The following is a 120,018-nucleotide window of genomic DNA, read 5'->3' as shown; positions in this document are numbered from 1 at the left end:
TTTCTTTTTCTTGTCTTAAAAATTACTTTTCTTCTAGTTAAAATAACACTGGGGAAATACTCAAGCTGGGTGCCAGTGGCTGTCACCTGTTATATAAGCCACACACACACACACACACACACACACACACACACACACACACACACATCCCACACCACACAAGCTACAGAATTAAATGGAGAATCTGAAAATACATGATGACTATTATCAGGACACAAAGCCACAACTTAAGGACTGACAAGTGTTTTAGTGTTCAGGTGTTTGGACCGGCTGCTGTGGTATGATTTTGCAGTATTTAATTCTAAGCCCTGCTTATTATTTGTCAGATATGAACACTTTACATTTTCTTCCACAACAAATAGCCTTTCTTTTTTTTGGGTCCAGTCGTGGGGCCTGAACTCTGGGCCTGGGCGCTGTCCCTCAGCTCTTCAGCTCAAGGCTAGCGCTCTACCACTTGAGCCACAGCTCCACTTCCAGCTTTTTTCTTTTTCTTTTTTCTTTTTTGCTTATGTGGTGCTGAGGAATCGAACCCAGGACCTCTGGCATGCAAGGCAAGTGCTCTACCACTGAGCCACCTTCCTAGCCCCAACAAATAGCCTTTTAAGAGATGCTTCTATTAATAGCTAAGAGGATTCAGAGATTTGCACTGAACCTTGTGCAAAGATACATACATTGAACAGGAGAATCGTCACTCTGAGAAAATGAAATTACCTGATTGTAGAAACTAATACTTAGGAAAGTCATCTGAGGAAACGTTGCATTTAGAAATAGCGTCCCTTAGATCCTTCATATTCACATGTTCCTGTACTTGTTAATCACTTTTTCTTTAGCAATTTCTATAGAAACTAGCCTAGAATATTTCTTTCATTATCATATGGAATACAATGTTAACATCAAAGAAAAAACATCTAGGAGCCTATTCAATAGCTATAAAAATCTATATCTAAATTTTCTGCTTTTTAAAACACTATCTATTAAAAGAAACAAAAAATGGTGGCTGGGAGTATAGGTCTCAAAAACAAAAACAAAAAAATCATAAAGGAAAACTGTTTAGGGTGGAGGAAACTAGATAAAGGATTGAAATCAAGTTTCTAGTTTTTTAAAATACTTTTTTATTGCAAAATTACTGTACAGAGGGGTTATAGTTACATGAGCAAGGTCATGAGTACATTTCCTATCAAGGATTGTTACCTCTTCCTTTGTTTTTCCCCCTACAATCCCTTCCCTCCCACCTCCACAACTACCCCCGCCTCAGCCAAATTGTAAAGTTCATTTTTCAACATAGTGTCTTGTACATCTTATTGTTACAATGGGTCAACCTGTATCCTTATTTAAGCGTTTTGTTTTTTATACCATGGGGGAGGAACATACAAAGAAACAAAAAACTCAAATGGTACATTATAAATACATTAGAAAGCAAGAAAAAAAAAAAACACTTGCGTCCCTATCTTGGGGTTCATTTCGCTTAACATCATCTTAGCTGGTCATATGTACATAGCTTTTGACCTTATCTGCTTGTCCCAGACATATACTAGTTATTGCAAATAAGGAAAACCATGGGACCTATGTTTCTTTGGGCCTGGCTTACAGCCAGCTTTATACTTAATGGTGAAAAACTAAAGCCATTTCCTCTAAATGTCCACTCTCTCCACTTTTCTTCAATTTAGTATTCGTTTTTCTTATAGGTTGGTTCAAAAGCATTCTGAAATATGCCACACTAAAATTGCTTGTATCCTTATCTTTTCTTCCAGATGAACATTGTTCTTTTCCAGAAAGGACACAGATGAAAATCACCTTACCTTGACATCAGACATGGCATGGGAGTCCCCTTGGCTTTCTGTGGCTTGGTGAATGATAGTATTGCATCTTTCTATCCCCAATGGGGACAGAAATTGTGTCCATGTGGAGGATCTGGAGAGGTGTTCCTGGAGGCACTCTTGGTTGTCTTGGGAAAGGCTGCGCATATTTTTATAGCAAAGTCTCCAAGTGAATACTGTGGCCTGGTTTCCCTAACACTACTACAGGACTCGCTGTTTCTGTTTTTGCTCATGCTGAGCCATCTCTGAGTCTGCTGGGCCCATCCCTGCAAAGACATACTATTTAAAGCACAAGGATTACCAATTTTGTGGATCAGAAGCTTATCCACAGTTCTTAGTGTTCTATTTCAGACTGCTAAGGATAAATGTGGAAGTATGTTAATACTGCCCTCTATAGGTAGAAATGTATTCCTCATTCAAATGTAAAAACATGGAAAAATGATAGGCTGGCATCCTAATCCTGGACTTCCAGTCTCTAGATCTATGAGAAAAGCATGAATGAACAGAGGACATCATCACTGGTTATATTGAGGGGGTCCTACCTATGTGGCAACACTGCTGCTTATTGCGTCCTTCTATTTCTGCCTTAAGGCTTTGCATCTCTGAGGAGAGGGCCTGATGAAGGCTTGTGCCCATCTGTGGCCAAGTGGTACAGGAAGAATGGCATGAGATTAGGCCTCATTGCCAGGAAACGTGCTCTAGATTTTGCTTGCCCCAAAGTAAATCATTGCATCTTAAAACTGAGCACATTTGCAAGTGGCTCAAATGTGGAACAAAGGAAGAGGTCATATACAGCAGCTGACAATTCTTCCTTTTTCCCCCTAGAATAATTTTCACATGTTCCTTGGTTTGCCTGCTGTGCTCAGGACTTGTACAGATTGTAGCCCTTTAATGGAGTCCTGTGACACGTCCTCCTCCTTCAGCAGCATTGGTCTTTTCTCCAAGACTAGCCTTAGAAGTGTCTGTTATTGTACTTACTGAAATTATCTATCTCTGTGCTTGACTGAAATGAGTACTTTTAAAGAAATCTTTAAGGAAATAGGACTGACTGACAAATTTGAAGCACTTCATAAAGGTATTACCAACATGAAGAGGAGAGGGACTGGCATGCTTACTCGTGCATATTGTACATTTATGGGGGTTATAGTCTCTCTATCTGTGCTGAGCATTAATATTTTGTTCTGGTGGTATGGTTAAATAGCTTTGTATTGTGTAATTATCAGGCTGCCTTTATAAAATACCATGGCTGGGTGGGTGACTTTACTAACAGAAATGTATTTGCTTGTGGTTCTTGAGGCTGGAAGTCTGAGATCAGGGAGCCAGTGTGGGTAGATTCTGTAGGGACTCTGTGGCTTGTAGAGACTGCTTTATAGATACAATACTGAATGTGTCACCCTGCCTCTAGTAATACGTTGGAGCCTAATCCCCAGTGTGATGGTATTAGGATGTGGTGCAGTGGGAGGAGATTAGTTAGAGGTTATAAAGCTGCAAACCAATGCTTATAAATACAAGATTATTTATTTATCACCCACTCTTTTTTTTGGGGGGGGTCTGGTCGTGGGGCCTGAACTCTGGGCCTGGGCACTGTCCCTCAGCTCTTCAAGTGGCTACCACTTGAGCCACAGTGCCACTTCCAGCTTTTTTCTTTTTGTTTATGTGGTGCTGAGGAATCGAACCCAGGGCCTCAGGCATGCAAGGCAAACGCTCTACCACTGAGCCACCTTCCCAGCCCCGGTCACCCATTCCTTTTAAGAAACAGTTATAAGTCACTACATAAACTGCTCTTGGTTAACTTATATGTCTATCAACAAAATAATTATGGAATGTCAACTGTGGTGGTACACATCTGTAATCTCAGCATTTATGAGACATATGCAGCAGGGTATCAAGTATGAGACCAGGCTGGACTACATCCCTGCATAGTTTCTATAAAGTTAATTAAAAGAACATCTTATTGAAAGCAAATAGAACCTCAATGGCTCTTACTAGTGATTCTTCATCATTTCTGTCTGCTTAGTCTATCAATGAGGAAGTGCTTGTGTTTGGCACCTATCTCCTAAGCATACGGGCTTTTTCAGTTAAGACAATGGCAAGGAGATTCATTAGGAATTTGGATTTAATTGATGACATTTTTGAATGGTTGATTCAAATTGAAGATGGCCCTAATCCATTAACATACCTATTCTGTGAGATAATATTTTTTCATTATTTTACCACTTTGCACTACATTAGCAGCTACCTGCAATCTAATATTCTAATATGTCTTGGTCCACATATATATTTAGGTATATGCACATTTATATATGTATTTTTTTTTGTCGGTTGTGGGGCCTGAACTCTGGGCCTGAGCACTGTCCCTCAGCTCTTCAGCTAAAGACTAGCACTCTATCACTTGAGCCACAGTGCCACTTATGGCTTTTTCTGCTTATGGTGCTGAGGAATAAAACTCAGGGCCTCATGCAAGCAAGGCAAGCACTCTACCACTGAGCCACCTTCCCAGCCCTATATATGTATTCTTATATGTATATACATATCTCTCTATATCCATGCAAAGGATTGGTTCTTGGAAACCCTTACACACACAAAATCTAAATATACTGAAGTCTATGCATAAAATGGCTAGTACTTGCATATAAGTTAGTGTATCTTCCCACAAATTTTAGATCATTTCTGTATTACTAATAATATTTAATATAAATGGTATTAAAATAGTTATTATACTATGCTGCTCAGGAGATTATGACAAGATAAAACAGGATACATGTATAGATATGCATGTATAGATACAGTCTTTTAAAAATGAATATTGATCTGAAGTTGATTAAATCCATGGAACTAGAACCCATGGATATGAAGGATCAACTGTATACATATATGCATGATATATTATAAACATGCATGCATTATGATACATGTCTTCTGGGACCATGAATATAGTACCTTTAAGAGTCATTTAAAAATTTATATTTTCTATGGTACTGGGGATTGAACTCAGGCCTTCATGTGTAATGGCCAGACTCTCTACCATTTGAGCCATGTCCAAGTCCTTTTGCTTTAAGTTTCATCTTCAGATAGAGTCTGGTAACTTTTACCAGGCTAGCCTTGGACCATAATCCTCCCACCTTCATCTCCCAAGTTGCTGGAATGCTGCCACACGTGGCCCTTCAGAGTCAGTACTGGAAAGTGAATGTGTACAAAACGTTAGTCTGTTGGTAGCTAGGTCCTTGCTCCAGCTGCTCATTGTAGACCAATTGAGTAGGTAGTATTATTTATTTTAATTTATCAATTTCATAAACATATTTGTAAGCAATTTAAAAACCTTCATAGTCTATATTGTAAACATACATAGCAAATATTTTTAAAAGAAAAACCTTGAGGTTAATATCTGAACGTTGACTAGAGATATAAGATCTATGGCTGGGCATCCAAGGCTCACACCTGTAATCCTAACTACTCAGGAGGCTGAGATTGAGGATCATCATGGTTCAACACCAGTCCAGGCAGAAGAGTCTTATCTTCAATGAACCACCATAAAAGCTGTAGCTGTGGTGGTGGAGTGCTAGCCTTAGCAAACAAACCTCAGAGACAGCTGTGTTCAAGCCCCAGGACATGTCCAGCCTGAAATCTTCAACCTGTGTCAGCAGAGAAGGAAAACATTATTGCCACTGTGTTCAGCAGAGAGAGGTTCTTGAACTAGCCCCAGCCAAGGCAGCATTCTGTGTAGAATCAGATTCTGTGGAGAATCACAGATGCTCTCTGGCTTTCCTGAGCTCAGTTTTCAATGTGCTCCAGGTGAGTTCTAGAGGCAGTTGTGTCAGTTTCCCTGATCATTTCTTTCTTGCCTTCTTTTCCCTTTTATTTTGGCTCATGAAGTTACACCTTGTCTTGTGGCATGAAAAGCTTATCACTGAACTATCATGTACAACAGAGATCTTCCATCTGCCCCTCCTTCCCAGGAGGAATCGTTCTCATTCCTCAGAGGCTAGCACACTTTCTGACTCATAGGTGATATTATTTAATAAGAGATTGAAAAATGAGAGGTTGGTATTTTCTTCCCCCAAGTGTATCCACTTGGAGGAATGAGACTATAGCTTATTTGACATTGTATTCTCAGTGCCTAATACATTTTGATACACAGAAAAAAATCTAATTGTGGATTGAATAAATGGACAACTATGTACCTGACAAGCTCTGACAGCAATTTAAGAGCATAGAAAAGTGCTTAAGGTTTAGACTATGTAGCAATTGAATGGCACAGAGATATGTCTTATTGATAGCTCATGGGTGGGGCCTGAGTATGTTCCTGGAGTGAGGAGAGAGGCAAGTATGGGGAGGACACATCCCAGAGGCCATCTGCCTAACAGAAGCACCAGGGACAGTGGGATTGGAGCACTAGGGAGGCAGTAAATGACCAGCCTTCCAGGATGTTGGACTTAAATTGCAGAGAACAATGCATGCTGGCCAAAGGAGTCTGAGTGTTGTTCTTCAGGCAATAGGGAGTCAGCCTATGATTTGAGCAGTGTATGTGTCTTATTCTCCTCTTTTAAAACAACCATTTCTAAACTCAACAACATTCTTGATGATCCTACCTACAAATGCAGTCATATTCTTTGATAGAAAGTATTAGAACTTTTTTATTGAGAGGGAACAATTCTGCTCCTAATAATATCTGTGTATGTCAATTTTATTGTTATGCCATTGATTTAAATTGATTTGGGAGATTTATTTTTTATTTATTGGAAAAGTCTTGCCATGTAGCCCAGGCTGACATCCTGGAACTTGAGATTCTGCTTCAGCCTCTTAAGTGCTGAGACTATTGTGAAGTTTTCAATGTAAAAGCAAGATAAATATTTCTCTTTTTAGTTTCTTTTTTCATTTGTATGCATGCTTTGATATTGTTATTTTGATATATTGATATTTGATTTAAAATAATTTATGACTCAATATTTTTTACCACTACTTTTTAATCTTACAATTCAAAAAGGTAACGTAAATAAACTACCTATTAAAATAACAGTCTGCACTCTTATTGTAAGTTAATGATATTTTATGATCAAAATGTTGAATTCCTTGATTTTCATCAACTTTAATTGTTAGTTCATCAAAATATGATAAAAATTACTCATGGTACTTTTGCCTTTTTGGAGTTTATTGTTTTCTCTCCTGTAGCCAATAATAGATGTTCATAACATACAACAGTTAGAATAAATAATTCCTAGATCTACCAACAATACTAGATTAGTAAAATGGCATGATTTGGTTTTTATGGTATCTGAAGGTATAGTACCTAAAAAAACACTTTATTCTTTGGTGCCAGTCCTGGGGCTTGAACTCTGGGCCTGGGCCCTGTCCCTCAGCCTTTTTGTTCAAGGCTAGAGGGCCCTGTCCCTCAGCCTTTTTGTTCAAGGCTAGATCCCTACTACTTGAGCCACAGCGCCACTTCCAGTTTTCTGGTGGTTAATTGGAGATAAGAGTCTTACTAACTTTCCTTCCCAGGAAGAATTTAAATTGCAATCCTCAGATCTCAGTCTCTTGAATTACAGGTGGAATAAAACATTAGCAAAGTTGAAGACACTACAAAACACAAAGACAAAAGTACAGACATAAAAAAAGAAATAGAAAGAAATAGAGCATCATTGAGCTATGGTATGACTTAAAGGGTTTAATGTACATGTACCTAGTCCCATGGAGTGGTTTAGACTCTGATCTTCAGATCTCAGCAAAAATTGCTGTGATTACAGGCATTAGCCCCTGGCACCTGGCTGCAATAGTTTTTCTGTTTTAAAATATGACCTCAATATTTTTAGTACAGCTATATTGATTATATTATGAATCCCCCTGGGTGATTTTTTAAAAATATATTTTATTGTAACAGTGATGTACAGAAGGATTAAAGTTACATAAATCAGATGAGTACATTTCTTTTTTTGGGTCCGGTCGTGGGGCCTGAACTCTGGGCCTGGGTGCTGTCCCTCAGCTCTTCAGCTCAAGGCTAGCGCTCTACCACGAGCCACAGCACCACTTCCAGCTTTTTTTTCTGCTTATGTGGTGCTGAGGAATCGAACCCAGGGCCTCATGCATGCAAGGCAAGCGCTCTACCACTGAGCCACCTTCCCAGACCCTTACATTTCTTTTTGAACAGTGACACTCCTCCCTCATTTTCTCCCAGTTTTTCCCCTCTCAACCCTTCCCTCTTGTCGAGTTGTATAGTTCATTCCAACACAGTGTCTAATGAGTATCACTGCTGAATTGGTTCACCTTTTATCCCACCACTTCTGTGCTTCCCCTTCCCCTCCCCAAATCAGATAAACTCATACACAAGAAAAAGGGTACAGAAATCAAAAAGTGACGAAAGGGAATAAACCGAAGAAAAAAGAAAAAAAAAAGAACTGAAAACATACAATAAAAAGCCTTGTTTCAATTTCTTTCTTTCTTTTTTTGGTTGGTTGTGGGGCTCAAACTCTGGGCCTGGTGCTATCCTTGAGCTTTTCAGCTCAAGGCTAGTGCTCTACCACTTGAGCCACAGCACCATTTCTGGCTTTTTCCATTTATGTGGTGCTGAGGAATCAAACCCAGGGCCTCATGCATGCAAGGTAAGCACTCTACCACTGAGCCACCTTCCCAGCCCCTTGTTTCAATTTCTGGAAGTTCATTTTGATCAACATCATTTTATCTGATGATATGTACACAGCTATTGAGTCCTTGTGATCCTCTCCCATTATACAAATTAGGTTTAATTAGATAGCTGATAAAGAGAACACCATGTGCCCGGTACCAGTGGCTCACACCTGTAATCCTAGCTACTCAGGAGGCTGAGATCTGAGGATTGTGGTTCAAAGCCAACCCGGGCAAGAAAAATCCATGATGCTCTTATCTCCAATTAACAACCAGAAAACCGGAAGTGGCACTGTAGCTCAAATGGTAGAGTGCTCACCCTGAGCTGAAGAGTTGCAGGAACAGTGCCCAAGCCCAGAGTTCAAGCTGAGAGAGAGAGGGAGAGAGAGGGGGGGTGGGGAGGGAGAAGGAGGGAGAGGAGAGGGAGGGAGGGAGAGAGAAAGGGAGGGAGGGAGGGAGGGAGGGAGGGAAGGAGGGAAGGAGGGAGGAAGAGAGAGAAGGAGAGAGAGAGAAAGATAGGGAGAAAGAGGGAGAGAGAGAAGGAGAGAGAGAGAGAGAGAGAGAGAGAACGAACACTATGCAGTATTCAGGCAGGAAGAGAAGTTTATTTTAGCGAAGTTCTGCTCCACCGTGCATGGTGGAGAGGCATGGCTGAAGAGGGGAGCTGAGGTCCCAGCTGGGTTGAAGTAGGGAAGGGGAAAGGAGAGGTGTAGTCAGGTGAGGGAAGGTGTTTCCACACTGGGTCTGATGGGAGGCTTGACCAGGGTGGCCCAGGATGTGACCTTGGAAGCAAGGTGACTGCCTCCAGGTGTGCCAGTTACCTAGGTAACACAGGTACTGGCAGCAACTTAGCCAAGAGGTGGGGAGGCCAGGGCCCGCATGGGGGAGGGGGTAGAGGGGCAGACATACTATGAATATCCTCTTTTGATCTCACTGTGTGAATAGAGTGATGTTTAATTAATCATGTCTAAGTGTAATTATTTATCTTTTACTATCCATTGGCTTTACTTAAAGGTTTTCAGGCACATTCTAATAATTACAAAGCAGCCTGTTTCTGTTGGTCTGGCTTACTTTGTTTAATATAATTTTTCCACAACTTTCCATTTCCTTATGAATGGGGCAATGCCATTCTTTCTGATGGAAGCATAGAATTCCATTGAGTATATATATCTCACATTTCCTTGATCCATTCTTCCACTGAGGGGCATCAGGGTTGATTCCATAGCTTAGCTAAGGTAAGCAATACAGCAATAAACATGGTTGTGCTGGTGGCCTCAGTGTGGCTGGTTTGTGGTCATTTGGATAAATGCCCAGGAGTGGGATTGCTGGGTCATAAGGGAGCTCAATGTTTAGTATTTTGAAGAGTCTCCAAACTGATTTCCAGAGTGGTTGAACAAGTTTACATTCCCACCAACAGTACAGTAGTGTTCACTTCTGTTCTTGATAATGGCCATTCTAACTGGGGTGGGTTGAATCTCCGTGTTATTTTGATTTACATTTCTTTTATGGCCAGAGATGTTGAACATGTCTTCCCCATGGGTGTGTTTTAAACAAAATATTATTATGTGTCTAACTCACCAATACTGCAGTTGGTGCTGAGGCCCCAGGAGTGAAAAAACTTGGGCTCAAGACATAGATGTCAGTTAAAATATAATAAGCTGAGTTAAATTAGAATTTTAGAGAAATAATTTCTTAGTGGGAGTAAAGCTATTGCATGAAATGTATTATTTGCTGTATCTCCATTGTACGAGGTAACTCTGGTGATTTCTCAGCCTCAGTTTCCAATTTAAAATCGCAGCAAGAATGGCTGCTTCATTGAGCCATTAGATCTAAATGAAAAATCAAACCACAAGGTGACAAATCAGCATGGGGGCATGGCTGAGCGGCAAAGCACCCCAGGGTTCAATTTTCAGTACAGAAAGAACAAAACGATTTAAAAATGCACTAGGACAAACGTTCCAGTTAATGATGGGTTCGAGTTCAGCGGGACCCCGGTGGCTCAGGCCTGTAATCCCAGCTACTCAGGAGGCTGAGATCTGAGTGTCCTGGTTCGAAGCCAAGCGGGGCTGGGCATGCCCCAAGTTCAAGTCCCGGTACACACACAGGCCTTGGGGGGGGTAACTTCCGTTGTTCCGGTTCAGTGCGGTCCCCAGAGAGGCGCTGCGCCTGGGGCTCGGGCTGGCTCTCTGCGCGCGCGCGCTTCCGCACTGACGTCGCGGTCTCGGGGAAGTCACGCTCGCCCCCCCCCCGCCCCGCCAGGCTCTGCTTTGGATCCTTCCGGCTTCCGCCTTCCAGGACGGTCACGTGGCCCTCATTCACGTGACCGGCGCCCCTGTCATCCTGCGGCGGCTGCGGCTTCTTCCTACCTGTGCTGCCCTCAACGTCTCCGCGGTTCACGGTGGCCTCCCCGCTCCTTCCTTGACTTTCCGCCGCTGCCCCAGGCTCTGGACCGGGCCGGAGACGCCGGTGTCCCAGCCCCGCTGTAGTCCCGACGGCCCGGACCGCCGCCCCCTCGCCCGCGTCCTTCGGGTGCGTCGTCGGGTCCCCTGGGGTCGGTAGGTCAGACGGTCCGCGGGTAATTTGGCCTCGGGCACCTGTCCAGGTGAGGTCACCCCGTCGGGTTCTCTGCTCTCCGGAGGCGTGCCGGTCCCTAGCCGCTTGACCCCTTCCGTCCTTGGCCGGCCCCAAGCGGTCAGATTTTTCTTCCAGGCCTCAGCCAGGTCTGCAAAACGGGAGGGCTGGAGGGGGTGGTGGGGCGGGGGGAGGGTCGCCGTGATGGGCTCAGGGCCTCGCCTGTTAAAGGCACCAGGCATGAGGTGCCCTGGGCCTCCCCAGGAAGGCCGCTGCTTGGTTCCATAGTTCTAGCTGGGCCCGGACCCAACCTGTTTATTCCAGGGCTCCAGCCGCTTGCACTGCTTGTTTAGGCAGCAAATCCCAGGTACAGAGATTAAGTTCCAAATACACTAGTCATTGTGAACCCGGAATGGAATTTGGGGTATGATTTTCGTTTCTTTGAGGTTGAGGACCAAAAGTTCTATTTAGCAAATGGAAACCTATGTTTTGTGTCATGATAAAATCAGGTCTAAACTTGTTTGCAAGTTTAAGGGTGAGAATTACTTAGAAGCTCATTATTATTGTAGGTTTTTCTCATCAGACTAAATTACCATTGTTGGTTCTATCTACATTGTAATAGATTTTTAGTTTCAGAAATTTCTCCCCAAATTGAAACACATTGCATTTGAAAAGGGAAGAATCATTTTCTGAGAATTTACTTCCCCACCTTGTATATCTTATGTATAATGAATAATTTTAGAAACAAATGATGGCTTCTAATGGGTTACTCCAAACAATGCTTAGTGAATGTTGATTAAGTACATGCAATACATGGCCTTATCTGTATTATACAGATTTTTTTATTTTTTCTTTGTCAGAAGAGGAAAATTGAACTCAGTCATAAATTTAAAATAATGTTTTTAGCATATGAAGAGCCTTGAATCCAATCCTTAGCACCAAAAGAAAACTTTACTTTTTTTTTTTCTCACTGTTCTATTCAGTCATGGTTTCTGATATCAGTTTCATAGCTGATAATTTAAAAAGTCTCAATGTAATTATTAATGCTAATAAACTGTCCTGTAAAAGAAAAAGCCTATAGAGAACCATTTTATGGAGAAGCGTATAAGATTTGAGAGGTACGAATGTTTTTAGGTAAGATATTTAACATTTTAGTTGAGTTCCTGGGAGAGACTAAACAATGATGATGAATAGTGGGAGTTTTGAAAAAAAAATAATTCCTATTTTTACTTTGCACCTAAATTGACCATCTGCTGAAAACATTCAAGATCATAAAGTGTTGATGACCAAAATGGATATTCGAGGTGCTGTGGATGCTGCTGTCCCTACCAATATCATTGCAGCCAAGGCTGCAGAAGTTCGTGCCAACAAAGTGAACTGGCAGTCATATCTTCAGTAAGTACTAATTTGTGATCATCATGTGCTTTTGCATCAGACTTTTTCATGGTCACGCTTATCTGAGGGAAAAAGTGAAATACATGCTAATAAATGTGGAAGAAGCATTTCCTCCTTCAGATGATTAGCCATCTTAGGGACAGATCCTAGTGTGATGAAAATAAACTAAGGTCTCTAATGGGGAAGAGTTGCTCACAGTGTATTTTTTAAAAAATGTTCTTGGACAGTCCTTTTGGAAAGTCCTTTTGAATGAGTGGGAAGCATGGAAGGAATGTTCATTGCCTATGGAGGGAGGAAGAGGACCTGTGTGGCAGACCAGTGGGCCCTGGTGATCACAGTTGGGAGAAATGATTGCTAACACAAAGTGTAGATGTTTTTGAAGTTCTCCCCTTCTCCTATGCAAGGCTTCTTACTTGTTGGCCAGTGAGCTTAACCACTTAACTCATACCCTGAACTCTTAAGTTTTGAAGTCTGGATTACTGTGGTTCTTTTCAGTAGCTTGGTGATCTTCAGTTAATCACTTAGTTTCTTTGAGGTTCATTAAAGTGTGAAATGAGGATCTATATTCTACAGGCTTATGTTGAAATAGTATGTTTAAAGTATTTATATATTTTTCTTTATTAAAAAATACTGTACAGAGGGGTTACAGATACATGAGTAGGGTAATGAGTACATTTCCTATCGAGCATTGTTACTAGTATGTTAAAGTATTATCATAGTTGAGTACAAAGCATTAATGTGTTTGTTTCTTCCCCTTTTCTCTTGTGTGTATTGAGATTTACTGTACTGATATTTCAGTATTATGTATTTATTTGTAAAGTAAGCACTTAATCATATTTTATCATGTTAACTTTAGTTTCTATGTGATTATTTTAACGTATTTGTAACTGGAAATTCAGTTTAGGTTTGTGTATACATTTTGAAAAAACAAATTTAGGGCTGGGATGTAGCTCAGTGGCAAAGCGCTTGCCTAGCAAGTGTAACGTCCTGGGTTCGATCCCCAGTACCAAAAAAGAAAAGACAAAAAAAATACAGTTAAAAAAAACCAAACAAAGAAAAAACAAATTTAGAGTTTTTTTTTTTTTTTTTGGGTCCGGTCATGGGCCCTGAACTCTGGGCCTGGGCACTGTCCCTCAGCTCTTCAGCTCAAGGCTAGAGCTCTACCACTTGAGCCACAGCGCCACTTCTGGCTTTTTTGTTTATGTGGTGCTGAGGAATCGAACCCAGGGCCTCAGGCATGCAAGGCAAGCGCTCTACCACTGAACCACCTTTCCAGCCCCAAATTTAGAGATTTTTAAAAAATATTTTGAACAGTTTATTTTGTAGTAGGAAGAATATGATTCTTCTATAATTTTGTCACCTATCAATGATTTGGGGGCATTTTTTCTAGTCTTTGTGGCTATAACAAGAATATACAGTAGCATCCTGAAAGTAACTCATATGTTATAAACACTTCATCTTACTTTAGTGTTTTAACTGTGATACTAGAAATAGATCCAGGAGCTGATGTACACAGAGAGGACTGGAAAGTCTACCCTTAGAAGTTTTTTGAAGGGAACAGTCCCTGAGTAGGGCTTTCAAGCATGAGTAGCATTTGGCTAAGAATGGTCTTTCAAGTAGAGCAGCCTTTGCCTGAATAAAGACAGGAAGGAGACAGTATGGTATAGTGGGTAGAAGTCATTCATGTTTTGCAGGTACCCAGTATAGAGAGCTGTGAGACATAGCTTATGAGACATAGCTTATTGTGAAGGTTCTGGGTGCCCTTGGGTGAAGTGTGGACTTAATCCTTCCAGTCAGTGCTTTTATTATATGTGTGTGTTCTAGTCCTGGGGCTTAAACTCTGTCTGGCCTGGGTGCTGTCTTTGAGCTGTTTTGCTCATACCAAGTGCTTTACCACTTGTGCTACAGATTCACTTCCAGCTATTTGGTGATTACTTGGAGATTAGAGTCTTACAGACTTTCCTGCCTGGGCTGGTTTTGAACTGGGATCCTCAGATCTCAGGCTGAGTATCTAGGATTACATGTGTGAGTGAGCAGCACCCAGATAAGTCAGTTATTTTATTTTATTTTATTTTTATTTTTGGGTTCGGTCGTGGGGCCTGAACTCTGGGCCTGGGCGCTGTCCCTCAGCTCTTCAGCTCAAGTCTAGTGCTCTACCAGTTGAGCCACAGTGCCACTTCCAGCTTTTTTCTTTTTGCTTATGTGGTGCTGGGGAATCGAACCCAGGGCCTCATGCATGTAAGGCAAGCGCTCTACCACTGAGCCACCTTCCCAGCCCCTAGTCAGTTATTTTAAAAGTGATTTTATAGCCACGAAACTAATGATTGATTTGATGTCTAATAAGGAAGCTCAGTATGTAAAACAGATGAAAATGATAGTCGAATGGGGGTGAGTTATATGTGCCTCAGAGGCTTTTTTTTAATAAGGCCATTCACAATCCTAATTAGGGTTCAAGGTTCAAGTTTAAAAATCACTTCTGGGGTGGGGTATGTAGCTCAGTAATACAGCATTTGCCTAGTTCAAATGAGACCCTGGTACCACAAGCTCCCCAGCACCATAATAAAAACAAAAAAAACAGCCCTAAAAATAGGTGTTGTAGCTGTTGAAATTCTTAGTTTGGAGTGAGACTGTTAGATTTGCTTCTTGGTTTGATTATTTTGTGGATTGTATTATGGGTGGACTTGGGAGTAACAAGTTTATATATGGAGAAGTAGCTGTAGTAGGTAAGATTGTTAGTTTGGACAGAATTGGATAGATTTGAGACAGTGTTAGTGATTAATGTATGGGCCTGAAAGAAGTCTAGGATGATTTTTAGATTCCTGCTTTTGAGGAACAGGCTTATTGTGGGGCCAGTGACTGAAGGAGAGGAGTTGGAGGAGAGGGAGGGTGGGGTCAGTTACTGGAGGAGGAGGAGGAGGAGGAGGAGGAAGAAGAGGAAGGTTTACTGAGGTTTACCTTGTTCCTTGTATCTTGCCATTGTATAAGTCCCCTGTAAAATTAGGATTCTGAGTTCTGTTTTGTAATTTCTTTGGTCAAAAGTATGTTTAGATTAAAAATGAGTTCCATGTTTATAAAGCCTGAATTTGTTTATAATGTAAATAGAATAATATTGTTGCTCATAAAGCGCTAACAGGAAGCTTTGGTATTTGGAATGTTTTTAGTGATAAGGTGGTTTTCAGTTGCTTTCTCTTCTGTTTTTCCTGTGCTTGGAATTTGGAAGAACAGATGGGTACTATGTAAATTGTATTCTCCCTTCTTTCATAGTTTTGCCCTTTATTCTTTTACCCATTTCATATCTTCCTTTCCTTTCCCTTTTGCTTCCTTTCAGCTTTTCTTTTTTGTGCTGGTACTAGGGCTTGAACTCAAAACCTGGACATTGTCCCTGAGCTTTTTTGCTCAAGACTAGCACTCTACCACTTGATCCACTTCCAGGATTTTGGTGGTTCATTGGAGATAAGAGTCTTATGGACTTTTCTGCCTAGACTGGCCTGAAACATTGATCCTCAAAGCTCAGGCTGAGTAGCTAGGATTATAGGCAAGAGCCACTGGCACCCAACTCCACACATTTCTTTAAAAAAACCCTCTCCTCTGTGTCTAAATGAGTAGCATCGTGGTATTCTTGCTAGGCCTAGGAAATGTTGTGGGAAGAAAGTTATGTTAACACCAGTGAATATAATGGTAAATTGTGTTTGGCTCATACATCACTTAGTGAGTAACCAGTGAAGAGTGGAAATCAGTAGACGAAACCACCTATAATAGCAAACACAGCTCCTATGGATAAAACATAAGGAAATGAGCGACTACGTAGTATGTATCGTGGAGAACAATATTGAGGGATGAGTTGGATAGTACAATTCCAGTTAATCCTCCAACTGTAAATAGGAAAATAAATCCTAGAGCTCATAGTATGGTTGGGGATCATTTGATATTTCCTCCATGCAGTATAGCTAGTCAGCTGAAGACTTTTATCCCTGTTGGAATAGCAATGATTATAGTTGCGATGTAAAATAAGCTCGTGTATCTATGTCTATTCCTACTGTGAATATGTGATGTGCTCATATGATAAATATTACATGTTAACTATGTGCCTGCTTTTGACCTTGTTAACCTTGTTGATATGGATCTCTGATGGGTGGAAATGTGCCTTCTTTAAAATACCTTACAGATTGGTGAGAGCTAGACATGACATGTAGTTAGTCAGAGAATCTTGCATCATGGAAACATGTAGAAACATGTGGAAACATATAGAAGAGTTTCCAGTGTGAGAGTGGCAATGTGTTATTTTTCCTTCATGAGTTAATATGTTGTGGAAATAAAGGATTTAAACGTGTTTATATTTGATTAAGCTTTTTACCTAACTTGAGAGTACAGAAATGAGTGGGTATGTTTCTAGCCACGCTGGAATCCAATTTATATATATATATATATATATATATATATGTATGTATATGTATATATATGTATATATGAATATATATTTTTTCCAGTACTAAGGTTTGATTTCAAGCAGTAAAGTAGTCACTTTACTGCTGAGATACATCTTCTGTCCTCCTCCCCACTCCCACTGGTTGTTTTTGAGATAGGATCATGCTTCCTGCTCAGGTGTGTATCTGGACACCTGTCTGTCTGCCTGTTTTAGGTAGGTAGGATGACAGCCATCACACCTAGGTTCTTTCATTGAGATGGAATATTTCATATATATATATATATATATTTTTTTTTTTTTTGCCTAAGCTTGCCTTGTACTATGATCCTACCAATCTCAGCCTTACAGGTAGCTAGGATCATAGTGAGTACCGTGTGTGTGTGTGTGTGTGTGTGTGTGTGTGTGTGTGTGTGTGTGTGAGATGATACTGGAGATCACTATAGAAAAATAACTGTCTCTTTTGGGTAAAGAGTAAAGCAGAGGGAATTTTATTACCGTGCCATTGAAATGAAACTGTTGGGGAAATTTCTTGTTATCTATTGATTTCTCAGGGTCAAATAAAAACTCAGTTTTAGTTTGGCGATGTGAGACCCTGTTTTGATTTTGTATCCTTTTGTGATTATCTGTCTGCCTTCCTACCTACCTACTACCTGTGCCTTACTGAGGCTTAAACCCAGGGTACTGTGTGTGTGCCTCTACTACTGAACTAAATTCTTTAATCCTTTAAAGATGTTTTCTTTTGAGATAGGCTCTCACTAAATTGCATAAAGCAGGCCTTGAACTTGTGTATTATATATAATATACATAATAATATGTTTATGTTATATATATATATATATATATATATATATATATATGAGACAAAGGAAATATATACCAAGGGCATTGCAAATAATGTCTGGGAGCCCTAGGAACAGTTAGCAGAACACATGTAGCTAAGGCTTGGAAGAACTTGGAGTTGTTAGGGGAGCTTCAACTAGTTTGTATTGGCTCCTTCCGATCTGCTTCATGCCAGCATGTGTCCTAAGGTACCTAAGGCTTACAGATGTCAAGCATGGCCGTTCTGTTGACCTGTCTTTTATTTTAAAGAGTATCTTTCAGGAGACGGGGACATGGCTCAAATTGTGGAGAATCCTGAGTTCACCTCCCAGTACTGCCTAAATTTTTAAAAAAAATTTTGCTTTAGAGATTAGAATGAGGATGGAGAGATATTTCCTTGATATATTTTATAGTACTAGATGAGTGCAAAAGTTGGGAGGTGAGGCTAGCTTAGAGCTATAGATGACTGAGTCAGTGGTAATGATGTAAAATTTGTTTCTGTATAGAGGTGAAGACAGTTGGAATGAATTTCTGTGAGAGGGAAGACAGGACTGTAGATTTGAATTCTTATGAAGTAAAGAATTTGGGGAAAAAAATCCCAACAAGTTTATAGGGATCAAACCATGAGGAGAAGTCTTGAAGAACAAAGCTGAAATGCTGAGAGGCAGGATGGGAAACAGAGAAGTGTGGGATGATTTCTGAGTGGAGAAAAATTCATAATGGAGAGATTATTTTTTCAGAGAGGAAGAGGATAACCTGAACAAATAACAAATACCTGGAGGACATGAACATAAAAGTTCATTGTGAACTGGCTTTCGTTGTGGTGAATTAGAAGGCCAAGCAAATATTTTTGCTTGGGAGGAGGAATAAAGGATGCTAAATGATGACATTTTATTGACTGCTTCCTATGGACCAGATGCTATTTAACTATTTTACTTGAATTGTGTATTTTTACCTCAGTACAAGTCCCTTGAAAACATTATAATTACATTTTGTAGATAAATTACATTTTGTAGAGGTTTGAACTGAAGCTTTAAACTGAAGCATGGCTCTTAGCAAGGCCTCAGTCAAAACTTGTAGTTTACTATGATCAAAAGACAAACTTACAAAGAACTTAGTGATCTTAATTAGCTTTATTTGTAATTCAAGAATCACACTTCATTTCATAAAATAAGTAAGTATTCTGATGGGCTTAGCAAAAGAGATTAGTTTTATAGACAAAGGCTGAAGAATGCAGAAAAATTTCAAGGTTACACTCCTCCTGAGATATAGGGACAGAAATAACAGTAGAAAAATAATTCTCTTTTGGATAAAGAGTAGAGCAGGGGGAATTTTATTACCATGCCATTGAAATGAAACTGTTAGGGAAGTTTCTTGTTATCTTTTCATTTCTCAGAGTTAAATAAAAGCTCAGTTTCAGTTTGGTGATGTGAGACTCTGTTTTGATTTTTAGTTAGTCTGTTGAGGTCCAGTGCAGGGACCAATCCCAAAACAATGGCCTCCTACAATTTTTATTGAATACTATCACAGGGAGAGCAAGGAGATTAGGATTCACTCTGTCCTTTGTTCACATTGGCTGTCTATCTCTGATTGAATAAAATAACTTATTTTTTTTTATTTTCTAGGGGCCAGATGATATCTGCTGAAGATTGTGAATTTATTCAAAGATTTGAAATGAAAAGAAGTCCTGAAGAAAAGCAAGAGATGCTTCAAACTGAAGGCAGCCAGGTGATCCACACAGATATTTTGTTGTGATGCATACTTGCAAAGCCATTCTAGAAAGGGTTGAAAAGATAGCTGAGTAGTTGAGTGCCCGATAAGAATGCACAAAGTCCTGTATCCTGTGTTTAACCTTCAGTATAAAAATAATAATCACAGAAAAACTTAATGACTATATGACATTACAATGTAGGTATGCAATTGTGTGTGTGTGTGTGTGTGTGTGTGTGTGTGAGAGAGAGAGAGAGAGAGAGAGAGAGAGAGAGAAAGAGAGAGAGAGACTGGAGATCAACTCAAGGGTTTACATATGCCAGATAGGGTTTGTACTGCTGAACTCCACAGAAAGTGTTTTATTATTTTCAGTTTTCTTTGTTAATTTGGGGGACAAATGTTTTATTGGGTGTTTATTTTTGTATCCTTTTTTGACTATCTGTTTATCTATCTGCCTGTCTACCTACCTACCTACCTATCTACCTATGCTGTACTGAGGTTTAAACTCGGGGTACTGTGTGTGCCTCTACTATTGAACTAAATTCCTTTTTTTTTTTTGAACTAAATTCTTTAACCCTTTAAAAATGTTTTATTTTGAGATAGGCTCTCACTAAATTGCCTAAGGTAGGCCTTGAACTTGTGATCATTTTGCCCTGGTTTTGCCTCCATATCAGGGTCTTTTCTACATTTAAAAACATACAAAATTTAGACCTTGTTAGAAGGATTTCTAAGGGGAATCTACTATTTCAAAATATATGGAGTTCTAAAACTAGCTTTTCCTTTCCTTTCCTCTCCCCTCCTTCCTTCCCTCCTTCCTTTCTTCCCTACCTTCTTTCCTTCTGCCTTTCCCTTTTTATTGGTTCCTGGGGCTTGATCTTAGGGCCTGGGTTCTGTTCCTGAGCCTTTTAACTCAAGGGTATGGCTTTATCATTTGAACAACAGCTCCACTTCTGGCATTTTTGGTGGTTAATTGGAGATAAGCATCTCCTGTACTTCCTGCTGGGGCTGGCTTTGAACTTTAGTCTTCAGATCTTAGTCTCCTGAGTAGCTAGGAGTACAGGCATGAGCTACCAGTGCCCAGCAATATTTTTCTACTCCATATTCTTAATAGTTATATTTGAAATACCTAAAATAATTAAATATTTGAATTTATAGGGTCTATTCATGAAATTGTATTTTAATAATTGACTTATTAAGTTTTGGTACCTCTTTTAAAGTATATAAAGATTTTGAATTTATAAGATTTTTGCACTTCTTGATTGACCAATACTGCTTCTGTGTGTATGTTTGTGTATTTGTGTATGTATGTATATGTGCATGTGTGTATGCATGCTCTAGGTATTCAACACAAGACTATGTGCCTGCTAGGCATGGCTTTACTACTTATTCAGAAAAATCTATTAACAAAAAGTCTATTAACATTTGCCATATTGGTACCAAACATGGTTTTCTTATTACCTTTGAATTGCTTTGGAGTTCTTTAATATACAATAGTTTGTGTTTGTATAGTTACATATATTGATATTTTACTTTCTCTTGTGATTTGTTTGTTGTATAAAAATAAAATGCTATTAAGTCAGAAAGAGAAAATAAGCATTGGTTTGCTTGATAGTTTCCTGTTTAAGATGGAACCTGTGGCTTAGTGGTAGAGTGCTTGCCTTGCATGCATGAAGCCCTGGGTTCGATTCCTCAGCACCACATAAGCAGAAAAAGCCAGAAGTGTTCACTGTGACTCAAATGGTAGAGGCTTGCTTTGAGCTGAAGAGCTGAGGGACAGTACCTAGGCCCAGAGTTCAGGCCCCATGACCGCTGTTGACAATATGCCTATGGCTTTTAAAAATTATTGGGTAGTTTTCCATTTAGTGAAAATGTAGTTTTCCATGTACAGCCATATTTTTTTTTAGAGTTCTTTTTTTTAAAATTTATTTTATTTGTGAACATACTGTACAGAGGGGTTACAATTACATGGGCAGGATAATGCGTACATCTCTTACCAAGCATTGCAGCCTCCTCCTTTGTTTATCCTTCACATCCCTTCCCAGCCTCCCTCCTCCCCCCCAGTCCCAATCCTTCCCCCCCACCCCCCCCCACCAACATTGTAAAGCTCGTTTTCGACATGACAACTTGTACTTCTCATTGTTGCAACAGGTCCACCTGTATCCTTAAACTACTTGTTTTTCCCCATCTCCTCCACAAGTTATACTGACATCAAATATAGTGAAAGCAGGGGTTATACTGTGGGGGAGGGACATACAAAGCAACAAAGAAATAATCTTATAAATGCGTTAGAAACACATGCATGAAAGAAAAAAACATTAAAATACATATCTAAGGGTTCATTTTCCTAACATCACATTATCTGACCTTTTCCGCTTGACTCATACATATACTAGATATTACAGCCATATGTTTTAAACCATATTTCCCCACATATCTTAGTAACTTTCATTTTTTCCCTCTGTATTGAGGTCAACGTTTTTAATTATTTCCTCATTATAAGTTCTAGGATGTGATTGTTGGTCAAACAACTTGCTGTCTATAAGGGTTTTTATACATATCATAAAAATGCTCTCTTGATAATTGACCAATTTGTAATGCCTGTCAGCAATATGTGGGTATGTCCACATTCACCAGGAACATGGACATGCCCACAGAGTACCCACCAGGGTCCTGGATATCTGGGCCCCTAGGTACTAGTACCTACTTTGGATCAGTTGTGGGGCTTGATCTCAGGGCTTGGGAGCTGTACCTGAGCTCTTTTGCTCAAGGCTAGTGCTCCACCACTGTGAGCCACAGCTCTTCTTCCTTCTAGTTTTCTGGTGGTTAATCTGATCTAAGAGTCCCCTGGTCTTTCTTGCTCAGGCTACCTTTGAACTGCCAGCCATCTTCAGATTTCAGCCTCCTGAGTACTAGGATTATAGGCATGAGTCACCAGTGCCCTGCTATTATTGCATTCTTGTCATTTTGATAGGTGAGATGGTATCTTAGTACAATAGTGTAACACATTTTAAAGTGGATTTTGGTCTTTTTTTTTCCCTCTGGGTGGTTGCATCTCATATTCTTTACTGTTATATAGAAACGTGTATATACTTAATTGATTTGTCAGATTCCTTTATGTGATAAATATATTAGTTCTGTGTATGCCCTTGTTTCCAGCTCGTTTGGTGAATTTTAAACTTGGTTAAATGGTACATTAATGAAGTTTTAATTGTGCCATTAAACTTACTCCCTTCCTCCTTTGTGGTGCTAGCTGTGGATATGTCATCCTTTGAGAAAGCTTCCCTGTCCCAGATGCATGTGCATCAGATGCATGTTTATTCAGCATGTGGGTACTGAGGCCCCGTTAAGCACACAATTAGACTGGGGAAAATGTGTTAGTAAAGTTGTTAGTAAGTGAAGGCTCTTTCCTTCAGGAATTAAACTATAGGCTCTTTCTTAATTGCAGTATCTATGTGATGGATCTTTTATGGATTATGCCAGGAAATAAGCATTTGTTTTATTCAAACAAATTGACAGTATACCTGAAAAGCTAAAATAGAAATGCTGAGGGTAATTCATACTTTGTTTTGTGAAAAAGAGTATAAGTATATTTTAATGTTATTGACTAAAATATCCAATTATTCATTACTTTTAGCTTTCTAAATAATTTGAAGTTTATCATAGGTGTATTTTCTAATTTCTAAAGTTCCACTCTTTAGTATGGTAGGTAGACTGTTCACAGAAGATACAACTCAGATCAGAATGAGTATGAGTTTTGACAAGATATGTACTCCTATAGCATGATCTCGTCAAGACTGATGCTGTACGACTTGAGCCATGCTTCCAGCCCTGGCATGATCTTTGTTACATGCTATTTGCTGCTGTTGAGGATTTACTGAGTGAATCAATACTGAATGAAGTATACTTTAATTTATATGTCCTTACGTGCTTTGAAAGGGTTTTCAGATCATACCTATTATTGAATACAGTTGGATACATCAAACTGTAATTTTGGGATTATTTAGAGAATTTCAGAGAACAGTTTTAATTGTGCTATATTTGATTTTTATACTGATTTTAAACATAAAACCTAGCATAAAGCTAGCTGAGTTTTGCATGGCCTTCTAACAAGATGTAATTCCCTTGCCCACAGATTTTTTGCTGAAGGAGCCTGATAGATTGAAGGAGCCCATATACAATTTGTTCTGATTCTCACAATAGTGTTGGGAAAATTAGAGGCAACTTGTTTGTTGTTGGATGCAGTTTTATTGAGTTCCCAAGAGAGGTCATGTAGTTGATATATTGTAGAATAGAGAGAGATCAGGCCCCTTCTGCTTACAGTCTCTAGTACTCTGGTTCTACTGTTTTGCTTCCCAGTAAGTGTGCGCGCACACACACACACACAAAATAAAATAGTTACTTTTGTCTATATAACTTTGTGCTGTCACAATGGAATTCTATGCCTCCATCAGAAAGAATGACATTGCCCCATTTGTTAGGAAATGGAAAAACTTGGAAAAAATTATATTAAGTGAAGTACCCATGGTTTCCCTTATTTGTAATATCTAGTATATGTATGAGTCAAGCGGAAAAGGTCAGATAATGTGATGTCAGGAAAATGAACCGTTAGATGTGTATTTTAATGTTTTTTTCTTTCATGCATGTGTTTCTAACGCATTTATAAGATTATCTCTTTGTTGCTTTGTATGTCCCTCCCCCACAGTATAACCCCTGCTTTCACTATATTTGATGTCAGTATAACTTGTGGAGGAGATGGGGAAAAACCAGTTGTTTAAGGATACAGGTGGACCTGTTGCAACAATGAGAAGTACAAGTTGTCATGTCGAAAACGAGCTTTACAACATCGGTGCGGGGGGGGGAGGGGGGGAAGGAGAAGGATTGGGATGGGGGGGAAGTTGGGGGAAGGAGAAGGATTGGGATTGGGGGGGAGGGGGGAGGCAGGGAAGGGATGTGAAGGGTAAACAAAGGAGGAGGCTGCAATGCTTGGTAAGAAATGTATGCATTATCCTGCCCATGTAATTGTAACTCCTCTGTACAGCATGTTCACAAATAAAATAAAATTAAAAAAAAATCTTTGTGTTGTCATGAATAATCAAGAGTTGCTTAGTGCCTAGGTGTATCTATTTTAAGCATAGCAAACATTTTGAAGTTTAGCACTAGAAATGATCAAATGATCAAAAATCTGATGAAGTCATATGGTCCTTTATCATGATAATAATTATAAAAGAAATACATTTTCAGTAATTGTGTTTGCTAATTGCATTTGTATCCTCTTTGATGAAAGAGATATTTTACAGAATTTCATTAAAACGGGGTTTGCAACAATTAACATTAATTTCATGTTTTTTTCCTAGTGTGCTAAAACATTTATAAATCTGATGACTCATATCTCCAAAGAACAGACGGTGCAATACATACTAACGATGGTTGATGATATGTTACAGGTAGGTATATTCTTTTTTTTTTTTTTTGGTGCTAGTCCTGGGGTTTAAGCAGGTCCTGAATACTGTCTCAGAGCTTTTGTGTTCAAGGGTGCTCTACCACTTGAGCCACGCTTTACTTTGAAGTACTTCACTGAGGCTGTTCATCCTCCCTCATTGAGTTTCTTTGTTTGGCATGCAGGGTATTCACACATCAAACATTGGTATTGGTAGAGGCATCTGAGTAACTTTAGGAACAGCAGAGAAGTATAGGCAAGAAGTATAATTTCATCCCTTTTTCTTTTTTGGTTGGTTGTGGGGCTTGAAATCTGCCTGGGCGCTTTCCCTGAGCTCTTCAGGTCAAGGGTAGTGTTCTACCTCTGGAGCCACAGTGCCACTTCCAGTTTTCTGAGTGGTTAATTGGAGATAAGTGTCTCATGGACTTTCCTGCCCGGGCTGGCTTTGAACCATGATTCTCAGATCTCAGCCTCCTGAGTAGCTAAGATTAAGGGTGTGAGCCAGCGGCACCTGGCAGTTTCATTACTTTTGATTTAAAGTAATCGTAGTAATTAAACAATTTTGATTTGTAAAATGTCTCTACTACCATCCCTACCCTCTGCCCATAATAATATCAGTGACTGACAAGTAGTATATATACATAAAGTGGAAAAAGAACACACACAGATGATCATAAAATGGAAGGTTGGGAAGCTGTGCACAATCGGTACAGTTCTGTGAGATTAGTAATATAATTTCTTTTCTGTTTAGGAAAATCACCAGCGTGTCAGTATTTTCTTTGATTATGCGAAACGTAGCAAGAGTACTGCATGGCCCTACTTTCTGCCAATGTTGAATCGTCAGGATCCCTTTACTGTTCATATGGTAAATTTTAATCACATTGTGTGTGTGTGTGTGTGTGCGTGTGTGTGTGTGCGTGTGTGTGTGTGCGTGTGTGTGTGTGCGTGTGTGTGTGTATCATATTGTTCAGTAAAGAAAGGACATTGCTTGAGAGTGTCTGGATTGTAGATAACTGTAGATAATTGGGTAATGATGAATGCATTAACATCAAAGTACATGGTGAAGTCATGTATGTAAAGTTCATGGTCATCAATAGGAGGATAAAGCATATTTTACTATGTAGAAATTAAATTTTTCTTTGAAAAGCTACTGAGTTGTTTTAATTAAGTAATGAATTGCCTTTTTGTATCTTAAGCACTTTTGTTTTAAACTTTGTGAGAAGGGCTCTAATGTATGAAGGATCTTTTTTTTGGGCGGGGTGGGGGGGGGTTCTGGTCGTGGGGCCTGAACTCTGGGTCTGGGAACTGTCCCTCAGGTCTTCAGCTCAAGGCTAGCTCTCTTCCACTTGAGCCACAGCACCATTTCCAGCTTTTTTCTTTTTGCTTATGTGGTACTGAGGAATCGAACCCAGGGCCTCACGCATGCAAGGCAAGCGCTGTACCACTGAGCCACCTTCCCAGCCCATGAAGAATCTTTTATGGAGTCCAGAGAACTAAGGAGAGAATAAACCATTGTATAAACAAGCCCTTTTTATTTCCAGTGTAGTGGGATTATGAGCGTGATGTGGAGGGAACAGACAGGAGCTCTGGAGGTTTCTCATTTCAGTGGAAGTCTTTAATTTTTTATGTCAAAGGTCATGGTCTCCAAAATATTTTTGTCCAATCTGTCTTCCTTTTCCTTTCCTCTTTCCCTTGCTCCCCTCTTCTCCTTCCCTCTCTCTTTCTCTTTCTCCTTCCCTTCATGGCCCTCTTCTCTTCCTCTTCATCATCCTTCCTTACATATTTATATTTATATTAATATATATATATATATAGTCGGTCATGGTTGTGGGGCTTCAACTCTGGGCTTGGTCGCTGTCCCTGAGCTCTTCAGCTCAAGGCAAGGGCTCTACTGCTTGAGCCACAGTATCACGTCCGGTTTTCTGGTGGTTAATTGGAGATAAGAGTCTCACAGACTTTTCTTGCCCAGGCTTGCTTTGAACTGTGATCCTCAGATCTCAGCAGTAGCTAGAATTACAGGTGTGAACTACAGGTGCTCAGCTTATTAGTATATTTTTATATCTGATATATTGAAACATTTGTAAAAAGAAATTAAAAAGGAGGACTCATGAAATAAACTGCACATTAATTAAAAAAAATCTCCAGGAATGTATGTTTTGACTATTTGGATGTTCAGATGTTGTCTTCCTAGTGTTATAAAATTAACATATATACAGGTAAGGCAGGGTTTAAATTAAATGTACAGGTGCAGCCAAGTCCTAAGTAACTTTTTTTTTTGTGGTACTGGGAACTGAACCCAGGCTTTGTTGATGCCAGGCAAACTGCGTGCTATTGAGCTGCATTCCCAGCCCTATATTAACTTTTTTATTTTTAATCGGTCATGGGGCTTGAACTCTGGGCCTGGGTGCTGTCCAGAGTATTGGATGGGGGGGGGGGCGCGTAATGTCATAAAGTTTTATTGTGGTAATAGTCACACAACATCAAAAGTACATTACAAACTGCTGAACTACAAATGGATGAGTCTTAGAGCATGTGAAATTTATTTTAATGAAGCTTCTTTTTTGTTTTTTTTTGGTCAGTTATGGGGCTTGAACTCTGGGCTTGGGTGCTGTCCCTGAGCTCTTCAGCTCAAGGCAAGCACTCTACCACTTGAGCCACAGTGCCATTTCTGTTTTTTTGGTGATTAATTGGAGATAAGAGTCTCATGGACTTTCCTGCCCTGGCTGGCTTTGAACTGGGATCCTCAGATCTCAGCCTCCTGAGTAGCTAGGATTACAGGCGTGAGCCACCAGTGCTCCGCATAACTTTTTCATATATAAATGACTTTACCTAATGTGTACTGATAAGGTTTATACTAGCTGTAGAAATGTCAGAGTTATTTATCATTATCTTTTTGTTTATGATAATATTTTCAATCTCTGTGTTCTTAACACGATTCCTTTTAATTCAGTTGTTTATTTTGTGAAGGTTTTTTGATGGTCTTAAGATGAATCCTAAATTTCACTTTTAAAATTCAAAAAGGGAATGTCATGACATTCTTAGAACCCAGCTAGTTTTAGTTTATTTTAAAAGAAGTATTTAAACAGTGCATTTTGAATGTGTTTCAAGATAAGTTAAAAAATTTCTTTTTGCAGGAATTGAGTGTGACAGAAATCATTCAGCAAAGTGGCTACAAGTCCTGGTTTTTAAGGTATGCAAAATGATTTTAAGAATCAATATTATATTCAGATGTTTCTTATTCATTTTTAGGCAGCAAGAATTATTGCCAAATTAGCAGCCTGGGGGAAAGAACTGATGGAAGGTAGTGACTTAAATTACTATTTCAACTGGATAAAAACTCAGCTGAGTTCACAGGTAACATAAATTTCTTTTAGTATTTTTGAAAGGAACATAACATTCATGTTCCTTTAAGCTGTATTGAATTTGATAAATATGCTGAACTACTACTCATGGGTGTGGTTGCATTTGGGCTTTCCTGTTCTTTCTTCAGTTATAATTTAAACCTTGCTGCCTTTTCTGCACTTGGGTTTCCTGTTCTTGTTTTTCAGTGGTAAGGGAAAGTTTTCCTTCTAGGTGGCTGCTGAGATTATATAGCTTGGAGAAATGAAAGGATCTACAGAACAACAATAAGCTGCCCCCATGAGGCTCCTGATATAGGAAGAGAAGTGGTCCAGCAGGAGAGAGTGGCCTGGCCAGCTCTAGGACAAGAGGCTTCAGGCACACTTCTCCATCTGTCTCAGGAATCTGAACCAACAAGATTTGTCTGAGAAATATTGGTTTCTTGGAGAGCTCTCAAAGTTTTTAATGAGGTCTGGTCATTTAACCAGGCTAAGCTGTTCAGCTGGTTGTGCCAGTAAACAAACTGGTCTTGAGTGCTGCCATGGGAATGTCCAAGTACATGCAGAACATTATAGATCAATAGTGAATATGCTTGTCTTTTTCTTGACCAAGTGTCTGTTCCAGGTTTCCAGGTATCCCTGAGTAAGACTGGGCTCGTTCAGTCCAACTGTGAGATGATGAATGAGTAGTGGCTCATTCTCCACAGTGTCCCAGTGTGATCATGGCATTCAGCAGCTAAGCCCAAATTGAGACATGGTATCTACTTATTGATGGTTTTGGTTGCTTTTAGGTTTCTCTAGCTCTGCTTTTCCATGGAAGAAGATAACTGTTTAGGAACCTAACAAATTTTTTTTATTTTTTCCTTATGGTTGCTTAAAATAGGGCAAAAGATGGGGCATTTGAGATGGTCCTTCAGGGTGTTTCTTTTAGGCTTCCAGCAACTGTTATGTGAGGGTAGATGCTTGGTGAGAATATACTCAGAAAAGGAGAGAAAGGGAGGTGAGTGGAGAAGAGTATTCTGGGGATAGAAAAGGTACAAGAGAATGAGATTTTGCTGTGGAGGTTGTGATGTGGGAGAATAACAACAGGAGAAATAATATTGATACTTATAGTACTGTATTAATAATATTTAATTTTTTGGAAAGTTTAATTTTTAATTAAGGCAACGAATAGTAGATTTTAATTTGAAGAATTGGAAAGATGCCGTGATATTTTGCTTAGGTTCACTTTTTGTCTTATTATTGCATGCTTTTTTGGGGCTAATTGCCTTTTTTTTTTTTTTTTTGGTACCAGTACTCAGAGCCTAGGTCCTGTCAGCCTTTTTTTTTTTTCTCAAGACTGGCACTTTACCACTTGTGTCACAGCTTCACTTCCAGCTAGTAATAGTTATTTGGAGATAGGAGTTTCATGGACTATCCTGGCTGGGCTGGCTTCAAATTGGGATCCTCAGATCTCAGCTCCCTGAGTAGCTAGCATTACAGGTGTGAGCCACTTATGCCTAGCTCGCTAATTTCCTTTTATGTTTGGATAAAGGTATTTTGGAGTGAATTTATTAATTTGAATGGAATTAAAATTTTAAAATGTCAATAGAATCAATTTTAACTTCTTATTGACTCAATTCTATAAAGTGTTTTTATAAGAACCATCTGTTTGCAGATTTTACTGAGTTTGGAAGGTATGTAAAATATGAAAAATAGGTGTGTGAAAATGAGATTTTAAGTCTCTAATAAATGTATGTCCCTTGGAATCAGAATGCTTAATTAATTAGGAAATACTCCCTTTCCCTTTTGATCTGTTTTAAAACTATCTGTCCTTTTCAATAAACCCCATTTTATTTTACTGTTATTTTTCTGGTTGGGCTCAGATGTAGCTGAACTCATACAATGAAAACTGGTAGGGAAGAGACTACTATAGTAGGAGCACTGTCTTTTTGGGTAGTTTCACTGTAGCTTTTCCTCATGGCAGTGTCATTTGTCTTGTGCCTCAGATGATTTGTCATTCCTAAATGATTAACATGTGTTTCATGCTCACATGATGGTAACAATGTCCAGTAAGTGGGGGAAAATATTTCTCTCATTACTAGTGGTAGGTAGGAAGTATTGCAGTGTCTAGAACAGCCTTCATCAGAATCAAACTACTTTGTATTAGATAAATGCTTTCTAAGACCTTTTCCGCATTTCTCTTAGTGCACTGTTTTTAACCACAGTCTTTGGCTTTTATTTGTGCAGTAGTGTTTCTGCTTTGCAAGGCCTTCTATTTCAAGGTGCTTCTTCAGGGTACAGGCAGTCTGTCCTTGCTTCTGAGTTTGAGCACTGCTTCTGCTTGGCTCTCTGATCTTGTTCTCTCCTTTGCCCTGAACAGAAACTTCTTCCATGGTTAAGTTTTAGAACTTATTTATTTTTGTGCCAGTACTGGGGCTTGAACTTAGAACTTAGAGCTCTTGCTTGGCTTTCTTGCTTCTAGCTGTCCCTTTACCACTTGAACTATACCTCTACTTTCGAGGTTTTATTTTCTGCATCAGTCAAATGTTGTGTAATAGTGCTGTATGAGGAAAGTCTCCTTTACCATAAATGCTTTCTCCTTCATGTAAAAGGATTCATGATTCTGGTAGAATTAAACTTTGAAAATCCTAAGTTTTGCAATTTTGGGTATTTTGTGTTCTTTTATGTTATTGTGGCAAATTTTGGAAGATAGCTACTTTATTATCCACTAAGTGCCTGGCAATTCAATGACTGTACTTAATAGTTACTGCATAAAACAAAGTACACATTTTCTTTTAGAAATTCATTATCACTTTTCTCTTGCACATTCAGCCTTTGAATTTCTACCATATATTTTCTTCAGTCATTTCTATATAACATTTAATTTTCATGATAACCTGTTAGCTTTGTTATGCATCACCAGATTTTAAGTTCATATAGTATCTTCCTCTTTTTTTTTTTTTTTTTTGGGTCTGGTCGTGGGGCCTGAACTCTGGGCCTGGGCACTGTCCCTCAGCTCTTCAGCTCAAGGCTAGCGCTCTACCACTTGAGCCACAGCGCCACTTCCGGCTTTTTTCTTTTTGCTTATGTGGTGCTGAGGAATTGAACCCAGGGCCTCAGGCATGCAAGGCAAGCGCTCTACCACTGAGCCACCTTCCTAGCCCTAGTATCTTCCTCTTATCAGGCACCTATTTCACAAAGTTTTGCCACAGAATATAACGTAGATAGTCAGTATATGCCAGTCTTCTGAAAAGTAGTTACTAAATCCTGAGGGAAATTTTTGCTAGTTTCACTTGTGAAACTTAGCCAGAGCTTAACGTTCAGTTTATAATGTTTTTACTAGTCTCTTGATTAATGTATTATCTGGAAGAGTATAATGACAGAATATTTTATATCTTCATGCTTTTTGTAAAGTAGAATTAGTGAAAAATTGTGAAAGAATAGCAAAGTGTAAAATTCACTTTGCCCTTTTTTGGGTAAGCTGGTAAATTAGGGCAAAATTAAAAACAAAACTAAGTAATAAGTCATTTATTTTGCAATAGAAACTGCGTGGTAGCGGTGTTGCTGTTGAAACAGGAACAGCCTCTTCAAATGATGTAAGTACATCCCTGCTTAATTCACCAGCTTCCTAACACCCAGAAATACAGTATTTTGATTCTCAGCCATTTATAGTTTTGAAAGTGTTTGCCAAAATGTAAACCCATGGTGTTGATACGTTATCTGTCTCCAGTCAGTATAATTGTATTGAAAAACTATACACAGATATATGTGGTCTCTAGTGATTGTTTTTTCCCCCCCTGTGGGAGACTTGAAACTTGTCCTTCCTTGTTTCTGTTTTTTTTTCCCCCATTTTAGATCTGAGAGTCAAAGCAAGAATCTGAATTCAAATGCAGGATTGGAGTAAATAATCATTAGGCTATTGTCCTTATACTTCATTTGTCTTATAAACTACAAAAGAGTACCAGTGAATTAAAACTTGGTAGGAATTCAGCTAACTGATGGCCCTAAACACACCCTGTGCTGTGCTGCTCAGGGATTGTGTGGACCCCACCTCCTTCTTCATCCCATCGTCTTTTCTTCGTGCTGGAACTGGGGCTTGAACTCAGGTCCTGGGCACTGGTCCCTTGTCTTTTCTGCTCAAAGCTAGCATTCTCCCACTTGAGCCACAGCTCTACTTCTGGCTTTTTGGGAGCTAATTGGGGAGTGAGTATCTCATTGATTTTCTTGCCCAGTCTTGCCTCCAATTGTGATCCTCATGTCTCAGTGTTTTGAGAAGCTAGGATTATAGGCATGAGTCAACAGTGCCTGGATTTTCTTCCAGTCTTTACTCACATTTGTATGGAGCTTTGAGCTTACAAGTTAAGATAAATTATAGTCCTCTATGTTCCTTTCTTGGCTAATACTATTTTTCTCAGTTTGGACTGGTTTAACTTTATGCTCTAAGGAATCTACTTTAAGCCTAAGAACTAGACACCATTTAGACAAGTAAGGATGGGCATGATTTGGGACCAACTGAGGTAAAAAAAAATACAGGTGCATTGAGCTTTAATAAAGTTGGGAATACCTCTGGAATGCAGAGCTTCTACATGCCACCTAATGTAGATATAAATAAAGTTCTGATGAAACCATCTAATCTTTATATTGATTGCTGTAGCTTTCTTCCAAAATTGGAATGAGTAAGACTGAAAATAACCATGGAATTCATTTTCAAAGCCAGGAGCTGAGACCCCACTGGGGCATGGATTGAAAGGATTGACAGTCGTGTTAGGCCAGAAAAAGTGAATCTAAGATCAAAAAAAGGGAGTCAGAACAAGTTTTCAAACTAGAAGTACCATGGTAGAGAGAGGAAGTGGTATATAGGAAGTCCAGTTGTTCAGTCCTAGCGTGCGCGCGCGCGTGTGTGTGTGCACGCGCGCATGCACGCACGTGAACACACACATTTATATTTGGAGTCTTCATATTTTGTGATTTGTATTTCTACCAGTTTTAAATTTGCAAAATTGTTTAGCATATGTTTTAGACATATTGGTTTATTTCTAACACAAGATATTTTCAGAATCATTTGCCTTATTTTAGTGTTTTTTTTTTAAAGGTGTTTGTAAGTTAAAGCTAACATAAGGAAGTATAAGCTCTGCTGACCATGAATGCTTATTTTACTCTTTTCTGGAAAAAACAACATGGATTGAGTTGGCTGCTTGTTAGTGTCAGTAGAGTAGTTTCATGCATATAACATTCCAGCTGAGATTAGTATTGTGAGTCAGTTTTCCCCTTTCTTCTCACTAATGTTTCTTTCTTTCTTTTTTTTTTTATTATTTTTTTGGGTCCGGTCAGTTGTGGGGCCTGAACTCTGGGCCTGGGCACTGTCCCTCAGCTCTTCAGCTCAAGGCTAGAGCTCTACCACTTGAGCCACAGTGCCACTTCCGGCTTTTTTTCTTTTTGCTTATGTGGTGCTGAGGAATGGAACCCAGGGCCTCATACATGCAAGGCAAGCGCTCTACCACTGAGCCACCTTCCCAGCCCCGTCACTAATGTTTCTTAAACCTGAACCTAGTCTTTGACTCTTCTCAAAGGGTCTCATTTTTCATACTTGAGGTTAAGAATAGGGCAACAGCCCTTTTTTCAATGCTTGTAGTGAAGAAGTAGCTAGTACTTATTGAGCACTTACTATGTGTCTGACAACTGTTTGTTAGTTTTACTTTTTTTTTTTGCTCGTCCTGGGGCTTAAACTCAGGGTCTGGATACTGCTCCTGAGCTTCTTTTGCTCAAGGCTAGCACTCTACCATTTGAACCACTTTGCTACTTCTGGCTTTTTCTGAGTAGTTTATTGGAGATAAGAGTTTCATGATCTTTCCTGCCCAGCTGGCTTTGAACTGTGATCCTCAGATCTCAGCCTCCTGAGTAGCTAGGATTATAGGCATGAGCCATTGGCTTTCATTTTACCTTTATATCACTTTGAATAGTCACACTTTGTTAAGTATAGGCCATCATTTACCACATTTATGAATAAGCAGTGAAACTGCAGAAAAGAGTACCCAGATTAATTAGTCATATAACTAATAAATAGCAGAAGGTCTAGTGAAGCAAATTGCTCTGTGAGAGGATTGTTCCTGAGAAAATCTAATTTAAATGGATTTTTAGGGATTCGTCAAACCATGAAGGCTGCTCAGTCATTAAAATAAATAATTAGCCTAAATTAATTGTGCAGAGGGATTCTTTGTGATTTTTTCATACATGAAAAACATGAACTTTGGTCAAATTCTCTCCTTTTATGTCTTTTTCTTACAGACATTTTGATATATCAATATCGTGTGTCTTAAAATTCCTTTAGATTTTTGATATGAAAGCAGTTTGGTAAACTTGTATTCCATGGTCTTGCCACTTGATGGCAGTATAAAACAGACAAAAACAGCTGTACACTGCAAAGTAAGACAGTTCAACAGTCCTGTCTTTCAAAATGTCCACAGAAGCATCATCCTAAGTTATGACTAGATCATTGCAACCATTTAATTACATTACACAAACAGAATTTTCTTAAAATATGTTATCTTTAGATAATTGTGAAAATAATAAACAGCATCATATTACATCTTTGCCATCTTTATGGTTCCCAGTTTTAGAATGCGAATTATAATTCTTTTCTTCTGAGGAGACATCATGGCTTGGGAATGGATTGCTGGGCAGATGGCCTGACCAAAGAATGCTGTGATGGCTCATAAACTTTGGAATATTTGGAAAGAATGTGGGTGCTGGATGTGGTATTATATGCCTCAGGCAGAGGCAGGAGAATCTTAAGTTCAGAGTCATCCTGGGCTACATAGCAAGACCCTGTCTTAAATTATATAAAATAAGAAAATCATTTAGCATTTTGCCTGGTATATTAGAAGCACTCACAAAAATTGCTACTATTGGGGGAGGGGAGGGAGGATTTGGGGAAGTGGGGAGGGAAGGGATAGTAGGGGAAGAACAAAGGAGGGGGTAGCAATGCTTGATAGGAAATGTACTCATTACCTTACCCTTTGCACAGTATCCTAACAATAAAAATATATTCAAAATTGCTACTATTAAAAGAGAATTTGGGAAGTTTTCTTTGTTTCTTTTGTCCTCTGTGGACTTTCACCTACACCTGTGTGCAGGTGAGCAAGAGAGCTTCCTTCTGTGGACTTTCACTTTCACCTGTGTGCAGGTGAGCAAGAGAGCTTCCTTCTTTTGTCCTCCTCTTGGCTACTTCTGTGGCAGACCTCTTCTAGCATCAGCTGTTTGTGGATAGACTGTAGACAGTGACTCTAGTTCCTGCAGTAGGCCTCCTGTGATGGTGCAAGGGCCCCATGTCCTGTCCCTGAGGGCAGCCACTAGCTTTGGAGTTGTTGGCAATGTGGCTAGTGTGAGTGACAAAGTAACTTTTCAGTTTAAGTTTCTTTTTAAAGCTTTATTCAGCTGGGTGCTGGTGGCTCACACCTGTAATCCTAGTTACTCAGGAGGCTGAGATATGAGGATTGCTGTTCAAAGTTAGCTCAGGCAAGGAAAGTCCATGAGACCCTTATCTCCAATTAACCACCAGAAAACTGGAAGTGGCACTGTGGCTCAAGTGGTAGAGCACTTGCCTTGAGCTAAAGAGCTCAGGGACAGCATCCAGGCCCAGAGTTCAAGCCCCATGACTGACAAAAAAAAAAAAGCTTCATTAAAATATATTTCACAAGATATAAGATTCATCCATTTGTAGTTCAGCAGTTTGTAATGTACTTTTTTTTTATTGTGAAAATACCATACTGAGGGGTTACAATTACATGGGCAAGGTAATGAGTACATTTCTTATCAAGTATTGTTGCTTCCTCCTATCCCTTCCCATCTCCCCCCCTCCCCCACTCTCCCTTTTCCACCTCTTCTCACCCCCCACCCCTTGGCCAAAGTTTTAAAGTTCGTTTTTCCACATAATGTCTTGTACATCTCATTGTTGCAATGGGTCCACCTGTATCCCTATTTAAACAATTTGTTTTTACCCTTCCCCTCCACAAATTAGACCAACATGAAATACAGTGAAAACAGGGGTCAGATAAGTTGATGTTAGGCAAAAGGATAAGTACTCAAATGTTTTTTCTTTCTTGCGATTGTTTCTAATATATTTATAAAATGATTTCTTTGTTGCTTTGTCCCTCCACCACAGTATAAGCCCTGTTTTCACTGTATTTGATGTTGTAATGTACTTTTGAAGTTGTGTGACTATTCCCACAAGCAAACTTTATGACATTTCAGTACCTCCTCTCCCTCCCCCCCCCCCACTACTCTCTCTGCATCAAAAGTCTTCCCCATGCCTGCTCTCCTCTCTCAGGCAATGGAAGCAGTTACCCATTTTTGTCTCTGTATCATCTATTCATTTGTAGAAATAAAACTGCTGCATAGTTTTCTGTGACAGGCTTCTTTCACTCTTTGTAATGTTTTCAAATTTCATCCATGTCTGCATATGCAGTGACAGCAAATTCCAATGAAATTTTTTTTTTGCTTTTGGACATATTAAGTTGTTTTCTGTGGCATTTCTAATACCTTTGTTGATGGAGGTTGGTTTTCTGCTTTGTCTTGATTTTTAGTTTAATGCCTCAGAGATGAAGAGTGAGTTTGATATGGTTCTTTGCCACTTTGTTAGGAAGTCTGTCAGGCTGATAGCAACATCAGTGTTGGTAGTTCCCCCAGTGCAGGCCTGCTCTTAATTTGTAGACTTCTCTAGCTGGGTAGTTGTGAACTCCTTAGAGATCCAGAGAAACTCACAATCAATATAGTGGTTCTTTTCTTGTCTGTGGTATTGCTTTTCAGTTACCAGAAGTAAATAAAGGGAATTGTTCTGTGTTTTTTTTTTTGTGTTGTTAATCTCTTACTGTGCTTGCTATAAATTATACTTTGCCTTCATAGAAATGAAAACCAGTGCTTACGCTTCACAGGGGACTGATGGATATAAAGGGTTTACTGTACATATTGTATAAGTTTTAAGAGCACTGTTATTTACTGAGCTGTTTTTGATTTTTTAAAAATTTATTGTCCTTCAAACATCGAGAATCTTTAAATAAAAAGTAAGAAAAAGCAGAAACCAAGTGTGGTGGTTCATGCCTGTAATCTGAGCACTTGGGCATTTGAGGCAGGAGAGTCATGTGTTTAAGGCCCGCCTGGACTACATAGGGACCTTGTGTTCATTCTCTATCTTGATCTTCAAAAAAAAAAAAAAAAAAAGGGCTGGGAAGGTGGCTCAGTGGTAGAGTGCTTGCCTTGCATGCCTGAGGCTCTGGGTTCGATTCCTCAGCACCACATAAGCAAAAAGAAAAATACCGGAAGTGGCGCTGTGTCTCAAGTGGTAGAGCGCTAGCCTTGAGCTAAAGAGCTGAGGGACAGCGCCCAGCCCAGAGTTCAGGCCCCACTACCGGACCAAAAAAAAAAATTGAAAAAAAAAAAAAAGAAAACCAAAAAATTATGATTTTTTTCTTCTGATCCTTTTTAGAAGGATTACCTGGAGATTTATTCTGGTAATGCCAAAAAATTAAAAATGAATTTGAGAGCAAGACTTTGATTATTTAATACTAATAGTTATGATGAGGTACCGTAATACGTGTTAGATAGGTTCTTGGAATTGTCTATAAAACAGTAACATATAAAGTAAATCAACAGTCCTTTCTTGTAGTGAAGATTCTCAATAGTCATGTAACTATAATTAAGGAAATTATATTGAAAGCACTACTTGAGGACTGTAAATTTGTAAAGTAGTAATGAAATTAAAACTATAATATGTCTAAGGTATTTTCTTGAAGTATTGTACTGGTGTTTGAACTGAGAGCCTCCTGCTTACCTGAGGACTGTAAATTTGTAAAGTAGTAATGAAATTAAAACTATGTCTTAATATGTCTAAGGTATTTTCTTGAAGTATTGTACTGGTGTTTGAACTGAGAGCCTCCTGCTTACCAGGTAGGGCTCCACTGTTTGAGTCACATCTCTAGTCCTTTTTTTCTGTTACTTATTTTCAGTTAGGTTTTCATGTTTTAACACTGATGAGCCTTTATCTTCCTCAAGGCCAGGATTATAGGCATGTACCACCATGCTCCACTTAATTTGTTGAGAGATTGGGGACATTGCAGACTTTTTGCCTGGGTTGGCTTTTGAGCCATGATCCTCCAGATCTATGCTTTTCAAGTGGCTGGGATTATAGGTATGAACTACTGTGCCCAGCTCAAGTTATCTCTGTTCATAAGGCTACTTCAAGAGAATTCTTGGGTATTTACATGTTAGTTTTTGAATATAATAGCAATAATAGATTATTATTATAATAGATTATTTTGTAGTTATCTAGTGTTTTGTAGAAATAAATATTGTTATGTTTTATTTAGGAAGAGTTAGTCTTACTTTATCATTGATGAAACAGTTCTGAAGAGGTTGATTTTCCCAAGATTACATGACTGTTATGAAACTTCTGATTCTTCCTGTTCCTCCTTCTCCTTAAAAAAATTTTTAGGAAGGGATAAGGTTGAAATTCAGGGCCTTGTATGTTGTAGGCAAGTACTCAATAACCAGCTGTATCAGATCTCTCCCTTTCCTTCCTCTCCCACTCCCTATCTCTCCCACCCACTCCCTTTCCTCTCTATTTCTCCCTCTCACCCACTCCCTCTCCTGCCTCTCCCCTCTCTCCTACTGCTCTCTCTCTCTCTCTCTCCCGCTGCCCTCTCTCTCTCCCACTCCCTCTCCTGTCTCCCTCTCCTTCTTCCTCTCCCATCCGTTTCCCTCACCCTCTCTCTTTCATCAGGTGATTATTGCACTAGAATATTTTAAGAGTTTACATTTTCAGCAACATCTGAAAATTTCTATAGTAGTATCTTAAATGTGTTAAGTAAAAGTAGTATTTAATTTAATTATTTATTTATTCCAGTACTGGGGCTTCAACTCAGGACCTGCTATTTGCTTTTCCTGCTCAGGTTTGGAACTCTACCATTTGAGCCACAGTGCCACTTCTGGCTTTTTCACGGACTTTTCTACCTGGTTGGCTTTGAATTGTAATCCTCAAGATCTTAGGCTCCTGAATAGTTAGGATTATAGGTGTGACCCACTAGCACCTGGACGTCATTTTATCACTAAGATCAATCTAGTGATAGGTTCTCAGCCAGGTGCAGTGCACAAGCTCAAACGTGAAAGGATTTAGTTTCTAATGCTAACCCATGACTAACTTACCTTTTCCTCTTTTTAAGCAAGAACAATATCTATTATAATCCCTAACTTTGGAATTTCATGTTAAAACCATGAGCACAAACAATTCCAGCTGCTGTTATATTTTATCAGTATTCCAAAAATGTGCGGGGAAAAAACATCTTAACTTTGAAAACATTGAGAGAGAAAAGATTTCATAGAAATACTGCATTTTTATGCATCAATTTTCCTACATGTAGGAAGTATGAAATTTTTACCACTTGTAACATTGTCATCACAATACAATGAGATGATCTGTGTATGCTATGCAGTTCAGAAAGTGAGTGGAAATTGCTTAACAAAGAGAATTAATCTGTCATTCACTAGAAGTAACATAAGGAAAAGTAAGGAAAGTAGCTATTAGGCCATTTCAGGTTATAATTCCTGACCATCAGATTGTGTTGACTGGGAAGACTTCCTCATCTCATGCAAATTCTGACTCCTTAACTACAAAGCAGGCAACATAATATCCATTTAAAATGATAGTAGAAAATGTGGATTAAACAAAAATGTTTCCCTATATGAAGAGTTTTGTATGTAGAAGATACTTGTTTCTCTCCAGCCACCTCTTTCCTAGCATTTCTTGTTTTCCATCAACATTTTTATAGTAATACATTTCTGAGAGTAGAAATAGCAATATTTTAATTTTATTTCCTAGACACCCTGAATGTTACTGTTATCTTCAAGATCTTGACATTATCAAAGCACGTGACATAGCTTTTCCTCCAAGCCTGTGCTGTTTCACGTTGTGGGCTCTCCCTCCTTCCACCCTTCCTCCCCGCCTTACTTCTCTCTTTCCACCCCTCCCGTCCTCCTCCCCTCCCTTCCTCTCTTCCTCCTTTCCTCCCCTCCTCCCTCTTCTCCTCCTCTCTTCCTCCCTCCCTCCCTCCTTCCCTTCCTCCGAATCTCCTCTCCCCCTCTCTCTCTTTTTACAACTTGGGGCAATAAAAAGGCAACTCATGGAAGTACCTTTTCTCACTGGATCTATCAAGGTTCTTTTCCTTCCAGTTTTTCTCTTAAATTATGGCTTTAATATTAGAAAATTATATTCTTTATTTTATTTTGTTTTAATTTTATTGTCAAGATGTTGTACAGAGGGGTTACAGTTACATAAGTAAAGTAGTGAGTACATTTCTTGTCTAACTTGTTACCCCCCCTCATTTTTCTCCCTCTTTCCCTCTCCCCAGCCACCCCCCACCAGTTGTACAGATCATTTCCTGCAGTTTTTTTTTTTTTGGGTCCGGTCAGTCATGGGGCCTGAACTCTGGGCCTGGGTGCTGTCCCTCAGCTCTTCACCTCAAGGCTAGGTGCTCTACCACTTGAGCCACAGCGCCACTTCCGTCTTTTTTCTTTTTGCTTATGTGGTGCTGAGGAATGGAACCCAGAGCCTCAGGCATGCAAGGCAAGTGCTCTACCACTGAGCCACCTTCCCAGCCCCATTTCCCATATACTGTTTTGTGAGTTAAGCTGTTGTATAGGTTCCCCCTTTGTCCTTTTTCTCACTTCCTCTTTCCTTCCCCAGTTGAGATAATCCCCTTCCCCTCCCTAGTTCAGATAAATGTATATACAATACCCGGGTTACCAAAATTGAATGTTATATTAACTTTTTAGGCCTTGGGTTCCTCATCTGAAAAAATGAGTATCATAGTAATGAGCTGTTAATATTAAGATAAGAATTTTCTGTCCTATTAAGTAAATGATTTGTTAATTTGTAATACTATTTATTTGCAAGTACTTTGAAAAATATAGTTGTCTTTGTAAAAATAGGTTTTTTTTCTTTTCTGGCATATTTTTAGGCTTGGAGAGTAAAAAAATATTTTGATTATAGAAAATATAAAAATTTTGTGACAGAATTAATTATATGACGCCATTAAAACAAAAAGAAACAGTGCTCAGGAAATAATATAATCATTTGTAGTTTGACTGTGTTTTTTGTTAAGTCAGGCCAAATACAGATGATACTTGGAGAATTAATTACTGGCTCATTAAAAATTTAAATAGGAACTATCTTGATAACTTTTTTTTTTTTTAAAGATTAGTAAATAAAAGCACTTGGCTTTTTTTTTTTTTTGGGTCCAGTCGTGGGGCCTGAACTCGGCCTGGGCGCTGTTCCTCAGCATTTCAGCTCAAGGCTAGCACTCTACCACTTGAGACACAGCGCCACTTCTGGCTTTTTTCTTTTTGCTTATGTGGTGCTGAGGAATTGAACCCAGATGCAAGGCAAGTGCTCTACCACTGAGCCACCTTCCCAGCCCATTGGCTTTTTTTTTTTTGTCTTTTTCCTTATTATATCCCTGGTATAAAGGGTGCTTCACTGTGATATTTTCATACATGCATGCAGTACACCCTGATCAAATTCTCCCTGTCACTATCCCTCATCCCTATTTCCCCCTTCCTAAAAAATATTTCAGGTTTAAGAAACAGGTTTCTTTGTTTTATTTTCTTTCTTCTTTTTCTTTCTTTTCTGGTGGTACTGGAGTTTTGAACTCAGGGCCTCACACTTGCTAAGCAAGAACTTAACACACTGAACCATTCAGCCAGCCTGCCTGTTATTGTGTTGGTTATTTTCAAGATAGGTCTTGCTTTATAACTGAAGCAGTATGGACTGTGATTCTTCTGTTACTGCTTTTCTTTGTTGTTAGGATGACAGGCACATGCCACTGATTGAGATGGAGTCTCCCAAACTTCTATGCCCAGGCTGGCCTTTAACCTTGATCCCTCAATCTTTGCCTCCCAAGTAGCTGGGATTAGAGGCTTGAGCCATTGTGCCTAGCTTCTTAGTCTATTTTTATACATGCATATAAGGTACTTGAATTGTATTCATCCTTCTTTACCCTCCTCATTCACCTTCTTGCAACCGGTACCTACCCCTCAACATAACGTGTTATGGGTTCCTGTCATCCATTATCTTTACATAGGGTGTTCACTGTGATATTTCACAATGCTTGTATTATACTGTATTACTTTCTCTTCCCATGTCTCCTTTACTCCTTATCACTCAGTGGCTTCCAGTGAGTTTTGTCATGTCATTTTCATACATACATGCAATGTATTTAAATATTATTTACTCTCCACCATTCTCTTTCCTTTTCCACTCTTGGATGGTCTCTCAGATAGTCTCATAATTGGGTCTAGATTCTACATATGAACAAAAAAAATCAAACCTGTGCAGCTTTTGTCCTTCTGAAACTGAATTTCTTTGCTTAACATTATGGGCTCTAGAGCCATCTGTTTTCTGGAAAATACTGTAATTTTATTCTTTATGGCAGAATAGTACTTAATTTTGTATGGAGACCGTATTTTCTGTATCTTAGCAGTTGTAGGACATCCGGGCTAGTTCTGTAGTTTGCCTATTGAACATAGATGCACAAGTGTCTTTGTATCCTGATTTACATTCACACACATGTTGTTTCCTTCACTGTGAAGAAGTGCTTTTTTTTTGTTTGTTGTCGTCTTATTTGTCCATCTTCTCTTATTTGCTGATCTATTGGAGTTCTATTCAAGACATTATTGCTATGTTAATAGGCTCCACTGTTTTGAAAATGTTTTTCTGTAATAGTTTCAACATTCAGGTCTTACATTGAAGTCTTCAATCTACTTTGAATTGAGAGACAGATCTAGTTTCAGTCTTCACCGTTTGATGAAGATACTGTCTTTTATCCAAAGTATGTTTTTGGCAGACACAGAAAAGTCAGTAACTGTGTGGTTAACCATGGGTCTTATGTGTCTGTTTTTGTAACAATACCCTGATAGTTTTCTTTCTATAATTTTTTTTTTTTTTGTCGGTCATGGGGCTTGAACTCTGGGCCTGGGCGCTGTCCCTCAGCTCTTCAGCTCAAGGCGAGCGCTCTACCACTTGAGCTACAGCGCCACTTCCGGTTTTCTGGTGATTTATTGGAGATAGGAGTGTCACGGTCTCTCCTGCCCGGGCTGGCTTTGAACCGCGATCCTCAGATCTCAGCCTCCTGAGTAGCTAGGATTACAGGCGTGAGCCACCAGCGCCCGGCTTCTATAATTTTTTAAATTAAAAAAGTTATTTTTTGCTATGGCTCTGGGCTAGTTTGAAACAAAATATTGTGTTACCTTCAGTATTATTGTTTTTGCTTAGGATTACTTTGGCTATTTGAGGTCTTTTGTGATTCCATATGAACCTTATAATTTGATTTTTCTATCTCTGTGTAGAATGTCATTGGAATTTTGATGGATATTTCATTGAATACATAGATTGCTTTTTGATTTTGCTAATCCATGAGTGTGAGAGGTCTTTCCATCTTCTTTCTTTAATTTCTCTCTCCAAGGATTTATTGTTTTTATGGTAGAGGTCTTTCACTTAGTAAAATTAATTGCCAGATATTTTAGTTTTTTAGCTTTATGAATGAGATTATTTTCCTGATTTCTTTCCCAGTCAGCTTATTGTTGGTATATAGAAAAACTAGTGATTTTTTTGTATATTGATTTTATAATCTTTTATGTTATAAGAAGTGTTTTATTAGATCTAGGAGTTTTTTTTTGTTTTTTAAGGAATCTTTAAGGTTTTTCTTTTTAGGGTCTTTCAAATATACATATCATCTGTAAATAGGGATAATTTGATTTCTTCCTTTCCTATTGGCATCCCTTCTCTAACTCTTGGTTCTGTGCTCTGAGTAGAATTTCTAGCACTACATTGAATATGAGTGGTGAGAATAGGTATCTTTGTCTCATTCTTGACTTTAGAGACATGATTTAACTTTTCTCCCATTTAATACAATGTTGGTTATAGATTTATCATGTATAGCATTTATTATATTGAGGTACATTCCTTGTATTACTAGTTGTATCAGAGATTTTATTATAAAAGGATGATGAATTTTAACAAAGACCTTTTCTGCATCTATTGAGATGATCATGTGATTTTTGTCCTGTTCCATCCTGTCCTAGACAATCTTTCTATGTCTCCCAAGGTGGTCTCTAGCTTGAAATCCTCTTGCCTCAGCCTTTCAAAAACTGAGATTATTGGTCCTTACCACCATCCCTGGGTTCTTAACACTAAAAACATTTCCTAGTAAAACAGTATGTCATAGAGTAAATTCAAAACTTATGAGCAGTTTATCAAGGAGAGGCAACCTAAATAATTAAAAAAAAAAAAGAGTCAGGCACCAGTGGCTCACACCTAGAATCCTAGCAACTCAGGAGGCTAAGCACTGAGGATCAAAGTTGAGGCTGACCTGGCAGGAAAGTCTGTGAAACTATTATCTTCAATAAATGACTCAGAATCTCCAATAAACTACTCAGAAAAAGCCAAAGTGGCACTGTGGCATAGAGTGCTAACCTTGAGCAAATGAAGCTCAGTGACTGTTGCCCAGGCTCAGAGTTCAAGCTCCAGGACCAGGAAAAAAAAAAAGATATTGCACGGTTTAATAATTGCTTTAGGAAGGACTTTTGTCAGTTAGATTTAGTCTTGGTTTGATATACATTGATGATAAGACATAACAGTGTTATATTGTATGTATTTTTTCTAATTTTTGTATTATAAAGATGATGTACAGAGGATTATACTTCTATGAGTCAGGTAAAGAGTAAATTTCTTTTTATTTTTTTTATTTCAATAAATTTTATTTTATGCAATCAGATGCACATAGGTATTAAGCCTTTGTGTTTTTCTCCTAAGAATATTTTCCTTTGGTCTCACTTTGTGTATGAATGCCAAGAGACCTGTATAATTTATCATGACCCAGTGATTTTTTTTAACCATCCAGTATGTTTGCTCCTAGATTTATAGGCACATTCTACTTAACACAAATGAGGGAAGCCATGCAACCTTTGTTTCTTTGGGTCTGGCTTACTTCACTTAATATAATTTTTTCCAAGGATTTCCATTTCCTTACAGATGGGTACAATTTTATTCTTTCTGATGGATGGGTAGAATTCCATTGTGGGCATATACCACATTTTCTTGATTCATTCATCCTTCTCTTTTTTTCCTAGTATATATTTATGGAATAGGTTGTGTTTCTTGTAGATTGTTTCTTAAATGAATCATTCCTTTTCTGCATAAGATGTGTACATTAACCTAAAATATTGTCACACTGAAGTGTTCCGTTTTGTGAAGTTATAATTTGCTTCCAGATCTGTTGTAATCTGTTCAGCTTTTTAAAATTGAGATTAAGTGATTATATAAATTTCACAAAATTCACAGTATTGTGGGATAGTGATCCTTAGTTAAAGTCACAAACACATTTTAACCTTCACAAGGCACTTTGTCATCATGGTCTATAAAGCTATGGTCTCTACAAACTTTGACAGCTACAGCTATTTTTTCCAAATAGGTTGATATGTACATTTCTTTCCTTTTGCATAATATAAGCTGTTCCCTCTTTCTCTCTCATTCCCTCCCTCCCATCTCTGCCATTGAGTTTCTAAATTTACTTTCATCAAGAACATGTCAAGAACATGGAATCATCTAGAAATGATATGACAAATTAAGAAGAGGTCCTTTGTTTATTGAGTCTGGTTTACTTTTACGTATCTCCTTGTATTTAGAGTTTAACATCCGTGTATCAGGGAGATCATAATGCCATTTGTCTCTCTGATCTTGGCTTAACCTCCCTCAACATGATTTGTTCCATCCAAGTTCCTGCAAATGCCATTATTTTGTGTTTTTTAATGGCTGCATAATACTTCATTTTATATAGATACAACAATTTTTGTATTCATTCATCTGTAGTGGGGCATCTGGGTTGTTTCCATATCTTGGCTACTGTGAACAGTTCAGCAATGAACATGGAGGTGCAAGTGTCCTTGTATCCTGGTTCCTGTTGCTCAGGGCAGATGCCTAGGAGTGATATGGTTGGGTCATAGGGGAGGTCTATATTTAGCTTCCTGTGGAAGCTCCAGACTGCTTGTCAGAGTGGTTGTTTTAGTATACATTCCCACCAGCAGTGCAATAGGGTTCCTCTTTCTCTGCATCCCTGCCAAATGCACATTTGTCGTTGGCTGAATTTAGGATGTGGGCCATTCTGACTGGAGTAAGGTTATTTGCATTTCCTTTATGGCCAGGGGTGATGAGCATTTCCTCATGTGTTTCTTTGCAATTTTTTAAAAAATCTCTTCAACTGAGAAGTCTCTCTTTAGTTCCCTTGCCCATTTTATGATTCGTTTGTTAGATTTGGGAGGGATTCATTTCTTGAGTTCCCTGTATATAGTGGATATTAGGCCTTTGTCTGATATATTGCTGGTAAATATCTTTTCCCAGTTGGTTGGCTGTCTTTCTAGTTTGGTACCTATGTCTTTAGCTGTGCAGAAACTTTATTTTAAGGTAGTCCCATTTGTTGAGTCTCCAATTGGTTGTGACCCTGGGGCTGTGTTCAGGAAGTTCCTGCCTGTGCCTGTAAGTCCTAATGTCTCTCCTACTCTGTCCTGCAGTAGTTTCAGAGTTTTTTTTTTTTTGTTGTTGTTATTTTGGTCGGTCGTGGGGCTTGAATTCTGGGCTTGGGTGCTGTCCCTGTGCTCTTCAGCTCAAGGCCAGCGCTCTACTACTTGAGCCACAGTGCCACTTCCAGTTTTCAAGTGGTTTATTGGAGATAAGGGTCTCATGGACTTTCTTGCCCGGGCTGGCTTTGAACCCTGATCCTTAGATCTCAGCCTGCTGAGTAGCTATGATTACAGGCGTGAGCCACAGGCACCCGGCTTAGAGTTTCAGGTTTGATGTTAAGGTCTTTACTCCATTTTGAGTTGATGTTAGTGCATGGTAACAGGCTGGGGTCCATTCTAAGTTTTCTGCATGTGACTGCCCAGTTTTCCCAGTACCAATAGTTGAAGAGGCTATGTTTCTTCCACTTTTGTCTTTGGCATCTATGTCAAATATCAGCTGACTATGTGGTTTTATTTCTGGATCTTCTAATCTATTCCATTGGTCTTCTCCTCTGTTTTTGTGCCAATACCAAGCTGTTTTTGTTATTGTGGTTCTATAGTAGACCTTGAAATCTGGTATCGTGATACCTTCTGTGTTTTCTTTTGCCTAGAATTGCTTTAATATTCTAGATCTTTTATGATTCCATATGAAGTTTTGGATTGTTTTCTCTATTTCAGTAAAGAATGTCATTGGGATTTTGATAGGAATTGCATTGAATTTGTATATCATTTTTGGCAATATGGCCATTTTCACAATATTGATTCTACCTATCTATGAACAGGTGAGGTCCTTTGATTTCCTGATATCCTCTTTAATTGCTTTTTTTTAGATTTTTGTAGTTTTCACTAAATAGGTCCTTTACATATTTGGGTAGGCTAATTCCTAGGTTTTTTTTTAAGGTTATTGTGAATGTGGTTGTTTCCTTGATTTCCCTTTTTGGTTGGATATTGTTGGTGTACAGAAAGGCAACTGATTTTTGTGGGATAATTTTACATCCTGCTGCTTTGCCAAAGTGGTTTATAAGTTCTAGGAATTTAGGAGTAGAGTTTTTGGGGTTGCTTAGGTATAAGATCATGTAGTCTGCAAATAGGGATAGTTTTATTTCCTCCTTTCCTATGTGGATCCTTTTTAATATCTTTTTCTTGCCTTATTGCTTTGGCTAAGGATTCCAGAACTATATTGAGAAGAGTGGAAAGAGTGGGCATCCTTGCCTTGTTCCTGATTTTAGGGCAATTGGTTGTAGTTTTTCCCCATTTAGTGTGATATTGGCTGTTTGTATGTTGTATATGGCTTTTATTGTTTTAAAGAATGTTTCTTCTATTCCTGTTTTTTCAGAGTTTTTAATATGAATGGGTATTGTATTTTGTCAAAAGTCTTTTCTGCCTCAGTGGAGGTAATCATGTGGTTCTTGACCTTGGCTCTGTTGAAGAGTACATTTCTTTTTGGACATTATCACCTTCTTCACTTTCTATTGTATATATTCTTGCAGTATTACTGTTATTGTAGCAATTTTAAGCATGATTTTAAATGTTTAGACTATTTATTGATTGCTTTCTATTAGAGCACTGTTTAGTATGTGTTATAGGGATTATTTGTAATTTATTTTGGGGAGTCAACATTTATTTAGTGTTTCCAAGGTATAGTGCGTGAAGTTGACATATAATACTGAACATAATGAGTGTGAGTCCTGTCTTCAGAGGGCTACATTATGTTTGGGGATGACAACATTAAACAAGGAATTACACAGTTTATTTTTGTGGCACTGCATATAAGAAAGATGCAGAGTTCTTTAGTGGTATAATAAAAGGGGTCTTTTTTTGGGTGGGAGGTTTGCTCAGGCTGCCTTGGGAAAGTTTAAGGAAGGAGGTTATACCCCTGGGAGAGAGATCTAAATGGTGAAAGAGGAGGATACAGACCCTTTGGAGCTATGTTGCTTTGTATTTGGAGCATAACCATTGTAACAGTATGTGAACTGCTTTATTGTGAACAGTAGGAAAGAGTCATTGTTGTAGGACCAGGACCCCACCACTGCTTATTTATAATGTGAGCACTGAAACTAGAACGGAAAAAGAACCCTTACTTGTCATGTAATTCAACAAACATAGTGAATGGACATAGAAAAGGCTTATAATGAACCAAGACATTTTTTTACATTGAGAGACCATAGGTGATATGTGGAAAAGGAGAGAATTCCTTGGGTTGCTTTTTTATTTATGTATAGAAATCTTACTCAAATTCTCTTACTAAACAAGAAAGATAAATCCTTCTTCTATAGTAGAAGTTTCTACTGCAGACTTAATTGAAAAGATGCATATTTTATTATGCCTTAGATGATTGTTTTAGAGTTGAAATGCACTATTTGTCTATTAATTTCTGCTAATGTTTTGAGTTTTTGAGGCAAATTATATTCCTGGATATATTGTGGGAATGACATTTACTACTCTCTAGGTTGAATATAGATAACTTTTCTTTATAACATTTGTTTATTTCAACCAAATGTACTTATATCATTGTGTTTTTGTATTTGAGTGCATAGAATTTCTTTGAAGAGTTAGTTTTTTTTTTTAATAGATGATGTTTAACATAGACCATGAAGTTTACTAGTATCATGAATGTTAGGTTTTTTTGAATTTCATAACATCTATAGTTCTTCTGTTAAAAAGACTGTATAATTATTTTTCATGAAGTCTACAGCCTTAAAATTCCCTTTTGTCCACATAAGCAAAAAGAAAAAAGCCGGAAGTGGTCCTGTGGCTCAAGTGGTATAGCGCTAATAACCTTGAGCTGAAGAGCTGAGGGACAGCGCCCAAGCCCAGAGTTCAGGCCCCACGACCGGACCCAAAAAGTTAAAAAAAAAATTCCCTTTTGTTTCTCTCTCTCTCTCTCTTTTTTTTGTGCCATTCCTGGGGCTTGCACTCAGGGCCTAGGTGTTGTCCCTGAGCTTTTGTGGTCAAGGCTAGTGTTCTACTCCTTGACCCAAAGCTCCACTTCTGGCTTTTTGTTGGTAATTGGACGTAAGAGTTTCACAGATTTTCCTGCCTGGGCTGGCTTGGAGCTGTAGTCCTCAGATCTCAGTCTCCTGAGTGGCTAGAATTATAGGTATAAGCCACTGGTGCCTGACTATTTCTCTGCTTCTTAAAGATGTAAGGCTCATTGAGTATATTTTAAATACGTGTAGGCCTTTTATCTGGCTTAATTTTTTTTTTTCAATGTCAGTTGTGAGGCTTGAACTCAGGGCCTGAGGAATTGTCTCTGAGCATTTTGTACTCAAGGTAGTGCTCTACAGCCTTGAACCATAGTGCCACTTACAGTTTTCTGGGGGTTAATTGGAGATAAGAGTCTCAGGACTTTCCTGTCTAGGTTGACTTTGAACCATGATCCTCATATCTTAGCCTTCTGAATAGCTAGGATTACAGGCATGAACCACCAGTGCCTGGCATTGTCTTTGGTAAAATAGAGGTCTTTGAGACTTTTTATTTGAAGTTTCATGTTAAGCACAGTTTCTGTGCTTAAACAGCTACTGAACTGGCAGTATTAGAACCAAGGATTTCCCCTGTCCCTTCCTCCGCAAGTGTTTTTTTTAACACTTTTTAATATGCCAACCCTAGCTTTTGAAGTTTTCATCTGGCTGTATGCTAAATTAATTATTTTCCTTAAACCTAACAGCACCCTTCAGGCATTGTCCCTTGGTAGTGTTTCCCTTATTATAGACAAAGAAGCTGAGCACCGTTTGGAGAGATTTAGAAACTTGCCAAAAGTTATTCAAATATGAGCTTGCCACAGAACATCCACTTTTCTTTTTACTCTTTTTCTTTGGTATTTTATTTTTTATTTTTGGGTCTGGTCATGGGGCCTGAACTCGGGTCCTGGGCACTGTCCCTCAGCTCTTCAGCTCAAGGCTAGCTCTCTATCACTTGAGTCACAGCGCCATTTCCGACTTTTTTCTTTTTGCTTATGTGGTGCTGAGGAATTGAACCTAGGGCCTCATGCATGCAAGGCAAGCGCTCTACCACTGAGCCACCTTCCCAGCCCTTTCTTTGTTTTTTTTTTTTTTTTTATAATTAGGCAGAGTGTTATTCTCTCTCTAGAGTGCTTTTGTTGTTCAGGAGTATGTGAAATATGGCAAATCAATATGCTTAGTTATCAAAGTATCAAAGATATCCTAAATGTGTTCAATAATGAATTCTGTAGATTAATCTGGGATACAAACTTGTCTTCATTTCTGTGAAGTAGAGATTAAAGCAAACTTGAGGATTGGCTTTTAAGAACATACTCGTGAATTTGGGGTGCTCAGAGGCTAAAACATTGTAGTAAAAATGAGATTTTTATGTAGAAATTTGTCTGATCTCAGGACTTTAAGTGCTTTCCAATTTAAAACTGTGCACCTCTTCTTGTGTAGAGTTCTCAGTATGTACAGTGTGTGGCTGGATGCCTACAGCTGATGCTCCGGGTCAATGAGTACCGCTTTGCCTGGGTGGAAGCAGATGGGGTAAACTGGTGAGTGCCCTTTTACTTTTAATGTAGAAAACTTTTAGAAGTATTTCTCCTTGACATTTCAAAGAAATTAATACATTAATTATCTGAAAGAAGTATTTTTTTTATGTCTGGTTTTACAGTGGATTATGTTAACCTTCCTTGAATGTTTCCCTGTATTTGAACCTCACTTTTCCTAAAAAGCTAAAGCAGGACAGAACAATCCCAAGTATTAGAACACAGACTCATTATAAAAGTATTGAGTGGAGAATATAGGCAGAAATCAATAAAGGAAAATCTTTTCCGCCTACTTTTTATTAATATCTTTAAATAGTTGTACCAAAGAATTTTAATTTTTTAAGTTTATTTTTTAATTTTATTGTCAAGGTGATGTACAGAGGGGTTACAGTTACATAAGTAAGGCAGTGAGTACATTTCTTGTCCATAACATGTTCGTTTAGGTACATAATGCATCTTGGTCATTGTCACCCTTCCATCATTCTCCCTGCCTTCTATTTGTCCCATCCCTATTGATTTCAAGTTTCCTAGCTCCATTGTTATATTTGTATATGTGCATACATACATGCATATGAGTCTATATATTTTCATGTTTATGTTTTGGGTCTGACTTCTCATATGAGAAAAAACATGCATCCTTTATCTTTCTGACCTTGACTTATTTTAACAAATATGATTTTTTTCAAGGTTCATCTGTATACCTGCAAGTGATCTAATATTCTTCCTGATGGATGGATAAAATTCAATTGTGTATACATACTACATTTTCTTGCTCTGTTCATCCATTATAGGGTATCTGGGATGTTGCCATAACTTCATCATGGTGAATAGTGCAGCAATGAACATGTGTGTAGGTGCCTTTATTGCATCCTCATTTTCAATATCTTGGAAAAATACCCCAAAATGGAATATGTGGATCAGAGATCAGTTCTGTTTTTCATTTTTTGAGAAACCTACATACAGATGTCCATGATGGTGGCACTAATTTGCATTTCCACTAACAGTGTATGAGGATTCCTTTTTCCCATACATTCTCAATAGTATTTGTTATTTGTTTTCTCAATGAAGGCAATTCTGATCCAAGTGAGATGGAATCTCATGTTCCTTTGATTTTTATTTCCTTTATGTCCAGGGATGGTGAACATTTCTTCATATGTTGACCATTTGCTCTTCTAAGAAGTATCTGTTTTGCTACTTTGCCCATTTTTTAGTTGGGTTATTGATTCTTTGGGGTTTTAGTTTTTTGAACTCCTATGTCAGTCATTTAGCTAGAAGAGATCTTCTCCCATTCTATAGGCTGTCTTTTTAGCTTAGTGATTTTTTTTTTTTTTTTTTTGTCGGTCGTGTCGTGGGGCTTGAACTCTGGGCCTGGGCGCTGTCCCTCAGCTCTTCAGCTCAAGGCGAGCGCTCTACCACTTGAGCTACAGCGCCACTTCCGGTTTTCTGGTGGTTTATTGGAGATAGGAGTTTCACGGTCTCTCCTGCCCGGGCTGGGTTTGAACCGCGATCCTCAGATCTCAGCCTCCTGAGTAGCTAGGATTACAGGCGTGAGCCACCAGCACCCGGCTTAGCTTAGTGATTTTATCCCTAGTCAATTCTCCACTTTTCTTAGCCCCTGGTCTTTTATTCAGGAAGTTCCCATGTAGACCCAATAAGTTCTTGTGTTTACTTTTTCCTGTAGTCATTTCAAGGTTTCAGGTCTTACATTGAGGTCTTTGATCCCCTTTGATTTCCTATCAGTATAGTACTTCTGTCAGAGACTGGAGTCCAGTTTCATTCTTCTGCATATGGACATACATTTTTTTCTCAAGTACCATTTGTTAACAAGCTTTTTTTTCCCTCAACATTTTTTTTTTTGTTCCTTTGTTGAAAATCTGATGGTTATTGGTGTATGGGTTCTAGTCTGTTCCATTGGTTTTTAAGTGTTTTTGTGCTAGTACCAGGATGTTTGTGTTACTATGGCTCTTGTATAGTTTGAACTCTGGAATTGTGGTACTTCCAGCAAATTATATGTGTGTGTACATACACACACACGTACACATGCACACACAGAGGATCTAACTAGGGAAGAAAGATTGTGTGTATACATATGTGTGCAGGTGTTTATGCATGCATGTATATGTATGTGTATGTACATACATATGTTGTATATATACATATATGTGTGTGGATACACATATGCACACAATTTTCCTTCCCTATTTAGGTCCTTCTTATATTTTTTTTTTGTCTTGTTCTTGTTTTTCTAAGGGCTTGAAATGTATCAGGATACTAGTTTGAGAACGCCCTTATTTTGTTGATATAAGTGCTCATAGGGATAAACTTCCCTCAGAATTGTCTTTGTTGTATCCTAAAGGTTCAGATAGTTTATATTTTTTTCCATTGGGTTCTATAAACTGTTAGGATATTCCCTTCTCTCTCTGCAACTACTCCCTCATCCAGTAATGTGTTATTCAATCTCTATTAGTTTGAATATCTCCCATGCTTTCTTTTGCTGTTAATTTTTAAATTTATTGTTATGATCTGACAGGATACAGGGGTTTATTTCAGTTTCTTATATTTGATGAGACCTGTTTTATATTCTAGCATATGATCTATTTCAAGAATATTCTATGAGCTACTAAAATGCATATTTTATAGCTGCTGGATAAAAAATTCTGTAGAAGGCTGCAGGTCCAATCAGTCTGTAATATTTTTTAAGTTCTTTGTTGAATTTTTGTCTAGGTGACCTATCTGTTGAGATAGTGGGATATTGAAGTTTTTAGATATAATTGTACCGGGGCTTATGTGTTTTTAGGTCCAGTAGGGTTTGTTTTTAACAAAGTTAAGGGGTAACATGTTTGACAACAAATGTAATTATTACCTTACTTATATTACTGTAACCCTCTATACATCACCTTGACAATAAAAAAAAAAGTTCAGAAAAAAAGTCCTTGATATTTGGTGCATTGGTGTTACAAATTGTTTTGAATTCTTTATTCTGAGTTCTCTTTGTTAATATGAAGTGGCTATCTTTTTGTCTTCTAATTTTGATTGGAAATCTACTTTGTTTGATTTGCCAGCTTTTGGGGTCTGTTTGTTTGGAACTTGGAAGGCTTTTTCTAACATTTCACCCTAGCCAGTGTTTGTTTTCATTGATAGATATGTTTCTTGTAGACAACAGATGGTTGTATTTTTCATTTTGATTCAACTATTTTGTTTTTTGATTGGAGAATTGAGTCCATTGACATTGAGTGTGAAGTTTAAAGATATGTAATCATTTCTTCAATATTTTCTTTCATATTTTACGTACATATTCTATGAATGTTTTATTTACTCATCTGGAAGGATATGTTTTCTCTATTTTTTCATCTGTTTTTAAGAGATCTTTGAGTATTTTCTGTAGTCTTGGTTTATTGGTAATAAATTGTTTTGATTGTTTTGGTTTTCTTTTAAAAAATTGTTCCTCAATTATGAATGAAAGTGTATACTAAAGTAGTCTGGACTGGCAGTTGCTGACTTTTAGTGCTTAAAATGTGGAATTCTAAGCCCTCCTTTTAAAAAAGTTATTGTGAAATCTGTTTCTATTTTCAGTTTCCTTTTTTTAAATACATTTTTTAGGAAGTGGTGCTGTGGTTCAAGTGGTAGAGTGCCACCTTGAGCTGAAGAGCTGAGGGACAGTGCCCAGGCCCAGAGTACAAGCCCCATGACCAACCAAAAAAAAAAAGTACCATTTTTTTTATTGTAAAAATACTGTAAAGAGGGGTTACAGTTTATATAAGCAAGGTAATGAGTACATTTCCTATCAAACATTGTTACCTCCTCCTTTGTTTTTCCACTATCCTCCCACCTCTACAACTACACTCCCCCCACCCCACCTAAATTATAAACTTTGTTTTTCAGCATAGTGTCTTGTACATCTCATTGTTAACAATGGGTCAACCTCTATCCCTATTAAAGAATTTTGTTTTTTCCTTCCCTTCCCCAGGCTAGAGAAGTGTATATGCAAGATGCAAGGCACCAACATCAAATACAGTGAAAACAGGGATTATACCATGGGGGAGGAACATACGAAGAAACAAAAAAAAATCACATGGCACATTATAAATAGGAACAATAGCAAGCAAGAAAAAACCATTTGTGTCCTTATCTTGGTGTTCATTTTGCTTAACATCATATTATCTGGTTATATGTTCATAGCTTTTGGCTTTTTCTGCTTGTCCCAGATACATACTATTTATTGCAAATAAGGGAAACCATAGGACCTATGTTTCTTTGTGCCTGTCTTACTTCACTTAATATAATTTTTTTCCAAGTCTTTCCATTTCCTAACAAATGGGGTGATGTCGTTCTTTCTGATGGAGGGATAGAATTCCATTGTGTGTGTGTGTGTGTGCGTGTATACACGCACACACACACACGCATGCACACACACACACATACACACGCATGCACACACACACACGCATGCACACACACACACACACACACACACACACACACTACATTGTCTTGATCCATTCATCTACTGAGGGCCATCTGGGTTGGTTCCATATCTTAGCTATGGTGAATAATGCTGCCATAAACATAGTTGTACTGGTAGCTTTAGATTGGTCTTGTTTGTGATCATTTGGGTAAATGTCAAAAGTGGGATTGCTGGGTCATAGGGTAGCTCTATGTGGAGTCTTTTGAGGAACCTCCATACTACTTTCCAAAGTGGTTGAACAGGTGTACACTCCCACCAACAATGCAGTAAGGTTCCCTTCTGGCCACATCCCCTCCAGCATCTATAGGTTCCTTTTTGTAAATGATTTGTTTTCTTAGTTTTTTTCTTTTTTTAAACTTTCCTTGTTTTCTGTACTTAACTATTTAACTACTATGTGTGAAGAAGTTCTTTTTTTTTTTTTTTTGGGTCCGGTCGTGGGGCCTGAACTCTGGACCTGGGCACTATCCCTCAGCTCTTCAGCTCAAGGCTAGTGCTCTGCCACTTGAGCCACAGCGCCACTTCCGGCTTTTTTCTTTTTGCGTATGTGGTGCTAAGGAATCGAACCCAGAGCCTCATGCATGCAAGGCAAGCGCACTACCTCTGGGCCACCTTCCCAGCCCAAAGAAGTTCTTTTCTGATCTGATCTGGTGGGTGTTCTGAAAGCCTCGTGTACTTGAATGACTTCTTTTTTAGATTTGGGAGGTTTTCTTCTTTTATTCTGCAGAAAATATTTCATATGCAGTTGCTATTGTCTTTATCTTCACCAATACCCATAAAATACAAATTTGATCTTTTACTTGTCTTGAAAGTCTTGCAGACAGACTCCTTTTGTGTTTTTTTGATCTTCTTTTCTGTGTGTTCTAACTTTCCTGCCATATCTCTTCAATCTTCAGGCCCTAAAATCTGCTTTCCATATTATCTGTTCCATGTGAGAAACTTTATACTTTATTTTTATTTATTTATTTATTTTGGTTGGTTGTGGAGCTTGAACTCTTGGCTTGTGCACTGTTCCTCAGCTCTTCAGCTCAAGGCTAGTGCTCTACCACTTGATCCACAGCACCACTTCTGGCTTCTTCTGCTGATGTGTTGCTGAGGAATCCAACTCAGAGCCTCATGTATGCAAGGCAAGCACTCTACCACTGAGCCACCTTCCCAGCCCCTACACTTTATTTTTTTATCTATGAGATTTCTATTTGATTTTGTTCAGTATTTCTAATCTCTAATTATTAAGATCATTGTCATGTTTTGCATTAACTTCATTAATTTGTTTATCTTTGTCTTCTTTCATTTCTTAGTTACAGTCTCATTGAAGTCATTTAATTTTATTTGTATTGACTTGAGATTAATTAGCTTCTTTTCTGTGCTCTCATTGAATTCCTTTATTTCTTTGTGTTCATGTAGTTTATTGTATTTTCTTTCATTTCATTAAACATTTTTAACAGTCTTTGGATCTCAATATATCTGCTTTCCTCTGCTTTGCTTTCTTTTTGATCCATTTGTTGTTATACTTGTTGATTTTTAAAGATTTTATATGTCTTTGTTTTCCCATATTTCTTGTTCTTCAATGCTATACTCATTTACTTGTATTTCTGTGGGTTTTACTCAAAGAATCTTTGTGGTCTTCACTTTTATTTTCCTGAAGTCAACCCATTTGGTAATTCTCCATAATCTCACTGGACTAGGTGTTGGTATAGTTGGTGAACTGTTTCTTTACTTGTATAAAGGTGAATGTCAGCTGTATAAATTCTTCAAAGTCCATCTAAATATTTATACACAGTAAGGCATCATTAATAGTTTTATTTGCACTACCAGTCACACTGTGTGTACTAGGGATTGGATATTTGTATCATGTAGAGATTAGAACTAAATTACGAGGTGTAAGGAGGGTGAGGGAAGAGATATGGAATAAGGAAGATGGTGCCAAGGGTAACAGGTAGGTTTGTAGTTCAGTTGTGAAACAGAGTAGTGACATCAGAAGTTAGATATCAGAAACAGTAAGCATAGCAAGGTAAGAAAAGGTGTAGATGGGGTAGGTTACTAATGAGGGAAACGAAAAAGAGAAAAAGAAAAAAAAGAAGAAAGCCCCAAATTAAGCAAACAGATGAGCAAAAACTGTAACACAGTAATGAAGTTCTAAAACAGTTTTTTCATTTGGTGTGAAAAAGATTGTTGCCAGCTGGGCTTTATTATCTTAACTACATTCATCTCAGATTCTGCTTGGGGATCTGATTTGAATGAGACTAGATCCTGTAGTGGAAGAGAAAGTGTTTGCCTCTTTTGAAAACCACTAATTTACCTTGGTCAGGTTGTGCTGTGTGTTCTGGCAGCACTCTGGGATAAAGCATGGAACAGGGAAGTGTCTGATGCTGTTTGTGTAACTGCGCCTGCTATTTTGTTTCCAAACTACTTCAGACTTGTGAGTCCTCCCCTCTGCAATTGCAATTAGCTGCTACCTCTTAGGGATATTTGGATGGCACTCTCTGCCACCGCTGAAATTCCCTTCTAATCGCAGCCATCTGATCCACTGGGTCGATACGGGCAGGTGTACCGTGAGAGATGGATTATGGAAATAATGAACAAGAGCTTGTTTTTGCCTGTTCCAATGGGAGCATGGGAATTCTCCCTATCCCACGGCAGATTTAGAAGCTATACTCAGCTGTTTTCCCCTGGTGGAACTGCTGGTCTTTGTTCTTTCTTTAGAGTTGAGCAAGTTCTGAGTCCTGATGTAGTGGCTGTCAGGTACTGATTCATGCTGAGCTAAAAGACACAGAGATCTGCACTGCATTTTTTTCCTATTTGGATTTGCACTGTATAGTTGAGCTAGTCTGCTGATATGTCTGGTTGTGGTGTGTCACCTCAGAAGAAACAATAGAAAAGAAAAAACCAACAAACAAAAGCACCCTAAGATCCAGGACTTTGGTCTAGCTTCTGTGATTGTAGTAGAATTGCCACATAGAAGGTGTTCTGTTTAAGATACCAGTCTTGTGTTAAGACTAGCACATTTCTGTGAGTCCTTCATATACATTTTCAAGCAATCTTAATTTTTGTATGAACTCAATTTAATTCAATAAAGATGCAAATTTTTTCAGCCCCCCCCCCAAAAAAGGTGTTCTGTTTACTCCAGCCGGGCTCCATTTTAGCAAGGATTTTTGTTTTTGTTTTCTTCTACTTTCTGAGGTTTAAGATGTAATAATTTTGATTTCCACTGGTCCCTGTCATGATTATTTAGTTCTTAATTTTCCAGTAACAATAGCCCCAACAATTATCATCTGGTCTAATAAACCTTAAAAAAACATACCTTTTAGTCTTTTTTTTTTAAATAAAAAATTGACAGAAAATAGTGAAAAACAACAATTAGACATTAGTGAAAATAGTGAAAAACTATTAGAAATTTTAGTAAGAATTTATAAACACAAGCACACCTTATTGTACAAAGAACATTTTGATACACAAATACCATCCAAGATGAAAGAAAATTACAATATATTCTAATTATAATAAATTCACCATAATGGTCAGTATTCTGAAGTTGTTCATGTTTAATGCTAACTAGGTAAAGATACTGTATTTAACTTTTTTCCTTAGAAAAAGCACATTGCTTACTGATCAGTTTTGAATTTGAGGAAGTTCACTTATAATTATGTGAAGACTCAGTTTAATATTTTACTTGTATGGACAATTTCTCCATCATTGTTAGAAAATATGATAACATTTCTTTCTTTGTTTCCATCTTAATAATGGAGTAATTGTCACATGCCTTTCTCTGTTAATTGTCATTAGGGGTAGAGAATTTAAAAAAGTTTATAAAAATGTTAACACTGGGCTAGGAAGATGGCTCAGTGGTAGAGTGCTTGCCTTGCATGCCTGAGGCCCTGGGTTCGATTCCTCAGCACCACATAAGCAAAATGAAAAAAAGCCGGTAGTGGTGCTGTGGCTCAAGTGGTAGGGCACTAGCCTTAAGCTGAAGAGCTGAGGGACAGCGCCCAGGCCCAGAGTTCAGGCCCCACGACCGGACCCAAAAAAAAAAATGTTAACACTGTGTCTGGATATTCAATAGAGTCATGCTTCATAACCATTTGAGAGTCAGCAATTAGTAGTGCTCACAGCTAGAATTTGTTATAGAGATGACCTAAGAAGACCTAGTTGGAGTTGCAGGCTGAGTCTGGAGGAATCTTTGTACACAGGATGGATACTCTTTGGATGCTAGTACAGGATGCTAGTAAGAAGGATGTCCTTCTTAGCAGAGCCTAACAGGTAGGCATGTAGTGGAACAGATTTTGCCCATCTCCTGAGTCTCAGACCCACCATCACAAAGCGAAGGGTAGCAAAGGAAACAAGGTAAGTATGGTACCAGTAGTATAAAATAACATGATTTGGTAGTAGTTGAGATACTGATGCCAATATTAAATAAAAACAAATTTTACATAACAACCCAAACTGGAGGATACTTGAGAGGGAAATGATGTGTGAGAAAATCAAGGACAATTCAGTACATTTAGAACTGCATGTAAATCACAAAAATGGACAATTGACAAAGATATAAGCCTTTCTCTAAAGTAATTGTAGGTTTCCATTATAAAATTAGAGTTTTAAAAACTTATAATATTTATGTATACAGAAAAATGGGAGATTCAGAGTGCTCATATTTATGTTATTCTCCTCCCTACCAAATATTCTACTATTACTAACATATTGTATTAGTGTGATAACATTTGTTTCAATTGATGAGTCAACAATGATACATTATTACTAAAGTCCATAGTTTATATTGTTTTACTATGATGGAGATACTCTCAATCCAAATCATTATTTGATAGTCTCAATTGATAGTTGTTTGGATATAAACATCCCAGGGAAATTTTCTTAGCTCTCTTCTTTTTGTGTTTCCCTCCTTGGGATACTTTCATTTCTATGAACTTTCCTGGTTTTTCTTTTTTTTTTTTTTTAATTGTGAAAATACCGTACAGAGGAGTTACAATTACATGGGCAAGATAATGAGTACATTTCTTATCAAGCATTGTTGCATCCTCCTTTGTTTCCCCTTCCCATCCCTTCCCATACAGACCCCACACCCCCCCTTCCTGATTCTTGCCCCCCCCAAGTTGTAAATTTCGTTTTTGACATAACAATTTGTACATCTCATTGTTGCAATGGGTCAACCTGTATCCCTATTTAAACGATTTGTTTTTTCCCTTCCCCTCCAAATTATACCAACATCAAATACAGTGAAAGCAGGGTTATATTGTGGGGGAGGGGCATACAAAGCAACAAAGAAATCATCTTATAAATATGTTAGAAACAATTGCATGAAAGAAAAAAAACATTTGAATATTATCTTGGGGTTCATTTCCCTAACATCAACTTATCTGACCTTTTCTGTTTGACACAGACATATACTAGTTACTGCAAATAAGAGAAACCATGGTATCTATGTTTCTTTGGGCCTGGCTTACTTCACTTAATAGAATTTTTTCCAAGTCTTTCCATTTCCTAACAAATGGGGCAATGCCATTCTTTCTAATGGAGGCATAGAATTCCACATTTTCTTGATCCATTCATCTACTGAGGGGCATCTGGGTTGGTTCCATATCTTAGCTATGGTAAATAATGCTGCAATAAACATAGTTGTGCTGGTAGCTTTGGTGTGGTCTTGTTTGTGATCATTTGGGTAAATACCCAAAAGTGGGATTGCTAGGTCCTAGGGGAGCTCTATGTGGAGTCTTTTGAGGAACCTCCATACTGCTTTCCAAAGTGGTTGAACAAGTTTACACTCCCACCAACAATGCAGGAAGGTTCCCTGCTGTCCACATCCCCTCCAGCATCTGTTGTTATTAGAGTTGTGGGTTATAGCCATTTCTAACTAGGATGAGGTGGTATCACAATGTTGTTTTGATTTGCATTTCTTTTATGTCTAGAGAGGTTGACATTTCTTCATGTGTCTATTGGCCATCCTTCTTTCCTCTTCAGAGAAGTTTCTCTTTTAAGTCTTTAGCCCACATTTATTGGGCAATTGTTTCTTTGAAGATTTGTTGTTTGGGAATTTAATTTTTTGAGTTCCAGGTATATTTTAGATAAGAGACCCTTGTCTGTTGTATGGCTAGTGAAGATCTTCTCCCAATCCATGGGCTTTCCAGTGATCTTGCTAGCTATGTCCTTTGCCATGCAGAAGCTCTGCAATTTCATGCAATCCCATTTGTCCAACCTTTCTTTGATTTGTTATTTCTGGGTCTCTATTAAGAAAATTTCACCCTGTGCCAAGGAGATCTAGGGTTTCTCCTATTTCATCCTGTAATGTTTTCAGAGTGTCTGCTTTGACTCTGAGGTCTTTAATCCATTTGGAGTTGATTCTGGTGCAGGGTGATATATAGGATTTAGCTTTAGTTTTCAATAAGTAGTTAACCAATTTTGCCAGCACCTCTTACTGAAGAGGCTGTCTTTCTTCCATTCTATTTTTTTTAGCTCCCTTATCAAAGATTAGATGGCTGTAGGTCTGTAGGTTCATTTCTGGGTTTTAAATTCTATTCCATTGGTCCTCAGGTCTGTTCTTATGCCATTACCAAGCTGTTTTTGATTACTATGGCTTTGTAGTAGAGTTTGGTATTGATATTCCTCCAGCACTTTTCTTTTTGTTAAGGATCATTTTTGCTATTCGGGGTCTTTTATTGTTCCATATGAATTTTTGGATTGCCTCTTCTATTTCCTTGAAGAATGAGGTTGGAATTTTGATAGGTATTGCATTGAATTTGCAGATAGCCTTGGGAAGTTTTGCCATTTTCACGATGTTGATCCTTCCAATCCAGGAGCATGGGAATTTTTGCCACTTTCTAAGTTCTGTTTTGATTTCCTTTTTCAGGTTTTTAAAGTTTTCATCATTGAGGTCCTTCACTTCTTTCGTTAATTCCTAGGTATTTTATTTTTTGTGGGGCTATTACGAATGGAGTTGCTTTCCTAATTTCAGCCACACTTCTCATTGTTGGCATACAGAAAAGCCATTGATTTTTGAGGGTTAATTTATACCCTGCTACTTTGCCAAAGTTTTGAATCAGCTTGAGTAATTTGGGAGTGGAGGCTATGGGATTCTTTAAATCCAAGATTATGTCATCTGCAAAGAGGGAGAGTTTTACTTCTTCTTTCCCTATTTGGATCCCCTTTATGTTTGCATCTTGTCTTATTGCTGTAGCTAGGCATTTAGCAGTGGAGAGAGTGGACATCCTTGTCTTGTTCCTGAGTTAAGAGGAAATGGCTTTAGTTTTTCACCATTAAATATAATGCTGGCTGTAGGTTTGTCATATACAGCCTTTATTGTATTGAGGAATATTCCATGGATTCCTAATTTTTCCTTCATCACAAAGGGGTGTTGGATCTTGTCAAATGCTTTTTCTGCATCTATTGAAATAACCATGTGGTTCTTATCCTTGTTCTTTTTGATGTGATGAATTATATTAATTGATTTGCGTATATTGAACCAGTTTTGTATCTCTGAAATGAATCCTGTTTGATTGTGGTGTATGATTTTTTGGATGAATTGTTGAAGTCCATTGGCTAAAATTTTGTTGAGCAGTTTTGCATCAATGTTCATCAAAGAAATGGGTCTATAGTTCTCTTTCTTTGATGAGTTCCTGCCTGGTTTTGGGATGAGGGTTATGATGGCTTCATAGAATGAGTTCGGTAGTGAACTTTCAATTTCATTGAAGAGTTGGAGGAGTATTGGTGTGAGCTCTGCTTTGAAGGCCTTGTAGAATTCCACTGTAAAACCATCTGGTCCTGGTCTTTTCTTAGATGGGAGGTCTCTTATTGCTGTTTCTATTTCAATGCTTGACATGGGCCTGTTAAGATGGTTTAACTCATCTTGGTTTCGTTTCAGCATGTCAATACCTTCTAAAAGGTCCATTTCTGCCAAGTTCTCAAATTTATTAGCACAGAGTTTTGCAAAGTATTCCCTTATGTTTTGGATCTTGGTTGTTTCTGTTGTGATGTTTCCATTCTTATCTCTGAGTTTATTTATTTGGGTGTATTCTCTTCTTTTTCTGATAAGATTTGCTAAGGTTATGCCAATTTTGTTAATTTTTTTGAAGAACCAACTCTTTGGTTTCTTGATTCTTTCTATGTTTTTTTGGATTCTAATTCATTTAATTCGGATTTAATTTTATTTTTTCTTTCCGTCTACTGGATTGGGGTTTAGCTTGCTGTTCTTTTTCAAGGAGGCTCAGATGTCTCATTAAATTGTTGGTTTCAGATCTCTCCAATTTGTTGATGTAGGAACTCAGAGCTATAAATTCGCCTCTCAGTACTGCCTTTGCTGTGTCCCAGAGGAGCTGGTAATTTGTGTGCTCATTTTTGTTGAATATCATGAACATTTGAATTTCCTTTCTAATCTCTTCCATGACCCATTGGTGGTTTAACAGTGTGTTGTTCAGCCTCCATGTGTTACAGGACTTTCTTTGGTAGCTTTTGGTGTTGAGTTCTAATTTTATTCCTTTGTGGTCTGAGAGAATGCAAGGTATAACTTCAATGTTTCTGAAATTGGACAAGTTTGCTTTGTGACCTAAAATGTGGTCTATTTTGGAAAATGTTCCATGTGCTGCTGAAAAAAACGTGTATTCTGACCTGATTTTTCTTCCTTAGGGAAATAAAGCATCAGGCTAGAAGTTTCTAGAGCCTTTTTCTGATCTCTGAATTCTTTGATTGGTTATATCAAATTCAAGCTCATCATTGGTTTCATCCAAAGTCATCTGAGTTTCCTATGTATTTTAAAAATATGCTTTCGGTTGTTCAAATTCAAAAACATTGCTGTAGCTGGGTGCCAGTGGCTTACTCCTTTAGTCCTAGCTATTCAGGAGTCTGAGATCTGAATATTGCAGTTTGAAAGGCAGCATGTGCAGGAAAGTCTGTGAGACTCTTATTTCTAGTTAAATCACAGAAAAAGCCAGAAGAAATGCTGTGGCTCAACTGGTAGTGTGCTAGACTTGAACAAAAGATGCTCAGGGATATCACTCTGTCCAGAGTTCAAGCCTAAGTTTCAGCAAGAAACAAAAAAAAATTGCTATAAAATTTGACTTGAAGATACTCATTTTGTCCCCACTTCCTGTTGATTTCAGCTCTATACTATCTGTCACATTCCTTTTATCATTCCTGCTGCCATCTGTAAGTTTTGGTTACTTTTTTTGTTGCATCTCTGGAGCAAGTGTGCCTGTTTTGTGAGGTCTTGTGACTTTGGGTGAAAAAGTAAAATGGAAATAGTCCTTTGTAAGTAGCTGTCTAGCTGAGTGCTATTGGTGGTAAAAAAAGAAACTGAGGACATAGTTCAGGAGACTTGTTCTATTAGGGCACAGAGAAGAATTACTTATTTCCTTTTTTGTTGTGCCTTCATATTAAATGTTTTCTAAATGTGTTTTTTTTTTCAGCATAATGGGAGTTTTGAGTAACAAGTGTGGTTTTCAACTCCAGTATCAAATGATTTTTTCCATATGGCTCCTGGCATTTAGTCCTCAAATGTGTGAACACTTGCGGCGCTATAATATCATTCCTGTTGTGTCTGACATCCTTCAAGAATCTGTCAAAGAGAAAGTGACAAGAATCATTCTTGCAGCATTCCGTGTAAGTGCCTTGTGTTTTTGTGGTTGTTGTTATTGTGTTAGTGATGGCTGCGTCTGTGTATGTTTGTGTAGCATTTTCTACTGTACTGTATATTTGAATTTTTAGCATGTGGAAAAATTGCTTATTTTTTGTGTAGTTATAGAGTTAGAGTCTATTGAAGTGTGTCTTTATGGCATGAAGCTGTGGGACAGGTAGAAGAAACCACCTAAGTGAATGGAGTGCCTGAGTTAAAGTCCTTGTAAGGAAGTGTACTGTAATTACATTCACATGGAGGGAGGCACTTTGTGCCCAATGCTCATCAACAGACTGTTCTTCAAGGAGTTTTTTTCTTTAACAGTCATAGTATATAGAGAGATATTGGATCTACTGACTAGTAATATGTTTCCAAGACAACCACAAATACCTGTAATTATTATTATTTTTAAAAATTTTTTATTTTTATTGTGAAAATACCATACAGAGGGGTTACAATTACATGAACAAGATAATGAGTACATTTCTTATCAAGCATTGTAGCCTCCTCCTTTGTTTCCCCTTTTTATCCCTGCCCTCCCATCACCCCCCTCCCCTCCACCAAAGTTGTAAAGTTTGTTTTCAACATAACTTCTTCATTGTTGCAGTGGGCCCACCTGTATCCCTATTCAAATACTTGTAATTATTTTAAAGAGTAAAATTATATCATTAGGAAATTAGAATCTTCACAAATAAAACAACTTCCTGTCGATCAGATGAGGAATCTGAGGGCAGGATTGGAGCTGTCTAGAATCTGAATTCTTGGTAGGTAAAACGCAGAAATAAAATATTCTTACTTGTTTGCCTAGAGACAGTGTCTTTACCATCTCTGCTAGTAATTTTGCTGATTCTTTTAGGACTTGATAGGCTTCTGAGACATTGCTTTGCTGGCATAAAGTCTCATCCTAAAATGGCCATCGTGATGTTTATCTATAATCTCAGCACTTGGGAGGTGGAGGCAGGACTACTACTTTTGTTTTTTTAAATAAAAACCTTATAAATAATGTCAAGTCACTTTTTAAAAGTATGCTGATTCATATTTTTAGGAGTTATATATTGGGGGTTTATGTTTTTCTGCACTCCTATTTACATTTATTATTATCTTCTGAGTTTTAAAAATCTTAGCTAAAAAGCAAAATCATTGTTTTAATTTGCATCCTATTAATAATGAATGTAGATGCATGTATTTTAATATTTTTATTCACCATTTACTTTCTTTGTAAAAATTGCTTATTCATAGCATTTGTCACTTTTAAAATGAGCAATTTAATGTGTAGGAACTCTTTTTCCAAATGTCTGTAGTTAAGAACAGCTGATACTTATTGAGAGCATATACTGGGTCAGAACTGTCCTAATTACTTTAAAGAATTACACATTAAATCATCTAAAAGCTCCATATAATGGTTATTAGGTCATCAAGGGTTAAGTGATTTGCCAAAATAGCCAAGAAGCAGTACCGAGATTTAAAGTCAGTTTGACTCACGCACTTGATCATCAGTTAACCTAGGTTTGGTGCTAAGTGTCATAATTGTTGAATTTTTAAAACTGTATTTTTCCTTGTCTTTTCTTTTTTGGTACTGGAGATTGAACCCTGAACATGTACTTTCTAGGCAAGTGCGTTGCCACTGAGCTACATCCCAGTCTGATTGTTTTGATATATGTAGCCTTCATAATTAACTTATAGAGCTTTTTAGTACTTTATTTCTTCCATGAGGAAATTGAGACTTGAGGGAAAGTTCTTCACTTGGTGGAAGGTTCACATTGCAGGGTGCTCTGTCAACTCCAAAACTGCCTTTTTTTGAGTTCCAGTTTTTATATTATTTTAATATGTATATAATGCCTTCTTCTTAACCATTCCAGCATCATCATCCTCTTTTCCTTTTTGATTCATTTTCTTAGGAACTTTAAAGTGTCATTCAGCGGGGAGGGGGGCGGAACATAACAAAGAAAATTCAAAGGTAATTTAAGAAGTCAAAATTTCTTGCTGTTGGAATTTCTCATCTGTTGAAGCATTAAACTCTGTGTCTTTCCAGGCTTTCAAGAACATCGAGGGGGTGATTGAAGGGTGGAGAAGGGATCAGTGTAGTCCTGTGGAGAGGTAGAAAGTGAAATCCAGGTGTGATCTGCTCAGTGCTCACCAAATGTTAGCTAAGTGTTGCTCTGGACATTAGATTGACCGTGTGTGTGTGTGTGTGTGTGTGTGTGTGTGTGTGTGTGTGTTGCTCTGGACATTATTGACTGTGTGTGTGTGTGTGTGTGTGTGTTGCTCTGGACATTAGATTGACTGTGTGTGTGTGTGTGTGTGTGTGTTGCTCTGGACATTAGATTGACTGTGTGTGTGTGTGTGTGTGTGTGTGTGTGTGTGTGTGTGTGTGTGTATGTGTATGTGATGTTCCGGGGCTTCAACTCAGGTCTGGGTTCTGTCTCTGATCATTTTTGTGCAAGGCTGGTACTTCATCACTTGAGCCACAGCTTCACTTTCAGCTTTATCCATGGTTAATTAGAGATAAGAGTCTCATAGACTGCCTTGCTTAGGCTGGCTTCAAACCATAGTCCTCAGATCTCAGCTTTCTGAGTAGCAAGGATTATGGGCATGAGCCACTGATACTTGGCTTAGATTGGCTTTTGAGTATTGATTTTTATTTTAAAAAGTTCTGTGCTTTTTTGGTATAATTTGGGGAGTGGAAGGGAAAAAACAAATTGTTTAAATAGGGATACAGGTTGACCTATTACAACAATGAGATGTACAAGACTCTATGTCAAAAAACGAACTTTATAATTTAGGCAGGGGTGGAGGGGATGGGGAGATTGAGGGGAAGGGGGGAATGTAGTTGTGGAGATGGGAGGGAAGGGATGGTAGGGGAAAAATAAAGGAGGAGGCAACAATGCTTGATAAGAAATGTACTCATTACCTTGCTCATGTGATTGTAACCCCTCTGTACAGTATTTTCACAATAAAAATCTTGTTTAAAAAAAAAGTTCTATGCTTTTTCATAGAGATTGTTTGGGACATATAGGTATGGCTCAAGTGTTAGAATGCCAGACATGAATGAAATGCCCGGGGAAAGGTCCTAAGTTTAAGCCCCTGTACCAGAGAGTTTCCTCATAAGAATTAGGTAAATGAAATGTTTTCTTATCCCTCTTCCTCAGCATGGTGAATCTGGCATGTGTATTTCCAGCAGTTCTCTCTAGGCAAATTAAGTCTTCAGTAGAAGTTGGGTGCCATGATGGGAAACACAAATCAAGCATCTGTGGTATAATACCGTCTTTGCATCCTGGTTATCCATGGCTTTTTTTCCTCAACTTCGATCTCTCACTGTACTTAGCGTATAGACTAGGTTTATTCAGTGAGATAACAGGTGGAGTACAGAGTTTCCCCTAATAGTAGTGTCTCTCTCTCTCTTTTCTTTTCTCTTTTCTTGTGCCAGTCTTGAAGCTTGAACTCAGGGTCTGGGCGCTGTCCCTAAGCTTCTTTTGCTCTACTAGCTACTTTTGGTAGAGTTAGTGCTCTACCATCTGAGCCATAGCACCACTTCTAGTTTTTTTTCTAAGTAGTTTATTGGAGATAAGAGTTTCACAGACTTTTCTGCCTGGATTGGCTTTTAACCTTGATCCTCAAATCTCAGCCTCTTGAGTAGCTAGGATTATGGGTATGAGCCACCAGCACCTAGCTGCAGTGTGTCTCTTAAAGTTCCTCTCTCTGTAACTTGAATTTTTGCTATATTAAGGTTGAGCCCAGGCAAAGATCCAATGCTGTTTTATAAAAGGTGGCATGAATATTAAACTAATATTTAGTAAGCTATAAAAGGTTTTATTTGAACTACAGTCATACTTTCAAATTTTGCTCATAATGCTTACATTTGTCATAATTTCTAGTCTTCCATTGTCTCCAATTTTGGATTTCAGATTATTTTAGAAATAGACCTAGGTCATTGGCAGAAGTAATAGCTCTTTTAGACTATCTTGTGTTAAGTTTTGGTTAATACAGTCAGTTATGTGAACATGCAGAGGGCTAAAACTCAAAAGAATGTCTCTAAGACAACCACAAGTTTCATAGATAGGACTGAAGTATTCATAAGGCTGTAGTGCAACCATTGATTGAAATCATCAGTCAGGTGGGGAAAATAATATTTAAAAAAATAATCTCAATTCTCTCCAGTGCCAGTGGCTTATAACTCTAATCCTAACTTCTCAGAAGGCTGAGATCTGAGGATTGTGGTTCAAAGCCTGTCTGGGCAGAAAAATCTCCCTGAGACTTCTCTCCAATTAACTACTCAAAAACTGGAAGTGGAGCTGTTACTCAAAGTGTTAAAGTGATAGCCTTGAGGAAAAGACCTCAGGACCAGTGCCCAGGCCCTGCGTTCAAGCCCTACAAGGACGACAAAATAAATAAAATAAAAAATAAAACTCAATTCCTTTATCATTTTAAAAGAGGTTTCACCAATCAGATTGTTTGAGGATTGTTTGTTCATTATTTTTCCCACCTGAAACTTTTGTGCTGAAGTGAGGAAGCTCATTGAGTTGCTATGAGCCAAACAAATATAACAGCTGTTAATTATTATTTCCTTCCATTTAGCTGGATGAGTTTTATTTTTGAAAATGTCACTTACTTATTCATAGTAGGTGCTGAACTCCATGTCTCTGCAAATGTTATTTCTGTTGGTTCGTTTGATTTGTCAGTCTTTAGTTCCTAAAATAAATTAGAATGTTTTGGGGCTGTGACTTTGACAAACATTGGAAATCATGTTTGTTGTCTAGAATTTTACCTCTGTTGTGAGTTTAGTCAAGAGCCTGCATTTTTTTGTCAGATAATAAAGTAAATTATAGTTTTACAGCTGTATGATTTTCATTAGAAAGGCTTAAGAATTATAGCAAATTAAACACTTTTATCTTTTTTCTTTTCCTTTCCTTCTCTTTCATTCTTTCTCCCTGCCTGCCTCCCCGCCTCCCTGCCTGTCTCCCGCCTGCCTCCCTCCCAGCCTCTCTCCCAGCTTCCCTCCCTCCCTCCCTGCCTCCCTTCCTTCCTTCTTTTCTTTCTTCTTCAGTTCTGGTCCTGGGGTTTGAACTCAGGGCCTGGGCAAAAAAAAAAAAAAAGCTCCAACCAACCAACAGTCTTATGGATATATGGGCTAATGAGCTAAAAAGAGTCTTCTCAGAAGGAGTAAAAATGGGCAATAGGCACATGAAGAACTTAACATCTCTGAATATAAGGAAATGCTAATCAAAACACATTGAGATTCTACCTCATACAGTTAGAATTGCCTTTAGCAAGAAAACAAAAAAGGGTACCCTAATACACGGTTGGTGGGAACGTAAACTTGTTCATTCACTCTGGAAAGCAGTGTGGAAGTTCCTCAAAAAATGAAATATAGAACTACCCTGTGTTCCAGAAATTCTGCTACTGGGAATTTGTCTAGAGGATTTCAAACCAGGATACAGTAAAGCCACCAACACAACCACGTTCTTTACAGCACTATTCACTATAAAGTATAGAATCAGCCTAGTGCCCTTCAATGGATAAATGGATGGAGAAAATGTGGTGTGTATACACAGTGACTTACTCATTCATTAGAAAGAATGATGTTATTTATAAAGAAATGGAAAGACTTAAAAAAATTACACTGTTAAAGTAAGTTAGACCCAGAGAGACAAGGGATGCATGTTTTGCTTTACATGTGGAAGCTAGATTTATCCTATAAATCTTTAATAAACACATTGGGCAATATGCAAGTGGTTACAAATGTCTTAACTAAATATGGTAGATTCAAGGGAGAACTAAATAGTGTGATTAAATTACAGTAAAGTTCAGAGTTCAACAAAATAAACACCAGCAAGTGGGACTTGAAAGGATTGGATGGGATGGGGTCAAGGGGAGAGGAGTAGATTAATGAAGAGGAGAAGTAATAAGGGAGAATGCAGTTAATAATTGAATGTATATCCTACAAAATTAGGAATGAGGGAAGGAGTGCATAGAAGAAGGATGAGTGAAGAGTGACATTGATCAAGATTCATAAACTGCTTTGTTAAATGACAAGTCCATCATACTAAAAAAAAAAAAACTTGCAAAAAAAAAAAACCATCTCTGATACCTAGCCTGGAACGGATTTTGTATCTCACAGTTTAGTAAAAATACTAGTCATCAAGATGATTTCCTTTGCCCAGTGGGTTATGTATTGTTATACATTAACATAGAAATTAAAAATGTAGTCTTTAAAGAGGTAGAGTGCTTGCCTGGAGCTGAAGAGCTGAGGGACAGCATCCAGGCCCAGAGTTCAAGCCCCACGACCGACCAAAAAAAAAATGTAGTCTTTAATTGAATTCCATTATGAGGATAAAACCTTGTCTGTAAAATTGTATAAACCTTTTGAAATTTGAGACTTGTTTTATGACTCATAGTGTATCACAGTGAAGTACTATGTGTACATGAATGTACTATGTGTACTTTGAAAGAATGAGGAATTTGTAGGTGGGAATAGTGTTCTGTAAATGTCAGTTAGGTCAGGGTTGTGGATAGTATTATTTAGATCTTCCATGCTCTGATTTTGTCTAGTGGTTTTATCAGCTGCTGAGAATTGCTAAAATCTCTATTGTAGATTTATTTATTTTCCCTTTAATTCTTTCAATTTTTGCTTCATGAATTTATGAATGTTATATTTGTTTGATGAATGGACCCTTGTCCATGAAATACCCTTATTACTGACAATATTCTTTGTCTATTTTATCTGAAAGTAATGCTCCAAGCCTATGGTCTTCTGCTTGTGGTTTGCATAATAAATCTTTTCCTGGCTTTTTTAGTATCACCTTATGACTTTACCCTTAAAGATTACTTCTTTTAGACAATATCTTGGCTCTTGAACTTTTATCCAATAGTCTCTGTTAAGCTGAGTGTTTAGTTGACTGGCATTTTAAAGTAATTATTGGGTTGGATTTAGAGCTATATATGTTTTAGAAATTTTACTGTTTGCTTACCTCATTTTGTTGTTTGTTTTTGGATCTTAAATTTTTGCCTTGTCTTGTGTTAACTCAATCCTTTTTAGAACTTTATTTTAATTTTTCCGTTGGCCTTTAACTGTCTCCTTTCATAGCTTCCTAATTCCTACAGGTTGTTTCATTGTCACAATATGCACCTTTAGCTTTTCTCATTATATTGAAAGTTAATATTGTACTTACTCAGTTTTATCTAGTCCAACAAATAACAGACTTGGCCAAATCTGCTACCACCACTTATATATAAGTAAAGTTTTATTATTTTAAATTATTTTGCTTTGTATTGGTTTAAAAAATGTATTGTAAAGGTGATAAACAGAGGGGTTACAGTTACGTAAATAAGGTAATGAATACATTTTTTAAATTTGTTTTTGGGTCCGGTTGTGGGGCCTGAACTCTGGGCCTGGGCGCTGTCCCTGAGCTCTTCAGCTCAAGGCTAGCGTTCTACCACTTGAGCCAACAGCGCCACTTCCAGCCTTTTCTTTTTGTTTATGTGGTGCTGAGGAATCGAACCCAAGGCCTCAGGCATGCAAGGCAAGCACTCTACCACTGAGCCACTTTCCCAGCCCAATACATTTCTTTTTTAAAGTGTTACCTCCTGCCTCATTTTTTCCCATTCCCCCTGATCCCTGGACTCTCCTCCCCTCCAAGTTGTAAAGTTCATTTCCAACAATGTCTAGGGTGTATCACTGTTGCATTGGTTCACCCTTTGTGGCAGCATTTCTGTGATTCCTCTTCCCTTCCCCAAATCAAATAAACTTATATATAAGACAGTGAGTACAGAAATCAAAAACAGTGTCAACAGGGAATAAACCAAAGGAACAAAAAAAAGAGGAAAAATAACTGAAAACAGTACACTAAAAAAATCATTTCCGTTTCTTGGAGTTCGTTTTGATTAGCATCATTTTCTGTGGTCATTTGCACATAGGTATTGAGCCATTCTGATCCTCTGCTAAGAATATCCTAGACATTTTAGTTATTACAGAGCTTTTAAAAAATTTTGTTTCTGTATTTTTGTGGCTTATTTTGCATGCTAACAACAGACAGTGTGCTAGATGACAAACCCTAAAATGCTTACTTTTGGCTTTTTTACTGAAAATGGTTGCTTTCCCAAGCTTGAGCAGCTGTATGTGCTTTTGATTGATCCTAGTTTAGTTCTCATATAAAGATAAGTTGCTTTTGCTGAATGAAAAGTTCTGGGTTGATAGATTTATTTATTTAGCACTTTAAAGACAGTGTTCTGACTTGCCTGCATTGCTTTGGATGAGGGGGTCACCCTTCTGTATTTATACTACTTTTCTCTCTATATATACTAGGGATTAAGTTTAGGGTCTTGTGCTTGTTAAGCAGACATTCTATGTTTGAGCCTTTTTTGCTGGGATTGTCTTCAAGGTGTGGCCCTGTTCAAAGGCTGTGTGGTTCTCCTACCTGTGCTTCCCTGTGTCTCTGGGAGTTAAGTTGCATCCGCTGCTCCCAACCCTTGTGCTTCTCCTGTAGCTGTAGATGTTATCTTGTGGTCACACACTACTATGCCCAGCTATTGGTGTGGCTGACTAACTGCTCTCTCCCTGTTCAACTGAACTGAACATTGTGTTTTGGTTTGTGGTTCAAGTTGTAGTGTTCAGATCTTTTCTCTTTGGCTGAAATGCTTTGAATCTGTTCTGTGCCTGAATGTCTTAAGGAGTTGGTTCCATGTTACAGACAGGATTTGAGTCCTTTTCCTGACTTGTTTTCTTCTCTTCAACATTCATTGTCCAGGTTCACTATTGTTCTTTTCCAGCACCCCAAACTTAGCATTTGGCTTTTTTTTTGTGGGTGAGGGGGTTCTGACTGTTATCAGGCCTGATGGGACAAGTGTATTTAATCTCAAAATAAAACCTGTAGTGACAGAGGCTTGCTTATGTTGCTCCCTGACCTTCCAACTGCCAGTGAGTGCACTCCAAACCAGAGTTCTACTTACTTTCCTGCTGGTAATTGCTTTTTCAGCATGTCATGGTTTTATAGTTGTTTCTTCAGGAGAGAGGTTCATCCGGTAGCTTCATATCTGAGTTGAAGTTCATGTTTTTAGTTTTGAAGCAGTTCTAAATGCAAATTAATTGAGCTACTTTTTACTTATAATAAAAAGTAATTCATGATATTATAGGTAAAAGCACTCAGAAGCAATGTTAGTAAGTTTACAAATATCTTATTGAATTTAAACTCTGAACCAGACTCTGAACCAAACAATAATATAAAGCAAATGAGAAAATGAGACATTAGTTTTCAAGTATTTGAAATTTTGTGGAAACATAAGGGAAAGAGTGGGCACTGACAGTGCTAAGTAAATATTTTTCTGTATTTATTTAGCATAATTATTATTGGTATAACTTGCTTACAAAAATAAAATGCAAATTTTAGTACCATTTATTTTGAGTTGCTGCTATGTGAATATGTGTGTGTGTGTGTGTGTGTGTGTGTGTGTGTGTTGGGAAGGCAGGCAGCTCATGGGTCTTTTTTTTTTTTTTTTTTTGATCAGATGGTGAAACTGGGTTTCTTGAGATTGTGGCTATGTCTTGGTTAATCTTGTTTCCAGAATTTAGCTTGCACCTTGTCCAGAAATAATGGTTTCAAAGAACATATGATCTTCATAAATGTGTATGTTCATTTGGTGTTTTCATAAATACTTTTAAGAAATAGAACAGCATAGAAGAAATGTAGAATTTGACTGTATTCTTGTGTCAAAAAGAAAACTTTTTAAGTTTTTCTTTGTGCCTTGTCCCCTTAAAGAGTTGATTGTGGGGAAGGTGGCTTGTTAAACTTGAGAGATATTTGAATGAACAATCTTTTTTTTTTTTGTGATACTGAAATTTGAGCTCAGGTCCTCACACTTACTAGGCAGATGCTCTATGGTTGAGTCAGGCTTCTAGCAAGGATAAATAGCATTTTTAGGATCCTGTGTTCTCTAGGAGAGCAACAAATGAAAAGTTCAATGTGGTGTGCTGAGAAGCAAGATCATGGTCAAGAATTGTGATGGGGATTTAGTGTTATTTCCCTTGTGTGTGTGCGCTATTGAAGTTTTGTACTCAGGGATTTATGGCTGCACTTGACCTATGCCTCTAGCCCTTTTTTGTTTTAGTTATTTTATTTTTTAGATACTACCTTGTGTTTTATGGCCCAGGAAAGGATTGTTGCAGGAAACAGGGATTATGGGTAAAGTCATTCACTTAAAAGTGATAGTTAAATCTGACACCTAGAAGGAGGATATGAAAGGAAGTACAGAAATCTGCAAATATCATATGACAAATTATATTAGGTTTTCATTGTCTCTTTGTCTAACCCAGAACTTTTTAGAAAAATCAACAGAAAGAGAAACTCGCCAAGAATATGCTCTGGCTATGATTCAGTGCAAAGTTCTCAAACAGTTGGAGAATCTGGAACAACAGAAATATGATGATGAAGATATCAGTGAAGACATCAAATTTCTTTTGGACAAACTTGGTGAGAGTGTCCAGGACCTTAGGTGTGCTATATTCTTATTTTTAAAGTTTCCTTATACTGGATTTGTTTGACTTAAATAGTGTTTCGTTTACATTTGGTTTTAAGAGTAATGGGGAGGAGAGTTCTCACTAAGTTACCAAGGCAGATCTCAACTTCATGTGTTCAATATAGATCCTCTCACTTCAGCTTCCTTAATAGCTGAGACTACAGATGACCCACTGATTTACATAGCTTTAAATATTATTTTTCTGTAAAGGTGATGTACTTCTGTATTACAACTATATAAGTCAGATGAAGAATACATTTTTGAAGAGTATCTCTTACCTTGTTCTCTTCCAGTTTTTCCTTTCTGTCTCTATTTTCATTTTCAACAGTGTCTAGTGAGTATCACTGCTACATTTATTTACATTTGTCCCACCATTTTTCTGCCCCCCTTTACCCTCCCAAAGGTGCACGAACAAACAAGACAAAAGGAAAAAAAAAAGCAAAACAGCAACAACAACAACAAATCCCTCTTGTTTCCATTTCTTGGAGTTCATTTTGATAAATACTATTTCACATGATCAGATGCACATAGGCTTTGTGCCTTTGTGTTTCTCCCTTAAGAATGTCCTCCTTTGGTGTCACTGTATGTGTAGATGCCTACAATCCTGTATAATTTATCATGTCCCAATATTTGTTTTTTTCTTTTACCATGAGTATGTTTACTTGTAGATTTATAGGTACATTCTAGTTACCACAAATGAGGGAAACTCTGCAACTTATGTTTCTTTCGGTCTGGCTTACTTTGTTTAATATAATTTTTTCCAAGTCTTATCATTACCTTACAAATTGCATAGGTTTTCTACAAAACTATTGAAGTGGCTGAGAATATTTAAAGGGATGATACCAATCAAGATGCGTTGTACTTGCAAACTGCTTTGTTATGTTAAATGACACCTCCTTTGTACAATTATTAAAGATAATAACACATTTAAAAAAAGAAAATTGGATTGGTTGTCAACTATGAAAATTGAGAGATTTCCCTAAATATCTTCTGTTACATCATTGTTACATGATAAGGTTAGAGCCTTCTGTCTTGTGGAGATTCCATAATTTTATTTTCACAAAGATAATAGATTGATGGTTACAGCTGGTTTACCTATTTTGGTTATTATAAGGCTTAGGATATGGATGTTAAAAATTCTAGTAGGAGAAAAATGAGGGAAGGGGTAACAAGTTTGACAAGAAATGTATTACTTATGTGTAACTGTGACCCCTCTATATATCACCTTGACAATAAAAAAAGAAAAAAAAGGAAACAAAAGCATCAAAGATGAAACAAAACAAATTCTAGTTAACTTCTCATACAAACTGGCCCACATTAAAGTAAGAAATTGTTTAGTCAGGAACTCTGATCAACTTACCTAGTATGTCCTGGTTACACAGAATTACCAATGAACATTTAATGGACCAAATGGTCACTTAGATATTTTATTTTGCTTTTTAGTTTTGGAGTAGCTTTCAGATTCTTATGAACTTGAACTTTTTCAAAAACATTTTATAGTTCCTTTGATGAATACAGTTCAGAACTTAAATCTGGAAGGTTGGAATGGAGTCCTGTGCACAAATCTGAGAAATTTTGGAGAGAGAATGCTGTGAGGTTAAATGAGAAGAACTATGAACTCCTGAAGTAAGTTGTTATTCTACCTTGTGCTCTGAAAACCTGTGTTTTCAACTCATTAGCCTTTTTTGTATTATTTTCTACATTTTAGATGTTGTGTGGTTTTAACATTTTTTCTTGCTGAAAAAATGTGATTGAATGGCCTTTTTGTGCTTTTGTCATTTATACAGATTTTCTTGGAGATGTGCTTGTTAATTTTATTTCTGTTTTATGGAGTTCTGTATTTTGACTTTGAAACTTTTGGTCATATATTCATTTGTTACTCTTTTGTCTCTGTCTTATGCCATTTCGCTTTTTAATGGTGCCTTGAGCACAAGCTTTCAGTTTTAATGTGGTTCAATTTATTTATCTTTTCCTGCATGGCAAGTGCTTTTCTGTCTCTTGGTTAAGAAGTTTTAGCCCTCTATGGGCACAATAATTTCTTTCTGTTATCTTGTAAAAACTTGTTTAGCCTCTTCTCCAGTTAATCTGGAGCTGATTTGGGGTAAAGCATGAAATAGAAGTCAGGATTCACTTCTTTCCTTGCCTGATAAATGAATGAACAAGCATCCTATTGTTGAAAGAAGCATTTTATCCCATGATCTACAGACTTTTTTTTTTTTATCATAAGTGGCTGAATATCTGTATTTGTATGAATCTGCCTGCTATATAAATCTTATATTTGTGCATTTGGGGGCTGTTTTCTTATTCTTACCATACTGTATTTATGGTTTAGTATTATTCATCATTACTTGATTACTTTTTTATGGTTACATAGTCCATTGTATGAATAGACTACTTTTGTTTTTGATTAAAATCTAATATTTAAATTAACCTCAAGAATGTTTTAAAAATAATATGTGTATTTTTATTGTTACTGTAAAGATATGATGTTCAGAGGGGTTACAATTACATAAGTCATGTAATGAGTACATTTCTTTTTGAACAGTGTCAGTTCTTCCCGCACTCTCTTCCAGTTCATTTTTAATGTATGTCTAGTGAGTATCACTGCTGCATTTGTTCACCCTTTGTCCCACCATTTCTGTGATCTCCCTTACCCTCTCAAAGACAGGCAAAGAAAGGCAAAGAAAACAAAAACAGCAACAAAGAAAAAAACCCTTTTGTTCTAAAGAATGTTTTTAAGCTTCAACTATTTTTTCTTGATTCCTTCATTTGTTTTAAGTTGCTCTTGTTTGTATTTTTGGAGCATATTGTCTTCATTGACCACTTAGAACTGTTTTCAGACTCTATAATTGTTTGGCTTGATATGGCCTGTTTTTGAACAAGGTCTTGAGATGTCAGATATATGTTAACAAGAATTCTACCTGCCAAGGATAGAATATTGACATCTTTCAAACCAAAGTATACATTTTGTTTATATTCTTATGTCTTTCTTCCTTCTGAGACAGTGATTTTTTTATGAGCAATTTTATTTGTAATCATGTCATTACTTAAATCCTTCCTCTGATTGCTGGCAAAATGTGAGAAAGACATCCTCATGTACCTACTTTAGTGTAACCTCAGATAAACTAAAGCCACATTTTATGTTTAGATGTTTGGATTATTTCTATCTTTTGATTATTATATAATGCTACCAATAATACTATAAAGCTAATATTTGGACATTTTTATTTCTCTTATTTGAGTAGATAATCTAGGAATATAACTGGTCGACTGTTTTTCAAAGTGGCTGCACAATTTTATATTCACAGAAAAAAAGAGTACTAAGTACCAAATGTTCTTATTCATCTCCTTAACTTCTATCAGCACACAATTTCTAGATGTTAAAATCTCTTATTTCTCCTGCTTTTAGTTAATTTGTGCCAGCAAAAACAGTCTAAATATATGCTACAAATACATCTTCAATTGATTAAAAGTGGGTAAGAATGATAGCAGTAACCTTTAGTAGAATGGATGTTTTTTTGATATTCTGCATATCCATGAACATGGGAAGTCTTTCCTGCTGTCTTCTTCAATTTCTTTAAAGTTGTTAATTTTTTTTTGTGGAGGATCTTCATCTCTTTGGTCAGGTTTATTCTGGTGATTAAAATTTTTTTATTTTTATTAAGTAGTTTTACAAAGGAGTTTCAATCCAGAAATCAGGTTATAAGTTATTTTTTGCAATAGCATTTGCATTGTATATAGAATTTTAATATATTCCTTATATTGAATGTTTTGGTATGTTCTTTTTACTTAATACGGCTTAGAGTCACTTAGAATAACTTGACCATTTTTAAAGATAGTATTTATGTAGAAATGTGAAAATATTTCTCTAGGGAATATTCCTAGAGAAAGAATTGCTGGGGTAAAGGAGCTGTCTATTTTATAGTATATTAGGAATAGGGCTAGAGACATGTTGAAAGTGTAGAAGGCTTACCTTACGATGTGTGACTGTCTAGATTAAACCCTAGTCCTGAAAAAAAAAAGTTAAAGAAAAGTAAAATAAATCAAGGACTGTTAAAATTGTTTTTTCCAATGGCATCATTAACATTTATTGTTTTCACCAAATATTTTCTTAGCTTCTACTATGATTAATACTTTTCTATGTTTTGCAGAATTAATTGAAAATAGAATACAGTCCTTATAATCACTAATCTTACATTGTATTTGAGAAAGAAAGACTAAACATATGGTCAGGGAATAAAGAATGTAAATGGCAAGTGTTGATTAGTATTATGAAGAGAACTAAAGTAGAAAAAGAGAATGATGGGTCTTAGGGTGATAGGACTCTTAGATGAGAAAAGGTATTTGAGCTGAGAAGTACATTTGTGCTCTCAATGTTCTACTAGGTTGACTCTGTAAGGTTTTTATGTATCATTTTAATTGAGTAGGTCTTTCTGGTATATTCTAATGTAGTAGGTTTTACTTATTAATCTTTTATCTAGCTCTCAAACATTACTCACTCTGATTATCACTGTTCTCCTTTGCTTGTAGAACGAATTGAGAAATTTTCCACGTATTTTTGGGCTTTTGAGCAGTATATCATAATTTAAACATTCCAGGAATAATATTCAAGAAATTACCAAATTCTTGAATGGGAAAGCAGTCTTTTTTAAGCTCACTGGATTCTTAGCACTGTGCCTTACCACTTTACTCCCAAGGACATGTACACTCCCAGAGAGAAACACTGCCCTTCTGGCAGTATTGAGGAGGGCAGTCAGACCTTGACAGAGTAAGGCCTTTTCTGCTATTGGTCCCTTGGCTTCTGTTCTCAGAAGTATCTATCAGATGCCAACGGAAAATTCCCTCTGTGCGGTTGTTCTATGAAGAGTTATTAGGAGAAAGTCTAGATGGTGATTGGGATTTCTGTCTTCTAAGAAACATGCGCTTGCCATAATGGATTTAATCTTAGTTGTAAAGCATATGTGCTGGCCTTTTGTTAGAATTGGGGAATGCAATGGTAGGTGTGTGCACTAGTGCTCCATCTACTGTCTTGAATGTGGGGTCCTGAAAAGATTTTGCCCTAGTACTAACAGTAGGTACTATGGTTTACATAGTACCAAAGATCTACTCATAGTTTTGTATTAAAATAAATTATTCTAGTTTCATTCTAAGCAGAGAAAGAGGAGTAGTTCATGATGTTTGGGGAGTTTTGTGTTGTATTGGTTTTGAATCTGGAGGCAACTTGTTACATATACATATACATACATATATATATAGGTTTGAAAATGACTAACTTGGTGTAATTGTGAAAGATGATTATCTTTATAAACATCTACTTTGAAGATGTCAGTATTATACCTATGCTCTATTGTGTTATTTAGAAATCATAGAATTTGATGTCTCTGTATTAAATTTTTTTCAGAATCTTGACAAAGCTTTTGGAGGTATCAGATGATCCGCAAGTCTTAGCTGTTGCTGCTCATGATGTTGGGGAGTATGTGCGGCATTATCCCCGGGGCAAGCGGTAAGGGAAACCACAAAGTACCCAGTGTCTTCAAATTGTCAACACAGAATTCTACTAATGTACTTAAGTACATAGTAGAGAAACTCAGCTAGTAAATTAAATCAAGATTACTACAAAAGTATTATATACCCTCTCCTACTGAAAACAAGTATGCTTTACATGGTCTATTTAGTACCATGTTATTTGCATATCTATGTCTAATTTTTCTTAATCTTGCTGTTTAAAATGCCATCTTGATGTAGTACTGAAGTGCTATGCAGCTTTCCAAATCCAAGAGTCTGTGACATGCCTAAGGAGAAAAATGTGTGTGTCAGATAAGCATCTTCCCAGCTGGAAGGAATATAGTACAGGACAAGCCAGGAGAACACCATGTGACCCTATTCCTTGAAGCTATTATAGAGGCTCCAAAGTAGATGATTGGGGCCTGTTTAAGGATTTCATATCCCTTTATTAAGAGCAGTGGGTGCTACTGGGTTGTTTTAAACAGGGAAAATGTTATTTAGAATTTTGTGAAAATTATTTTGGCAACAGCAAGGAGTGTATGTTGAGTAGGAATAGCTCTTCTAACATCAGCATTTTGGTCAAATAAACTGCTCTGGGCTTACTGTACTGCAGGACCTGGATGTTGTGGCCGTTGATTTTCACAGCAACTGTATGGGAGCTTTTCTTTTTTCTCCATATTTGGTAGGGTGAAATTTACTAGTTAAATGATTTTCTACTCTTAAACTATCTGAATAAATAGCTGATTTATGAGAACATTTCAGAGCATTGGTCTTATGTTACTATGAATATGAGATAATCTTTAGTACTGATTTTATGTAAACCAGAAGTATTTGCAAATACTGAAGTTTAACTTCATATTTAACCACCTAAAAACTGTAGTCTAGAATGTTCTAGTCCGTGAAGTATCCAGGTAGATGGCATTTTCTTAGAATAAGAAATGAGGATATGAATTGGATTTGTCATTAGGAATTAAAAAAAGAAAACGTGAATCCTTGAAGTCTGTGATGTAAGTAGATACATACTGGTTTCTTCAGTCAATTGTAACTTTTCTTTAAAAATAATTTGGGTGTTTGAATGTTGTACTTGTGATGAACATGAGTTGAAAAATAATTGTGAAGCAGGTGGCTCATACCTATAATCCTAGCTGATCAAGAGGCTGAGATCTGGAGATCGTGGTTTGAAGACAGCCTGGGAAGGAAAGGCTGTGAGACTCTGATGGTAGAGTACTAGTCATGAGCAAAATTTCTCAGGGACAGCACCCATGTCCTGAGTTCAAGCCTCAGGATATGTGCCAGTGGCTCATGCTTGTAATCCTAGCTACTCAGGAGGCTGGGATCTGAGGATCATGGCTCAAAGCCAGCTTGGGCAAGAAAGTCTGTGAGACTCTTATCTCCAATAAACCACTAGACAACTGGAAGTGGCACTGTGGCTCAAGTGGTAGAGTGCTTGCCTTTAGCTGAAGAGTTTAGGGACAGCGCCCAAGCCCAGAGTTCAAGCCCCACGACTCACACACACACACACACACACACACACACACAAGTAATTGTAGCATCTTCACCAACTCTTTTCTGTTCTGCAGTGTTATTGAGCAACTGGGCGGGAAGCAGCTGGTAATGAACCACATGCACCATGAAGACCAGCAGGTCCGATACAACGCCCTACTGGCTGTGCAGAAGCTCATGGTGCACAACTGGTATGTCTTTATGTCTTGCTTATTCCTATACCATGATTTGCAGGCTCTCATTTGTCCATGCTAAAAGGTCTTATGTAAATGCTCTTATAAGTAATTGCTTTAAAATCAGTTATTTCAGTTAAAGTTCTGTTAATGTATTTTACAAAAACAGTGACATGATAATTCTAAATGGGCTGACTTTACTAGGGGGTCTTAAGTAAGGTATCACATTCAAAGTACTAATATTGAAAACAACTACAGAAGTAAATAAATGAGCCCTTGAGACAAAAGTGAACTAGTGTTTTGTGTTGAATGGAATATGATTGTACTATTAATTCCTCTACGATTTTGCAAAACTTACTATGCAGTGTATGGTTAAAATGTTCCAAACTAACTTGGATTCTGCTTGTTTACTTCATTCATTATAGCATTTTCTTTAGAAATAGCCAAGATCATGCTTTTCTCCCTTCTGTTTAGTTTTAAAATCTAGATTATTGATCTTTTTGTATCTCCTTAAAATAAAGAGTAGCTTTAGTCATAATGGTGAGACCTTTGTGTACTAGACAGATTGAATGAGGATTCCCTTTGGGATAGCTGTTTTTAGTTGTAGGTTAGCAGTTCAACACTCCTCTGAACAGAGCAAATGTTCCTATATTCCCTGCCTACTGATGGGTTCTTTCATTTTGGACTTTCTTTTGTTGATGTGCTAGTCCTAGGGCTTGAACTCAGGGCATAGGTACTGTCTCTGAGCTGTTTTGCTCAAGGCTAGCACTCTACCAAATGAGCCACAGCTCCACTTCTGGCTTTTTTGGTAGCTAATTGGAGATAACAGTCTCACAGACTTTCCTGCCTGCACTGCCTTCAAAAGCCTTCTACTCAGCTAGGATTACAGGGGTGAGTCACTGTTGCCTGGCTTGAACTATTTTTGTTAAGGCATAAGGAACAAATGTATATTGCTTCTAACTGACAAAAATACTACCAAAGGAAAGAATTAATGTGCATTAAAATAAGGACATGTGGAATTGCTGTCAAATACATTGCAGGGAACTAGGCATGTTGTCTGGAGCTCATATACAGACTTGGCCATGACACTGTCAGTGTTTTCTCATAAACACTGAAATTTATGCATTTTGTAACAATGGCTTTTTGAGCATCTTCATTGTATCCTGTATTTTAAGGGTCAGGCTAAAGATAAAATGGAAGAGAGTACAACTTTGCATAAAACAATTGAAAAAGGCTTCCCTGAATAGGACAAAACTGTTAGGCTGAGGTGATAATAGATAAGCAGTATGACCGCTCAATTATTGAGATAATTAGCATTTGAGGTGGAGTGAATAAGATGAAAAAAAGCTAAGCAGGAATGAGCCTGGCTTGTTGAAAGCAATTCATGGTGACACATTTGTTTGTGATACTTAATGGAAATATGGCGCATGGTATGTAGAAACCAGGGATGCTAGTGAACATTCTACTATTCATAGGCAACCCCCTCATGAAAGAACTGTGCCTGTACTGAAGTTGGAAACTAATTTGAAGGGACAGTTCCAGCATCTGCATAGAGAAATACATTTAGGAGGGCTAGTATCTCCAGTGGTCTTGTTGACTAACATTTGATTCTTACAAGATGGATTGAAAGCCATTGAAAGGTTTTTAAGTGGTGAAAAGACAAAACTTGATTTGTGTTTTAAAAATATCACTATGGCTACTTTATAGAGAATATATTACATAGGTAACACTGAAAGCAGGAAGACTGCTTTATCTCTCTTGGGTAAAGATTGTTGTTGGCTTACTTTTGGCATTAAAAGTTGAGAAAAGAAGTTGATGAACTTGGGAAGCCTTCAGAGTTCTTGTGAACAGCACTTTGTGAGCTGAAAACATTTTATATTTTCCTATGTTTTGTGTAAGAAGAAAAAGCACAGGGTACTCCGAAATGATATTTTACCTGATTAGTTGGAGGATAAGACTTCACTTGTAAAAACTAAATACACCACTAGATTCTTTTTGAGATAGATTTTTTTTTTACAAAAATCAATATCTTGTGACTATTTTTATATATCTTTTATACAACTATTTAAAAAATGTTGGCATTTAATACATCTGGAGTCTGTTGTGACAAGTGAGCTTATATTTGCAAAACTTTTTTCTTCCTGAATGAAGTTTCTGTGAAAGGCCCCATTTATTTTTCCTTAATTTTTTTGTTGAAATTAAGGATTCTGAAATGTAATTTTACCTAAAATAAATTTATTGTCAAGGTGATGTACAGAGGGGTTATAGTTACATAAGTAAGGTAGTGACTGCATTTCTTGTCTAACTTGTTACCTCTTCCCTCATTTTTCTCCCTCTTTCGCTCTCCCAATCCCCCCCTTCCAAGTTGTACAGATCATTTCCAACATGTTGTATAGGTTCTCCCTTTGTCCTTTGTCTCCTCATATTGTTGTTCACCTTCCCTTCCCTAGTTCAGATAAACATATATACAATACTCAGGGTACCAAAATTGAACTCAGTGGGCTGGGAAGGTGGCTCAGTGGTAGAGCACTTGCCTTGCATGCATGAGGCCCTGGGTTCGATTCCTTAGCACCACATAAACAAAAAGAAAAAAGCCGGAAGTGGCGCTGTGGCTCAAGTGGTAGAGTGCTAGCCTTGAGCTGAAGAGCTGAGGGGCAGCGCCCAGGCCCAGAGTTCAGGCCCCACGACCGGAACCCCCAAAATAAAACCAAACAAAATTGAACTCAGTGACAACAGGGGATAAACTATAGGGAGGAAAACACAAAAGAAATCATATAGTACATTGAGAACAACAACAATAAAGAGAAACCTCTTGTGTCCATGTCTTAGAGTTCATTTTGCTTAGCATTATCTTACATGGTCATATGTACATAGCTTTTGACCTTTTCTGCTTGTCTGGTAAGATTATTTTAGATGTATACTAGTTATTGGAAATAAGGGAAACCATGGGTGTGGCTTGCCTCACTTAATATAATTTTTTCCAAGTCTCCATTTCCTAACAGATGGGGTGGTGTCATTCTTTCTGAAGGAAGCATAGAATTCCATTTTGTGTGTGTGTGTGTATGTGTGTGTGTGTGTGTGTGTGTATATATATATATATATATATATACATATACATACATGTATACATACACGCACCATATTTTCTTGATCCATTCATCTCCTGAGGGGCATTTGGGCTGGTTCCATATCCATTTTAATAGCTCTTTTTCTTAAAGAGTCTGTTGATGGGTTTAGCAGTTTTTTTTTTTGTCAGTCATGGGGCTTGAACTCAAGACCTGGGAGCTGTCCCTGAGCTCTTTTGCTCAAGGCTAGCATTCTACCACAGAGACATAGCTCCACTTGAAGTTTTTTTTGTGATTGATTGGAGATAACAATCTCATAGATGGGCTGGGAAGGTGGCTCAATGGTAGAGTGCTTGCCTTGCATGCATGAGGCCCTGGGTTCGATTCCTCAGCACCACATAAGCAAAAAGAAAAAAGCTGGAAGTGGCGCTGTGGCTCAAGTGGTAGAGTGCTAGCCTTGAGCTGAAAAGCTAAGGGACAGCTCCCAGGCCCAGAGTTCAGGCCCCACGACCGGACCCCCCCCCCCCCCCCCCCCCCCCCCCCCCCCCCGCAAAAAGAAAAAGAATCTCATAGATTTTTCTGCTTGGGCTAGCTTTGCACCACAATCCTTAGGGTAGCTAGGATTTTAGGTGTGAACCACCAGTCCCAAGCTTAGGGTGTTTTTTATTTTTTTTAATGTATATTCCTGATGTGTGAGATATGTGAGAGAGATGTATGAAAGAGGAGATTGACATGTTTTCTCTTTGCCAGTAGAGAAAAATACATGGTTGAGAGTTTTTGATCATGCATTGAAAATGGATTAAAATTTGATTTTCTACCTTGATTTTAAAACTTGACTTAGTCTCATAGTACATTTTCCATGCATGATTTTGTATGCATGCATGTATGTATATATGTATGTGTCTTTAAAGACAGAAACTAGCTTATGTGCTATTTATTCTTGACTTAAGGAGGGTAGTCATTTTTTTCTCCCTCTTCCTAATTATGCGCCAACCTATTTTAAATCTTAATATTTTAATTTCGATAAATCTCCTTTGCATTTAGTGGAGGTGCTTAGTGTTAGTATTTTGCTTTACTCTTTTTTTGTAAAAGAGCTCACTTTTAGTTCAGGATGTCCTTGAACTCAAGATCCTCTCCTTTTAGCCTCCAAGTGCTGGGATTATAGGCATGTACCACTACATCCAGCATCTTATACTTTCTTCAAAAAGGAATCTTCATATGAAGATCTGACCTTGTATATCTTCTTTGATGTTTACATTTTCATAATTTTTGTTCCAGAGAGGGAAAATTACCTAAGTAATATTTATTTCTATGTTAGATTAATATGACACTACATAGAATCTCACATGAGAAGTTAATCTTCTGCAAAGTACATCCATAAATATAAGAGTATTAGATACATATCTTTATGTAAACCTAGCTATCTTTATTAAACTATGCTGGTAAAGACTGCCTTTCTATCTACCTAAAATAGGGATTGTGTGTTGGGGGGCAATGTATGTGTACTCATGTGCTTCCTCACAGTTTACCTAAAATGTGCCACTGATATTCTAAATATTTATTTCATTGCTTTTATGAAGGTCGCTGGAAACTGCTTACATTAACACCAAGTGGAAACTTGAAAACATAGTTGACCTTCTCTTAGCATTTTGCATTTGTTTTGATTTAATAAAGTGGTTTATAATTGATAGGTTTTAGTACTCTGTAATATAGTAAGACATTTATGAATAATTACAATATAATTGTAGATGGAAGTCTGTCTGCCTGCTGGGTGGCAGTAGCTTTTCTGCATAGCCTGAGTAGATTCTTTGGGCTTCCAGGTTGGGCCTTCAAGTTGCCAGCACCATCTTAGTTTACATTTTATCTCCTACACTAGAGAATTTGTAGGCTTTGGCTTATTGGACTGAATTATGATTTTTGATATAGTAAAATTAAAATTACATGTTAAAATTAAATCATTTATGAAATCATGGGACTGGGAACCCATGTATCTTGATTTTTATTTTCTTTTTAAAAAGTTAAATATTAAGTTTCATGATTATGTAGGGATAGATTTGGACTTATGTCACATGTATTATAGAGCTATACAACATATGAAAGTATTTAATGCTTTTTCATAGCTTGACTGAGTTCAAAGTTATTTCCTTGAATTTAGTTGTCTTAGAATTGCTATTTTTCTTTTCCCTTCCATTTTACATCTGTATTGACACAGAATAATTGATTACAAGTATTCCTGAGTGGGGGAGGGGAGTGTTGGGGAAGAAATAGAATCACCATAGATTTGGGGGCAAAGGCTCCACACCCTGGGGCCCCTCTACTCAGGGGTCCTGGAACTGGGCAGTCTTCTACTCTCCCTCCTTCCACGTGACAGCATGCACCTCTGAGTTTTTCTGACTCATTATGGCATTCCTGATGTAGCCCCTGTTTTTTCACCAGTGATAGATTACTATACTCATAACTTTGAGCAAATTATATGACCAGTGACCATTTACTCTAGAGAACTTTTGTACATACTTCTGTTCATACTTTATTAAATAGTTCATCATCATAAAATGTCATCATTTTTTTCCTACAGAATGATTTTAAATGTAATCAGCCTCTAATGCAGAAGCAATAATATGTGCATTTGGACAGCTCAGGACTTCACTGAAAGAAACACTGAATTCTGTAGGTAGAGGATCTTATGTAGAATATTCTGTTTTCTATTTCAAGATTCATTTTCAACCTTGTCTCAAGCAGAATAAATTATGAGTATTAGCTTCTTTAGATCTTTTGTATCCATGGGCATGGATAATACTGCTTTGTTCTATTATGGTTATATTAGCTTAGCATATTCTAGTTATTCTGTGTGTAGCTATAAACACAGTATTTAAAATGGCTATTTATGCACTGAAGAAAAAGAAGCTGTTATGTATTTGAAGCTTTTGGTACTAGTACTAATGTTACCAAAAGATTTCCTTATGATTTTTAATAAGCACAACTTTCTGAATTTAAATATCTTTTAGAATTAGTATTTAAAAATTTGATATCTTTTTGGGAGCCTGCAATTTCCACATTAGTCTTATCATATTGTTAGATGAGGAACCTTTGAAAATGTCTTTAGTATCATATAGTTTTATACATACACAATAGAATTCTACTCCTTCAGAAAGAATAATAATGGACCATTTGTAAGGAAATGGAAAGACTTGGAAAAAAATTATATTAAATGAAGTAAGCCAGAAACAAAGGTTCTGGGGTTTCCCTCTTTTGTGGTAACTAGAATGTGCCCATAAATCTACAAGTAAGCCCATTGGATGCTAAAAGACAAAAAATACACTTGGGCATGATAAATTACACAGGTCTTGAGACATTCACACAGTAAGACCAAAGGAGAATATTCTTAGAAGATCACAAAGGTTTAAAAACTATGTACATATGATCATATAAAATAATCTTTATCAAAATGAACTCCAAGAAATGGAAACAAGGGGATTTTGTTTCATAGTTGCTGTTATTGTTTTCTGTACTTTTTGTTTTGTTTGTAAGTTTATCTGTTTTTAGACGGGTGATGGTGGGGCACAGGGTGAGCAAATGCAGCAGTGGTACTCACTAGACACCATATTGAAAATGAACTATACAACTTGTGGGGGAAAAACTGGGAGAGAGCAAGGGAAGGGGTAACATTGTTAAAAAGGAAATGTACTCATGTAAAATGTAATAACTTTACAATAACAATATATAAAAATATTGATATATAGCTATTTATAATAAATATTAGGCTGGGACTGTAACTAGTGGTAAAATGCCTAACTTATATGTGATCCTAGATTCAACTCTCAGCACTGCAGAATAAATATGTATATAGGTTCATATATATATATATATATATGTGCATTCATATAAATTCCAAGTGGCCTACAGAATTCTAAGATGTTGTCTCATATTCAGATCTCAGTCTAAGATTTCTTCTGCTTTGATAATAGTTGTTTCATGAGGTTGTACATTGTGTGTTAATAATTACAACTGAACTGGCAATGCCAGGATAGCATAAACTTTAGGTTGTTGCAAAGTGCCAGCTTGTATAATCGAAATAGATAATGGACATTTTGATAATAAAGAAGGTGAAGAAATTTATTTTATTTTCTGAACTTCAAAAAGATCTTCATAGGGAAACAAGTTTTTTTAAATTAAATATAATTTTGAGTTCAGATTCACATAGGTCCACATGACTAAGGAATAGGATCACATGATCTGTGGATGCAGTACAGTTGGGCTTGGACAAGCAGATCCTTCACATTCTTTCCTTGAACTCAGGGCCTGGGCATTGTCCCTGAGCTTTTTTGCTAGTGCTCTACATTTGAGCCACAGCTCCACTTCAACTTTTTGTTGCTTAATTGGAGATAATAGTCTCATGGACTTTCCTGCCAGGCTGGCTTCAAACCACCATTCTCAGATCTCAGCCTCCTGAATAGCTATTACAGATGTGAGCCACTGGTGCCTGGCCACCTTTCATATTCTTGATCAGAGGTTTGAAAAATCTGTAAAGAATGCCTACCATCAACAAGCCTCTAGATTCCATCTATTTCCAGCACTGCAAGAAATCAAAACAGAAAAATGGTGGCATCATTTTCCTGCACTTCATGCACTGTTAAAAGCTCTACTTGTCATGTCTTGTTTTCTTCAAGGATTTTAGTAAGGCTGGAGACTAGCAGGTACTTGAAACACAGCCTCTTGGATGTCAGTTTTCCTACCTTAAAAAATGCTGTAGAAACATCTTAGGAGAAAACATTTTAGTGTTCAGTTTGAATAATGCTCTATCTATTCATACTGTTTTTTCTCAGTTAAGGGGATTGAGGGAGTATTTACTTTTAGCTTTGTAATTAGTAACTTGCAATGATATATACTTATTAGAGAATTAAGTACATGCCAATGCAGAGAAATAGGAAGTAGAATTTCACCTGCTGGACAGCTGCAGGAATAGTATAGCAAACTGCCTGTTACTAGATTCGCCACTTGTAGATATTTTTACCATATTTATGAGTGCTCTCTTTCACTCATGCTCTCTCTCTCTCTCTCTCTCTCTCTGTATCTCTGTGTCTCTCTGTCTCTTTCTCTCTCTTCCCCCTCCCTGTCTTTCTGAACTATTTTCAAGTGATAGTATGACCTTCAGCCTTAAATATAGTGGCTTCCTTAAGTGGCACAATGGTTCAACATACAGCTCAAACTCAAATTTGGCTGTTTGCCATGTATACTGATAGCAAAATGTTTTTCTCCAAGCCAGGAAAGTACTGCATTTTGTTGCCATTTCTCTCTTTGGACTTTTTTTGTTGAACAGAACAATTCTTTACTTTCTCAATGTGGTTCATCCGATGTTTCCTCGTAAGTAGATTCAGCCTATGCACTTTTTGGTAGAAACTCTCAGGTGGGATGTGGTATCCTTCTCCATCTGGCCACTAGGAAGCCACTCAGTGAGTTTGTCATGTTATAGGGGATACTAACTTTGATCAGTGGTTACAGTAGTTTTTGTTAGATCTGCCACTGTCATTAATTTATTTTCCCTTTGTAGTGAGTAAGCAATCTTTGGAGAGATGCTGTGAGACTGTAAAAACTATTTTCCAACAGATTGTCACCCAACTTTTTAGCATTTACTGTAGGTTTTTGTTTTTTCCCCTTCCACCCACCCACCCACCCACCTTCCTTCCTTCCTTCCTTCCTTCCTTCCTTCCTTCCTTCCTTCCTTCCTTCCTTCCTTCCTTCCTTTTTCTTTTCCTCTGTTCATTTATTTAGTGGTTTTAAGGGGATTTGAAGTCAGTGCTCATGCTTTCTAGGCTGGAGTGATACCAGTTGTGCCATGCCTCCAGGCTTTTGCTTTAGCTATTTTTCAGAGGCTTGCATTTTTTGCCTTGGTTAGCCTGTGTCCTCCTAATTATGCCTCCTATGCTGAGGGTACAGTATCTGCTATGATGACTGGCTTATTCTTTGAGATAGCATTTGATTAACTTTTTGCCCAAACTGGCCTCAAATTGTGATTTTCATATCTCCTCTTGAGTAGCGGGATTATAGGCATGGGCTGCTGCATGTATCTCATTGATGTTTCTATCTGAGTCAATTATTGCTGTAAAGGCTGCAAAGTATCTTTTTTTTTTTTAGGTATAATACCTTTTGAGTCAGAAATCCATATTGGTCAGTGCATAGAAAACTGAATCTTATGTGTAAATAATGTAATGGTTTAGTAAAGAATCAGAATTGGGAGACTGAGCAGGATGCAAACATAACCAGGCACTTGGCATTCCAGAGCCCTGCTTTTGGATGCCAGTGAAGTTCTATTATTTCTATATCTTCTTTCTTTCAGTGCCTAGTGAAAAGTACTAGATACTAGAAGGAAAGGAGGAATGGAAATAAGATAAAAGTGTTCCTTTATTTACTTTAGGTAGTTATCTTGAGAAAGCTGTAGCTTAATATCAGCTTCTAATCTCAGTTATGATTTCTGGATATGGCACATTTAATCTCTTATAAGGTGTTTCTTATGATAAACATAATGTCGCTATTAGAGAATTTTCTCCTAATCAAGCTTTTTAGCACAAGTTAGTATCAGAGATTTTATTTGAGATACCAAGAATGAATACAGTGTGTGTGTGTGTATATGTGTGTGCATGTGCGTGCTTGCACGCACGCTCATGCGTACGCAGGCTTGAACTCAGGCCCTGGGTACTGTCCCTGAGTTTTTGTGCTACTTCCTTGAGCTACCACTTGAGCCATAGCACAACTTCTGGCTTTTTTGGTAGTTAATTGGAGTTAAAAGTCTCATGGGCTTTCTTGCCCTGGATGGCTTTGAACTGGTAACTTCAAATCTCAGCCTCTTGTGTAGCTAGGATTATAGGTTTGAGCCACCAGTGCCTGGTTATATAAATACAATTTTAAGAAAATAAATTTTAGCATATTTAGCATATTTATTTGTTCAGTTTTGTTTAGTTTGTATAAGAAGTTCTTGTGGCCTGTTTGTATGTATGTGTAGGCATATACACAAACTTTGTTTTTCTGGTCCTGGCGCATGAACTCAGGGTCTAGATGCTGTCTCTGAGCTTTTTGCTTAAGCTATTACTCTACCACTTGAGCCACTGCTCCACTTCCAGCTTTTTGGTAGTTCAGTGGAAATAACAGTCTCACAGAGTCTCACACTGGCTTTGAACCATGATCATCAGGTCTCAGTCTCCTGAGTAGTTGGAGTACAGGCATAAGCCACCAGCACCTAGCTGTATTCTTCTTTAGTGTATTTGTGCATTTAAAATCAGATATATCTGCACTTGTTTGTTTTTGTCTTAAGAAGAATGATATTTTAAGGTGGGCATGGGACACATGCCTGTAATCCTAGCCATTCAGGAGGAAGAGAGAGAACTGTGTACAAGACCAGCCCAGGCAAAAAATTTGTGAGACCCCTTTGCCCCTTAGCAGATAAGCTGGACATGGTGTAGCGTATGTCTGTAATTTTAGGTGCATAGGAGACATAGGTAGGAGACTTATGGTTTGAGGCCAGTGTAGGCAAAAAGTGTCCAGTTCATGCTGAATGTTTTTCTCATGGTTGAACATTTAATATATTGTGTTCTAAACATGTACTTTGAGGGTTACTTGTAATTCAAGGGCTGTGAATGGAACCAGGTAGTGAGTAGGAAGCACTATAATTTTTTGAGCATGTTGAAGTATTCTCCAGTTTTTTTTTTTAAATCAGTTACCATGTGTTTACAGATAGCAGATGGCCATATAGTGAGACATTGCTATTCCAGACTACAGGAAAGACAAGATTTAACATAAGCCAGGCACCAAAGAGACACTAATCAAAGACATGCACTGTTTATCTTCACACAATTATTTCTTCATGATAGATGTTACTACAGATAAGCAGTCTTGGATGTAAGACTGTCTAAGTAATTGCCCATGTTCTCCTAGTTATAAGAGTAGGTTAGAACCTAGGTCTGTTTAATCCCAAATTTGAACTTTGCTGTCAGTCCATCAGGCTCCTCAGTAAGCCATACTTGGGACTTAGCAGGCATACAGTTGATTGTACTCTGTCCTTTATATAGGTTCTTCCTAACAAGGCATTTTCTAGGCTTTACTTTGCATGCAGAAAGCAAAGTTCATTCCTCCTTCCCTCTTCCTCCTGTTTTCATTGTTTGTCCAGAGCTTACTGTCTTTATGACCCCTCTCCCATCCCTATGTCCTTACCTTTGTTATCTCCATTGCAGCTACCATGTCTGCAGTTGGCTGTGTGATGGATTTTTTTGTTTTGTCCCTTCTGTTCTTTTGTTCCTCCCTCACTCGGGCTTTTGTATAGGCAGCTGGCTGTGTAGGTCTTGCCCAGCAATCAGAAGCTCCTTTCCCAATGCTGAGGACTAATGGAGACTAATGGGTTGCCCACAGTAGGTTGATTACCTGGTCTTCTCTTCCTTTAGCTTCATTTAATCACTGCCTGCTATTGCTGGCTCTTTGTTGATGAAAAAGAGGGCATTTACCCCATTTCCCATGTAACTTTAGCTTAGGATGATCATTCTGTTACCACTGAAAAGGCAAGTGACTGACCTCTGGTAAGCAAATGGCTGCTACGGAAGACAAACTCTGACAGACTCCCCTCAGCTAAGTACCTTTCTATATCTTTTTAGGAGCAGATGGAATGTGAGTTATGACCATTTAAATCAAGTAATAGCTCTTAACACAGCCTGGCCTGAAGGCAATGGAAAACGACCGTGGGATAGTAAAAAGTTCAACTGTACCATTTTAGGAAGGCCATTTTAGAGAGAGTGGTGGCTGTTGGATTGCAGTGAGACTGAAGGAAAGCATGAGTAAGAAGGCTGCAGCTCCACCCAAGCCATAGATTAGTATATGTCAACTAGGTAAACGTGTACTGAGGAGACAGCTTTTATAAGACCTGGACACTGCTTGGATGGGGATGGAAGACATAAATAAAATTGAAGAAGCCAGCAGTTTTCCAGGTTTATACTTGGTATTATGAATTACCAAACAAAATCCAAAGTACCAAAAGCTCTTCTTGCCTTGTATGTAGAGTTCCAAAGTTACATCATCATTATTTCCAGCTGGAATATAGTAGTACATTCTGGAAGAACCCCCCCCCCCAAACTAAGGCAAAAGGACTATAGGGATACGATAGAGTACTTGTTAGGAAGCACAAGGCCCCAAGTTCAAACTCTAGTACTTATTGAATAAGTAAATATAGCAGACTACTAAATATGGACTCTTTAATGTAGAGTTGTCTTGTTTTTTTAGAAACAGATTCCAAAGATGATTTTACATTATGTTTAAACAATTCTGCTATAATGTACTGTTAGATTGTGGAAGAGTTAGTTGGTAGGGTTAACTGCTGACATCTTTTTTTCTTTTGATATGTCAGTATATTTCTAGGAAAAAGATGCTTCCTTTTTCAGGATTTAATTACCCTCTAGGAATTATTCAACTTTTGTTGTTCCAGTGCTGGAGATAGAACTTAGGGGCACTTGACTGCCAGATAAGCACTCTGACCTCTGATTCACCCTCTCCTCACTTACAAATACTTCTCATAGAATATGCATTAATATCTTAGTTTATTCTAGGCACCTGAATACCAGAGCATGTAAATTTTTTTTATCCTCTTGTGCTTCTGTTCTTACATTCTAAATAGAATTCAAGAAAAAGGAGTCTGTAATATATCTTAAATGTGACTCTGCTTACTTACTATGGTTAGTTTTTAGATGTCATTATAACAACATAAATATATCTTTCCCCCTCAACCATTATCATATTGCGTAACTGGGTTTGTATGTGATGTGATCAGTTAAGGATGTACTATGTATGGTGCTGTGGTCTTTTTGCTCCTTGCTGATCAGGAACCAGCATCTTTAAAAGGAGAAGGGGGCTTCCTGCCAACTCTGCTATTTTCAATGGCCCAACATATTACATCATCATCATCTGGATGAAAAATGAGGACATTTTGTGAGGTATTACTGACCTAGTAGCAGAGGGGGTAGGTTTAAATAGAGACTCCTGCTAAACATATATCAGAACTGAAGAAACTCAGGATTTGGCTAGATATATTTAGATCTTACAACTAGTTGAAAACAATTTGAGCTGGGTACTAATGGCTTATGCCTATAATCCTAGCTACTCAAGAGGCTGACATACGAGGATTGTAGTTCAAAGCCAGGTCTAGCAGAAAGTCTTTGAGACTCTTATCTCTAATTAACCACCAGGAAAAAAAAATATGAGCAAAAAAAGAGAGACAGTATCCAGGCCCTGAGTTCAAGCTCTGTACTGGTACAAGTGCATGTATGTGCACACACACACACGATTTGATAACTAGAATAGTTACAAAAAGTACATAGTTATAAAACTTTGCATGCTTCTTTTGTTGCAATTCATTTTTGCTTTCTCATTTCATTTATGTATTTATGTGTGTATATATTTATTTATGAATGAAAGTATTGGGTTTGGACTCTGCCTCATGCTTGCAAGGCAGGTGTTTTGCCACATAAGCCATGCTCTTGGCTAGTTTTTTTTTTTTTTTCAGGAAAAGTCTTAGTTTTTTGCCTTGGATAGCTGAAGGCCATTATCCTCCTACTTACAGACTCCCATGTAGCTGTTTTCATAGAAGTATGCCACCGTACCTAGAGTCTTTGTTAAGGCATAAATATTGCTAACTTTTTACCTGGGTTGGCCTTGAACTAAGATCCTATACATCCTGAATAGCTACTTTATTTTTAATCTGTATGAAGCTACATATATAGGCTATAATGTGATCTTTTGGTTCATGTGTATAATTTGTAATGATCACCATAGACATTGTGAATATGGTGAGAACATTCCAAATCCTCTTGTGGCTATTGTGGAATACAGTTTAATATAATTGTTTTCAAAATGCATATTTTGTTTTATGATTACTAGAGATTAAAACTTGCCATAACTAGCCTAGGATTAGAATCACTGACTTGTTTTTTAAAATTGTACAGCACACCTTGTTAGTGATTCTGCTAATCTGTTATGCTTTGAATTTAGATGCTGACTGAAAATGAAGCAGCTAGTGATTATGAAAATGTATTCCAGAAAATATAGATTTACACTGTGATTCCAAAGCTCTCTATTGTCATATAGTAATATATAATGTGTAAGATATATAATATGTAAGATGTAATATTAAAGCAGCAGAATAATGTACTATGACACAGTATTTTCTAGTCATTGTAAGTTTTAAAATCAGACAGAATTGGGTAAAAAATACTTTTCTTACCATTAACTAGTTATCCTAACCTTATTGCATGTCATTTATCATTGCTAGTATGTAGTTTCCTATCTATAAAAGTAGGGTATTTCTGTCTTTTATGGATGTTATGAAGAGTAACAAAAATGTGTATTCTTCCCAGTGTGGTGGTATATGCTTATAATCCTAGCCACTTGGGAGAATCTGGGGTTCAAGCTCTTCCTCGTAAATGGTGAGGCTGTGTCTCAAAAAAAAAAAAAAAAGAAAAGAAAAAGAAAAAAACTGCAGTTAGTACAATGCTTAGTTAAGGAGAAGGCAATAAAACATTGTAGTTGTTGTGATGGTCAGTACCACTTTTCTAGCCAAGTGCTGGTGGCTAATGCCTATAAGCCTAGCCACTCAAGAGGCTGAGGTTTGAGGAGTATGGTTCAAAACAGTCCAGGCAGGAAAGTTCATGAGATTTCATCTCCAATTAACCAGTAAGTACTTGCAAGTGAGCTGTTGCCCAAATGGTAGAACATCAATTTTGGGCAAAAAGGCTAAGAGATAGTATCCAAGGCCTGAGTTCAAGCCCTAGTACCAGTACAAATCCACTTTCCCTAGGCTAAGACTTAAAAATTTGGGGGAAGCAGTTTAAATAGTACTGACTTTGAGAATTTGTGTTTGTACGTGGTTCTGTTGCTACATAGGAAAACCAAAGTTTGTTAACTCAAAATATAAGCAAAACTTATATTGTTTGTGATTACTAAAATAATAATAAATGTTGAAGGACTCAATTTACAATTAAACTATAGTGAATTACCATTAAGATAAGACTATAGAAAAAGTTTGCAATTTATTTTTCCTCTTTAATCAATACAAGCCTTTATTCTCAACAACTATAAAGTTCATGGCTTATAAAATAAGTTGTTTATCCTATACCAACTTGTTTCCCCAAACAGAGTAAGTTGGATTGACAAGTATCAGATAATTATGAGTATTATAATTTTAATTACCATTGTGATAAAAAATGGGATATATATTCTAGGTATTAATATTCTAGGTATTAATTGGTTTTGGAAAATTTTTGCACTGAAAGAAGACCAGAGAAAACAATTCAAAAATGATGTTAATAATGGTTTTCTATAGAGCTTGGTAAACAAAGTAGGAAAGAAAATGGAGACTTTGTAGTTTTCATTGATTTGTTAGAACTTATTTGTTCCTCACCCTAAATTGTAATGCTAAAGTTGCAATGTGTTTCTCATTGTATGGCTAGGGTTAGTTTTTGAGTACTGTGAGTCAGTGTCTTCAACTCTAGTTTTAAAGGAAAAAGGTTTGCCTCAAGTATATGCAAACATGTTTGCATATGTGAAAGTGCAGCACTAATTATAATACAGTGAAACCCCTCTGTTGTTCCAAGGGCTAAGGTAGCCCAGATGCCTGCTCCTGGGTCTTGCTTCTCAGAGAACAGAAACGTTAATATTCACAGTACCTCTGTCCAATTGTAGCTGTCTGAAGGGGCCCTATAGGAACTGGAGAGCAGTTCTGAATATTTTGTGATGAGATGGATATTCTGCTATAGCATAATAATCCCTTTTGTATGTTGTTTGCTTGGATTGTGTGTGTGTGTGTGTGTGTGTGTGCGCGTGTGCGCGTGTGTGTGTCCTGGGGATTGAACTCAAGGTCTAGACATTGTCTCTGAACTTTTTTGTTCAAAGCTAGTGCTCTACCACTTGAGTCACTGCTCTGCTTCTGTTGTTTTGGTAGTTATTCAGAGATAAGTCTTAATAGACTTTCCTGTCCAGGCTGGCTTTGATCCTTTGAACTGCCTCCTTAATAGCTAAGATTACAGGCATAAGCCATTGATGCTCATGTTCTTGGATTTTTAAAACAGGGAGTGAGTCTTCAGATTGCCTCTTTATTTCAGTTTCAGAGATGTTGGGGTCCCAGAGATTTTACTAATACATGAAGAGTATTGTACTTCATAAAGATTTCTTCTGGGGCTGGGAAGGTGGCTCCATGATAGAGCGCTTGCCTTGCCTGCATGAGGCCCTGGGTTCGATTCCTTAGCACCACATAAGCAAAAAGAAAAAAGCTGGAAGTGGCGCTGTGGCTCAAGTGGTAGAGTGCTAGCCTTGAGTTGAAGAGCTGAGGGACAGCGCCCCGCCCGGACCCCCCCCCCAAAAAAAAGATTTCTTCTTAGGCAGTAGAGGAGATTTAATGTCAACTCCCAACTACAGATAGAAACAACCCTCTTGAGTAAATTACAAGTTAAGTTTTTGTTTTGATCTTCATATATAGAAAGAGTAATTTATTTGAAACACCTTTTGTACTTTATTATAGATGCACTGAAAGCTTTTGAAGCGAGATCCATGCTAGCTTTTCCTTTGACTGACAATAATGTAATTTGGACCTGAAGAAATTAGTCAATACCTCTGTTTTCTAATCTGTAAAATAGGAACAAATACTTCACTGGATCTTATGGGAAGCCTGTATCCACACTCAAGAGAAATGGGATGAAAGCCCTGGCCAGGCCATGGGAAGTTACTGCCACTTTCTTAGGCTCTGGTTCTTCCCTTGTGAAATAAAAGCAACCCATACCTCACAGGCTCTATCAAGATGAAGGATGACATAGCATTACACATGGATAAAGTTTCCGTGATAGCTTGTGATAAAAGACAGAATGGTAGTGGCCATTTTGTGTTCCCAGGTTCCCTGGGTCTGGAGCCACAGAGGAGTTGAGAGTTGAGCTGGGTCTCTGAGTCTTGAGAAAACTGCAGTTGACCTCATGTTCAGAGGATCCAGATCCAATTTCCCCCAAAGAATATAGATTAGGCAGTACGGTATTCTTTCACTTGAGTGTGATTCTGATCCCTCTGGTATTTTAACAAGTCTCATGCCATAATAAATACAGTGATGAAGACTGTCTAATTTCAGGTCAAAGTCCTTAGTAGTACTATCTGTATGTCTGTCTATCTGAAACTTTGTAATAAACATTTAACACTCCCCCTCCATCCCATACCCAAGACCACAAAACAAATAGATGTTTTGTAGTTGCAGGCCTTCCCAGAGTAGCAGCATTCATAGTGACCATGAACGTCTGTGGTTTTGTCTAATAAAATCGACAGGCTAGCTTTTCTTTTGGTCCTCACATAAAATAGATATATCTATTTTTGTTGGAAATCAGATTTTCTTTGTCTAAATTGTTCAGGATGGTTCCTGTAACACAAAAATAGTCTACACTTTAACATTTAAAACACCTAAACTTAATGCGTCAGTTGTAAGAACTTTCCTGTTTGGATAGAAAAGACAGAAAACAATTTGGTGATGTGCCAGTCTCAACATTGGAGATCATGGTTCAGTGTCCTCAGCCTGTAGGAGGAATGCCCTATACCTCACACCCAGCTAGCTCGTGTATTCCCTTCTTCTGTGCATTTTACTACAATGTGATATTCCTTCCCTTGATTATTGCCAGAGTTTCCTTCTTCTTTCAGCTTGTTTCAGTCTCTGCTTCTCTGGATGAGGTTTTGACAGCATAGCAGAGTATGAGATTGGTGCAACATGCAGATCCCTATCCCCTCTCTGTGCCTTTGAGGAGGAAGGCAGGATGGCATTTGCCAGTGATGGTGCAAACACCCAAAGGCTGCTTCCTGGAGGTACTCTAACAAGGGAGAGGCTGAGTGACCAGTTGATTGGGTGAGGAGATGGCTCTGGCCCTGGGCCTGATGCTCTGCCTCCCAACCATGCATTTTCAGCATGCGTCCCTTCTTTAGCCCCTAAGGGAGCACTGTGACCTCTGCACACAGCACCATTGTGATGTGAAGTTTCTAGAATGTAAAGCCAGTTTCTATTCCATATTCTATTTCTATTTCTATTCTTTTTTGTTGTTGTTGTTGGTCGTGGGGCTTGAACTCTGGCCTAGGTGCTGTCCCTGCACTCTTCAGCTCAAGGTAAGCGCTCTACTGCTTAAGCCACAGAGCCACTTCCAGTTTTTGGTGCTTTATTGGAGATAAGAGTCTCACGGCTGGCTTTGAACCATGATCCTCAGATCTTAGCCTCCTGAGTAGCTAGGATTATAGGCGTGAGCCACCGGCGCCCAGCTATTTCTATTCTTTTTTTTATTTTAATTTTTATTTTTTGTGAACATACTGTACAGAGAGATTACAATTACATGGGCAAAATAATGAGTACATTTCTTATCAAGCATTGCAGCCTCCTCCTTTGTTTACCCTTCACATCCCTTCCCAGCCTCCCCCCCCACACCCAGTCCCCTCCACCCCACCCCCCCCGCACCAAAGTTGTAAAGTTCGTTTTCGACATGACAACTTGTACTTCTCATTAATTTTCTTGTCCTCATTAGTTGGTTCTAAAAAGTATTTGAGTGAATCCTTAATGGGAAAGTAGAGAAAAGATCATCTTGGGCCTGGAGTTAGTGGTGGTCCTGTCTGTGACTTAGAGTTAAGTCTATTTGGGGGGCGTATGTTCAATTTGTCTTTTGAAGTAAAGTGTGATCTAAAGAGGCTACCATTGGAGACTACCCTTCTAAGCACCAAGGCCCTATGGATAAAAAGAGAATCTGCTTCTCAGCCCTCAGAGTGTCATAGATCCATTACCACTGTCCTTGTGTGAACTTTGGGCTGTCCCATTACATAGCCAGTGTCCAAAACAATAGTTCTTATCTGTGATATGATGCCTGATGTTATGATCAGATACTTATTTCTGTTAGACTCAAAACTTGCATAAGGTAAGCAAAGAATTGGCTCAACACCTGCACTGGCTTATTCAGGAGGGGGTCTCCAGAGCAATGTTTGAGTCCCCTAACTACTTACAGACTGCAGAGTTTTATAGGGGAGGGAAAGTGTGTTACTGGAAAGGTATATTGGAGGGGCTGTGTATTGATGGGTGAAGGGAAGAGGGTTGGGGTCTAGCCTGAAGCAGGTTTGTTAGAGATTTAACTAGCTTGAGGTTAGGCTATGTGTTGCTTGTGGTCAGACTAAGTGTTACGCTAGCAGGGTCAAAGCTGGGGTCGGGGAGTATCATGTATAATGGGGTGTTTTTGCTGCTTGTAGCTAATACTAAGCAAAATACTGGTCAGGGAACTCAGGATGGAAGCACCAAGGCCAACTGACCCTAACTTCCATGTACCCTATGTTCATCCTAAGATCTGTAGTCCTGCATTTGCTAACATGAGGACATCTTTTTGTTTATGGCATGACATAGAATTATAACTAAGTTCTTTTGTGTGTGTGTGTGCTGGTCCTAGGGCTTGAAAAGTTCATTTAAAAATTTATATTGCAGAAGTGGCAGCAGTTATAAACAAGACCTTTATGCTATCAGGAGAGTAGATTTTCCCCATAAGGAATTCCAGTGCCTGTGATCATTTGTTGTTTGTGCAAAATTAGTAACTCACAATTTATGTTTATGTATGGAATTAGGGGGATGTTCATAGAGTAGAGTACTTTTGAAAAATTGGGGTAGTTTAGTTGCTCTAGGGCTATTATTTTGTAGATCTCAAGAATGACCTTGTTATCGAAGTTCTAATTTGCCTTGTTACCTTGTTCTCTCTCTCTCTCTCTTTTAGGGAATATCTTGGTAAACAACTCCAGTCAGAGCAGCCTCAGACTGCTGCCGCCCGAAGCTAAGCTGGCCTCTTTGACCTTCCTCTGTGCCTCTCTGGCGGACCACTTGGGTTGGGAACCTCAGTACTTAAGGTCAAGAATATGTAGTTTTAAAATTTGCTAGTAATTTTTTCTTCTTTTGTGTAGCTTTTTCCAGTGCTAATTTAAAAAAAAAAGTGGTGTTTGCCTGTGATGATGTAACTTTCTGTGTCTAAGGAAAGCATTAGTGTTACATATATTGCTTGCAATTTCTGTATTTATTGTTCTATAGAAATAAATAGAATTATTAAAGGATTCTTACTCCCAATGTGCCATTTCTCTTTACTAGTTCCTTACTTGGGTTTTGAACAGTGGTTACTTCTTGTCCCTTCTCAAGCCAAATTGAGAAACTAGATGCAAAATAGTGATATGGAATCTTTGGGTGTTCTCGGTGGGCAGAGCCCACACAGCCTTTCTGACATCACAGCCCTCTGGATCCACAGCTGGCTGAGACCATTAGGGCTCAGCCTTGTAGCAGGTAGCACCTGCTTAGTGTTACAGCTCAACTGCAGATAATGCCTGCCAGTATTGCTGTTCAACAGTATGTCATGTCTACCAATGTTTGCTGGCTTCTCCCTGCCACTGCTACTGTGTGGGGTTCTTGTCTCAGGAATTGAAGTAATGAAGTGGAGGACAGTGGAGGGTGAGTGTGAAGAACTTTATTCAGAAGTGAAGTATCTTGCTCAAGGTCTGTTGCTGCTCTGTCTGTTTTTGTAGCTCTCAGTGACTTTGAGATATTTTATTTCCTGCTTTGTACTTTCATTGATTTCCCTTATTATAATTGGGTGCTTTGGAAGGTAATACTTCACTGGTCATGAACTACAACATTCTGATTTGTTGTTAATTCCTAATTAGACTTTTTCTTCAGACTCTTTCCCCAGGGTCATAGGAAAGCTGTGGGAACAGAAGGGGTTAGGAAGAGTCAGAAGCAAGATATTCTGAAAGAATGTCTCTTTTGCTTCTGATTTTGCCTCTTTTGCTAGGCCAAGATGCTGTCCCTGAATGAAGTCTGGGTCCTAACTAATCTACCGTCTCAGAAGTGAATGGCAAATAAATATTTTGAAGTTGTTTTTTACCATTTTCTGATCAGCATACACACACACACATACACGTATACACACTAGAGCTATCGCTTCAAGTGAGTAAAACAGTGTTGTATTGCTTAATAATGGGATTATATCTTGAGAAGAGCACCCTTAGTATGCCATTGTATGAATATCATAAAGTGAACTACACAGACCTTGGTGGCCTAGTTGCTTAACTTAGCATCTTGAACTCAAGAAATATAGTAACATGAGATGGGTAAGTCTGTTGTTGGTATAACATAGCACATTGTTTTTCAGTAATTTTTTCCTTTTCTTCTTTTTGTGCCATACCAGGACTTGAACACAGGGACTCTTGATCATCTTGCTGGCTGACAGTTGGATTCTAACATTTGAGTCATGCCCCCAGTCTGGCATTTTGCCAGACTATTTGGAAATGATTCAAACCTCTCTCCTGGATCTTAGCCTTCTGAGTAGCTAGGATTGCAAGTGTGAGCCACTGGTACCTAGTTTTTTGTTTTTTGTTTTTGTTTGGCTTATATCAGTTACATGAGGGTAAAGAGCTTTTTATTGTTTCATCTTTATACATGTTTACGCTGTAAACAATTTCACCCCATGTATCATACTCCCTGCACCCATCTCTTGAAATTTCTTTTTAATTAGTAGGACTACACTCAAATACATTGTTAAAAGTATCAACAATGTCCAGGCAATGGTGGCTTACTAGTGAGGAGACCAGCCCAGGCAGGAAAGTCCACAAGACTTTTATCTCCAATTAACCACGAAAAAGCCAGAATTAGAGTTGTGGCTTACGTGGTCGAACAGTAGCCTTGAGCACAGAAGCCCAGGGATAGTGCCCAGACTCTTGAGTTCAAACATCAGGATCGGCAAACCCACCCTCCCCCCCCCCAAAAAAAAAAAGTGTGTTTGAAGGGCCTTATTTAAAACAGACAGACAAAACTTGGATATAGCTGCTTCTTCCCTCACTAGCCAAGATGCTTGCTTCTAGATAAGCTCCTGCCCAGCAGCAACTGGTTTTCAAGTACTCACTCCATCATGAGATGGAGCCTTTACACTTCAGGTCAGTTCTCCTGACCCCACTCATACCTTCAAGTTACTTGCTTCTCTTTTCATACAGTATAATTTCTTTTTATGGTCAGACTTTTTTTTTCCCATCCATTGGCCATTAAAAATCCATGCTTCATAGTTGAATTTGAATCTGTTTTCCTTTTTTTTTTTGTAACTCACACACCTAAAAATGTCCCTGTTTTTGCAACCCAGTATAGTCAGTGCCTTTCCAGATTCTTAGACATTACCCATTTCTGTGATATTCATCCATTTTGTATGCTTCATCCTTTAGGAGATAATTCTCTCCCTCCCCCCATTCTTTGAAAGATTCATCTCTGTCTCATGGACATTCTCTATATGTCAGAAATAACTTTAAAAGTTGAAGTATCTTGGGGAAAACATAGAGTTGAATTTAGATATTGTTTCATTGGAATTCTTGTTGAAGGCATAATCTTTTCTATGAAGTTTAATAGGAAACCCATTTCTAAAATGTCATCATTAATCATATATAATAAAATTACTCCTGAGCAGGCATGCACAGTAATATTACAAAAGGAAAAAAATTCTGGCTGTCAGCATGTGAGAGGCACACGTGCACATAAAAGGGAAAATGGAATCTTCCTTTCTTACAAAACTTCTCCTTTGGGTTTTATTGACCTTAATATTTTAAAAGACATATGCAGGTAGCCTTCCCATTGGTGGTGAAGTTCATTTCCATGCACTGTACCTGGCCAGCTGTAAATACTGCATCACTTTCTTTTCTATTGAACCACATCTGAGTACTTCGTGTTAATTGTCTTGTAATTAAAATTTAAGTAATCTTGTAATTAGCTGCCAAATCTTGGAAAGCACAGGGCAGCCAAGATTGAATGCTTTTTGATCTATTTGAAAATTACTTAAAAGGTTCTATGTTCTTTGATAATAGAGAATATTTTAGGCTAAATTTTGGAATCATTCAAAGTTAGTGGGTGGCAAAGTTACTTTTCACATTGAAACCTTGTGATGAAGTCTCTTTGTAGTTTGAAAATTTTCTCATTTTGCTAAAGGAAAAAAAAGTTTGTTCTAGTTAAAAAATGTGGTTTTAACTTCCTAAACAAATTTCCAGTGTCAAAGAAAAAGTGTGGCATAATTTTTAGTCTCTCAACATCAAGTTCACATTCTCTTTTAGTATGTAAAGAGGAAGTATTTATTACTCTACCCAAAAGAGAAAAGGATAAAGATAGAACAAACCCTTCTATGATTTAAAGCGGTACTGGCCAAGGTGCTGTTCCTTCTAGCCTTGGACCTTTTCCCTCTCAGAAGAAAGAAAATGTCGTGACTTGGGTGAAGGAACCAATGTTAGAAAGCACATTGAATAGTAATGTTTATAATGTAGGTAGAATGTAAATGTTTGGAACATGCAAGGAGGGCATAAGATTCTTTTAAGGTTCTCACATTAGATACACAGTATTATAGCATGAATATAAAATAAACTACATATTTAATTCCTGGAATAATCCCTGACACATTAAACTGAACAAAAGGTCGAAATAGAATGAATAGTAAAACTACTTGCTTTATCCAAGAGAGAGCAGAAGAGGATCAGAAGAAAGGGACACACAGGAAATAACAAGAACACAGACATTAACACAACAATAACAACCATAATACTAGCACTTTTTACTGTTGAGGGAAAGCTTCTCAAAGTTTGCTACCTGGGCTAGCCTAAAACTACAATCCTCCTGACATAACATTCTATGCAGCTGGGATGTCAGATGTGTACCACCACACTAAGCTTTTGGTTGAGAAAAGTCCTTGTGTATATCCCTCAACTGGCCTCAGGGTACTGCTCTCAGTACACTATTGACCCATGTGGCCCAGCTTGTTTATTCTTTTAAAAATCCCTTCTAGCCTTTCAACTGAGGAAGCAGTTCTTTATGTTTCAACTGAAGGCGGAAAGGTGTTATTTTTAATCAATTTTGACATGTGAAGTCAGGTTAAGAAAAATGAGATTAAATTTGGGGACAGTGGGTAGATCAGAGTTGAGAGGTTTTTAGTTCATCTATTTGAGCATCTGGATTGAGAGAATTCAGTGAAGTCTTGTGACCATTATGTGAGGTTTATGCCATTTTTACTGTATGGAGCTTGGCAGATACTTCTTCTGCCTGTACATGATTTGTACCCATGGCAGAGACTGTTACTGCAAATACCTCTGATCTGGTAAAGAAATTCCTTGCTTAGACCTAGCATCTGTTTCTTCTCCTTTTTAATATCACGACCAAAATTTACCTTTGAAATAATATGGATCAAGTCTCATCCTTGATATTCAACTTCCTTTTGTATTTGAAGTCAATGATTATTTAACGTTGCCATTTTGACATGTTTTGGTTCTAGATCCCATTTTGACATCTAAACATTAAACTGTGTTGGGCTGGGAATGTGGCTTAGTGGTAGAGTGCTTGCCTAGCATGCACGAAGCCCTCTGTTCAATTCCTCAGTACCACATAAATAGAAAAAGCTGGAGGTGGCACTATGGTTCAAGTGGTAGAGTGTTAGCCTTGAGAAAAAGAAACTCAGGGACAGTGCCCAGGCTCTGAGTTCAAGCCCCAGGACTGGCAAAAAAAAGAAAAAAATCAAACTGTGGTTGTGTGATCAAACAGTGGCTTTGATGTCCCTGCCAAACTGGAGAAAAGATTGCATAAGAGAAGTTTGGAGCAGGCACAAAACTGGTTTACATACAAGGCATATTTTGTATGTTCCCTGTGACTCTGAGGACCAGTTGTTTGTCACTTGGAAGGCATGGCCTTGTCTAGACTTTGTGCAGAGATGTTGTATTGGTTGCTGTTTGACCTCTGTACCAACTCTATCAGAGCCTGACCCACATGCAGCAAATAGGAGATACTGACCACTGCTCAAGGACATGGCCTGACTCAGGCTTCTCTTTTGAGGCATCCGTATACAAGACTTACATGAAAGCAGCAGGCAATGAGATTAATACAAACAGAAGAGTCCTTAAGAGGAAAAGGCAAAACAAAATCATAGGCAAAAGTCATGAGGCAGAAAGTAAAGGGTAGCAGGGAGCTAGATGACATAATGGGAACAGCAGAGAGGAAGAGATATCATAAACTTAGTGGAAAACTCGTCAGTCCCTAAAAACTAGAGTGACGAGACCTACAGCCTGGCTCTGAAGTCCTCTCCTGTGGGCTGGCCACTTCTGTGGGCCCTGAATTGTCCTCTGGCTTTTCAGGTGGTCCTTGCTTGTTTCCACTGGCTGGCTTTGCCTGAATGCATCACCTGAAGAAGTCTGAAACATCCTAATGACAGGTGGAGTTACTTGTGTGGCCAGAACACAAGAGAAGCAGACAAGAAGATGCTGTAGTGGGAAGTTCAGGATGGAAAGTGGGACAAGCTAATATGGTGAAAAACCAGACTTGTGTCACTTGCAAGGAGATCAGACTGGTTTTGAAGGTAAGGGAATATCACAGGTTCAAAGACAAAGATGTTAACAGCCCTTTCAGCCCTGTAAGACTTTGGGGAGTAGACCCATACACACATGTAATCCTTTAACATGCTTCTGGCTGCAAGCAATAGAAAATTTGACTCACTGTTGCTTGGAAACAAATCACTGTGCTCCTAGAAGCATCCCAAGGTCATCCTGTTCTTGGCTTAGCTCAGCCTTTGTGCATCTGCTTACTTATAGGCAACTTTCCTTAGCTTAGATGGACACCAGACTTGCCCCTGCTTTCTGCATCTGTCTCTTTCTGTGTCTGGAAATCCCTACAGACATCATTTATGTCCCACTGGCCTGCAGCAGTATGCATTCAATGGCAGGGTGGGGTGGTTCAGTGTGATAACCTTGCTTGCCTTATAATCAGCATCTGGCAATAGCTGTATCTTCTAAAGCAGGCCAGGAGGGCAGGTGTCTGAACCCAGTGGGGTTTCACTGACAAAAAGTGGGGTCATGTGGACAGTATGAATGCCACTTCCTACCATGTACACCATGGACCAGTGGCTCTGGATTGTTGGAGGTGACATGCTAGAGAATTTGGGGGACCAGGAGACCAGGGCCTCTTTGAGTGCTATTTATAGGACTTGATTTTGGTTACACCCTCACTGGTATAAAAGCAAATCATCAAACAATCACTACTTAAAAGAGAATCTATTCCTTCCTTGAAGGCCATCTTGTTAGAAAGTCAGATGAAATTGTCATTTTGTAACAATATTGTAAGGTTGTATATCTCCTGATCACCATTTCTCCATTCTGTACTTTGATATTTAACTCTAGCTTCAGCATCCACAGTAGCTCCCAGAAGTGGAGTTCCAATAACATAAATTCTCCCTACCCACTATGTTAAAGACTAAGTGATGTATAAAGAAATTGAGAAAATATAGTCATCCTGGGCACCAATGTGCAGGCCTTTAATCCTAGATGTTCAGAAGACTCAGATCCCTAAGGATCTTGGTTCAAAGCCAGCCTGTGTAGACAAATCCACTTAGCTGCCATCTCCAATTAACCAGCAGAAAGCTGAAAGTGGAAGTGTGGCTCAAGTGCCTGTCTTGAGCAAAAAAGCCAAGCAAAACACAGGGCCCTGAGTTCCAAGAACCAGTACTGACATAGGCAGGCAGGCAGGCAGGCAGGCAGACAGACAGACAGGCAGGCAGACAGACACACAGTTGTTTTCTATGAAACCTTCAATGCCCTTGGCAGGCAGGGAGAAGTAATGCCATATGCAGAGTGAAAAATTCTTACAAAGGTGTGTAGAGTGAGATGCGCAAGGTACGCTTGGATATCAGACCTGAGGGCCCTTGTTCAGCTGCAGATGTTGTCTTAGATTTTGAACTGAAGGTTCTGTCCTGTTTACTGAATATGATTATTTCCTTTCTCCACTCATCTCTGTATATACCAGTCTGGCTTTGTGTCATTGCTTGGTTTTCTCTCTGGATTTGGCGGTCCCCATTCATTACATCACCCAAATTACTTCTGAGGCCCTATGGCAAGTCCCTCTTACTATTTTGCATGTTCAAAGTCTTTCTGGATAGATCATCAGCTCTGGAGATGTGTTCATGCAGGTCACTGCTGGGTTAGTGAGTGGTGCAGGAAAAGGCCATCTGTCTGCACTGCCCAGTGCCAGCACGTTCCTCTTGGCCATAGAAAGCTGAGAACCCAGCAGACTGATGCCATACACAGCTAGTTTGAAAGGGCTTAGGAAAACAAATGTGTAAGAAAAAATTAAGTTTTAAATCAAGGTTTGCTTTTGAAACTTGCAAAAGAGGAGCCGTCAAAAAGAAGCTGCTAAAGAATCTTTCCGTGTGCAGCCATGTGTACTTGGATGAACCTGACTTCAGGAAGGGACAATTCAACTGACAATGTCTATATTTGTTAGCACGTGTTCAGCAGAGAGAAGGAATTCAGATATTGCTGCAAGCAGAAATCTGCATATTTTACCAGCTGAGATTTTACCAGCTAGTCTTCTAGGGAACTTGAACACAGAGGTTGGCAGGGATTTTGATGTGATTGTGAGTGTGTAAGTGCGTGTGTGTGTGTGATTGTGAGTATGTGTTTCTGTGTGCCTATTGCATCCAAACTCCTCCAGGCAAGTGTTTGTTCACTCATTTTAGACCTAGCCTGCTTCTGGTAACCAGCACATAAGTGTCAGTAGGAGGAGGGGTCTGAGCTCTTCGTTGAGTAAAGCAATCTGTTCTTCTGACTTGGAATTTTTCTAGTGAGCATATTTAAAGGTTTTATTTTATTTTTAATTGGTGCCTTATTATACATGTGCATGAGGTGGCATGTGCTGTTTCAATACATTATATTCATTGTGTAATGATCCAATCAGAAATTAGCATTTTCATCCTCAAACATTTCTTGGCAGTAAGAACATTCAGCATCCTCTTCTAGATATATTGTTAACTAAAGTCACCCTGCTGTGCAACAGAACTGCCAGAATCTTCTCTCAACTGCAATTTTGTGCCCATTCACCTTCCCCTGGGCTTTCTCCTGTCCCAGGCCCCTGCCCCGCCCCCTGTAAACACTGTTGAATTTTCTACAGGTTTTTCAGGGAGAGCTGTGGGGTGAGAGAAAGGAGTGGGTTCATATATGAGGCTGGAAACATTTCCTCAGAATCCAGAACTGGAAGCAGACAAGGTACCAGGCAGAAGCCTGGTTCTATTCTGTAATGGCCATGCTGGGTGAAGGTCATAGCTCACTATGGAGGCAGCAGTGGGATTCCATGTTGGGTGGTGGTATCAAGGTTTCAAACTCCCCACCAAATTTGGGTTCTTTCTTATAAGCAAGGGGTATGAACAGCTTCTCATCAGTGGACTGATATTGGTGAGAGTAACATGGTTCTGAGCTTTCACTCGCAGTGGTTAGGCTTAAAACCTCAATGCCTTTGACCCTTTCAACTGCATCTATGCCATAATTCCCAGTACTTGGATGACATCAGTAATGCTCTGCCTCTCACCCAGTCATAAGCTCTTCCTTGGCTGAAGAGCTCTTCTCTTGCCTGCCCTGATGCTATGGCTGCCTCTTCCAGATAGCTTTCCAGGTTTGCCCTCCCACCTGATTTAGTTTGTCAATAACTGCAGACCACAAAGTACCTTCCTTCTGGAAGTTGAGACCTTTCTCATTGCTTCTCCATCAACCATCACTACCCTCATAACTCACCTCCAAATTTCTTCTTTCTAGAAGACCCTCTGAATGTGGACTACCAGCCTGAGAACCATCTATGGAGTTGGCTCCTTTGGGATCTGAGGATGTAGACTTTAGAAGCACTGGCTATGATGGGGTGGAGATTAGACTCTCTCATGGCCTCATCTCACCCACAACAGAGCAGCCAGAGGTACATGGTAGGTAGGAATGGAGTTTTAGTGCCTTGAAAGAGAAGAGCAACTAAGAACTTACACAAATGTTACAATGTCAGGGAAGGAGAAGAGGACCTTCATATTAATTAGGGACCATAGCAACCCATGGTGGACTCTAGCTCAGGATGACACTCTTAGGCAAAAGCTTTGAGATCTGGGCTGGGAAGGTAGCTCAGTGGTAGAGCGCTTGCCTTGCATGCCTGAGGCCCTGGGTTCGATTCCTCAGCACCACATAAGCAAAAAGAAAAAAGCCGGAAGTGGTGCTGTGGCTCAAGTGGTAGAGCACTAGCTTTGAGCTGAAGAGCTGAGGGGCAGCACCCAGGCCCAGAGTTCAGGCCCCATGACTGGGCCCCCCCCCCCAAAAAAAAAGCTTTGAGATCTATCCACAAGAGAGTATATTCCATTTTATAGATGAAAAAAGTAACATTAAATAATATGTTTAAGGAATGATAGCAAATTCAAACATAATAGCAGTTCTTCGCAGTTGACCCTTTGTATGTTCCATGGGCACAGCAGACTCCTCCTCCCACAGATCCCAGGCTGATGTGGAAGTGGCAGGCCTACTGAGCAGTGAAAAACAATCCTCCATCTTACATTTGCATTCAGGAACAACATTGCTTATCATTCTGGAGGAACAAATGAATCCTGTTTATGCGTCTGCCTACACCTGGACCCCACCCTCTGCCCAGCAGCTTCATTATTGGTGCAGGACTACCTTGGCTTGCCACTGCTCACCAGTTAAAGGCTAGCTCCTGATGGTTTATTGATTCCTTTAACTTAGACCCTCCTGAACCTGTCAATGGTAACCTGGGAAGTGATTGGTACTTGGTTTCTATTCTGGCATTTTTCACTTTAATTGCAAATATTGGAGGAGAGAGATTCTGGCATGTGCCTGTGTATGTTAGATAGGTTGGCTTAGTGCAGGTAATTTCAGAGACAGGAGCTTTCCTGGTGAGACCGACAGTAGTTTTGTTGTTGCTGTTTATATCCCTTCTGCCAGAATGGGACTGTATCACCTATTCTTTGCCTTCATCAAGATGAATAGCATAAGACAAAACCAAGTACTTATTTTCTTTTTTGTATACTTACATTAACTCCTGCTTCTCTGGCTTAGGTAAATCAAGGCAAGTATATATACCCCATCTATGAATTAGGCATCTGACCAAATGTTCCCCCATATAAACACAGAGATAATATTATTTATATTGCATTTAAGATGATGCCATTTGCTGAATTAGTTTGATGTGAAGAGTTTATGACAGGTGAGACCTATCTCTAGTCTTGTGAAAGTTCTGTGCAAGCAGCCCTGCTACGTTGGGTGGACAGGGACTTTCTTTAACTTTGGGTTGTCTCAGAGGAGCTTTCTGGATGTTGCATTTTCTTTCCTTCTGGTTCTTCCTTCCACTTTAAATATTACCAATGTTTCCTGCATTGCTTTCTATTTAAATAATAGAAACTGGATCAGGTTACTTGCAGGTAGTAGTTCAAGAACATTAGCCATCATAGTAGCTTCAACCAAACCAAACTTAATTCACAAAAGCAACAAGGATCTGTAACACAAAAAAGAGTTAGTGGAGATTTATTTATTTATTTATTTTTGAAAAAGTTCTAACTACCTTCTCATGAACACCTATCAAGATTTTATTGATTTGTAATTGGAAACACAACTCAATATAGTTATAGTAATCTAAGCTCTTGGGAGGCTTGGGTGTGGAGGATGGAGAGTTGGAGGCCACAGGGAGCTCTAGTATAGCGTAGAATATAGATCCAGACCTCGTTTCAGAAAACAAAATAAAACTCAAAAAGATACTTTTTTTTTTGTAGGTCGTGGGGCTTGAACTCTGGGCCTGAGCGCTTGTCCCTCAGTTCTTTAACTCAAGGCTAGTGCTCTACCACTTGAGCCACTACACCACTTCTGGTTTTCTGGTGGTTTATTGGAGGTATGACTCTTCCAGATGTTCCTGCCTGAGTTGGCTCAGATCTCAGCCTCCTGAGTAGCTAGGATTATAGGCATGAGCCACCAGTACCCGGCAAACTTTTTTTTTTTTTTTTTAACCAGGGCCTGGACACTGTCCCTGGGCTTCTTTTGCTCAAGGCTAGCACTCTACCACTTGAGCTACAATACCACTTCAAAAAGATACTTTTTAAGTATATTAACTGCTAAAACTATAAGAACAGCTTACTATCTTATACTTTACTTCCAACTCAGTTTGTCACATTAAGATGATATGCCACCAAAGAAAGGACATTCTTAGGAGAGGATCACAAAGGTATAATGCCTGTGTGCACCTGATCATATAAAGTAATATTTATTGAAATGAACTCCAGGAAATTTCCAGGAAATGGAAAAAACACTTTTTTGTTGCTGTTTTTGTTGCCTTTTCTCTTTGTCTTGTTTGTCTGTCTTTGGGAGGATAAGGAAGGGGTCAGAAATGGACAAAGGATAAACAAATGCAACAGCGGTATTCAATAGACACTATTTTGGCAATGATTGTACAACTTGTGGGAGAGATGGGAGGGAAAAACTGAGTGTGAAGGAAGTGGTGCCGTTGTCCAAAAGAAATGTACTCAGTTATCTGACTTATGTAACTGTTACCCCTCTGTATATCACCTTTATAATAATTTTAAAAGAGACAAAAAAGATGACAAACCATATCATCTGATGGTGAAATGACCCTTCTCCAGATGAATATTTTGTTCCAACTATTAAAATAGTTTGGATTTTGAATCCCTACTTTGTGGTGGAACCTTTAAGAGGTAGAGGGGGAAGTTAGGTGAGAAGAAGTTAGGCCACTGGAGATTTGCCTTCTAAGAAGTTTGTGGAACCCTGGTCCCCTTTCCTTCTCCTTTTGTATTTTGGCCAGTAGCCAAATGGCTGTGCTCTTTCATGGCATCGCATCTTGCCACAGACCACAAAGCAATAGGGCCTGGGCTGAAACCTTAAAACCAGAAAGCTAAATAGCACAACAGGTTCCCACATATATTTCAAGTTTGTCAAGAGATGACTGCTGATATTCTGTTGCATGTCATTGCACACATCTGTGGGGCTGCCTTAAATGAGAATCAGAGTGACTCATGAAGTGCTATAGAAAACTCTGCCAGGGATCCAGCTCCTCACATGCTTCCTGCTAAGAACAGCGTGTCACTGTTCTCATCAGCTCTGAAATTTCAGCATCCAATTCAGTTTGCTGTCTTTTTTTGCTCCCTGTTCTTATTTTTGCCCCAGTAAACTTCAGCTTCACTTAACCTCTTAGACCATTGTGTTTCATGCTTTTACAAAAAATGAAGAAACAGAAAGCAATTCCTAGTGTTCCATGCCATAGTAGGGAACCTTTTTCCCCCAAGAACTATTTGTATAGGTCATACAGAATTATCTAGACAGACGAAGCTGAGGGTAGCAGACGAAGCATAATGTGTTTGTCCTGACAGTTCCCAAGTGATTGCAAGGGTCTTAAGTGGTCTGCAGAACAAATACTCCCCACCCCTGGGGAGGCTGGGTTTGGTCTACACCAGGCAAATGATCATAACATCTGTTACAAATACAGATATACTCCAGAGGCCCATGGTTCCATGGAAAAGCTTATGCCCAGCTCTCTCCAGAAGCTGTGAGCTACTCTGGAAGCAATACATGGGTAGATGTTCTGCAGGCAGCAGATTTCTGGAGCTAAGGGTATGAAAGAGCATGGATTAAGAAAAATAAAAGAAAACACAAAACTTTGGTTGTTATTTTAACAGCTGGCTCCTCCTCTCTATCAGATTCACTTTCCCTGAAGCTACACTGCTGTGGGCAGTTATCGAAGATGAACCTTGCTGACCATGAAGGGTGCTCATCACTCACCCTTTCCTTGTTCTATTACTTTCTCTGGATCTTGTACCCTTGTTTTTTTCTGTGCCTCTTAGGGGCCTGTCTACATGCAGGGTCCCAAATCCCAGTGAATACCAGCACTTTCTCATCAACTGAGATCATGTGGTACTTACTTGTTAGGATATTGTAAACCTTCACAGTGAAGGAAATTATTTAGAAGCAAAGCAAAAGAAGACAAACCAACAGTCTATGGAACAGTGATTCTGTGAAAGACTGTGAATACTCCTGTGAATATCCCAGTGAAATATTTAGAAATGTATTCTAGAATGTCAGAAGTCAATTTTAAGTTTAGACTGATCATATGGACAAGTAGAGGAACAAGATTTCCCTCAGGATAAGGGACTTGAAGTTGTGGAGGCAGGTGAAAGTAGAGGCTGCACAGATGAAGGCCCTCAGTGTTGTAAAAGAAGATGGACACAGGATTTTCATATGAAGCCACTTGGCAAGACAGAGGCTGCTGGAAAAATGCATCAAATCCTGTAGAGCTCCACTTACATGCCCGAGGTCTGTAGGAGTCATTTGTCAGTGGGCCACCTTGGGACCAATTTCAGACAACTATAATTAATAAAAATCACAGCAACAGCCTCATACTCACTGTGTTCTTGCTTATATAATAGATCCACAATTATAACTAGGTGAACTTATGATGAGCAGAATCATAAAGGGGAAGGTAATTTTTTTCTTCCTCCTCTTTCCAGCAACAAAGGATAGACAGTAGGAAGATGGTGTTTTCCAGAATTTCTCTATACTTTCGCACTCCAGAAGTAGGAGAAAGAGAGAAGAGTAATTTTATAAAGTTGGTTATTCATTCATTTACTAACTCACTTGTTTTATTGACAGTTTTTTTATATTAAAGGCTGTGAGTTGCTTTGTTGTGTGTACACACATAGAAAGATTAAATCAAGCTAATTAACATACTTATCACCTCACCTACTCATTTTTTTCTGTAGTGAGAATGTTTAAAACTACTCTTTAGCAATTTGAAGATGTATAATACACAATTATTAACCCTGGTCACCATGTTATGAGATAGATCACTACATATTTTTTCCAACTGAATTTTTTTTGTCAGTCTCTGGGCCTGGGCACTGTCCCTCAGCTCTTCAGCTCAAGGCTAGCACTCTACCACTTGAGCCACAGTGCTATTTCTGGCTTTTTCTGCTTATGTGCTGCTGAGGAATTGAACCCAGGGCCTCATACATGCAAGGCAAGCACTCTACCACTGAGCCACCTTCCCAGCTCCCAACTGAAATTTTATAGCAAAAGGATGCCAAGTGTAATTGACTAGGAGATTGACAAGGTGACTGGGTTGTTTTGCTAATTAAAAGTGAATATAAAGTAGAGAATCAGGCAGAAAGAAACTTGATTAAAGATACATGGAAGAAAGGAGGAATTTGATGGAGCAAATTAATATAGGAATATATGGTAGAAAGTCTCATATGTCTTTTAATGAGATTCACTCATCAAACCCTATTGGTCCAGCTGCCTATCTGTCTATCCTCATCTATCTATCTATCTATCTATCTATCTATCTATCTATCTATCTATCTATCTATCTATCTATCTATCTATCTATCTATCTATCTATACATCATCATCATCATCTGTCTCCACATCCAATTGAAAGCACAACAGAATTAGAGACCATGTCTGCTTTCTTTTCTCTTCTGTTTTTTTCCATGCTTTTTATTTTCTTACTTTTCTTTTTCTATTCTGGAGGTCAGAATCAGAGCCTTATGAATGCTTGGTAAATCTGCCTCTGAGCTACAGTCCTCGCCCCAGACCATGTCTGTTTTAGTCACTTAAACATATGTAAACCTCAGCCAATGACTGTACAAAGTAGAGATTCATATATGTTTGTTGTATAGCTATTGTAGAATTCCTCTCTGGATCTCTTCTACTATTGATCACTAAAGATTATAAAAACGTATTTTAATTTCACTGACTTCACAGAAGGAATGAAAATGGCAACTAGGATGTGTTGAGGTCTTTATGCTTTTGGCATTGTGGTGGGAGTTCTCCCAGAAATGGCCCATATGTAGACCACAAGGATGCTGTGATGCAGATACCTGTTACAGGAGACCACTAGGAGAGGGAAGAGGAATAAGTTACAATGTCAAAGCCATGATTTAAATTGCACTCATAGTTTCTTCCCCTCTATGCCATGGATGATTATTACATCGAACACACAACAATTACTTTTTATATTTCATGATATTATTTTTAATAAGACTATATCTCTTATGGAAAACAAACATATTTATAGATTTTTAGCTTCTTATAGGTGAAGTAAAAGCTTAATATATTGTTTCCCTCTTAAGAGTAGAGCTGAATTTCTGCTTCTACCTGTAAAGTCGTAGGTGCTGTGGGAATGACTTCTGGTAATTGCTGCAAACCCAGTGGGTTATAGCCCACACTTACTAGCAGTTCCTCTGGATAGAGATTTAGGGCATGGCTTAGCTGGATCTTCTGCTTTAGAGATCATGGATTATACCTTTTCTAAAATTAAGCTTTTATTGTAAGAGTGATGTACAGAGGGGTTCCAATTACTTAAGTCAGGTAATGAGTACATTTCTTTTTGAACATTGTTATCTTTTCCCATGTTTTCTCCCAGTTTTTCCCCCTTGACTCACCTCCCCCACAAGTTGTATAGTTCATTTTCAACATAGTATCTAGTGAGTATCACTGCTGAATTAGTTCACCCTTTGTCCCACCATTTCTGTGCTTCCCCATAACCTCCCCAAATCAGATAAGCTTACATATAAGACAGAGGTACAGAAATAAAAAATAGCAACAAAAGGGGAAAAACAGAAGAAAAAAACAACACAAAAAGTAAAATGAAAAGACTCTTGTTTCCATTTCTGGGAGTTCATTTCAATAAGCATCATTTTGTATGATCATGTGCACATAGCTATTGAGCCCTTGTGATCCTAGCCTAAGAATAGCCTTCTTTGGTCCCACTGTGTGAATGTTTAGATTGCTGTTTAATCAGGTCCAGGTGTTAATTATTTGTGTTTTACTGTCCATTGATTTACTTGTAGATTTATAGGCACATTCTAACTATTACAAATGAGGGAAACCATGTGACCTATGTTTCTTCAGGTATGGCTTACTTTGCTTAATATAATTTTTTCTAAGTCTTTCCATTTCCTTACTAATGGTACAATATCATTCTTTCTGATGGAAGCATAGAAATTTGCTGCTTATATATGTATATGTATATCTATCTATCTATCTATCTATCTATCTATCACGTTTTCTTGATTCATTTGTCCCTGAAGGCATCTGGTTTGATATGTTGGCTATAGTAAACAATGCTACAATGAACGTGGTTGTAATGGTGGCTTCAGTGTGGCCTGGTTTGTGGTCAATTGAATAAATGTCCAGGAGTGAGATTGCGGGGTCATCGGGGAGTTGTATGTTTAGTCTTTTAAGAAACCTCCATAGTGCTTTCCAGAGTGGTTGAACAAGTTTACATTCCCACCGATAATGTAGTAGCATTCCCTTTTGGTCACATCCCTGCCAGCATCTATTAGGTTTGTTAGTTTTCTTGATAATGGCCATGCTAACTGGGGTGAGGTAGAATCTCAATGTTGTTTTGATTTGCATTTCTTTTGTAGCCAGAGATACTAAACATCTCTTCATGTGTTTATTGGCAATTCTTACTCCTGAGAAGTCTCTCTCTAACTTTTTAGCCCATTTATTAATTTGGTTGTTGTTTCTTTGAAGATTTGTTTTTGGGAGGTTTAATTTGTTGAGCTGTGAGTATATTTTAGCTATGAGGTCCTTGTCTGATATATAACTAGTTAAGATCTTCTCCCATTCTGTGGGCTTTCTATTTATCTGGCTAACTATATTCTTTGCCATGCAAAAACTTCAGTTTGATGCAATCCCATTTATCTAGTCTTTCTTTGATTTCTTGTGATTCTGGATTTTTACTTAGGAAGTTTTGACCTGTGCCAATGAGCCCTAGTGTTTCACACCCTATGGATGTAGCTTTAGTTTTCTGCACATGTATGGCCAGTTCTGTAACACCATTTGTTGAGGAGGCTGTCTTTTTCCTATCCTGTGTTTTTGACTCCTTTATTAAATATTAGTTGGCTATGGGTTCATTTCTAGGTCTTTTATTCTATTCAATTGATCCTCTGGCCTATTCTTTTTTTCTAATTTTTTATTCTACATATGTATAGAATAGCTTGTCACAATTTTTTTTTATGACATAGTAAAGGAAAGAAAGACTCTATGCTTGGGACTGTCCTCCTCCTCCTCCTCCTCCTTCTCCTCCTCCTCCTCCCCCCTCCTCCCCCCCT

The 120,018-nt window shown here is 38.2% G+C and overlaps 2 protein-coding genes across 3 annotated transcripts in view; one reads left to right on the top strand and one right to left on the bottom strand.

The window, feature by feature from the left end:
* The window catches only part of Rgs20 (regulator of G-protein signaling 20), a 98,506-nt gene extending 96,542 nt beyond the window's left edge, over positions 1 to 1,964 (bottom strand). The window contains 1 exon segment of the mRNA XM_013009287.1: positions 1,800 to 1,964. Within this exon segment, the coding sequence (XP_012864741.1) occupies positions 1,800 to 1,964 (165 nt within the window).
* An 8,798-nt stretch (positions 1,965 to 10,762) lies between these two features.
* Positions 10,763 to 103,145, top strand: Atp6v1h (ATPase, H+ transporting, lysosomal 50/57kDa, V1 subunit H). Of its 2 annotated transcripts, XM_013009373.1 has the most exons (14): positions 10,763 to 11,034; positions 12,272 to 12,398; positions 19,269 to 19,371; positions 24,708 to 24,797; positions 25,542 to 25,655; positions 28,040 to 28,144; positions 31,653 to 31,706; positions 51,111 to 51,208; positions 65,072 to 65,264; positions 75,584 to 75,762; positions 77,287 to 77,412; positions 81,188 to 81,289; positions 82,872 to 82,985; positions 102,814 to 103,145. In XM_013009373.1, exons 2-14 carry the CDS (start codon positions 12,286 to 12,288, stop codon positions 102,872 to 102,874), a joined length of 1,452 nt encoding a protein of 483 aa, XP_012864827.1. In that variant the 5' UTR covers positions 10,763 to 11,034; positions 12,272 to 12,285; the 3' UTR covers positions 102,875 to 103,145. The 2 variants fall into 2 exon arrangements, with proteins under 2 accessions (XP_012864827.1, XP_012864828.1); XM_013009374.1 differs by lacking the exon at positions 31,653 to 31,706.
* Positions 103,146 to 120,018: the final 16,873 nt, after the last annotated feature.

The sequence above is a fragment of the Dipodomys ordii genome, unplaced genomic scaffold, assembly GCF_000151885.1.
Source record: "Dipodomys ordii isolate 6190 unplaced genomic scaffold, Dord_2.0 Scaffold9, whole genome shotgun sequence".
Classification (NCBI taxonomy): domain Eukaryota; kingdom Metazoa; phylum Chordata; class Mammalia; order Rodentia; family Heteromyidae; genus Dipodomys; species Dipodomys ordii.
Note: the sequence above shows the minus strand (reverse complement) of the source record. Positions and strands in the feature narration are given on the sequence as shown.

What these genes read in the sequence shown, in the direction of transcription:
- Atp6v1h (XM_013009373.1), top strand. Translation starts at nt 12,286, where the DNA reads ATGACCAAAATGGATATTCGAGGTGCTGTGGATGCTGCTGTCCCTACC. An exon ending in GAAGCAGATGGGGTAAACTG is followed by an intron (nt 51,209 to 65,071) that starts GTGAGTGCCCTT and finishes TTTTTTTTTCAG; the next exon opens with CATAATGGGAGTTTTGAGTA. An exon ending in TCATTCTTGCAGCATTCCGT is followed by an intron (nt 65,265 to 75,583) that starts GTAAGTGCCTTG and finishes TGTCTAACCCAG; the next exon opens with AACTTTTTAGAAAAATCAAC.